Raw genomic sequence first — 137,041 nt, 5'->3', positions numbered from 1 at the left:
CGTGATCCACCGTCTCCTCTACCCCACAGTAGTCACACAACCCAGTCAGATGCTTCCCTATCATGTGTAGCGTGCCATGCAATCCACAGTGGCCCACCCCTAATCTAGTCAAAAACCTTTCCTCCTTCCTTCTCCTAACTGCCCTCCTTCCATCCCCAATCTCACCCTGTATCCGGAACAAGTGCCGTCCTTCCGTGTCCACATTCCACTGGTCCTGCCACACCTTCCTCACCTCATTCCACACCACCACCTTAACCTCTGCCCTGCTCAAGGACACCACCACGTCCACCACCCTCCTCACCAGGGCCTGTTTCGCTATTTTATCGACTGCTTCATTTCCCGCCACCCCAGCATGCGCCGGAACCCACATGAATGAGTCCTGCATCCCATCTCTTCTAACTCTATCCTGTGCTTCCAACACCCTGTTTAAAAGGTCCTGTCTCCTAGTGGACTTGAAAGACTGCAAACTAACCAACACCCCACATGAATCAGAGCAAATAACCACCCTAGCCAGCTTAGTGTCCTCCACCCACCTCAATGCAAACTGCACCGCCAAAAGTTCAGCCGTGTAAACCGCCAAGTGATCCGTAACCCTTTTAGTGACACTCACACCCACTCCCCTAACTACAAAAGCTGCCCCAGTCCGATCCGTCCCTCGGTCCTTTGAACCATCCGTGAACACCACTACACTCCCCGGGTAACCACCCTCCAGGCGCCTCTTAACCACCTCGCCAAAGCAGAAGCCCAACCAATCCTCTCGTACCATCTCCAAAATTCCCAGATCCACCACTGGAGGCAAAAGCACCCAAGGAGGTCTCAATGTCAAATCCACTGTCAGACTAAATGTCCTCCCTCTGAAACCTACCTCTCTGGCCAGGGCATCCTCCACCCCACCAAAGCTCATGATCTCCCTTCCACCATGTTCCCAGCACCCCAACAAAACCTCTTTTGTAGGGTGCAAACCCCCATGTCCCTGCAAATTAACCCAGTAATTTATCAACAATTGTCTTCTCCTCAAGTGTAATTTCATCTGCCCCACCTCCACCTGCAGCACTGATCTAGTCAGTTATTGCGTGTAGTGAAACCTGGCTCAATGAATTCTCAAATGCAGATTTACTTAATCTGGATGGATACAATCTACATATTAAGAACAGACCAAATAGAATAGGTGGAGGGGTTTGCCTTTATGTTAAGAGTACTCTCAAGGTAAAAAAAAATGATTTTTTCTTAGAGGATGATTATTGTGAGTCTTTATTCATTGAGATTAACAATCATGATAAAACATTTATCGTCGGTGTACTTTATCGTTCACCTGACTCTGCTCTTAACACATTTTTCTCTAAACTGGAAGATCTACTACATAAACTGATTAATCCAAAAAAAGATTGTATACTTCTTGGGGATTATAACACTGATATTTCTAATGAAGATGGGGCTAAACATGACTTCATGAACACATTGCATTCCTCCTCTTTTTTCCCCCTCTATAAATCGATTTACTAGAGTAACATCTACATCGAAGACTATTATTTTTTTTGGTTTTGGTAAATTAGTCTCTCCTCCACTTATTAAAATTAAAACTAAAATCATTAATGAGAGATCCTTACAGCATTTAACTGCTAACCTACAGGTCAAGTCGTGGGCCTCTGTCTATGACAGCAGGACTCCTGATGCTGCATATGACAGTCTGATAAAGATCATTCAAGATTCCATTAAGGATACAATCCCTGAGAATACTTTCAAATGTAGCACTACTCTCCAAAACCCTTGGATTACAAACGGAATTTTGAAATCTATTAAATGTAAAAGTAGGCTTTATAAATTGTACATGAAAAATCCTTCTAGTTTAAATAAAGATAAATATATTTCCTGTAAAAATAAATGAACACAGATCATAAGAAAGACTAAAAGAAATTATTACACAGAACTCTTAAAAGCTTCACAAGGGGACAGTAGGAGGTCATGGAATGTGTTAAATGAAGTTCTCATTAGGAGATATAAAAATACTATTTTACCTGACCTGGTTGATGCTAAAGATGATCTGGCACTGAGTTTTAATAATCATTTTGCCTCAATGGGTGTAAATTTGTCTAAAAATATAAGTCAACCGAAGAGTGTCAACTTTAAGTATTTCCTCTCTGGAAATTACATTCAGTCATTTTTCATGAGACCAACAGACAGTACTGAACTCCTTAAGAGCATTTTTGACCTAAGGAGCTCAAACACTACTGGCGTAGATGGAATATCTAGTAAGATTATGAAGGCCATTGCGAACATCATTGTAGAGCCACTGGCTTATTGTATTAACCTCTCTTTATCTACTGGTAATGTACCTAAAATGACAAAAATCGCTAAGATAATTCCAATCTATAAATCGGGCATCCAAAACGATATGAACAATTACCGGCCAATATCAATTCTACCCACTTTCTCTAAAGTACTTGAGAAGGTAGTATACAGTAGACTAAGTGGCTATCTTGACAAATTTGATATTCTTGTTCCATCTCAATACGGCTTCAGAAAAAAGAACACAACCTGTATGGCGATACTTGACCTAATCGAACAAATTAATGACTGTATTGAAGAGGGGAAATGTGGTGTTGGCATTTTCTTGGACCTATCAAAAGCATTTGATACCATTGATTTTGATATCTTATTGCACAAATTGCATCATTATGGTATCAGAGGTTTAGCACTAGAATGGTTCAGAAGTTATCTATATGAGAGAAAACAGTAAGTCTATGTCAATTATTGTAACTCTTCTTGTAAGCTTATAACCGTTGGGGTCCCCCAGGGCTCTATCTTGGGGCCACTCTTATTTATCTTATATATAAATGATTTTGTAAATTCATCTAAAATATTTCATAAAATCATCTTTGCGGACGATACTAATTTGTTTACATCACATAGTAACCCAATTATTCTTCAAAATATAGTTAACTTAGAATTAATCAAAGTTGACACTTGGTTTAAATGCAATAAACTGTCATTAAATACTAGCAAAACAAACTACATATTATTTAAATCGACCAAGAAAAAATAAATGATCAATTGATAAAAAGAGTGTTTTCTACTAAGTTCCTGGGGGTCCTCATTGATGATTCTCTTACTTTTAAATGTCATATTGATCATCTTGTTAACAAACTCTCAAAGTATGTCGGCTTGTTTTATAAGATCAGACATTTTCTCCCTCTGTCTGCTCTTATGTGTTGTACAAAACTCTTTTTGAACCACATCTTAACTATTGTAATGTGGTATGGTGTAACACCTTTATAAGTTATCTTAAAAAACTTATATCATTACAAAAGAAAGCCATACGGGCTCTTTCCTGGTCAGTGATAAATTCCTCTTCATACCCTATATTTTTTTGATTTGAGTTATTAAGAGTAGTTGAGCTAAATAAATATCATAATGCTTGCCTTGTCTTCCAAATTGTAAATAATCTGAACTCTAGATTAAAAAGTCTCATTCCTATCTATAGCCCCCAGCACACATACCAAACGAGAACTAAATCACTAATATTTGGTAAATATCGCCGATATTTGCGCACTAGTATGAGTGTTGTATGTAGGGGGCCTCAGATTTGGAACGGGATTGATGATGACCTTAAGGTGCTGCCCTCTAGCTCCAATTTTAAAAAACAACTAAAAAAATATTATTTATCAACTTATATTTAATATATAACTGCTTTCTCATGGACTACTGGGATGTAATGAGCATGAATGTATGTGTATGTCCTGTGTGTTTTTGTGCGTTTTTTCTTGTGAGCTTTGTTATCATCGCCTGGTAACTGATGGTGACCATGTATCTTTATTGTACCACCTTTCTTTTGTAAAATTACGGGCCCCCACCCATAAGCTTCTGTAGCTTCTTTGGGTGACCCATTCATTATACCGATGTGATTTTGTTGCAACGACTGTATTATTATATTGCTTTTGGTATTTGTGAATAAACTTTGATTGATTGATTGATACCGGTGATGTCTGAAATGCCCCACTACAGACTCGAAGCCCCTGTGCCTGCACTCTATCCAACCTTTCCAGTGTGCTCACTGCTGCTGACCCAGAAGCTATACACCCATAGTCCACCACCGATCTAATTATTTGACACATACATGGTCCTCAACGTAGCTCTACCAGCCCCCCAACTTTTCCCCCTTAGGCAGCGCATCACATTCAAAACCTTCTTGCACCTCACCACCACCCTCTCAATGTGCTCTCCCCACGTCATTCTGGCATCAAAGACGACACCCAGAAACCTGAAAACCTCAACCTTTTCCAAAGTCCTCCCATACAACTGAACTTTAACCTCATCACCCACCTTCCTCCTTGTGAAAGTTATCACCACAGAAAACCTAAAACCCCACCGCCTTGCCCATCTTTCCTCCCCATCTACTGCTTCCTGAACCTTCCTGACAACATACGTCACATTTCTACCCCTCTTCCATAATGCCCCATCATCAGCATACAGTGACCTACCTACACTCTGCTGAACCCGACAGAACACATCATTAATCATCATAGAAAACAGCACCGGACTGATCACGTTCCCCTGAGGGGTTCCATTCTCCAGAGCAAATTTCCTGGACATCGTCGTCCCCACCCTCACTTGAATTGACCTACCAAACAGGACGTCTCTAATCCAATTGTACGTCCTGCCTCCCACCCCCATGATTCCTAGCTTAATCAGCAGCCCCTCCTTCCACAACATGTCATACGCTTTCTCCACATCAAAAAAGACAGCCACCACTGCCTCCCCATTTACCTGTGCCTTCCTGACCTCCGCCTCTAAACATAGAACAGGGTCCATAGTACCCCTTCCTTTCCTAAATCCACTCTGATACGAAGCCACCAACCCCCTGCTCTCCATGAAAAACACCAATCTCCCCACAATCATCCATTCCATAACTTTACAGAGATGTGATATCAGCACTATCTGTCTATAGTTAGACGGTCTTGTCGGATCCTTCCCAGGCTTCCTAATAGGCACCACCACCGACTCCTTCCATGCCACCGGTAGCGTCCCCTCTACCCACACCCTGTTGAACAGACCCAACACCTTGCCCAACACCCCATCACTGAGATGGGCCAACTTTACATATCACACCTGATCCTTCCCAGGCGACGTCTTCCCCACCTTATACAAAGCCCTCCTCACCTCAGCCCCAGTGAACAGCGGATTCATATCCCCTCTACGTCCACCCTCCTGTCCATCGCCCCCGGATACTCCCACACCGTTCCTTTCCCCTCCCGTTGTTCATCCCCAGTTAAGTTAGATGAGCTATGTACCCATACAAACACTTTAGCCAACATTTCTGCCTTTTCTACATCCGACACCGCAACCTCATCCCCATCACCCAGCACTGGATAATCCCACTCCCACCCCACTCATCCTCTTGATCATACCCCATAGCTCCCCCACCGGCATTTCCCGTCCATCCCCACACTTCCCATAATCATGCTCTCCCCCACACCTGGAGCACCTCTTCCCCTCCCTACAACCAGCAGCCACATGCCCCAATCTCTGGCAGTTGTAACACCTCAAAGGCTTGGCCACATACGGCCTCACAAAATAACTCATATATCCAATGTTAACCTTACTTGGCAGCACACTATCCTCAGAACACAACAATATAGATGTACTGTCCACCCTAACACCATCCCTTGCTGTTTGCATTCTTTGTACTTTCATAAGCCGGCCTCCCCTCAAATTACCCTCAATTTCTCTACAATAAACACTAAAAGCCACCCCCGTTATCACCCCTTTGACCCATTGCTTACCTGTCTGAGTCTCCACCCGGCTCGACCCTATCTTACGACCTCCTACCTGCTTCACCCCAAAGGCCCTATTTATGTGCTCCTTATCCTTACACTCTATGAACAAATCCCCACCCTTCACCACTTTAGCCCCCACCACGTCCCCCACCTCTTTGTGGATTGCAGCCGTCAGTTTCATTGGACTCATCCCCCCAACACCCCCACCCTCCACAAACGTCAGCACTACCTTGTTCCCCATATCTATCTCATCTACTCCCGGCTCTTCCTCCCCACTACTCTCTCCTCCCCTATCGCCATTACCATTACCCATACTGTCAAATTTCCGTCTCTTGTTCCCCTCTCCCTCCATTGCCCTGTCCAGCCTTATCCCACCCCCTTTCGTACCTCCCCGGTCCCGGTCCTTATGCTTACTTGCCTTGCCCTTACCTGTACCTCTATGCTCCATAGCAGCTCCCCTCTCCCCTTCACTATCGCCCATCGCTGACCCAGTCACAACACAGCCGTGCCCAACCACCGTCACTTAGACAAGCTAACTCGTTGTCTGCGCGCGCGTTGTTTTGAAAATCTACCACCACTTCCGGCCTCAATGTGGACTTCCAAAACAATTGTCGTCACACGTCCATCCGGTTCCATCTACCAAAATCCGCCCATGGCAATTTATGTTGTGTTCTAAGAAATGCGTAAAAAAATAACCCTTGGATGCATATGCTGGGTCAAAGTCAATCAATCAATCAAATTTATTTATAAAGCCTTTCTTACAACAGCAGTTATCACAAAGTGCTTTACAGAGACACCCGGCCTTAAACCCCAAGGAGCAAACAACAGTAGTGTTGAATTTCAGTGGGTAGGAAAAACTCCCTAAGAAGGCCGCATTTTAGGAAGAAAACTAGAGAGGACCCAGGCTCAGAGGGGTGACCAGTCCTCTTCTGGCTGTGCCGGGTGAGATATTAAGAGTCCAATTGGAATAATTTATACATTTCTCTGGGCTAAATACAGAGTCTATTTGATTTTAGACTAGGTCAAAAGTATGACCAGGAAGACAAGGACAGGGACAGCAACGGGCCCCCCAAACCAGGTACTCCGCAGGTGTGGACCAGGACCTCATCTCCTCCTCAAATTTAAAACTGGAGGAGACTGAGAAAAGTTAGAAAGTGCATTCCTCATATCCCCCAGCTCAATAATATAGCAGCGTAACACCTTGGAACTGAGACGGGGGGGGTTCGGCGACACTTTGGCCCTACCTGGGGGAGGCCCCGGACAGGGCCCAACAGGCAGGAAATCAATCCACCCACATTGCCAGGCATCAACCAAAGGGACACCCACCAACCGCAACCCCCCTGAATGAGGGCAGAGTATTGCCAGCAGCGGGCAGCCCAATTGCACAAGTGCGCAACAGAGAGTCAACAACAAGCCAGTGACTCTTCCCCCGAAAGGCATTGGAGGGAGGGCAACCCAGTGGTGACGAGAGCCCACCTGGCAAGACGGCAAGGGTGGACAGTATCAAGCCTACTGGTCACCTTCACGCCCCTGGGCCATGCTACACCTAATTATAAACCGTGCTGTAGAGATGAGTTTTAATAGACACTTGAAAGTTTGCACTGAGTTTGCATTTCTAACCTTAATTGGCAGATCATTCCACAGTAGTGGAGCTCTATGAGAAAAAGCCCTGCCGCCAGCTGTTTGTTTAGAAATTCTAGTTTCAATTAAAAGGCCTGCATCTTGCGATCGTAGGTTACGTGTAGGTATGTATGGCTGGATCCTTTCAGCAAGGTAAGTAGGAGCAAGTCCATGTATTGATTTATAGGTTAACAGTAAAACCTTAAAATCAGCCCTAACCCTAACAGGCAGCCAGTGTAAGGACGCTAGGACAGGAGTAATGTGGTCAAATTTTTTTGTTCTAGTTTGGATTCTAGCAGCCGTGGAAAGCATGGATTAATATTTCTGCATCAGTTTTTGATAGAAAGTTTCTAATTTTTGCAATGTTTCGAAGATGAAAATAAGCAACTCGAGACATATTTTTGATGTTCTTCAAAGGAGAGGTCAGGGTCAAGGGTAATGCCAATGTTTTTTACAGTTTTTTGGGATACGACCATGCAGTCGAGGTTCACAGTGAGATCTGCTAACAACACTCTTTGTTTCTTGGGAAATTAGCATTTCTGTTTTCCTTGAGTTAAGAGCAAGAAATTCTCTGTCATCCACTTCCTAATATCTGAAACGCATGCTTCCAAAGTAGCTAATTTTGGGGCTTCTCCATGCTTCATTGAAATATATAACTGTGTGTCATCAGCGTAACAGTGAAAGTTTACATTGTGATTTCGGATTACGTCACCCAGAGGGAGCATATATAGTGAGAACAATAATGGGCCCAGAACCGAGCCTTGAGGAACACCAAAGCATACCTTTGACTTGTCAGAGGATATGCCATCCACACTAACAAATTGATATCTTTCAGATAAATAAGATTTAAACCAGGGTAGAACATGTCCACGCAGCCCAATATGGGTTTCCAGTCTCTCTAAGAGAAGGGAGTGATCAACAGTGTCAAAAGCAGCACTAAGATCAAGAAGCAACAGGACAGATTTATATTCAAAGTGACGCACCCTAATGTTTCTTTCAAAAAATATAATTAATAAAACAATATTAAACAATTTTATATTCATTTAACTCATTGGGTGAAAGTAGTTTTTGGCAGACCACATAAGCGGAACCGCCCTAGAAGAGCGAATGTCTCTTACTGACTGACTACTCCTTGTTAAATAGGGTAGTGCAAGAACTGGAGTAAATCTATAATGTCACACTCAATTTCTATCGAGACAGTATATCAAGACAATATAATTTCAACTAATTATTTGTATTCCCTGTATTGGCGTAGCTTTCTTTTTTACAACAACAAGTCAGTACCTTCAATTTTCTTTTGTGTTTCACCTTTAGTGCTGCAGTGGTGGAATCTTCATCTATCAAGTGCACTTTCCTAGCTCTGCAAATTTTCCCAAAGTGATTTTTCACCAGTGTTGAAGTCTAACACTTCCCCAAGTTGGTTTGTTGGAAAGGAGAATAAAACACCAGGAGTCAGGTCAATTACCGTAACATATGTCCATTTATTACAGAAGCTTCTGGAGACACGTGTCACCGCACAATGTCTAAGGATCAACATTCAACAGATCATTTTATACTTCTACTACGCCCAAAAGATAGAGTCGTTAAATTCACAAAACAAGTGTGCTATTGGTCCAGTTCCAGTTCTAATCCTTATAAGGATAAACGCAAACATCTTCTTGTCCCCTCCTGGTTTCTGTCTGGCCTGTCAGACTATGTGTGTGTGTCTCTAACCTGTGTCCTGTTTCTCAAAAGACAGACATACTAAATCTTTCTCTCCCCGGCAACTGCTTAAACAGGGTTTCCTGTTCTCCTACTTGCTCCTTCAGTTTCAGCTCATATTACAAACATTTAATATTTTGTTTCACTGGTTACAACAGCTTATAACAGTTCACTAACTTACACAATCAATACATCTACATTGGTTACAACAGCTTACAACAGTTCACTAACTCATACAATCACTACATCTACACCAGTTCTTGCATTTCCACATCCTCCATTTGTTTCTGCTCTTATGTGTGCAACCATTTGTGTTTAACGGCATTGACCTGTTTGCAGCTGGGGCTGTTCGCATGTCCAACTTTTTTTTCATTTAGCATCTTTTGTATTTGTGCTTTTGTCGTTTCTGATGCCATGCATATTTGTATTGCTTGTATGAGAGTAATGTCTGTGTCATGTAGTAATCTTTCTCTCATTGCATCTGATATAATCCTGCAAACAACTCTGTTTCTGAGGAGGGATTCCTCCAACTGCCCAAACACACAAGATTTTGCTCTCAGCCTTAGCTCTGTGATGTACTGGTTAATACTAGTTTCCCCTTGCACGTAAAGAACTTACAGTTGTTCTCATAAGTTTGCATATACTTGTAGAAATTTGGCATTGATTTAGAAAATATGACTGACCTTGCAAAATAACTGTCTTGTATTTCAGAGGTGGCACCACAAGTCCAATCGTGGTGGGGCAAAATTTGTGACATGTCGGGGCATTTCTCGGGGGCCAGTTCCTCAACTTGTGAGGTCAACTTGTGTGTACTTACATGCTTAGTTGACAAAAGATAATTGTAAACGTTCACATAAATCTGAGTAACTCAGTAGACACTTATAGATGAGTATAAAATGTTGTATATACATCCATCCATCTTCTCGCGGGGGCAGCAGTCTAAGCAGAGATGCCCAGACTTCCCTCTCCCTAGACACTTCCTCTAGCTCTTCCGGGGGTACACCGAGGCGTTCCCAGGCCAGCCGGGAGACATAGTCCCTCCAGCGTGTCCTAGGTCTTCCCCGGGGTCTCCTCCCGGTGGGACGGGACCGGAACACCTTCCCGGGAAGGCGTTCAGGAGGCATCCGGAACAGATGCCCAAGCCACCTCAGCTGACCCCTCTAGATGTGGAGGAGCAGCGGCTCTACTCAGAGCTCCTCCCGGGTGACCAAGCTTTTCACCCTATCTCTAAGGGATCGCCCAGCCACCCTGCGGAGAAAGCTCATTTCAGCCGCCTGTATCCAGGATCTTGTCCTTTCAGTCATGACCCAAAGCTCATGACCATAGGTGAGAGTAGGAACGTAGATTGACCGGTAAATCGAGAGCTTCGCCTTGCGACTCAGCTCTTTCTTCACCACGACAGATACATCGATCACATTACTGCAGAAGCTGCACTGATCCGTCTGTCAATCTCCCGTTCCATCCTTCCTTCACTCGTGAACTAGACCCCTAGATACTTAAACTCCTCCACTTGAGGCAGGCACTCTCCACCAACCTGAAGTGGGCAAGCCACCCTTTTCCTACTGAGGACCATGGCCTCGGATTTTGAGGTACTGATTTTCATCCCCACTGCTTCACACTCGGCTGCAAACCGTCCTAGTGCATGCTGAAGGTCCTGGCTTGAAGGGGCCAACACGACAACATAATCCGCAAAGAGCAGAGACGAAATCGTGTGGTCCGCAAACCTGACACCCTACGGCCCCTGGCTGCGCCTAGAAATTCTGTCCATAAAAATAACGAACAGAACCGGCGACAAAGGACAGCCCTGCCGGAGTCCAACATGCACTGGGAACAAGTCTGACTTACTGCCGGCAATGCGGACCAAGCTCCGGCTTCAGTCATATAGGGACCTGACAGCCCTTAGCAAAGGACCCAGGACCCCATATTCCTGAAGCACCCTCCACAGGACGCCGCGAGGGACACAGTCGAATGCCTTCTCCAAATCCACAAAACACATGTGGACTGGTTGGGCAAACTCCCATGAACCCGCCAGCACCCCGTAGAGGGTATAGAGCTGGTCCAGTGTTCCACGGCCCGGACGAAAACCACACTGTTCCCTCCGAATCCGAGGTTCTACTATTGGCCGTATTCTCCTCTCCGGTACCCTGGCATAGACTTTCCCGGGGAGGCTGAGAAGTGTGATCCCCCTGAAGTTGGAACACACCCTCAAGTCCCCCTTCTTAAAAAGAGGGACCACCACCCCGGTCTGCCATCCCAGAGGCACCCCCCCTCGACCGCCACGCGATGTTGCACAGGTGTGTCAACCAAGACAGCCCCACAACATCCAGAGACTTGATGTACTCAGGGCGGATCTCATCCACCTCCCGGTGCTTTGCCACCGAGGAGTTTCTTGACTACCTCTGTGACTACCTCCCGGGTGATGGACGAGTCCACCTCTGAGCCCTCATCCTCTGCTTCCTCAATGGAAGACGTGACGGCGGGATTGAGGAGATCCTTGAAGTACTCCTTCCACCGCCCGACAAAATCCCCAGTTGAGGTCAACAGCTGCCCACTGTAAACAGCGTTGGTAGGGCACTGTTTCCCTCTCCTGAGGCGCCGGACGGTTTGCCAGAATCTCTTCGAGGCCAGCCGATAGTCCTTCTCCATGGCCTCACCAAACTCCTCCCAGGCCCGAGTTTTTGCCTCCACAACCACCCGGGCTGCAGTCAGCTTGGCCTGCCGGTACCCGTCAGCTGCCTCAGGAGTCCCACAAGCCAACCAGGCCTGACAGGACTCCTTCTTCAGCTTGACGGCATCCCTTACTTCCGGTGTCCACCACCGGGTTCCGGGGTTGCCGCCTCGACAGGCACCGGAGACCTTACGGCCACAGCTCCGAGCGGCTGCTTCGACAATGGTGGTGGAGAACATGGTCCACTCGGACTCAATATCTCCAGCCTCCCTCGGGATCCAGTCGAAGCTCTGCCGGAGGTGGGAATTAAAGATCTCTCTGACAGGAGACTCGGCCAGACGTTCCCAGCAAACCCTTACAGTATGCTTGGGTCCCCAGTCGGATCACTTTCCAGCACCCCTCCCAGAGACTCCAAGAAGGTCGGGTACTCTGCACTGCCGTTCGGCCCGTAGGCACAAACAACAGTGAGAGACCTATCCCCGACCCGTAGGCGCAGGGAAACGACCCTCTCGTTCACTGGGGTAAACTCCAACACATGGCGGCAGAGCTGGGGCGCTATAAGCAAACCCATACCAGCCTGCCGCCTCTCACCATGGCCAACTCCAGAGTGGTGAAGAGTCCATCCTCTCTCAAGGAGTGTTGTTCCAGAGCCCAAGCCGTGCATGGAGGTGATCCCGACTATCTCTAGTCGGAACCTCTCAACCGCACGCACAATCTCAGGCTCCTTCCCCGCCAGCGAGGTGACGTTCCACGTCCCTAGAACTAGTTTCCGTGTCCAGGGATCGGGTTGTTGAGGCCCCCGCCTTCGACTGCCGCCTGATCCCCGTGGGGAAAGGCCCGGCCACCAGGCGCTCGCATACGAGCCCCAACCCCGGGCCTGGATCTAGGGTGGGGCACCGGCTGCGCCATACCGGGTGACATCACGGTCCTCAAAATGTTTTGTATATGTGTTGTATATCCAATTATTAAAGTGATCAACAGCTGACTTCAAAAAGGTGTATACAAAATTATATTCCCATTACATACATCAGATTCTATTGAATCATGTCACTATATATTGCACTCATCTTACTAAATATTTCCAACTAGTTTCTATCTCTAAATGTCACCATGGCGGCTTTTCATGAAAGCCGGTAGACATCATTAGCTACTTCTCCTAGTGTATTAGTCGTCATCCATCGGTTATGGTTGGACAATTTTTATTTTATTTTTCGTGTAGAAGACTGGAATTTTTAGCTAGCTAGGTTTTGAAAGGTTTTACAAATGTCAGCATAACAACCCCACATCACCAGTCTCAATTAAACAAACGGACTTAGTGTCCCTTGCCTTGGGTAGCAGCAACAGATCGTTTTGTCTTTTTCCAGTGGCAAACATCTAATAAATGAGTTTAAAATAACACAACTTTATTAATAGCTAGCACATTATAAATAGCTAGCTCATTAATAATGGAATGTAAGGCTACTAAATGTTATATGTAACAATATCAGTTTTGTCTGTTAAGGATAGGATCATTCTATTGTGATGGGGAAGTTAAGGGAGTTTGACGTACCTTGTTTCCACAGACTTGGCATTTTCACCTGACAAGGAGGTAGGCGACAGGGGAGCTAGTAAGCATCTGCAATGATTCTAACGATTACCTGCGTTACTAAGCAATGATCTGTTGAGAGGCGTGGTCGACGCTCTGCCTCCGGGGCCGAGTTGGCTGTAGCTAGGAGATCACTCTGACTGACAGGTGCATTCACCTATTGCCGTCAGCGTTTGAGGTAGTGTTATATTCAACAGAGTAAACAGAAGTGTTTTATCAACTTGTTCAATTGCAAGAAATTCACGTTTATTTTTTTCGTAGCAAAATGTTGTTTTTACATTTATATTACTGGAAAAATGGAATGCCCTCGATACTCTGCTTCGTTGAAAGTGGTGGTGTGGCACCACACCACTTTGAAAAGTACTGTGGCAAATGCCAGCTCGCCACACATTTGCCGGCGGATCTGTTTACATACCCTTGAATGTTTGGCCTTGTTAGAGACACAGTTGAAAATGGCAATTAAAGGTGAATTTCCCACACCTGTGGCTTTTTAAATTGCAATTAGTGTCTGTGTTGAAATAGTCAATCTGTTTGTTAGCTCTCACGTGGATACGCTGAGCAGGCTAGATACTGAGGCATGGGGAGCAGAAAAGAACTGTCAAAAGACCTGCGTGCGTAACAAGGTAATAGAACCTTATAAAGATGGAAAAGGATCTAAAAAGATATCAAAGGCCTTGCAAATGCCAGTTAGTACTGTTCAATCACTTATTAAGAAGTGGAACATTTGAAGATCTCTTGGTACCAAGCCAAGGTCAAGTAGACCAAGAAAGATTTCAGCCAAAACTGCCAGAAGAATTGTTCTGGATATAAAGAAAAACCCACAGGTAACCTCAGGAGAAATACAGACTGCTCTGGGAAAAGACGGTATGGTTGTTTCAAGGAGCATAATACGATCATACTTGAAAAAAAAATTGCTGCATGGTTGAACTGCCAGAAAGAAGCCTTCAGTGCGCCAATGTCACAAAAAGCCTGGTTACAATGTGCATGACAACACCTCTTTGACTTTCCAGCACAACAGTGACCCTAAGCACAAGGCCAAGTTGTTCCTCCAGTGGTTACAGCAGAAAAAGGTGGAAATTCTGGAGTGGCCTTCACAGTCTTCTGACCTTAATATCATCAAACCACTCTGAGGAGATCTCAAACGTGTGGTTCATGCAAGACGACCATAGACTTTGCATGACCTGGAGGCATTTTGCCAAGACTGATGGGCAGCTACAGGTGCTGGTCATAAAATTTGAATATCATCAAAAAGTTTATTTATTTCAGTAATTCCATTCAAAAAGTGAAACTTGTATAATGTATATATTCATTCCACACAGACTAATATATTTCAAGTGTTTATTTCATTTAATTTTGATGATTACAACTGACAACTAATGAAAACCCCAAATTCAGTATCTCAGAAAATTAGAATATTGTGAAAAGGTTCAATACTGAAGACACCTGGTGCCACACTCAAATCAGCAAATTAACCCAAAACACCTCCAAAGGCCTTTAAATGGTCTCTCAATCTAGTTATGTAGGCTACACAATCATGGGGAAGACTGCTAACTTGACAGCTGTCCAAAAGACAACCATTGACACCTTGCACAAGGAGGGCAAGACACAAAAGGTCATAGCTAAAGAGGCTGGCTGTTCACAGAGCTCTGTGTCCAAGCACATTAATAGAGAGGCGAAGGGAAGGAAAAGATGTGGTAGAAAAAAGTATACAAGCAATAGGGATAACCGCACCCTGGAGAGGATTATGAAACAAAACTCATTCAAAAATGGGGGGGAGATTCACAAAGAGTGGACTGCAGCTGGAGTCAGTGCTTCAAGAACCACCACACACAGACGTATGCAAGACATGGGTTTCAGCTGTCGCATTCCTTGTGTCAAGCCACTCTTGAACAAGACAGAGCGTCAGAAGCGTCTCGCCTGGGCTAAAGACAAAAAGGACTGGACTGCTACTGAGTTATGTTCTCTGATGAAAGTACATTTTCATTTCCTTTGGAAATCAAGGTCACAGAGTCTAGAGGGTCAGACCCAACAATGCAGAAGAGCTGAAGGCCACTATCAGAGCAACCTGGGCTCTCATAACACCTGAGCAGTGCCACAGACTGATCGACTCCATGCCACACCACATTGCTGCAGTAATTCAGGCAAAAGGAGCCCCAACTAAGTACTGAGTGCTGTACATGGTCATACTTTTCATGTTCATACTTATCAGTTGGCCAACATTTAAAAAAATCCTTTTTTGTATTGGTCTTAAGTAATATTAAAATTTTCTGAGATACTGAATTTGGGATTTTCATTCTTTGTCAGTTATAATCATCACAATTAAAAGAAATAAACATTTGAAATACACTCACCTAAATGATTATTAGGAACACCTGTTCAATTTCTCATGAATGCAATTATCTAATCAACCAATCACATGGCAGTTGCTTCAATGCATTTAGGGGTGTGGTCCTGGTCAAGACAATCTCCTGAACTCCAAACTGAATGTCAGAATGGGAAAGAAAGGTGATTTAAGCAATTTTGAGCATGGCATGGTTGTTGGTGCCAGACGGGCCGGTCTGAGTATTTCACAATCTGCTCAGTTACTGGGATTTTCACGCACAACGATTTCTAGGGTTTACAAAGAATGGTGTAAAAAGGGAAAAACATCCAGTATGTGGCAGTCCTGTGGGCGAAAATGCCTTGTTGATGCTAGAGGTCAGAGGAGAATGGGCCGACTGATTCAAGCTGATAGAAGAGCAACTTTGACTGAAATAACCACTCGTTACAACCGAGGTATGCAGCAAAGCATTTGTGAAGCCACAACACGCACAACCTTGAGGCAGATGGGCTACAACAGCAGAAGACCCCACCAGGTACCACTCATCTCCACTACAAATAGGAAAAAGAGGCTACAATTTGCACACGCTCACCAAAATTGGACAGTTGAAGACTGGAAGAATGTTGCGTGGTCTGATGTGTCTCGATTTCTATTGAGACATTCAGATGGTAGAGTCAGAATTTGGCGTAAACAGAATGAGAACATGGATCCATCATGCCTTGTTACCACTGTGCAGGCTGGTGGTTGTGGTGTAATGGTGTGGGGGATGTTTTCTTGGCACACTTTAGGCCCCTTAGTGCCAATTGGGCATCATTTAAATGCCACGGCCTACCTGAGCATTGTTTCTGACCATGTCCATCCCTTTATGACCACCATGTACCCATCCTCTGATGGCTACTTCCAGCAGGATAATGCACCATGTCACAAAGCTCGAATAATTTCAAATTGGTTTCTTGAACATGACAATGAGTTCACTGTACTGAAATGGCCCCCACAGTCACCAGATCTCAACCCAATAGAGCATCTTTGGGATGTGGTGGAATGGGAGCTTCGTGCCCTGGATGTGCATCCCACAAATCTCCATCAACTGCAAGATGCTACCCTATCAATATGGGCCAACATTTCTAAAGAATGCTTTCAGCACCTTGTTGAATCAATGCCACGTAGAATTAAGGCAGTTCTGAAGGCGAAAGGGGGTCAAACACAGTATTAGTATGGTGTTCCTAATAATCCTTTAGGTGAGTGTATATTTACATATGTGCCCTGAATATATTCCTGAAATACAGCTCTGGAAAGAATTATGAGACCACTGCACCTTAATCTTTCCTTTCCAAAAAGTTGAAAAGGAAGGTTATGAGTGAGGAACAGAAGGGTTAAAATTACGAGACCACTGCAAACTGAACACTTCTTTTCCTCACTCAAAACCATCCTTTTCGACTTTTTTGGAAAGGAAAGAAAAAGGTGCAGTGGTGTCTTAATTTTTTTCAGAGCTGTATATAACTTCTTACAAAATCATGTCATATTTTAACTTTTAATATTATGTGTTAAAATAATGAAATATATGAACATGCAGTACTTTAAACATCCTCAACACATCATTGACTTAACCTTCAAGACATTATTTTCCAGAGAATCTCCTTGTTGTTGTGAGTATAACTAATTATCGTTTGCAAAATATGGAGCAAAACAACATAACCACCGGTCTAGGCCTTATTGTATTACATTAATTACTGTGAAAAGACAAATATTATTTTTATAAATGAGCCAATTTGTCAATTGTACAGTATGCATTTACCATAATTTCTATTGAATACAAATGCAAGTAAAGAAACAACTAGTTAGAGTCAATCTTAATTCAATAAGGACCATTATTTACAGTATCATACAACTGCTATTGTGTCACAATATATCAATACATGTTTAGGAAATTCACCAAAGTTTTGACTTTTGCAGCATATGGTCCTTTTTCAGTTTCAGTATAATGAACCACTTTGTACTCCAAGTTTACATTTCAAAGAAGACTCATTATGAAAACTATATGCATACATTTTAACACAGTATCATGAATGCCATTCCTCTCTGTAAAAATACTTAAAAGAAACAACTAGATAACATAATAAACACATGACAAGAAACAATAAAAATACAGAATATATATAGTATTGTGTGTGTATACAGTCGTATGAAAAAGTTTGGGCACCCCTGACAATTTCCATGATTTTCATTTATAAATAATTGGGTGTTTGGATCAGCAATTTCATTTTGATCTATCAATTAACAGATGGACACAGTAATATTTCAGTAGTGAAATTAGGTTTATTGGATGAACAGAAAATGTGCAATATGCATAAAAGTGAAATTAGACAGGTGCATACATTTGGGCATCCCAACTGAAAAATCACATCAATATTTAGTAGAACCTCCTTTTGCAAAAATAACATTCTCTAGACGCTTCCTATAGCCTCTAATGAGTGTCTGGATTCTGGATTATATACATACATATATATCAGTTAGATGTAAATGCTAAATGCATATTAACAACTATAATTTTAAATATATGTATGAAATATGGCCATACATTATTAATACATATAATACATATATTAGTATGTGTTTAAAAAATGATAGGCATGAAATATATGTCAATATATAACACCCTGTGGGTCACCCTCACAGCCCCATAGTTGCCAGAAATGGGAGCCAAACCAGCTCCTTGCTCAAAGGCCCAAGAAAGAAGCCCCCATAGCGGCCAGACCTGCACGTCTAAGTCACAGGGACACCAAGTCTCACCGAATCAGTAGAATCCAATGAGAACCGTTGTGCAGATGGACACTCTCTGGAATCACAGCTTGTGGGCCGCCGGGAACCACTAAGAGCAACAGACTTTCCAGGTGGACTCAGCCCAACATGGCTGGATGAGCTCCAAAGGTGAGAATACATAAAGGAGTGTCCTATGATGGTAATTCACAAGTCACAACATACAGTTACCAAAATGGTAGGTAAGACGGAGGAAAACTCTATTGCACAATTAACAGTGTTATCACTTGCAAAGAGAGACAAAACACAATCACACCAGTTCAGAAATGTCACAAGTCTGCAGCCAATGGTGTGTGATCACGCCCCCCTCACAGTAGTGCTGGCATCTCCCATAAAGAAACAAAGGTATTGCACATTCCCCCGCGAGACAAAAGATACTGATGCAGACCCTGTCGAACCTCCCTCAAATCTGCACATCAACCAAGAGAAGGCTCCATCCCAAGAGGAAGCCCCCAACTCAAGAGGACATCAGCACAAAGGTTAAGACACCTGTGGAGATAAACAAACACAGCCCACATGGACAGCAGGGGTTGATTCATTCTTGCTGTATTCAACAAAACGTTTAGAGTGAAGAAGGCATGTTGTTGAAGCTATCCAGAATTGTGTGTAATACAATGTCCGGGGACGGCCCTACTGAATACAAAAGTGTCATCAGCATATAGGTGGAGGGAGGAGCTACCAACAGAGAAATGTCACATGTAAACTGAAGAGACTGGGACCTAGGTTGAACCTTGAGGTAGCCTTTTAAGGCCTGAGAAAGCAGATGTTCACATTTAACAGTGACATTTTATCCTACCGGACAAACAGTTGAAAACCATGTCAATGTCATTTAAGACCTTGAGAGAAGCAGAGACACATCCAAAACCAGAAGGGAAGCCAGATTGCATTGTGGATTGCACAATGTATCCATCTAGTGTGTCAGTCAATTGTTGGTTTACCAGTTTTTCTAAAACTTTTGAAATACAGAGTCAAATGGAGATTGGACACATCTTCAACAGAGGGGATCATGCTGATCCTAAACCAGATGTTTCTGCTCATGTTCATCATGAGCAACTGCATTATCCCATAGGTCCCAAATGTCAATATTTATTAAGTACCAGAAGCATAGTTGATTTAGTGTAATTTGAATAAAGGCACACATCTATTACATTTTGGGACATTGTATGTTCTTCTTTTGGATCTCTACTATAGAAGTTGGTTTTATAAAATAAAATTACAAATGTTTGTACATTTTTTTTTAATTCTAAGCTTTTATTTATGGTGTACATACTTGTTTCATCATTTAGAAAGAATATTGACAACACTGGTCTTGACTATTACCAATAGCAGACTCCAAAGGTGAATACCCCCAAATAAAAGCTAAGAATCTATATTTTAACCTCCTTAATCGTTTGATTTCAAATTCAACTTTTGGAATATATAAAAATTCACTGTATTTAGATCTGAAACCATTCAGTGTACAAAAATATGCAATAATAAAGGAAATCAGGAAGAGGTCAAATAAAAAAAGGAGTGAATACTTATGCAACTAATTATTTTGACATTATGGTCATTTTATTTTTATCAGTGGCAAAACTCCTAATTGAATTTCAAAGTCAAAGGGGAGTGAATACTTTTGAGAGCCATTGCATGTCATCTCAGTACAAAAAATGTATTGTACATGGCACTTTTTTCTGTCAGTGCTTGAGAACTGCTTTTAGCTATAATGAACCAGATTCATGGAATGCCTTGCGAAGTAGCCTTAAAGTTCTGGTGCCCAGTGTCAATGTTCTGGAGCCCAGTGTCAATGTTCTGGAGCCCAGTGTCAATGTTCTGGAGCCCAGTGTCAATGTTCTGGAGCCCAGTGTCAATGTTCTGGTGCCCAGTGTCAATGTTCTGGTGCCCAGTGTCAATGTTTGAAAAAAACAAAACATGTTTGGTTAATTCTGATTGCTATTCTTAATGTGTATCTGTATTTTACATTTAATATTAACACATTTATCTTATATTTTATTGTTTTATTGATGCCCCTGTATCTGCAATCCTTTCAAAGACCCTGGCTTATCTATGTGTGTGCTTTTTTAAAGTCAAAGCAACAATCCAAACACAATGCATACACTTCATATGGAATTCTATGGTTTATCTTCCAAGTAAGAAACATGTGAAATAATACTTGTAGCTGGGTAGTTTCAATATTGGTTATACTATATATCATTTGAAAGGTAATTGAATGACTTTATTAGACCTTGTGGAGCCACAAAGTTTGAAATGCATCAAGGATTCCTTTTAAAAGCTATTTCAATGGGAATGTCTGAAATATACACTGGAGGTCAACATTCAGTTGATATGATAGATAGAAAAAAAGACAAGCAGCCGAGCATGATGATTGTCTGACTACTAGAGAACATTTAAAGAGTTTGCACACTGCATCTTACATATGACAAATAGTTCAGTAGAGCAACACAAAGTTAATGCATGAACACACACACACCAGCACTGCATCTTAGAATAGACAAAAAGTTCAGTAAAGCAACACAGAGTTAATGCATTAGTTTCATTACATTTTTCTCCATTGATTTTATCTTTGTATTTTTCTGCTGGGTCCATTTCTTTGGCTGTTAACATCTTTCTCTATCCTCATCTTGGAAAAGGAAGAAACATTTACATTTGTACTGATGATTTCCTTTTGTGTTCTGAGAGATGGATAGAGTGACAGACACTTTCTTGGGTCTAACTGAATCATTCCCTAGTAAGTCAAAGTCAAGTTTTAACATTAGATTTATTTTTTTACCTGCATCAGATTATGTACCTATATTGAATTTTGTCATTGTACACTATGAAGGAGAAAATAAATTAATAGAAATAGCCCTTTAACCACAGAACACCCAACAAAAACACACTCACCTGCTAGGGCCTCCTAGCGTCTCGCTCTGGTCCACTGGTGGACCAAACAGAGGAGAACAATGACATTAACTGTCAAGGAGACAGCCAAACATGTCCAGACTGAGACCTCTCCTAGAAGACACCACAAAGGCATATGTTTACTACAGACAGATACTATGATGGGTATCTTATAGTTTTCAATTCTATCTATTTATCACTGGCCCAGCCTACCTGGCTGCCTATCTATTCTATACACTGTACACTGTAAAATAAATCCTGAAAAATGAGTGAATATTCTGTCAGCAAAGGTGCCAAATTACAGAAAGCTATTGTATGCAAACTAGGGTTGTGCATGACAAATATTATTACTATCAATAATTCCTCAGCTTTTGTCGTCTCATGCCAAAAGGATAGTTATTACATGAAAAATACTTGAATGTTAACTGTAATATGTAATGTTCTGCAATAAATTCAAGGTTTTATTAAAAAACTTAGTCTTCTATAACGTTTTAGTATAAACAATTGGGCAACATTTGCTTTTACTCAGGAGATATTCAGATTCAGAGATGCTGTAACAGTTGCAAATAACAATGTTGGCATGTCAAGTCATTTTTATTTTATTACAAGTGATTTTTGCTGGACCGTGTAAGCAACTGATGAAACATGTAGTACCGTGGTGTAGTGGATAAACACAGTGCTGCACATGTGGAAGTTCTAAGTTCGGAACTATTGAGAGCAACAACATTTATTAATTGTATTTGTGGGCTGCAATAAAACTGTTTACGGTTATATAGTATTGTGACTATTTCTGTTAGATTCCACGATTCTCTCATCTTGTCACTTGATGAGAAAGTTACATATTGTCACCTTTATTGATAGTTATTGTATCAATGTCAATCACGAATGATAAAAACGTTTTTAAAAAATGTATGCCATGAAATGAAATAGCTTTGGCAGTGTAAAGTTCAGACTCGCTAGCAACTGCTCAATTCTAATGACTGTTCCAGTAACTTAATAGATTGGTAAAGACTATTACTGGCTAATGTGCTGTTAAAACGGCCAGTGGCAAAAGCAATACAGTTCATAGACGCTATTTGTGGTGGAGGTAAACTTAGATAAGAAGTCAGTTCAACTGTATCAATATAATTCACGACTGTTAAAACAGCCAGAGGCAAAAGAGGATTTGTTCTGGATAGACACAAAAGGCTACACGGACATCCAGCAAATGTATAGCTCTGTGTTGTAGTGGTTAACGACACAGCATTTCACGTGGGCGTCCGGGTTCGAATCTCGAGAGGGCAACACTATTTCGGGCTGGCTGAACTAGGCTTGCCTGGTTTCTTATTTTGTAATTGATGTAATCTGTTACTCCCTAACTCTGCCAATTAGTTTGTTAGTACTAGTAAGCCTGTTACTGGCTAATAAGCTGTTAAAACGGCCAGTGGCAAAAGCCATACATTTCACAGATGCTATTTGTGTTCTAGGTAAACTTAAGAAACATTAATCAGTTTAACACAATACTGGTCTAGCAAAATATTAAAACTTGGCATGATAATTTTATTTACGCATTGTCTAATGTCAAGATGCTATACTGAAACTGGGCAAAGGTATAGCACCTTGGTGTAGTGGTTTAAAACACAGGCACTCACGTGGGAGGCCGAGATTCGAATCAAGTGAAGGCAATAACATTTATCACTTCCAAATGCTTCTGGTTTATATACAGTTTTGTATCATTAAAATGTTACTTTCAGACAGTCCATAGTTATGTTACAATCATTCAACGGATGCGTTTGAGTTCCAGTGAGTAAGAAATGATCCTAGGCAGGTAGTTTAATATGAATAAATAAACTATACTAAATGAATGCACAAACCAAACAAAATCCGGCTAGTGTGCCCATTGTCACGGCACGGTGAGCAGCAGCGCCACGGTTCTGTGTGTAGTGTCTTGCCTTGTTTTAATAAAGGAAAACTCACATACACAGGAAGAGTTGTTCTCCAACTTTTGGTTTACTGTTTTCTTACTTGAACCACAATCACCTCTTTATGACGTACCCAATAACGTGCTTGCATCACAGTCATGTTAAACAGAAAACATGGAACAGGAGTTACATGTGAACACTACATCCCTCCCTTATTCAAAAAGAAGATGTACCTAGAGCATACGATTTTAAAGTATGCTATATGTATTATCAAACGAAAACAAAAACATACTTAGATTAAAGTCCTCAAGGTTACCTCATGTTGCTACTGTTGAAAACATGTCAAAACCTGAAAACAGGAACATGTATCAAAATAAATGATTACTTGTGGACCATTGGTTGAAACGTTGAAAATTTTACATTTCCTCAATCAAACATCTTGTTGCCCTGCGATTTGGTCTCAGGTCATATCGAGGGTTATGTGAGAAATCATAGTGTTTTGGACCAGCGGTAGTGTTCCGTGTGCTTTGTGGTATATTGTCCTGAAACACGTCTGAATGTGGAGCCTGTCCTCTGACGTCATCTTCGTCATCAGTGAGTTTGTTCTGCTCAACTGAGAGATGAGATGGGAGTCTTTTGAAAAATGAGGAATTTCGTGTAATGCATCTTCCTGAACGACTTGCTGTCACCATTGACCCTTTGACCTTGATTACCTTGTAGGGCTTTATCTCATATGGAGTACTCAACATTCCTGTCGAAAGTTGTCGGCAGAGTACAACATCACCTGTCTTGATACTTGATTCTTTCGCTCTGTTCCGAAGATCTGCATACCTTTTCATCCGTTGTTTAGCAACATGATCCGTGTTGCTGAGGTCAGTTTTTTGTGTGTCCTGTGGATTTGAAGGTAATGTGGTGTTGATCTTTCTTCCGAACAGTAGTTCTGCTGGTGATTTTTGGGTGGTCCCATGTGGTGTTGCTCTGTAATTTCTCAGGAAACTATACAGGCACTGCTTCCATGGTTTACTCTCTGCATTGCTGGTCATGACAGTCTTTTTAAGTGTTCTCATGAAACGTTCTACTTCTCCATTTGCTTTAGGCCAGTACGGGGTTATCTTTCTGTGTTTGAAACCAAGATGTGAACTGAAATCTGCAAAACAGTGACTATTGAATGGTGGGCCATTATCAGTTTTTACTATTTTGGGTATGCCAAAGGTTGAGAATATCTTGTCCAGTTTGTGAATCACAGCAGTGGCTGCTGTAGACTTGACTATCTGCACTTCTGGATACCTGGAGTGATCATCAACGACTACCAGCAAATAGTCACCAGAAGGAAACGGACCAGTAAAATCCACAGAAACTTCCGACCATGGTTCTATTGGCAGATCAGACATGTTGAGAGGTTCTGAGTGATGCTGGAGTGTGGCTGCTTGACATGGAATGCAACCTTGCACAGCTTTTTCCACTTCTGCATCGATACCAGGGAACCATACCTTTTCTCTGATCAGTTGTTTTGTCTTCACAATGCCCATATGTCCTACATGTGCAAGTTGGATGGCTTTTTGATACAAAGAGGTAGGTAAAATAAGTCTATTCCCTCTGAGGACAATGTCTTGTGACGCGTTAACTGTGAGCTCATGTCTCAGCTTGTGAAATGCCTTCAGTTTTGCGTGGCATGCGTCTGGCATGGTCTGCTTCAAATGTGTCCAGGCTTTACCTTTCAACTCTTTTATCACTGTTTGTAGGACAGGGTCTTTCATCGTTTCATGTCGTACTTCATCTAAAGTCATCGCTTTTGGGACTGTGTTGTCAATTATGAAGTTGATGTGTTGTTCTGCATTTCCTGAACAGTTGTCTGTGTGTTGTCCATCAACAGGATGCCTTGACATGTAGTCGGCAGGATTGTCTTTCCCAGGTTTGTATTGGACTGTGAACGTGTATTGTTGTAGTCTCAGTCTCCAGCGTTCAAGTCTGGCTGGTGAGGATGCTCGAGGGTTGTTGAAAATGAGCTCTAGTGGTTTGTGATCCGTAATTACTATGAAGTGTGAACCATAGAGATATAAATGGAAATGTTCACATGCCCAGATTATTGCTAGCGCTTTACTCTCAGTTTGCGAGTAGCGTTGTTCTACGGCTTTGAGGGCTCTACTGGCATACGCAATTACTTTGTTACTGGAACTGTCTGCATCTGGCTGACTTAGTATGGCACCAAGACCAACTGGACTTGCATCAACAAGTAGTGTGGACTTCTTCTTTTGATCGTAATATGCCATTGTAGCATGCTGGACGAGTTTGACGTTCTCTTTGAATGGCGCAATTGGGCATTCTCATATCCACGCATATACGCACACTGTCAGGATTTTTGGGTTTTGGTGCAACAACTATAGGTGATACCCACGGTGTCGGGCCGCTGACTTTTTCAATGATACCTTGTTCTTCGAGTTTTTCGAGTTCTTGCTCCACTTTTTTTCTGATGTGAAATGGAATTCGTCGGTGTGGTTGCACTTGTCGGCTTTACAGACTGGTCAATGTGTAACTTCACTTGAAAATCTTTCAGCTTTCCGATTCCTTTAAAAAGGTCTTTATACTCTTCGAGTAATTGACTTACAGTGGGAGCTTCAGCTTCATCTGGTTTGTTTGACACTGCACTGACTATTTGAAGGATTCCAAGTTCTGTTGCAGTGTTGTAGCTCAGCAGACAACCTGAGTGACCATCAATCACATAGAACGTGGTTGCTGTGTCCGTGTTGTTAAAACAGACTTTTGCTTGAAATTTTCCTTTCAGTGGAAGTGGAGTGGAAGAGCCATATGCGAAAATCTTTGCATCTGATGGTTTTAATGCAACCTGTTGTTTTATTTTGTAATATGCAGTGTCATCAACAATATTCACGCTTGCACCAGAATCAATAACAACCTTCCCTGGCACCCCTGCAATCTCCACTTGTGATTGGGGTTGTTGTTGCGAATGTTGAACTGTGTGTATGACATAAATATTCTTCATCTGAACTCGTTGACGTTTCAGGGTGTGTTTTTGATGCTGTATTATCTGTATGCACGGTATTCACTTTTTGGTTAAACTTTTGAAACTTGGGCTTTGCTGGATGTGAGAAATTATTTGAATAGTGTGTTGACCTGCAGCATTTTTGAAAATGATTCAGCTTTCTGCAGCCTTTACAGGTCTTTCCTTTTGCAGGACAGTTTTTCTGACCTCCACTGTGTGGAAAAGTTCCTCCACAATTGTTGCATGTCAAGCTTTCAGTATTCTTTGTTTTAAAATGTTTCTGTTTGTCTCTGTTTAGACTTGTCTTATTTATTGCATGTGCTTTGAATGAGTTGGATGATTTTGCATGTGTCTCTTCTATGCCATCTGCTTGTTTATCTGCTGTTTCTTGAGCTCTTCCCGCGTCTAATAATTGTTGAAGTGTCATTGTTGCGTCGCGGAGTGCCATCTTGCGGAGACGCGACGAACTGCAGCTTAAGATTATTTGTGATTTGATTTCTTTGTCCACGTTTGTGAACTCGCATTTTGCTGCTATCTGCCTCAATCTAGTGTGATAAGCATCCAATGTTTCGTCTTCGCGCTGTCTTGTTTGTCTGAATAAGTATGTTTCATATTCAGGATTGGCTTTTGGACAAAAATATGCGTCTAGCTTTCTCTCCCGTTTCTGGCAGCGTATCAAAAATGTCGAACACATCAGGTCCCGCGTGATGTAATAAGAGGGCTCGTTTCTGCTTGTCCTCCTTAACATCGAATGCTTGTAGATAGTTATCGAATCGACTCTGCCATTTTTTCCATCTCGAGCCGAATGAGCTGGGTTCGGAGTGAAAATCGAACATAGGAAAATGAGGGAGAGTCGTCATCTTGCAATCCGTGCGATTCAAACAGCTGTTTTGTATTTTATTTTTTTGTATTTATTTTTTTTGTGTTAAACTCACATCATCCCATCTTCGTCGCCAGAATGTAGTGTCTTGCCTTGTTTTAATAAAGGAAAACTCACATACACAGGAAGAGTTGTTCTCGAACTTTTGGTTTACTGTTTTCTTACTTGAACCACAATCACCTCTTTATGACGTACCCAATAACGTGCTTGCATCACAGTCATGTTAAACAGAAAACATGGAACAGGAGTTACATGTGAACACTACACTGTGCACCCTCAGTTCCCGTCAAATACAAACGCATCCCGGACTTGTTTCGTGTCATGTACTTCATCATTCACACCAGGTCCCATTTATCTCGTCAGTATGTGTTTCAATGTTTCCCCTCAGCTCCCCACATTGAGGATCATTGTTGTCGTCAGTGGATGTCTTCGTGTTTGTTGCTGTTGAACGTAAGTTTCTTTAGGGCTTTGTGTACCGTCGTTTTGATGCTTTAGTCAGCCCTTTTCTTTCATTGTGCTTTTGTGCTCGGTGTTTGTTTAAAATAAAAGAACTACACCTACTACCTCTGCATGCAACCTGGTTCCTTGCTCCCGCAACACCGCATTCATTACACCCATAGACGCAACATCTCAACAAAAATGTAAAGATTATTAGACAGTGCCCATGTTGTTATGATACTTATTTTTCTAAACAAGAATAAATTATGGCAGAAATTACAGGGGGAAAATGCCATTCAAAACAATATGAACAAAATACATTAAACTTTCAACAGATTTAACAGATTTATACACCAAAGTGTATACATATACCAGAAGCGTTCAATTTGGAGTGGTCTCTTAATTTGAACCCTTCTGTTCCTCACTCAAAACCTTCGACTTCTTTGATGATTATGGCTTTACTACTTATAGAAATCTAAAATACAAAATATTAGAATAAAAATTTTTATAATACAGAAATATTGACCTGAGAGGAGCTCTAATCAGCTAATTAAATCAAAACACGTGCAAAGGTTTCCTAAGTATGTTAATTCATGCACTCAATACTTGGTCAGGGCTCCTTTTGCACAAATTACTGCATTAATGCAGTGTGGCATGGTGACAATCAGCAAAAAGCATGATTTCACTTTTTAATAATATAAACTCAAGTTTACTCTAAATATAAATCAATTTTACAAACAAATAAAGCGAAAACACTTACTTGGCTGCCATCGTGTGCCTGTATAAACATGAAAGAGATGTCATCATGTCATGTTGAGTCGCAAAATGTAAAATAAATTCAAATTGTTCTGATATTCTTCACACATAGTGTTAGATTTTATCCCCCTGAAATATACCAAAAATTTCACAGTTGGAAGGCAGGACCCAAGGCACAGCACTAACTGCAATGCATATAGCACAAACAATGATCCACCACTCAGATTACAAAAGAAAACTTAAATAAGATCCCCAATTAGAGACAACCCAGGGCAGCTGCCTCTAGTTGGGGGCCAACAAATCTAAACATAGAGATGTCTGGAGGGCATGAATTCAGACCCTGACAGTACACCCCCCAAGGCACAGGCTCATGACCCCAAAGCGAGAAGCACCCGAGAGGGGTGGAGCACAAGCGCAGGCTCCGCCCCCAGGGAAATATGCAGCGCTGGGTCAGCACCTCGCCTGTACCTCCACCACCTCGCCTGTACCTCCAGGGACAGGTTGTCAAACCCCTCTGGAGTCCACCGATCTTGCAACGTTGGGGGCCAAAGCTTCTCCATCCTCCTCCTTACCCTGGTCCTGACTCTGCAGGGGCTCATCAAAGTGCCCCCACGAGTTGGTACACAGGAGCACCTCGTCGTCCTCCTACAACGCCTCTATGTACTCCTGCTCCCATGGCTGTAGGGGTTCTTCAATATGTGTAGTGGCAGGGGTTCTCCTTCCTACCCCACCGACATTCCCCATAGCCCCCTCCAAAAAACGATATGGGGGGTCCTCTGGCCTTTTCGCTGGGCCTACCTTCTGGGTGCTGACGAAACAAGTATCCAAATGCTCCGAAACCTTTGTGACACTGCGGTGCCAAAACATAGTGTTGAAGCTTGTTTCAAAGTGGCCAAGTCACATGATCTAAGAAAGCTATGTGTCGTTTACATCATACCTATGCCAGTCCCTGAAATAAATGCCAAAGAAATGGCCAGATTTCAAGAGTTGTTTGATGTAGGAGAGAGACAGACACTATTGTAAGAAAGATTCAGTTGATTTGGAGAAATGGAGAGCTAAAAAATAATACCAAAACCACTTTGTTTATTTAGTATCCACCTTATTAAGTATAAAAAACATGTATTTAGTCTTTTGGATACAAAATAAGCAATACATAAAATACATACAAAAGGTGTGGCACTCTACCTGTGTTGCTGCGGTCTGATGTTGCTGACAATGTAAATGATGATGTTATTGGGGCTGCAGTTGCTGCTACTGATGAAGGTGATGGTTTCTGTGAGACTGGTCTACAATTCAATCCTCCACCAAAGAAAATCAAATAAGTTAGTTACTGATAAGGATATCTGGCTCTGTACAGTTATTTTTTATATCATTCACTGAGTGAAAGATGTTGTGGCTAGGGAAAAAGGGCCAATTTGGAGGAAATGATTTTAACAGCAATTTAAGTATGCAATCAAATGATTTCTACTAGATAACTATACAGATAACTATATTTACTTTGAAGAGTTTTCAACTTTCCGCATGCAATGCAGCTTATGTTACATCAGGTGACATGGTTGAAATTAAGGAATTTGGACAAAGCTAATAATTTCATTATGGGATAGTTTATCATGAAATATTAAACCATAAGCCTTCGGACATTCCCAGACTCTGTAACTCACCCTGGTTTTTGTCCATATCCAGAGCATATTCTTTTGCTAACTGCTACAATAATTTTTATATTCCAGATCCGCACAATTCAGATCTATAACTACACTGCGTGCACAATTATTAGGCAAGTGAGTATTCTGATCGTATTATTATTTCTATACACATTTTCCAACTACAAACCATATAAACCTGAATGCTCCTTGGATTGAATCATTTTCAGGTGATATGTATTTGTGTAATGAGGGAGGGTGTGGCCACAGTGAATAACACCTTATATTAAGGTGGGCATAATTATTAGGCAGCTTCATGACCTCAGGTAAAATGGGCCAAAAAAGAGGTCTGACACTGAAAAGTCATAAATAGTAAAATGCTTTTCAGACGGATACAACACTTTTGAAATAGCTAACCTATTGAGGTGTGACCAACGGAAAATCAAAGTTTTATTGCGAAAAGTCAACAGGGGTGCAAAAAATGCATAGAGAAGAAAATATTAACTGCAAAAGACTTGAGAATAATTAAACGTGAAGCTACCAGGAACCCATTCTCCTCCAGTGCCACCATATTCCAGAACTGCAACCTGCCTGGAGTGTCCAGAAGTACAAGGTGTCAAATGCTCAGAGACATGGCCAAGGTCAAGAAGGCTGAAAGAAGACCACCTCTGAATAAGATTCACATGCTGAAGCTTAAAGATTGGGCAAAGAAATACCTGAAGACAGATTATTCAAAGGTTTTATGGACAGATGAAATGAGAGTGACTCTTGATGGACCAGATGAATGGGCCCGTGGCTGGATCACTAATAGACAAACGGCACCACTTCGAGTCAGGCGCCAGCAAGGTGGAGGAGGGGTACTGGTATGGGCTGCTATCATTAAGGATGAGGTAGTTGGACCTTTTCCGGGTTGAAGATGGACTGATACTCAAATCCCATTCCTACTGCCAGTTTCTGGAAGATACTTTCTTCAAGCAGTGGTACAGGAAGAAGTCCTCAGCATTCAAGAAGGCCATGATCTTTATACAGGACAATGCTCCATCACATGCATCCAAGTACTCCACTGTATTACCACCAGGACATCAACACCAGAAATGCTGCCTGGAGCAGGATTGCTACTACAGTTGAGTTATCTGTGCAGTTATCTACTACAATTAGCTGTGGAAAATAGGTGCAGGTGATTCAGCCAAGCTAGAGCAGAATGGTTTGCATTGTACAGAAGTTTAATACAAAGCAAGCTGACTGTTGTTGTTAGCTATCTACCTAATTCGTTTTTGTGTTGGTTTGGTACAGGATGGCTTTCCTTCATGCCCTCTGTCCATACATCATTCAAATAGTCAATCTGTCTCTCTCCCAAGGCACTGTCTGTTCAAATGACAAAATTGCTGTAGTTACACCCATCTTAAAGAAACCTGGTCTGGACCCCAACAATTTTCACAACTTCAACCCCAAGTTCTCTAACCTCCCCTTCCTTGCAAAAACCCTGGAAAGGACTGTCCCCTCCCAACTGCAATGTCACCTCCTCAATAACAGTTTATTTGAGCACTCCACAGTTCCCGAAACTGCCCTCCTCAAGGTTGTCAATGACCTCCTCATCTCTGCTGATGCTGGTGCCCTCAACATTCTTATCCTCCTCAACCTGAGTGCTGTGTTTGACACAGTTAGTCATCAGATCCTCCTCACAGGGCTGGAGGCTCTGGGTGTTGAGGGAACCACCCTCTCCTGGCTACACTCATACCTCACCAACCAGACCCACTTCATCTCCCTCAATGACACTCATACCTCACCAACCAGACCCACTTCATCTCCCTCAATGACACTCATACCTCACCAACCAGACCCACTTCATCTCCCTCAATGACACTCATACCTCACCAACCAGACCCACAACATCTCCCTCAATGACACTCATACCTCACCAACCAGACCCACTTCATCTCCCTCAATGACACTCATACCTCATCAACCAGACCCACAACATCTCCCTCAATGACACTCATACCTCACCAACCAGAACCACTTCATCTCCCTCAATGACACTCATACCTCACCAACCAGACCCACTTCATCTCCCTCAATGACACTCATACCTCACCAACCAGACCCACAACATCTCCCTCAATGACACTCATACCTCACCAACCAGAACCACTTCATCTCCCTCAATGACACTCATACCTCACCAACCAGACCCACTTCATCTCCCTCAATGACACTCATACCTCACCAACCAGAACCACTTCATCTCCCTCAATGACACTCATACCTCACCAACCAGACCCACTTCATCTCCCTCAATGACACTCATACCTCACCAACCAGACCCACTTCATCTCCCTCAATGACACTCATACCTCACCAACCAGACCCACTTCATCTCCCTCAATGACACTCATACCTCACCAACCAGACCCACTTCATCTCCCTCAATGACACTCATACCTCACCAACCAGACCCACTTCATCTCCCTCAATGGACATAATTCTGACTCCACTGCAGCCACACAGGATGTCCCCCAGGGCTCTGTTCTTGGACCCTGGCTCTTCATCTTACAGTGGGGAGAACAAGTATTTGATACACTGCCGATTTTGCAGATTTTCCTTCTTACAAAGCATGTAGAAGTCTGTAATCTTTATCATAGGTACACTTCAACTGTGAGAGACGGAATCTAAAACAAAAATCCAGAAAATCACATAGTATGATTTTTAAATAATTAATTAGCATTTTATTGCATGACATAAGTATTTGATCACCAACCAACCAGTAAGAATTCCGGCTCTCATAGACCTGTTAGTTTTTCTTTAAGAAGCCCTCCTGTTCTCCACTCATTACCTGTATTAACTGCACCTGTTTGAACTCGTTACCTGTATAAAAGACACCTGTCCACACACTCAATCAAACAGACTCCAACCTCTCCACAATGGCCAAGACCAGAGAGCTGTGTAAGGACACACAGCCAGGCCAACTAAGGAGTGGCTCCGTAAGAAGCATCTCAAGGTCCTGGAGTGGCCTAGCCAGTCTCCAGACCTGAACCCAATAGAAAATCTTTGGAGGGAGCTGAAAGTCCGTATTGCCCAGCGACAGCCCCGAAACCTGAAGGATCTGGAGAAGGTCTGTATGGAGGAGTGGGCCAAAATCCCTGCTGCAGTGTGTGCAAACCTGGTCAAGAACTACTGGAAACATATGATATCTGTAATTGCAAACAAAGGTTTCTGTACCAAATATTAAGTTCATACAATGTGATTTTCTGGATTTTTGTTTTAGATTCCGTCACAGTTGAAGAGTACCTATGATAAAAATGTGACTTCTAAATGCTTTGTAAGTGGGAAAACCTGCAAAATCGGCAGTGTATCAAATACTTGTTCTCCCCACTGTACACCCCCCCCCCCCCTTGGTCAGATCTTCCGTCACTTCAAACTTGACCTCCACTGCTGTGCCAATGACATTCAAATTTACATTAGCACCACATCTCTGATCAACCCACCTTTGGTTCACATTGAATCCTGCCTGTCAGCAATAAAAACATGGATGCAGCAAAACTTCCTCAAGCTCACCAGTGATAAAATTGAACTAATACTCACAGGCATTAAATCCACGCTCTGCGACACCATTGTCTCTCTTTCTCCCCATGCACGCAACCTAGTGTCATCCTGGACTCCTCCTTCAGCTTTGAACAACACATAAACATAAGACAGTCAAATCCTTATTCTTTCACCTCCACAGTATGGCCAAGCTAAAGGCCTCCCTCTCCTGTACCGCCGCTGAAACCTTAATACATGCCTTCATCTCCTCCTGTCTAGACTATTGCAACTCTCTTCCTTCTGGCATCGATTCTTCTTTTCTCCATAAGATGGAGTGGAACTGGAAGACACCCTAGCAGCTGAAGTCGTTGTTGCGAAACGGACGCGTCTTAATTAGAAACAAATATGTGGTCAATAATAATCAATAGCATATTGTTGACTTGAGAATACCATTACACTATAGTAGCCGAGGACTCCGTTTTATTCTAAATGTTTTTTGTGATAATAATGATGGTAATAATTAGGCCTACTTTTAAAAAAATAAATGTTGGTTACTCCCTATAAAAAAGTATCTATATTTTCATGCTGTAAGTAGTACAAATACGATGGGTTGAAATATGTAGAAGTCTTTTGTTGACTATTATATTTATACAAACACATACTCATACACAAACATACCTTTGAAGCTGGAACCTTGTTTATTTTGTTCATTGTATATCTCCCTATTTCTTATTCTGCTCTGCTGATATGTCATTCTCTATTCTTGTATTAAAGACAACACCATTCCACTACATCCCCCTTTCTTTTACTTCTTGAATCTATTGTTTTCTTTGTACATTAAACATGTTCACCCTTTCTCAGGTCAGCTTCTAATACGTTGTTTTGCAATATTTTCTTTCCATTACAATGTTTTCATTTCTATAACTAAAGGCCAGGGTGCTAAAGGGATGATTCTGCCCAATTTCTTGAAAGCAGCTCATTCAGCCTACCCTTAACATTCACAATTCCAGAATATTTGGAGATCTAGAAATCCTACAAAACACAGTTACAGTCTCTCTGGTGTTTTTCTCGGTTTCACCAGTGTTTATCTGGGTTGGTACTGAACTCCCTACAGTTACTGTAACTCTGCTTTATTTCTTCTCAAAGTCCCAAGGTCTGTCTCTACATTGTAGGATCTGGGTGATGTTAATGATCTTCCTTGAATAGTTACTTTAGTTTTTAGCTGTTCTCATCCATACTCTTTGTCCTGGTTCCAAGTGTGCCAGATCTTTTGCTCTGTCTTGCATCAAATGTTTTCTTTTGTTCTCCTATGTGATGGCCAGCACTTCTCTGTGTAGGCTCTCAACTGCTTGCATACTCTGTTGGGGTTCTGTGTCTCTTGAATTTGCTCCAGTCTTGGTTGCTGGAAAGTGCTGTAGAGGATGTCGACATAAAAACTGCATTCACCTTCTAGGGTTTGATCTTCTACAGATGTTTCAGGTCCTAATGGAGCTCTTGAAAGAGCGCCAGCTGTAACAAGCTGTTTGCCTGGGACATGTATGATTTTGTATTTGAACCTTAGAAATCTCATTTTGAATCTCAGGATTCTTTGGGTCAAGTCATCAAGAGATGTTGTGCCTAACAGTGAGATCAACGGTTTGTGATCTGTTCTCACTGTGAATTCTAATCCAAGCCCAAGTCACAGCAAGTTCTTCTTTTTCAAATCTGTGCATATCTTGTCTCTGTTTGTGTCAGACTTCTTGAAATGTTATTGTCATATTCTTCTGTAGTATTTCACACAGTCTTTTGTCATATTCTTCTGTAGTACTTCACACAGCATTTTGTCATATTCTTCTGTAGTATTTCACACAGTCTTTTGTCATATTCTTCTATAGGATTTCACACAGTCTTTTGTCATATTCTTCTGTAGTACTTCACACAGTATTTTGTCATATTCTTCTGTAGTATTTCACACAGTCTTTTGTCATATTCTTCTGTAGTATTTCACACAGTCTTTTGTCATATTCTTCTGTAGTATTTCACACATTCTTTTGTCATATTCTTTGTCCCTTCCGTAGACCAGCATGTCATATGCATGGCAAACTGTTCCTTCACAGCCCACAGTGATTTGTAAGATCCTCAGCAGAAAATTTTCTGGAGCTGATGAGATTTCAAAAGACAATCCTGTTTTACAGTACCTACTAAAAGGAGTAATGAATGTTGTTATTGGCTGTGACTCTTCATGCAGAGGTATCTGCCAGAAACCAGAAGTTGAATCAAACTTGGAGAAGGCCACTATGTGTGTCATGTAATCAAAATTCACAAAACAACCTCCATTATTGTCAATATTTATGGATACAACTCAAAAATGGAAAAGGATGCTCTGTTGGATAGTCTAGAAAACTGGATCCTTCACTGGAAGTTTACATTTCCTGCTTTTGAGTGGCCTAGATTTAAATATTACATTGGATGACTATATTGACCAATGGCCTGTAAAACAACATACATCTTAGGCTACAAACCTCAAAGTTGTTTATGCAAAGGTATGATTTAATTGAAGTTTGGACAAGAGTTTCCGAGTGAGAAATGATTTACATGGAGTAACAACTCAAGATCCAAGCAATCCAGGACTGACTATTGGCTATTTTTAGTCTTTGACATAATGCAGTTGTAGAAATTATGGGCATCCCTTTAACTGATCATAAGGCAATTCTTATCACTTTATTATCCTCAAGCTCTGATACCCTTTGCTCTTCATATTGAAAGGATGAAATAATTCGGTTTTGAAAAATGAAAGAAGCTAATTCAGATCTACTGGAACAGGGCACATGGTTGAAAATAAGTATGGCAGTACATGGGAACTTTTGAAAGTTGATATTGTCAGGTACTTAAAGGGATAGTTTGTCCAGAAATCATATTTCGGTGACAGTCCCCTTCCTCTCAGTTGGTCCTTTAGGCACATAGTCATTTTTTTAAACAATCCATTATTTAGCTCTGTCTCAGTCAGTAATTAGCATTCTTAGCATCGTACAAATTCATGAATGGAAACCGTGCGTACCATTATCATAAAGCTGCATTGCAAGCCGCAAACTACTAACTACACTTCTAACTACATTCGGTAATCTGTCACGGAAGCATTGATTTTTTTAAACTGTACACTGACAAAACAGCGGAACTGGCTAAATTCAAACTGGCACTATCGACCCATTTCCTACCATACACAGAATCTGTCGTTAAGTGAAATTTCAGAAAAAAATTTGGATAAACTATCCCTTTAAGAAAATATAGCAGTGATTTAGCTAAGGCCAGAAGGAGAGAAGAAAATATAATTCACACTATTACCTCACTCACCTCAAGGCCTCCTGTTAGCTTGACTAACAGAAAAATACACTTCTTGATTACCAAAGTAAGTTAGATAAAATGTATAGAACTAAAGCAGAAGGCACTTTTATTAGGCCGAGGAGAAAATGGATTGAAGGGGAGCAAAATTCTGCCTATATTTTTAGGTTACATGTGACCTCATGGTGACCACAACAACAGTTTGATAAAGTTGTGACGGATGATCATAGTCCGAATTGCCTCTTTCTGTGCTAACCTTTATAAAATTCTCTACAATTCTTAAGTATTGTGATGATAGTGCCACTTCTTTTTTAGGCTCTATTAAATCTCTTAGTCCAATTGAAGCAGCGGATAGAGGGTTCTATGATGACCCCTTAAACATATAGGAAATGTTAGACTCGATCAAAGTCCTTTAAAATAACAAATCCCCTGGGGTTGATGCATTAACTTCAGAATTCTAAAAATTGTTTGCCAAGAAATTAGCCCATTTTCTATTTTTTTTTTTTCTGAAGGTATTGCTAATGAGTGTCTCCTACTCGAACACAAAGCTTAACCATGCGTAGCCCTAAACTAAAGAAAGACTTGCTACTTATCAGACGATTTTAGCAGTCAGACGCTGGACTACACTTAATCATAGACCATGAGTCTTTAGTAGACATTTCTAACCTTGATTGGCAAATCATTCCACAGTAGTGGAGCTCTGTGAGAGAAGGCCCTGCCTCCGGCTGTTTGTTTAGAAATTCTAGTTACAATTAAAAGGCCTGCATCTTGCGATTGTAGGTTACGTGTAGATATGTATGGCTGGATCATTTCAGCAAGGTAAGTAGGAGCAAGTCCATGTATTGTTTTATAGGTTAAGAGTAAAACCTTAAAATCAGCCCTAACCCTAAAAGGCAGCCAGTGTAATGAGGCTAGGACAGGAGTAATGTGTTCAAATTTTTTTGTTCTAGTTAGGATTCTAGTAGCCGTGTCTAGCACTAATTGAAGTTTATTCATTGATTTATCAGGGTAACTGGAAAGAAGAGCTTTGCAGTTATCTAGTCTAAAAGTAATGAAAGCATGGATTTGTTTTTCTGCATTATTGATAGAAAGGTTCAGATTTTTGCAATGTTTCGAATATGACAATAAGCAACTCGAGACATATTTTATATGTTCATAGAAGAGGTCAGGGTCAAGGGTAACGCCAAGGTTTCTTACAGTTTTTTGGGATATGACCATGCAGCCGTTGAGGTTCACAGTGAGATCTGCAAACAAAGCTTTTATTTTCTTGGATCCTAAAAACTAGCATTTCTGTTTTTCTTGAGTTTAAAAGCAAAAAGTTCTGTCATCCATTTCCTAATATCTGAAATGCATTGTAACGATGTAGTTGTGGTGTAGTGTTGGTTAAGGAACCAGGCGCATGCATTACTCGTTCGTTCGTGGAGTTTAATCAAAAACAAACAAAACCGAACACGAACGGACAACGATAACTAATATACTGATGAAAAGAAAGGTGCGCGACAACGCGTCTTAACTAGCAAACTTCAACAGTACAAACAAGCAACACTCACAGAGACACGAACAAACATAACAGCAACAATGAGCCACAGACGTGACAGTCCGGGATGTGTTCGTGTGATATGGGGACTTGAGAATATATGGCACGGTGGCGCTGCTGCTCACCGCACCATGACATGCATGCTTCCAAAGTAACTCATTTTGGGGCTGTTGATTGGTCAGAATAAAGTGAAGTGGCTGGTTTGGAATGGTTAGTGTTTACGTGAATCACCCAGATGATTCTGTACTGACATGTTCACTTAGCAACCAAAATGTCAGAGCAGGGTAGGAAATTTGAGAGCGCCGCTCAAAAACGAAAGGCTCAAACAAAAAGAGGTCCGTGACCAGGAATTATTGAAAATAAAATTCTAAACTACCTGGGTTCTTTAAATCTGTGCCGCCAACTAATCCTAAACATGAAATCATTACCAGAGAAATGGCATCGCCCGACTTGTCGCTAGAAAGCTCTAATATTGTTAGCCAGAATGGAGAGCAACTGTGATTCTTGAAGGAAACTACAGCCAGTCTTTCCAAATATGGACATAGCTCAACGCATATATTTGACGATGCCTGTGACCAGTGGCGTTTTTACACATAAGAAATTGGTGGGACTCAAACCATTTCAAAATATAGGATACATACCAGTAAAGCTACAAAACTCCCTCTTGCCACTGATGTGTTTATTTAACACATCAACCAACAGCGTTGCTCCACAAAACACTTTTAACGACAGAGCCTCTTGCTTCTACCAGGTGTTGTAGTACACATACTAGAGAGAGAGAGAGACCTTATTGTGTAATTGCTCTCCTTCTCTCTCACACACATGTAAAATTACCACTGTCACATTTACAAACCTAAATTAGAAATACAAGCAAGCTCAGAACCAATGTGCCTACAGGGCCATACGCAAAAATCTATGAGCTCAACACCACTGAAGGCCACAATGAAGCCAAAAGGCTACTTTTAAGTGATACAGATCCATTCTTTATTCTAACAACCTTAATAGGTAAGCATGGACACACTGACACTTGTCACCATCTATATCGATCGATCCAGCACACAAATATGACCAACGCACGGACCAGCAGGAGAATGTTCAGAATATGCAGAAGCAAACTGATGAATGGGCTGCCACCGTTCACGATGGAACAGACGAGCCAGGCCGATGAGTAACCAACACAGCGCCGGTGACGAAGGAGGCATGCAACACAGTCATCTCCCAGGTGGAGCAGGTTGACAGCTCGCTCTTCCCACAGTTAAATCTGCAAAAAACACTTACAGGATGCTCATCCTTGCTGAACAAAGTTGCTGCAAGGTCAGATTCAGCTGTCGAGCATAGCAGTGAACAAACTGGGCATGTGGGTATGTCTCTTTCATTAGCGTCCACTCATTACAGCCGCACCATCATAAGTCTGAGCGATCAGCTTTTCTCCCCACTTCAGTGGTTCCAGCACACCCTTCATGCTATTAGAGAGGCCGAGTCCAGTTTTATCTTTGACTTCCACAAATTCCAAAAACCTCTCTGTATTTTCAGCCAACATGTGTCGCAACACAACCACCATTTGTGATCAGTTGTCTCATCTGCCTGTATGGCAACAAATGGTGTCTCGTCCACTTGCTTGGCAATCTCCTCCATGTACACTTCATACATACAGTCTAACAGTTTGTTTTGTACAGTGCTAAATGTCCCATTGAAGATGGGCTGCGTCATAGTGCCTCTGAAGTCTCTAATCGCCCTCAGTGCATCTGAATATTCCAGGATTCAGTAAGTCCACTGACTCATCATGCCCCTGCAGTGCAGTTTCACATTTTCCACACAGTTTAATACATGTTATGATCTGACTGAGAACATACCTGTTTTCCTCCACCTGTTTGTTATGCTGCTCAATGGAGCGCCTATATGCACTCTCAACTTGGGCTGCGACATTTACCCTTCCAAGTAAGCCCAATTTCACATCATTGTCCAGATGACTCCCGCTGCTCTCATGTTTTGCAATCCTCTCAGAAAGATGTTTCAAATATCTGTAACCTGTCCTCAACCAAGTACCATCTCCACCAAATAGCAGACATGGAAAACAGAAGAAGAGTGCCATTAGCCACTTTTTCTTCAAAAACCACTCCATGTTAAACCCGCCTGTTACTTTTACCAGCAGTTTGAGTGATGATAATATCCCGTCGCTGATGGGCGCCAAGTCGCTTTACTTCAAGTTTCTCCTCCAAATTAAGGGTTTCAAACTGGTGCTCGAGTATGAAATCCACTTTATTCATTTTATCAAGTTATCTGCCGTTTGTGATGTTAACAAGCTAGCTAAGACAATCTTCCCTCCTCGCTCTTCTTGCCGACTAATGTTGGCCCCAGACAGACAGCCAATCAGGTCTGAATTTACGAAATTACGCTGTAGTGGGGCTACAGGCTGTCAGCCCCACTTGGCATAAAATTAATGTGATCTACATTGAGCATGCGTATTAATATTTTCACACGCACAATGTACATTGCATTGTGAGAGAGGGGCTAGCCCCACATTCACGCTTAGCCTATGGCCTACTACTGCAAACTCAAATCGGCAGAACACAGTCTGAAGCAGCAAGGCAGGGACCAATGGACATGAAATGAAATCCTAACACAAATGATATGCAATTTAGGAAGATGCTATATTAATAGATAATAAATTATAGGAAGTAATCTTTGAGAAATAAAAATAATTTTTGTTGCAGTTATTTCTGTTGACAACAGGCGGGCTTTTTCAAATCAATCCAGCTGACTGAACTGCCAGCATCATAAATAGGTAAGCAGAACATACTTTACAAAATGTGTTCATATCAGTCTGTTTTGAGAGTTGAATTGTTTGCACCGGAGCCGGGAGTGACCAAGTCAGATTTATTACATGTGAAATAACAGTTGATTATTGATGGTACATGTTTTTTCATTGCCATAATGTTGTGCATAATGTTGTGATTGTACTAAGTGTAAAAATGAGAAAAAAATCCTTAGTTGATTAGATGATGTGTAGAAGATCCTTCAAAGAGAATTGGATGGACTATATATAAGAGATCATTCAATGAGAGGAAACAAAAAGTATAAACATAACAAAAAAAAAAAAAAATATATATATATATATATAATTAAGAGAACTCCTAAAAGTATAGTTTAGCCAATTCTAACTAATTCGACAATTCCAATAGCTTATAAGAGAGGGAGTTAGCTGACTGGTTATCACTGAGGCCGTAGCCAGTGATAAGATAGGTGTGTGACGCAAACCATTTTGGGTCACACATTCCCCTTGATCTGGTTGCGCTAGGACCGTGGTGGTTAACGAACCCTTAAGTGCCAAGACAAGGCCGGTCCGAAAAGGAGTGTAAATTAAACAATTAGAATTCGATTACATTACTGAATGTGAGGGGCTACAAAGTTAGCTGTCATTATCCAAAGATACGCTAGGTGGAAGATACCCAATAACTTTAGGTGAGGGGCCATATCCAAAGATTCACTAGGTTGAGGATACCCAATAACGTTCTGTATTATCCAAAGATACGCTATGTTGAGGATACCCAATAATTTCAGGTGAAGGGCCATATCCAAAGATATGCTAGGTTGAGGATACCCAATAAGCGCTAGGTGAGGGGCAATATCCAAAGATACGCTAGGTTGAGGATACCCAATAAACGCTAGGTGAGGGGCCATATCCAAAGATATGCTAGGTTGAGGATACCCAATAACGTTCTGTATTATCCAAAGATACGCTATATTGAGGATACCCAATAACTTTAGGTGAGGGGCCATATCCAAAGATACCCTAGGTTGAGGATACCCAATAAGCGCTAGGTGAGGGGCCATATCCAAAGATACACTAGGTTGAGGATACCCAATAACGTTAGGTTTGGGAACAAAAAATCTCTACACTGTTGACAGAAGTACGAATGGTCGACCTTGAATAAGTGTTTGAATGTGAGTCAGTGAGCAAAGAATTGTGTGTGAGCGTGGTTGGGGACTGGATGTGTGTGAATGAGAATGTTAACTCAATAAAACAAATGATTGGGTTGGGTTCCTTATTATCGCACCACTACACAGTGTTCTCCATCTTTGGTAAGTAATGATCTGTGTTCTGATGTAAATTATAGCAAGAGGTGTATGCTACAAATTATTATGAGGATAAGCCATTTAGGGCTTGTAATGGTATAGCCTGACGTCACAAAAATGACGTCACAGCTCTCTATTCTTCTTTGCCGTTTTTGAAGGAGGTTCAGCATAAACGACAAACACATTGAGCAAACAGTGGGGAGAACAAGTATTTTGATATTCCAGATTATTCTGACATAATTACTAAACATAGCTTTATTCTCTTTTTAGACTTCTGTAAGGCTTTTGATACATTTCATTTTCAAAACACTAAATGTGAAATCAAAAATGGTACTTCCCTGAGATTCCCACTACAACCCCCCCCCCCCCCTAAAACAGGCCTAGCAACTTGCCTGATCTACGTATTCTTAGCCTGGCAGATGAAGCAAACTGTTTTAAGAGGGAGGATTGTAGTGGGAGCAGTGAGTTGTCAGGTGTGACTGTATATCAATGGCTCATGGGTCAGGTAAGAGGGCCCCTAATCAGAATTTTGCTTAGGGCCCCAGGGATGTCAGGAACGGCTCTGATTACCCTCTGTGTATTCAACCTGTGCTCTCTGTATGTTCTCTGCCAGTTCATCTTCTGTTTCCATGCCAAGTGTTCCCGCATCTCTTTACCTGTGTTTACTAGTTCGCTCTGTTTGCCCGCTTGTGTACCAATCTCCTGCAGGCCCCGACTACAATCCAGCCTACCGTCTGCATGCCTGGTTTGTTCTTCACCAAGATTCTGCTTTTCATCTGTCTGTGCCTTATTAAATCGTTGTCTGCCCCAATCTGCTCCTGTATATCCTCAATTAAACATTGCTGCACCAAATCTATACTGGGTCCATGTCTGTAATTGGGTTTGGCCCCGGAACTTCTACAATAACATGGTTAAATGTATTGCTGTAGTTTTTCTATCTAAAAACAAAGGCTCAAAGGTATAAACCAGGGCTCAACAATAACGATGGTCCCGGGCCAGTAAAAAGTGAGGCTGGTCTAACAAAACTAGCAAGTCACAGTCCTGATCAGGCCACTGCAAAAAAAATTGAGATTTAAAAAAATAATAATCGCTTTATAAACTTGACATCCTCTAGGTCTTTCGTAATCTGGCACCTACACAAATAACTACATTGCAACTTCAGTAAAACATTTAAAACTCATGCGAGTCACTTAATTGAAGAAGGCAATCCAAGGATAACTACAAGCTCAAACGAAAGCAAACATTTTTACCTCAGTGCAAAAAATTATTTTCCTATTTAAACTTCGATGGATCTCAGATGCAGTGTGTCATCAGCCCTAAGTTCCCGGCTAGAGTGGACAAATGTGGGTCTTTTTACAAAGGCACTGACAACTTTCAGAAACAGTCCCTGACCAGCCATGGCAATAATAAACAGCACCTGGTCTACATGACAGCCAAGTGGGTGGAAGACAATCTGTCCTCAGAGCCCTTGGTTGTACTGATCAGGAATGCAGATGCCCACTGTGTGATTGCACAAGTTAGAACAACCACATACCTAGTAACTAAGACAGCTGGTCGCCTTGTTCCCCAGGGATGAATGAGTTAGTGTTTTGTTTAAAAGTGAAATGTTTTGTTGACTATTATCTTTTTATTCATTCATATATATACATACACAGTGGGGAGAACAAGTATTTGATATACTGCTGATTTTGCAGGTTTTACCACTTACAAATCATGTAGAAGTCTGTAATTTTTATCATAGGTACTCTTCAACTGAGTGACGGAATCTAAAACAAAAATCCAGAAAATCACATTGTATGATTTTTAAGTCATTAATTAGCTTTTTATTGCATGACATAAGTATTTGATGCATCAGAAAAGCAGAACTTAATATTTGGTACAGAAACCTTTGTTTGCAATTACAGAGATCATACGTTTCCTGTAGTTCTTGACCAGGTTTGCACACACTGCAGCAGGGATTTTGGCCCACTCCTCCATACAGACCTTCTCCACATCCTTCAGGTTTCGGGGCTGTCGCTGGGCAATACGGACTTTCAGCTCCCACCGAAGATTTTCATTTGGGTTCAGTTCTGGAGACTGGCTAGGCCACTCCAGGACCTTGAGATGCTTCTTACGGAGCCACTCCTTAGTTGCCCTGGCTGTGTGTTTCGGGTCGTTGTCATGCTGGAAGACCCAGCCACGACCCATCTTCAATGCTCTTACTGAGGGAAGTAGGTTGTTGGCCAAGATCTCGCGATACATGGCCCCATCCATCCTCCCCCCAATGCGGTGCAGTCGTCCTGTCCCCTTTGCAGAAATGTTTCCACCTCCATGCTTCACAGTTGGGATGGTGTTCTTGAGGTTGTACTCATCCTTCTTCTCCTAAACACGGCGAGTGGAGTTTAGACCAAAAAGTTATATTTTTGTCTCATCAGACCACATGATCTTCTCCCATTCCTCCTCTAGATCATCCAGATGGTCATTGGCAAACTTCAGATGGGCCTGGACATGCGCTGGATTGAGCAGGGGGACCTTGCGTGCGCTGCAGGATTTTAATCCATGATGGCATAGTGTGTTACTAATGGTTTTCTTTGAGACTGTAGTCCCAGCTCTCTTCAGGTCATTGACCAGGTCCTGCCGTGTAGTTCTGGGCTGATCCCTCACCTTCCTCATGATCATTGATGCCCCATGAGGTGAGATCTTGCATGGAGCCCCAGACCGAGGGAGATTGACCATCATCTTGAACTTCTTCCATTTTCTAAAAAATGCGCCAACAGTTGTTGCCTTCTCACCAAGCTGCTTGCCTATTGTCCTGTAGTCCATCACAGCCTTGTGCAGGTCTACAATTTTATCCCTGATGTCTTTACACAGCTCTCTGGTCTTGGCCATTATGGAGAGGTTGGAGTCTGATTGAGTGTGTGGACAGGTGTCTTTTATACAGGTAACGAGTTCAAACAGGTGCAGTTAATGCAGGTAATGAATGGAGAACAGGAGGGCTTCTTAAAGAAAAACTAACAGGTCTGTGAGAGCCGCAATTCTAACTGGTTGGTAGGTGATCAAATACTTATGTCATGCAATAAAATGCAAATTAATTATTTAAAAATCATACAATGTGATTTTCTGGATTTTCTCACAGTTGAAGTGTACCTATGATAAAAATGACAGACCTTTACATGCTTTGTAAGTAGGAAAACCTGCAAAATCGGCAGTGTATCAAATACTTGTTCTCCCCACTGTATATATATATAGAAAAGTGATAAAATAAATATACAAATATTTTATGTTTTAGATAACCAGAATGCATTTCATAAAGGATTAAACGTGTCAAGTAACAAAAGTATTTGGTTATATATTGTAACACTGATAAAATACAACTTTTGGAAGGAGGGACAGTACAAAAGTTTCAAACCCACTGGCCCGCTGTATAAAATATTGACTTCCAAACATGCACTCACTTGATGGAGTTGACCCAGTTTAAAGTCTACTTATCCAGGTTTCATTTATACATAGTGGTTACACATAGTGGTGAAGTGTCTTGGCACAAAAAGTGGTTAAGAATTCCCACGACAGCTACAATCATGAAGAAAACTCAACCAGGGAGACAGGAGAGCAGGAAAAGAGGGTGAGAGTGTGGACAAGACTGAGAGGGTGAAAAAGACTTACCAGGTGTTTGTGGGGATGCCTCTGTATAATCAAGAGAGAGAAACATTGAGATAAATAACAATGGCTTAAAACCTTTACTACTATTTACTTTCAACCCACCTACATTTTCTTCTTTTTTTTTAACCACCTTTTTTTTTACAACATTTTCTCTTATTGGCATTATTTTTGCTGGAATGCGTAAGCCGAATCAAGGGGTTCTCTTGTCTTTTCACTTGATGAAATAGTCAGTAATCTTCATCTATATTGATAGTTACTGTATCAATGTTATACACGAATGAAAGAAAAACAAACGTTGTTGTGCCATGAAATGAAATAGCTTTGGCAGTGTAAAGTTCATCTTCAGTCCCGCTACCAATTGCTCAATTCTTACTACTATTCCAAGTAGTAAGTAGATACCAGTAGGCCCATTACTGGCTAATAAAAGCCATACAATGCCTAGATGCTATTTCTGGTGGAAGTAAACTTAATAAGAAATGTTAGTCTGTTTAACATAATAATTAATGGTGTCTAGCTAAATATGACGAGGTAGTATGTCGGTCCCCAATTTGGTCTTGGGGGAACATTTCTGACCTTCAAGGGGTTCAAATCCCCTCTCAGATGTTCAAATATTTGTCTCTCAGAAATACTCATCCACTCTGTACTTTTAGCAGTCGCACAACAATATACACTCACCTAAAGGATTTTTAGGAACACCATACTAATACTGTGTTTGACCCCCTTTCGCCTTCAGAACTGCCTTAATTCTACGTGGCATTGATTCAACAAGGTGCTGAAAGCATTCTTTAGAAATGTTGGCCCATATTGATAGGATAGCATCTTGCAGTTGATGGAGATTTGTGGGATGCACATCCAGGGCACGAAGCTCCCATTCCACCACATCCCAAAGATGCTCTATTGGGTTGAGATCTGGTGACTGTGGGGGCCATTTCAGTACAGTGAACTCATTGTCATGTTCAAGAAACCAATTTGAAATGATTCGAGCTTTGTGACATGGTGCATTATCCTGCTGGAAGTAGCCATAAGAGGATGGGTACATGGTGGTCATAAAGGGACGGACATGGTCAGAAACAATGCTCAGGTAGGCCGTGGCATTTAAACAATGCCCAATTGGCACTAAGGGGCCTAAAGTGTGCCAAGAAAACATCCCCCACACCATTACACCACCACCACCAGCCTGCACAGTGGTAACAAGGCATGATGGATCCATGTTCTCATTCGGTTTAAGCCAAATTCTGACTCTACCATCTGAATGTCTCAACAGAAATCGAGACTCATCAGACCAGGTAACATTCTTCCAGTCTTCAACTGTCCAATTTTGGTGAGCTCGTGCAAATTGTAGCCTCTTTTTCCTATTTGTAGTGGAGATGAGTGGTACCCGGTGGGGTCTTCTGCTGTTGTAGTCCATCCGCGTGTAGTCCGCGTGTAGTCCGTGCGTGTTGTGGCTTCACAAATGCTTTGCTGCATACCTCGGTTGTAACGAGTGGTTATTTCAGTCAAAGTTGCTCTTCTATCAGCTTGAATCAGTCAGCCCATTCTCTTCTGACCTCTAGCATCAACAAGGTATTTTCGCCCACAGGACTGCCGCATGCTGGATGTTTTTCCCTTTTCACACCATCCTTTGTAAACCCTAGAAATGGTTGTGCGTGAAAATCCCAGTAACTGAGCAGATTGTGAAATACTCAGACCGGCCCGTCTGGCACCAACAACCATGCCACGCTCAAAATTGCTTAAATCACCTTTCTTTCCCATTCTGACATTCAGTTTGGAGTTCAGGAGATTGTCTTGACCAGGACCACACCCCTAAATGCATTGAAGCAACTGCCATGTGATTGGTTGATTTAGATAATTGCATTAATGAGAAATTGAACAGGTGTTCCTAATAATCCTTTAGGTGAGTGTATATTGACTCTGTAATACCATGAATCTCATATTTAAAAGAGTAATTGTATTACTGGACCCTTTTACACTGTTATTGTTTTCGAAAAAAAAGAACCAGCCATGGAATGATTGGAGTCATTGGTTTCATTATAGGTACTGTAATATATAGCTATACAATTTAGTTCCATCAAGAGTACACTTTAGTTCCATTATAAAATTCTGCTGTCATGTTATTTCAGCAAAAATGTTATGGCTAAGGTAAAAGTGTCATTCCTGCTGTTTAAATTGTGTAATGGTTAAAGGCACAATCTGCTACATAGAAAACCACAGATCAAAACCAGCCAGAGACAACAATATTCATCCCTGGCTGAACTAGGCTTGACTGGTTCCTTTTTCTGTATTTTTTTTTAGGTTTTAAGCTTAAGTGCACATAACAGATGTTACGTAAACCTATTTTTCTCACAAATTAACATTCAGACAAATAGGACTAAATCTCCACAACATTAATAATATACAGCTCCGGAAAAAATGAAGAGACCACTGCACCTTTTTCTTTCCTTCCAAAAAAGTCGAAAAGAAAGGTTTTGAGTGATGAACAGTAGGGTTAAAATTAAGAGACCACTGCAAATTGAACGCTTCTGTTCCTCACTCAAAACCTTCCCTTTCAACTTTTTTGAAATGGAAATAAAAAGGTGCAGTGGTTTCTTTATTTTTTCCGGAGCTGAATGTATGTCTACACTGGTAATATTATGAGTGTAATCAGATTGAAATGATCATGTTAATTGACGAGAGCTTTAATTAGGTTTGCAAATAGTACACATAGATTAACCTTATCCTTAATGTAAAAAACCTAACTTGTATGCCTAAAGTTAATGCCAGACCGTAACTGGTAATTCCTTAAACTGAAATTAAGCCTGGTTCTTAAATAATGCTCATGTTTATCCTTAAATCTAACCCCAAAGCCAAACACTGATTGTTCCCTACTGGGGACCCACAACCAAATCTTTTGAAGAGCTATTTTTCCAGATTTAACTATATTTGCAGGGATATCAGTCCCCCACATTACAGACAGACGGGGAGCTCATGCACCCAATTACCTTGCGTAGGGTATAAGCATGTTTTTAAAGAAACTAGAGAAATGAAAACAGAGAACAAAATGTTAAAAATGTAATTACATTATTTCAAGTTTTTTTAATTTAAGCAAAAGATTTTGAGAAACACACACACACACACACAGGTACACATACATACACAACCACCAAAGCTGGAAAGCAGACACAACAATTCTTACCAAAACTATGGTAGGTACAATCTGTAGAAGAAATATATATAAGAATGGGTTGATGGAGTTAACATTTATTTAAATTATTTTTTTTGTGTGTAATAGTTCAGGGAAGCAAATTAATTTTAAACCTACTTTCTGAATCATTAATCGACTTTTTAACCAAACACGTGAAGTCTTCCACAGGGTAGATGTCCGCGTCCATGTCAAATGTGGTGCATGTGTCATTACAGTACAGATCAGATTTCTGTTATAGTGGATGAAAAATTGTTGAAAGAAGCACTGAAATACTTCAAACCTTATTGGTTTTAATAATTATGGAAGCAGACATGGATGTGAGCAACAGAAGTCACATACATCCATACCATTGTTATTTAAAATACACTGCTCAAAAAATTTGAGGGATGAAATCCTCAGACCCATCGTCAGACCTTACACTGGTGCAGTGGGCCCTGGGTTCCTTCTGGTACAGAACAAAGCCCGGCCTCATGTAGCCTGAGTGTGTAGGCAGTTCTTAGATGATGAAAGCATTGATGCCATTGACTGGCCCTCACGTTCCCCAGACCTGAATCCAACTGAGAACCTCTGGGACATTATTTATCAGTGCATCCGACACCGCCAAGTAGCACCACAGACTATGGGAGGACATTCCTCACATTATGAGTTGGAACAGCCTGTGATTACAAATTCTTTACTTTGATTTTCTTTCCGGGTTTGAATCCCGAATCGGTTGGTGATTTTAGTTTCCATTGACCGTTGTTACATCTTTAATATATTTCTTTCATCAAGACCTGATGTATGATTTCAGGGTTCCCTTAATTTTTTTGAGCTGTGTATAGGTAATACATTATATTTGAGATGAGTATGCTATTAGAAAGTGTAGGCCTGTATATTTTGTTTATTTATTTTATTTATGTGTTTATAATACTTGCTTATTTTAATGTTTTGTTAATGACACATTTATAATACAGGTCTGGCACACACACAGAGACACAAAATGACAATAACCTACCGTTACATTAAAGCACTGTGACAGTAGATAAAAGACTGAATCGTTGAATAAGGATTGGTTTTGGCAGTAGAGCAAGTGAAGGGCATCTTGGACACTTCTGGAACATGATTTATCCTGAAATAAACATGGAATTGATTGAAATGTAATTTAAATAACAAAAGGCCTGCATAACATTAACTATTAAACAACATTTTGTGAATATGAAATTCCATTTACATGAATACAATTTTCTAGTTTACATTGATATGGAATGGAATAGATCCCTCACCTCTATCTTCACAAAGAACAAATAGTTTTTCGGCAGTTTAACTACCTTCAAGGTAAAAAGAAAAGCAGCATGTTAGTCAATGATTTTATGTATGAAAATGCACTAAAACAAAGTATAGTCATTTACCATATTTTCCAAATAGGTTTGATAGGGGCAATTACATTGACAGGCTCTCCACAGACACACCTGCATAGAAGGGAAGAGGAAAGACAGCAGGTCAGTGAAGTTCCTTATTTACTTGTTTTTTAACTAGAAAGTTCAGTGGGCAGAGTAAAATAATCATAACAATCACTAATAGCTATACTCTGATGAGCCCGTCAAAACTTTATGACCACTCACAGGTGAAGCAAATTATGGTGATCATCTCCTGACAAGGCCACATGTCAAAGTCTGGGTAGATAATGTTAATCGAACAATACGTTCTTATAGTGAACATGTTGGATGCAGGAGAAATGGGCAGGAGTGAAGACTGGAGCGACTTTTTGACAAGGGCCACATTTTTATGGTTAGACGTCTGGGTCAGAGCGTCTCGGAAACACAAAGGCTTGTGGGTGGCTCCCAGTCAACATTGGTGAGTACTTACCGACAGTGGTCCAAAGAGGGACAATACAAACTGGCGACAGGGTGAACTGACCCCTGTTCAAAAGTCTGAATACCCTTAGTTCTTTATACTGTGCATTGCCCTCTTTAGCATCAATGATAGCATGCAGTCTTTTTAATAGTTGTTCATTAGGCCCTGAATGCTTGCAGGTGATATAGCTGCCCAGTCGTCTTGGCAAAATGTCTCCAGGTCATGCCAGGTTTTCGGTCATCTTGCACGAACCGCATGTTTGAGAACTCCTCAGAGTGGCTCGATGATATTAAGGTCAGGAGACTGTGATGGCCACTCCAGAACCTTCACCTTTTTCTGCTGTAACCACTGGCCGGAAAGTACAAGAGTGTCCTATGTGCAGCTTTCGTGCAGAATTTTTTTTTCTGATAATATGCAGCATTCATCTTGCCATACACTTTCAAAAGATTCCCCGTGCCTTCAGAGCTTACACACCCCCAACACATCAGTGAGCCCACACCATGCTTCACAGTGGGGATGGTATTCTGTTCACTATAGGCCTTGTTGACCCCTCTCCATACATAGTGCTTATGGTTGTGACCAAAATTACACTCCAAATTAGAGTGTGCCAGAAGCTGTGAGGTGTGTAAAGGATTCTCAGGCATATTATAACCGGGCTTTTTGTGGCATTGGTGCAGTAAAGGCTTCTCTCTGGCAACCATGCAGCTCATTTTGTTCAAGTATAATCATATTGTGCTCCTTGAAATATCCACGCTGTCTTTTTCCAGAGCAGCCTGCATTTCTCCTTAGGTTACCTGTGGGTTTTTCTTTGTATCCCAAACAATTCTTCTGGCAGCTTTGGCTAAAATCTTTCTTTGTCTAACTGACCTTGTCTTGGGATCAAGAGATCCCCGAATTTTCCACTTCTTAATAAATGATTGAACAGTACTGACTGGCATTTGCAAGGCTTTGGATATCTTTTTATATCCTTCTCCATTATATCATATAAGGTTCTATTACCTTGTTACGCAGGTCTTTTGACAGTTCTTTTCTGCTCCCCATGGCTCAGTATCTAGCCTGCTCAGTGCATGCATGTGAGAGCTAACAAACTCAATGACTATTTATACACAGATACTCAATGCAATTTAAAATCCCACATGTGTGGGGAATTCTCCTTTAATTGCCATTTTCACCTGTGTGTGTCACCCTGTGTGTCTGTAAAAAGGCCAACCATTCAAGGGTATGTAAACTTTTGATGATCAGTCATATTTTTAAAATGCCAAATGCCAAAATTTCAGTTTCTGCGAGGGTATGCAAACTTATGAGCCCAGCTGTATATTGGTTAGTCATCATCAGATGTGTTCCTCTGGGAAGCAATAGCAGTCTTTACTCATCTGAGTGTCACAGAGAGAGGAAACATATAGAACTCACCGACAGACAGGCTCCAAAGATCCATATTAACCCACTGTTCATGTTGACCTGGTAACCATCAGAATGTCCCCTGGGCAGAGTGACAGGGAGAGAATGTAAACATATTTATGACATCTATTTTTTAGATCTATTCAACATCCGAGAGCTTCATAGGCTACTGTATATGGATATTAACTGCATGTGTTGTAGTCATTAATAGGTTGTCACAAAATACAAATAAAATATTGCACTTTTATGACAGTCCCTAAACTACTGGACCGACATTCGACAGCATATTGCAACATTGTGGACTCTGCTAAAAGCATAGTTTGAGGTTGCGTGACAGTTGGAGATTATGGGATAAAACACTGCAAAAAAGCAATCCATGATTAGGATTGTAGTCAACTATATTCTGCCCATTTCAATGTTTATTCTGGCTCTATAAAAACAGATGCAGACGTAAAAAAGGCCAGGTTTCAAACACACAAGTTTTGGGTGGTTGTCAACGTTTTCACAGATGCCCCAGTGGCTTTTCTTATTTTTAATTTTTAATCGCAGTATAATGAAGCCTGCCACGTCACGATCACCCCCACGCTGGAAACTGATGAGCGACATCTGTACATATGAAACACAAACTGCAGGGATATCAATCTGTCCAGTTAGGAAGCGATTGTGAATCAATGTTACCTGTTTTGTTGCAAATGAAAGTGACAACAGGTGCACTTGAGAGGCAATAGCAAGACAACCCCAAAAAAGGGAATGGTTTTGCAAGTGGTGGCCACAGATAATTTCTCTCTCCTTCCTGATTAATTCTTCTCTAGTTTTGCATTTTGCTAGTGTCCTTCTCAGTACTGGTAGCATGAGGCGGTACCTGCATTTCATTCAGGTTGCACAGGTAGTCCTGCTCCTCTAGGATGGCACATCCACACATATCGTTGCAAAAAAGGTTTGCTGTGTCTCCCAGTACAGTCTCAAAAACATGAAGGAAATTCCAGGAGACGGGCAGTTACACAAGAAGAGTTGGATAGGGCCGTAGAAGGGCATCAAACCAGCAGCAGGACCGGTATCTGCTCCTTTGTGCGAGGAGGAACAGGAGGAGCACTGCCAGAGCCCTACAAAATTACCTCCAGCGGGCTTGTTTCTGGCCAAACTGTCAGAAACAGACTCCATGAGGGTGGCATGAGGGCCTGATGTCCTCTACTGGGACCTGTGCTCACAGCCCAGCACCATGCAGCTCGATTGGCATTCGCCAGAGAACACCAGAATTGGCAGGTCCGCCATTGGCACCCCGTTCTTTTTACATGATGAGAGCAGGTTCACACTGAGCACATGTGACAGATGTGAAAGAGTCTGGAGACGCTGTGGTAAACATTATGCCTGCAACATCAGCCAGCATGACCGGGTTGGTGTTGGGTCAGGGATGGTCTGGTAACACACTACGCCTTGAAGGACTGAAATCCTGCATCACCCGCAAGGTCCTCCTGTTCAAGAAAGCACATGTACAGGCCCATCTGAAGCTTGCCAATGAACATCTGAATGATTCAGAGGCGAAATGGGTGAAAGTGTTGTGGTCAGGTGAGACCAAAATCAAACTCTTTGGCATCAACTCAAGTCGCCGTGTTTGGAGGAGGAGGAATGTTGCTTATGACCCCAAGAACACCATCCCCACCGTCAAATGTGGAGGTGGAAACATTATGCTTTGGGGGTGTTTTTCTATTAAGGGGACCGAACAACTTCACCACATCAAAGGGACGATGGACCAGGCCATGTACCGTCAAATCTTGGCCAACAACCTCCTTCCCTCAGCCAGGGCATTGAAAATGGGTCCTGGATGGGTAATCCAGCATGACAATGACCCAAAACACACGGCCAAGGCAACAAAGGAGTGTCTCAAGAAGAAGCACATTAAGGTTCTGGAGTGGCCTAGCCAGTGTCCCGACCTTAATCCCGTAGAAAATCTGTGGAGGCAGCTGAAAGGTTCGAGTTGCCAAACGTCAGCCTCGAAACCTTAATGACTAGGAGAAGATCTCCAAAGAGGAGTGGGACAAAATCCCTCATGAGATGTGTGCAAACCTGGTGGCCAACTACAAGAAACGTCTGACATCTGTGATTGCCAACAAGGGTTTTGCCACCAAGTACTGAGTCTTGTTTTGCAGAGGGGTCGAATATTTATTATCACTCATTAAAATGCAAAACAATTTATAACATTTTTGACGGGTTTTTCTGGATTTTTTTGTTGTTATTCTGTCTGTCACTGTTCAAATAATCCTACCATTAAAATGATAGACTGATAATTTCTTTGTCAGTGGGCAAACGTACAAAATCAGCAGGGGATATTTTTTTTTTTAAATTTACAATCCTTTTTTAATAGCTCACTATCCATATGAGCTAGAGATTTACAAACAAGTGTGGTGTATTCTGTTACCTCTCCTATGAAAGATATATTTTCAAAAAAAAATGTTCTGTATTATTTTAAGACATTACATGTATTATTACAACTCTATTACCTAATTAACATTAAAATTAACGTTTTAATAGCTTCCTATCCAGATGACAAGTACCTCTAAAACCAGTTTTTGTTCACTGACCTCCCTTGTCTAGGTACTCCCCTTAGATTTGCCATTTTCAAATGATTTTATCCTTCTGTACAATCCTTTTTTTTATAGCTCCCTGACCTTTTTTTAAAAGCTCCCTATCCAGATGACATGTACCTTTTGTATTAACTATTAAAATGACCAGTGGCATAAGAGGGTCTGTTCAGGATAGACACAAGAGGCTATACTGACACCTGGCAAATGTACAGCTCCATGGTGTAGTGGTTAATGACACAGCCTTCCACGTGGGCTACACTTTCTATTGCTGGTTTCTTGTTCAGTTAGTGATGGTGCTATTTTTTTTCCATCAGTAATGTCTTTGTTCTGTTGAACGGCCCTTTGGTGAATAAAAATATAAATTTCCTTCCAGAACAGCAAAATATGTAAATGATTCCAAACGTTTGTCCGCCAGTGTCCTTTTGAGAACTTTCTATTCTTGTATTTCTGTGTGGGAAGCTGCAAGCAAGCATTTTCACTTTAAACGTAACTATTTGCACTATCTTTAATTATACTGCCGTTTTTAGTAATGTGTCCCAATTTGTAAGGGGACAAGCATTTTCATAAATGCATTTTCTTGTCAAACTTGTTTACGCTACTTCAGCAATTGTACATCTGTTCAATTGTACACATTCATTGTAAAATACTGTATTTATTGTATTTAAAAAATATAAAGAATTACTGGTATACGCTGTGGCTGAATAAACATGAGGGGAAGGAAAAATAAGGAGGGGTTAATGGGCGGGGGGGTTGAAAAACAGGTGTAATGGGAGGGGTTACAGGGTAAAAGTTACAAAATATCCTAATGTCTTTCACTTGTTAAAAGTGAGAGGCTGGAATCATTGCCAGTCACAATCTGTACTCCAGTGACATGTTAGCACAGCAGGTTAGGTGTTGTTACAATTCTGAGGTTTGTGAGTCGCGATATGTCCCAATGTCTAGTGGTGGTGTTTCCTTAAAAGTAGGGGAGAGTAGAAGAATGTCCCATGCTGGAGCCAGTCAGGATTCTATATACAGTATCTCACAGAAGTGAGTACACCCCTCACATTTTTGTTAATATTTGATTATATCTTTTCATGTGACAACACTGAAGAAATGACACTTTGCTACAATGTAAAGTAGCAAGTGTACAGCTTCTATAACAGCGTACATTTGCTGTCCCCTCAAAATAACACAACACACAGCCATTAATGTCTAAACCGCTGGCAACAAAAGTGAGTACACCCCTAAGTGAAAATGAATATGGCCTAGGCTATAAGGATGGAAGCATCCATTGTATCCCTCTGCCAGTAAAGCCAGAATTTAATCATTATTTCCCTCACTCAACGCTTTTCTTTTCAACTCTTTTGTCATGCTGAATAGTATTTTTTTAATTTAAATTACCTTTGAGGTACTACTTGCACATTTGTTGCCATCCAGCTGGTCCTATTGCAATAGGATAGTGATGGCCACAACAGTGGTTTTTATCCTTTTCCTCGTTGAATTAGATTTGGTTCAGGTAATCACCTAATCAGTTCCTCATTAAGTAAAATGAGGTGTGCCTGTGTTGGAATTTAACAGACACAGGAATGGAATGGCTGACATACATGTAGAGATGCTGATTTAAGAAAAATTAGGAGTGGTCTCTTAATTTTTTCCAGAGCTGTATATACACACACCGATCAGCCATAACATTATGACCACCTGCCTAATATTGTGTAGGTTCTCCTTTTGCCGCTAAAACAGTCATGACCCGTCGAGGCATGGACCCCACTAGACCTCTGAAGATGAGCTGTGGTCTCTGGCACCAAGACGTTAGCAGCAGATCCTTTAAGTCCTGTAATTTGCGAGGTGGGGCCTCCATGGATCGGACCTGTTTGTCTGGCACATCCAACAGATGCTAGATTGGATTGAGATCTGGGGAATTTGGAGGCCAAGTCAATACCTTATACTCCTCAACAACGAGTTGAGGAACACAGCTCGTTGTTGTGTTCCTCAAACCATTCCTTAACCATTTTTGCTTTGTGGCAGGGCGCATTATCCTGCTAAAAGAGGCCAATGCCATCAGGGAATACCGTTGCCATGAAAGGGTGCACATGGTCTGCAACAATGCTCAGGTAGGTGGTATGTGTCAAAGTAACATCCACATGAATGGCAGGACCCAAGGTTTCCCAGAAGAACATTGCCCAAAGCATCACACTGCCTCTGCCGGCTTGCCTTCTTCCCATAGTTGGTCCCATGTGTTTTCCAGGTAAGCGATGCACACGCACCCAACCATTCCCCTGATGTAAAAGAAAATGTGATTCATCGGACCAGGCCACCTTCTTCCATTGCTCTGTGGTCCAGTTCTGATGCTCATTGTAGGTGCTTTTGACAGTGGTTAATGTGGTCATAATGTTATGGCTGATTGGTGTATTAAGTTAGGTGAAGTAATGTTAGAGTAATAATCAAATTTCTTTTGTTGCAATTGGCAGGCAGTGTTTTGAACCCACATCCACACTCAGGTGCATTATCCACTGTTCCAAATAGAAACTTTCTGTTAAGGCCGGTGAGTTGTGGTGCTACAACAAGGTCACTGTAATAAAGTGATTTTCTTTCTAACCATAACCCTAACATTAACCCTAACCTTAACCCCAGTGCTGTGATACCTAACCCTAACCAAACCTTAACCTTTTTCATTTTCTAACCTTAGCCCAAACCTTAACTCTAACCTTAACCCCAGTGCTTTGATACCTAATCGTAATCCAAACATTAGCCCCAGTGCTGTGATACCTAAAGTAAAATGCATTTACATATAGTAAAAACCTTGGTTAGGCCATTACTCAACCCTCCAAATCTGTTATCCCTGTATGGGGCAGTGGGTAGGACCCACCCGGCAGAGCTCAATTTCGCCGGTTGGAAACTTATGATACATTTGTCTCACATTCGTTACATATGATACATTTTAAGAGCATTCGTAACGTGTTACGTTTTAGCCAATATGTAATGTATTAGGCCTGATGGGTCAAACTTGTTGCGTTGTGCTGGAAGTCATTCGTTTTCAGTAGAGCAATCTGAAAAGGTATGTTTCCAATGTGATGCTGCATTGTGGTGCGTTTAGTGTAACACATGCGTTCAATATCTTCAACTTGTGCATGGTTTTACTTTTGTGGTTGTACGACGGAAGTTCAAGTTCCCAATGAAAGGAGAATGTGGCACCGAGTGGCACATAGCATTACCATAGCGAACTAGTCAAACAATGGCAGGTTCATGTTATATTATTTACAATGTCAAATCTACATTGGGCAGGCAAACATTGATAATCTGCTAAATAAAATAATTAAAGTGGCTACAGTAGCCTAACTAACTCAAAAACAGGTAAAGTAGATAGCTAACAACAACAGTTAGCTAGCTATGTATCACACTACTATACAAAGCAAACCATTCTGCTCTAGCTTAGCTGAATCACCAGCGACTACTTAACCCCAGCAAATTTTAGTATCACACTCAACTGTGCAGATAACCCAACCGTGGTAGCAATCTTGCTCCAGGCAGCATTTCTGGCATTGATGTCCATAGCAATATGCACTTTGGTCGTAGAGAGCAGGTTCTCTAGAGACTGCAAAGATAATCTTCTCCTCCCAGCTTCCAACCGTACTGCCTTGCAAAAGAAAATGTGGATGAAGTACGAAAAAAATACATACAGGACATCAGACAAAAATTACGTATTCTAAATTCTTACGTATTTGGTGGACATCAGGTATTATACATTTTGGTAGTGCATTATAATGTAACCTAAAATAACGTAACATATCATATGAAAACGGGTGCCATACATTTACATAAAATAGTCTAAATATTCCAATGAGACAAGGCTGGATTGTCTTGTGCCATAATTTCACACCTGTTTCCCATTAGTCATTAATACATGAATTTCATTTTGACAACAGAAACCCTGTTTCCAAAAACATTTGGACGGTGCATTAAATGCTAATAAAAACAGAACGCAATGAAGTACAATTCATTTAAACCCTATATTAAATCAGCATAAATTATCAATAAAAACAGAATGCAATAATGTGCAAATCATTCAACCCCTATATTCAATAGAAAATACAGTAATTCCCCCTTTATAAACCGCGGTTTATACATGTACACAGATTTAGATATTTTTTTCAACCACAGCGGTTAATACATGGGTGCGGCTAATACACAAGTTTAAATTTTTTAAACCGTTTCCACCAGCAAACAATTTCACAGATGATTGCTTGACAACATAGAGGTCTCAGAAACTCAATTATTGCAAATAGCATCAAATTGGCATTACAGGATTTTCAAAAACATTTTATTCTTCAAAAAATTTATTTTGGTAGAGCCATGTGACAGATGTTTAATATTAATGTACAATGTATGTACGTGTCATAATTCTCCAGGCAAATGTTTGTATTTGGCTGCGGTTTATACTTGGATTTGTATACACAAAAAGCTAGAACATTTATGGTGCAGGTTATAAACGGGGTATGGTAGTACAAAGACAACACATCACATGTTGAAACTGAGACATTTAATTGTTTCTTGAAAAATATATGCCTTCTTTGAATTTGACACCAGCAACACGTTTCAAAACATTTGGGACAGAGGCACAGAAAGACAGGAAAAGTTATATAATGCTAAAAAACAAAACCTTGTGGAATAGCACGCAACTAATTAGGTCAATTGGCAACAGGTCAGTAAGATAATTGGGTATTAAAAGATAATACCAGAGAGGATAGGTCTATCAGAAGTGAGGATTGGGAAAGGTTCACCACTATGTGAAAGACTGTGTGGGCACATTGTGCGACAGTTTAAGAATAACGTTTCTCAATGTAATATTGCAAAGAGGATCTCATCATCAACGTTACACTTCGGAACACTTCCAAAAATCATTGTCTGTGAACACTATGCCGCTGCATCCACAAATGCAAGTTAAAACTCTACCATGCAAAGAAGAAACCAGGTATAAACAAGATCCACTTTTGATCCATGAACAGAATTAATGCAACCGGTAATCAGTTTAGTTTCTCATGCCCATATTCTATCGATCCAGGACAAACGCCACCTTCTCTGGGCTCGAGCTAATTTTTAGAAAACTGTCCTGCAGTCTGATCAATAAAAATGTGAAAACGTTTTTGGGAATCATGAATGACTAAAAAGGAAAGGGACCATCCGGCTTGTTTACAGCGCTCAGTGCAAAAGCCAGCATCCGTGATGGTTTGGGGGTGCGTTAGTGCACATGGGTGACTTGTACTTCAGTGAAGGTACCATAAATGTTGAACAATACAAGCAGCTTTTGGAGCAACATATGCTGCCATCCAGACAATGTCTTTTTCAGGGAAGGCCTAGCTTATTTCAGCAGGACAATGCCAAACCACATTCTGCACGTATTACAACAGCATGGCTCCATAGTAAAACAGCATGGCTCCGTATATTTTTTTTGCATTTTACACAGCGTCCCAACTTTTTGGAACAGGGTTGTACTGCTATGAAATATCATACCACTACTTTTAAAAGTGGCATTATAAAATACACTGCTCAAAAAAAGAAGGGCACGTGTAATCATCACAGTAACATGAAAACAAAGATGAAATAAGTTTGAGTAGGAAATTCAGTCATTGTCAAGGTTAGAAATAATCATTTTCTATTGAAATATGTGTCCTTCAAACTTTGCATTCGTCAAAGAACCCTCCTGAGAGATATTGAGCATGAAAAGTAATTCAATTGAGCTTGACACAATGTATGAGAGTACTAACTATCTCTGTATGGAGGACACTAGGTAGGAAATGTGATGTCCCATTACTGATGGGTCCCAAACACCCTGTCCATACCACCTGCTAGGAACTGTGTATGTGACTGTCATAGGACTCTCTGAATAGACCCTTGGGTCATAGGTTGGAATACGCCATACAAGGGTAATTAGTAAGATAAATTATTTCTTATAATAGTCTGTGTAATGGTTGGCTATGAACACTGACCACGTCCTGTGTGTCCTGGTATAAATGACTGCGTTTACGTTGTAATTATTTGGAAAAAATGAAAATGAAAAAACTATGGAAGGTTGTCATCGTAAACCTCTTGCTGAATAAAGGCTCTCCCCTGACTCCCGGTTGCATTCATTTTGTTCATGGATCAAAAATTGACAGAATCTAACACTCCATTCAGCTTTGCAGACCTTTAGAGTTGTCAATGTGTTGAGGTAATCTGAACAGATTTCACCCCATGCTTTCTGAAGCACTACCCAAAAGTTGGATTGGCTTGATGGGCACTTCTTATATACCATACGGTCAAGCTGCTCCCACAACAGCTCAGTAGGGTTAAGATCTGGTGACTGTGCTGGCCATACCATTATAGACAGAATACCAGCTGACTGCTTCTAGTTTGGATCACTGCTTTGGGTCATTCCCCTGTTGTAGGAGTAAATTGGCTCCAACACCTGAAATCGCCTCTTCTCTGTTGACGTTCAGGCTGGTGTTTTGCGGGAACTATTTAATGAAGCTGCCAGTTGAGGACCTGTGAGGCATCTGTTTCTCAAACTAGACACTCTAATGTATTTGTCCTCTTGCTCAGTTGTACACCGGGGCCTCCCACTCCTATTTTTGGTTAGAGACAGTTGGCACTGTTCTGTGAAGGGAGTGCTATTTTTGCATGGAATATCTTTCATTTCTTTGAACAAGAATAGAGAAATGAGTTTCAGAAGTTTGATTACAGGCTCAAGATACTCAACTAACCCTAATCCAGTGTTATTGCCTCTTTAATCAGCACAACAGTTTGTAGCTGTGCCAGTATAATTGCAAAAGTTTTTTTTTAATGATCAATAAGCCTTTTAAAATGATTAACTAGGCTTGGCAAACAACATGCCATTGGATAACTGGAGTCATGGTTGCTGACAATGGGCCTCTGTACGCCTATATAGGTATTCCATAAAGAATCTGCCACTTCCAGCTACAATAGTCATTACAACATTAACAATTTCTGAACTGTATTGCTGATCAATTCGATGTTATATTAATGTATAAATATAACTTTCAAAAACAAGGACATTTCTAAGTGTCCCCAAAACTTTTGAACGGTGTATATATTTATTCATTTAATTTTCACTCCTTTAGCCCTCAACAGAATTACACACTGAGTTACAGACATTAACTATCCGCCTGTTACTCATTCTGACTTAATATATGTTGCTAAATCAGCATTAAATAACAGTTTATTTTACATTAACTTGTTTGCTGTTCATTTAAAAAATGCTGTTTGTTTGATAGCTAAGTTGCTAACGCTAATGACGCTAGCTACCTTCATAACTTGCACCCTAGAAAGAGGTCTTATTTGTGAAATAATCTGTTTGAGCATTGACATTTCCATTGGGGGCTTCCATTTAAATGTAGTCAACTGGGTGTGACTTGCAACTTATCTGTCTCATCCCTTATAAGCATCCTATTAGAGTCATGTTCAACAGGGTCATCAGAAGAGGCCACCCTATTGGGAAGAAAATTGTCCACTTCAAGATCGAGATTGCCTAAACGGTGATGCCCATGTGCAGAGCACCGTTGAGGACATAACTGGACAGATACAAGGTTTCAACTTTTTTCCTACCACCCCTTACAGACGGAGATACTACAGACACATCATATCTCAAAATCAATTCCTGGATTAGTATGGAGATCTTTTGCCAAGTATTTATAAAATGTACAATAATAAGTGTTGGCCCTTTATTGCCACTTTTCCACATTTTGCCGGGCTACATAAGCGGAGTCGGCCTAGAAGAGTGAATGTCTCTTATTGAGTGAGTGAGTGAGTCCGTCCCTGATTGAGTACCCCTTGTTAAATAGCGTAGTCGTTAGAGACGCGGACTGTGGAACAACAGATCAGATTTTCATTATCACAATAAAAGCCATAATTGAAACGTATTAGGCCATTTAGTTAACAATCTAGTTTGTAAAAAATAAAAATAAACTACAGACAAGAACATTGAAACGTACATTAAACATAAAATGACAATCTAGATTGACAGACTGTATTGTTATATTGCCTTATATAGTTCAATGATGGCATTTGTTTTGAAAAAAAAAATCTGAGTTAGAGCTGCCAGCATAATATCCTGCTGCTAGAAGAACGGCCATCACTAGTTTACTGTTATATTGCGACTATTTCTGGTAGATTTATGTTTTAGGATTTCTTCAGGATAGTCAAACATTTCGCTGGCTACACGATTCTCTTGTCTTTTCACTTGTTAAAACAGCCAGTGGCAAAAGCCATACAGTTAATAGATTGCTATTTGTGGTGGTAGTAAAATTAATAAGAAACGTTACAAAGCTTAAAACAATACGTAATGGTGTTATCAATATATTACTGGCTAATAAGCTTTTAAAACGGCCAGTGGCAAAAGCTAACAGTTCATAGATACTATTCGTGGTGGAGGTAAAGGTAATAAGAAACATTACTCAGTTTAACACAATAGTTAATGGTGTCTAACAAAATATTCAAACTTTACATGATGTTAATGCATTAGAATATTCATGAAATATTATAGTCATGAAATTGATTCAAAGTCAGTTTAACAAAATGCACAATAGAACTAACTTAAACCTACATTTTTTAATTATTAATTCACATAACAAGAGAGAGAATAAAACACCAAATAAACGTTTCTTAGTTTGCATAATCATTTCCATAGCTTTTAAATTTACACCAGATGAACTTCTTAGTTTGCATAATCATTTCCATAGCCTTTAAATTGACACCAGATGAACTTATCTTAGTTTGCATAATCACTTCCATAGCCTTTAAATTCACTCCAACATGTTGGAGACGCACTACACAGTGGAAAATGGAGCAATATACATGTGCACTGTTCAAAAATCTGATACAGACTTCTGAGGGGGCTTGATCAAAAATGTGGTGCATGCTAGCTCAGAAGATAGCTTATCGAGGCACCAATAACTGCAAGTTCACACAACAGAATACTTTGGAGTCTCAAATCTTCAAATGTTAAACTGTCTTGGAAACAAGCCCTAAGTTAGGAAGTCAAAGAAAAAGTTGACCCTAACCCTGTTTAAGGGCACAGAGGACATCACTCAGGGTTGTGTGAAGAGTTTTACACACACACACAGTTGCTCTGTTGGGGTCTAAGGGGATCTGGTTGGCAAATAACCATTGGTTTGACCTCCTCCTGTATTCTGACATAAAAGACTTAACTATTTTCTCAATTAAGAACACTAACATCTACAGAAAGTAACACCTTCAATATTCTTCTACATCTAATTTATTGCCTGCATTTACATTGGGGCCCCTTTATAAGGCACACCTATTTAATATCGGATAGTACCGTTTTTTGCTTCCAGAACAGCCTGATTTTTTACAGCATGGATTCATTTAAATGTATGGAATGAAAATAGACACACTTCCACCAACTATTTCTGTTGACTTTTTGTGTTTTGTTTATGATTTGTATAGTCTCCTTTCCTGCACTGATCTTTGCCAACAACTAATTAACTGACTCTACCATCTGTATGTCACTGCAGAAATCACAGTTACTGTAACGAGGATGCGCGTGGAGGACGCGCGCCACCCCTCTCGACGTGGTGTTCGGCGCACGTCATCGCCGGCCTTCTAGTCACGCCGCTCCTCCTCCCACGGCACTGTCCTGTCTTGTTATTGCACACACCTGGTGTCCATTCCCTCATTAGATCGCATATATAAGTTCCTGTGTTTCCGGCTGTCTTTGTGTGGTATTGTTCTATGTTTGGTGTTATTAATTGTGAAGCTGTTTGCACGCTTGTTTTGCACCTGTGCACTCTGGGTTTTTTACGCGTGTCCTTTTTGAGATAAGAAAATAGAGATATTGAAACTACCTCCCTGCGTTTGGCTCCTTATTCATGCAATTCGACAACACCGATTACAGAATACCACACCGACCGAATGGAGTCAGCGGGGAGCGACCTGATTCTCCAGCATGGGAACATGATCGCGTCCCTGGGGGAGGCCGTGACAGAGATGGTCCAAGCTATGCGGCGGTTGGAGGCGAGGCTGCCATCTGAGCAGCAACCCCCGACACAAGACCCGGCTGGAGTGCCCCTGCCATCGTCTCCACCGTCGCCGAGGAGGACCATTCAACTGAGCCTTCCTCAGGGATTCAGCGGAGACGCTGCCCAGTGCTCTGGGTTTTTGCTCCAGTTGGAGCTCTACTTCGCCTCCCTCAGCCCTCACCTGGGAGATAGGGAGAAGGTCTCGGCCCTTGTCTCCTGCCTGAGGGGCAAGGCGTTAGACTGGGCCAACTCCGTTTGGTCCGCTAACGGGCCGGAGTTGGCCCATTACGGGGCGTTCGTCGGCCTCTTCCGGGCCGTGTTCGATCATCCGCCCGACGGCAGGGAGGTCAGCGAGCGTCTCGTGGACCTCAGGCAGGGGACAAGGAGCGTACAGGCCTTCGCCCTGGAGTACAGGACCCTGGCGGCGGGGTCGGGCTGGAACGAGAGGGCACTTATTGATCATTTCCGGTGCCACTAACAGCCTGACGTCCGTAGGGAGCTGGCATGCCGGGACTCCATGTTGACATTCGTCCAGCTCGTCGACATGGCGATCCGGCTAGACAATCTGCTAGCCACCCGAGGACGCACCGGGAATGATCAGCCCCCTCCGGTACACCCCGTCGCCAGACCTGAACCCATGGAAGTGGGAGGCGCTGCACGAAGGGAGACGGTGCGGTCTAGGGAGTGTTCCTTTTGTGGGAGGAAGGGACACTCTGCCTCCCACTGTTTCCAGCGAGAAAGGGCCGAGCAGAGGAAGCCTGACACCCCTACACCGAGTCAGGTGAGTAGACCACACACACTTTCAGGTCTCTCTGCGAAGCACAAGACACTTTTGGTGGCCTTCCCTGATTTTCTTGCTAATCTCAGTGTAAGGCGCTCGTAGACTCAGGCGCAGCTGGGAATTTTATGGACAGCGGTTACGCACGGAAACTGCGCATTCCGCTGGTGCCATTGTCTCAACCTAGGTCCATTACGGGCTTAGACAGCAAACCACTAGGCACTGGTCTCGTTGAGCACGTCACGGTCCCCATCACGATGACCGTACAGCACGCCCATACTGAACTAATTGAATTCCATGTAATCCACTCACCTGCTTTCCCTGTGGTGCTGGGTCTTCCCTGGTTGTCGGGAAACAACCCGACTATTTCCTGGTCGCAGAGAGTATTGACAGGGTGGTCTCAGGGGTGTCAGGAGAGGTGTCTAGGTGTTTCCGTAGGTGTGACCTTGGTGGAAAGTCCAGACAGTGTCTCCGCAGTGCGCATACCCCCGGAATATGCCGGATTTAGCGCTGGTTTTTTCTAAGGCCATGGCAAGTCGTTTGCCACCACATCCACCCGGGGATTGTGCTATAAATCTAAAGGGGGACGCTGTGCCGCCTTATTGTCATGTGTATCCCCTGTCGCAGGCTGAAACGGCAGCGATGGAGACCTACATGGCCGAATCCCTGCGGCAGGGGCAGATCCGCCGTTCCACCTCGCCCGCCTCCTCGAGTTTCTTTTTCGTGAAGAAGAAGGATGGGGGTTTGCGTCCATGCATTGACTACAGGGCGCTGAATAAACTGACAGTCCGTTATTCATATCCCATCCCCCTTATTTCCCAGTACATCGAGTCAATGCATGGTGCGCGTTTCTTCACGAAACTGGAACTCAGAAGCGCGTCCAACTTGGTGAGAATCCGAGAGGGAGACGAGTGGTTGACGGCCTTCAGCACCACCACGGGGCACTACAAATACCTGGTGATGCCGTATGGGTTGATGAATGCCCCGGCAGTGTTTCAGTCCTTTGTGAACGATGTGTTTAGGGACATGCTGGGGCGCGGAGTTGTGGTTTACATCGACGACATCCTCGTGTATTCCGCTACGCGTGCTGAACATGTGTCTCTCGTTCGCAGGGTGCTGAAGCGACTGTTGGAGCATGGCCTGTACGTTAAAGCAGAGAAGTGCGCATTCTTCCAGCGAGCCGTCTCCTTCCTCTGGTTTCGAATTTCCGCCGGTGGGGTGGAAATGGAAGTTGATCGTGTGTCAGCCGTGCGTAATTGGCCCGTTCCTACCACGGTTAAGGCGGTACAGCGGTTCATTGGGTTTGCCAATTTCTACCGTAGGTTTATACGGGGCTTCGGCAAGGTGGCAGCTCCTATCACTTCCTTATTGAAGGGTGGGCCGAGCCAGATCACCTGGACGGCCAAGGCAGACGAGGCATTTCGCACCCTTAAGAGAATGTTCACCTCTGCCCCGGTTTTGGCTCACCCCGACCCGTCACTGCCGTTCATAGTGGAGGTGGATGCCTCAGAGGTAGGGATAGGTGCTGTGTTGTCCCAACTATCAGGTACCCCTCCTAAGCGTCGCCTCTGCGCTTTTAACTCGCGGAAGCTCAGTGAGGCAGAGCGCAACTATGGCGTCGGTGATAGGGAGCTGTTGACTGTGTTTAACGCCTTGACTGTTTGGAGACATTGGCTCGAAGGAGCGATTATTTTCCAATCATCGATCCAATCATCAATCCAGTTGTTGCAATCATTGCATCACTGTAGTTATCTTCCTGTTCAGAGCTATTCTAGTCCTGGAGTACACTGTTGACTATTCTTTCTATTTCCATTCACAGTGTCCAACAATAAACAAAAAGATCATAGGATTATCCTAAAAGCAATGACCAGCAAATGCATGTATTTAGATTTTCTTAGCAATTCACTTGTTATTATAACAGTTTAATATGAAAGAAAACTCCTCATTACAGAGGTTTTTCCTGTAATTTGTCATCTATCTAAAAACAAAAACTAAATGTATCTCATTAAGGTGTTGGGCCACCACGAGACACCAGAATGGCTTCAATGCACCTTGGCATGGATTCTGCAAGTCTCTGAAACTATTGGAGGGATGGAATACCATTCATTCAAAATATATGCTACAGAGCATGATAGGTTGTTAATTGCTTAATTGTATAATTCAGTACACCTGTATGGTAGGGTTGTATCATTCAGTACACCTGTATGGTAGGGTTTTTTAATTCAGTACACCTGTATTGTAGGATTGTATCATTCAGTACACCTGTATGGTAGGATTGTATCATTCAGTACACCTGTATTGTAGGAGTGTATAATTAAGTACACCTGTATTGTAGGATTGTATAATTAAGTACACTTGTATAGTGGGGTTGCAGTACATGAACCCTTGATTTCTTTAGGTTTTCCATTTAATTTATCAGTTTGTTGTCTGTAGGTACTAGATAGGCTGTGTGTCTCTACATTCAATACCTCCTATGTGGCCTTAATGAATAATATCAATGTGACAACTGCTACAGTACTAGTTGCTCTACTTAAACATACACAAGGCATTATGATAAAAGCCTTTGGAGCCCAATTCATGGTCTTACAGATTTCCTCTTCCATCCAAAACTTTTGAATTTTGTAATCTAATTGTAATTTTCTGAAAAGGCCCAATAAGTAAAAGCCTTTCAGGATTACATGAATTTCCTGTGTATATGAGTTAGTTTATATGATTCAAGGCATGTTGATACAGAACATTAGTGGTTTGCCCTGTAACTGCATTCATACAATGCAAGTAACTATCCATCAAATACAAATTCATGACTAGTAGCTTAGAAATACAAGGCCTTGTGTATTTCAGAGAGAAAAACATCAACCCACGTTGGATAGCCTTAGTTAGATGGCCAGATCATAATATGCTGTTAACGCTTCCAATGCAACCTACAAAACTGACCTGTACACAATGTTCAGTTATCTGAATGACTGCATTAACCACACCATGTAGACTTTAATGAAATAAACACAATGTGCACTATAGACCTGAGCCTAGCGCACGCCAAGCTCCAAGAGGCATTATGAGATGAGACTCACGGGTATAGTTGATAAAACATTACCACGCTTGATGTAAATAAAAGTAACACAACCTGTTCCACAGCCCCCCCCCCCCCCCCCCCCCCTTTCCGCGCCTAAATTTACTATCCTCATTTCCCGATTTCTCAGTAGAAAACCAAAAAGGGCACATGCGGAAATCTGTCAATGTTTCCCTAACCGAACACGGATTACAAGCAGATTAAGTCCAAAAATTATGATTTGTTTGCCAAAAATTAGGACACTATTCCATCTTAACCAGGATTTTCGATTTTGGTGAATTTACAGGAATGTATCTTTCAAAACCACTCTTTTTTTAATAGCTCAATATCCCTATGAGATCTAAAAACAAGTCTGGTGTGTTCCATTACCTCTATTCTGAAAGGTACACCTCTTCTTTTTTCCAAATTTATTATCTTGATTTTATTTTAAAATTACATGCATTGTTACAACCATAGACATAATAAAGAGTAGACGCCGCATTGGCTGCTGGGGCGCGAGAAATACGGCCGCCATCTTTGACCGGTCATACTCCTAGTTGCGTAGCAGCAGAAGCAACGATGCCAGAGCACTGTGGAGCATACTGCTCATATCGGCGGACCATCGAAAGCAGGGCTCGGGGGATTACTTTTCACAAGTAAGATTTAACATTACCGTATTATTGGTTGTATTTTGTGACTAGAATATTACCAGAGAGTTGAGAAGGAGCAAGGATCTTTGATATTACTGTACTGAAATCGTATCCAGCTAGCTAGGCTATGTTTACTGCACCAGCCGGTGTTCACCCAGCGAACTGAGACTTGATAAGTCATATTCTATAACACTGACTTGGATTACAACTGACTCAAGAATGCTATTGTAGAAATAAAGCAAATATTACTGGTATAACATTGGCCAGCTAATTATATATTTATATAAATAAAAGACGGTATTATCATTGTTGGGCAGTACTAGCTTAGCTAGTAACTTAGTATTTTGGTGGTAGCTTCACTATTTCCAGAATAAGGTAACTTTTCAGTAGTAGAAACTCCTTTATTTACCAAGTAGCTTGGCCACACAAGCTACTTTTCTTGTCATGTGAAATTAGCACAACTTAAAGTAGCTTCCTATGTAATGAACTAGCCTACTGCTGTGTTTCTGTTACTTAGCTTGCTACATTTGACTGGGTGGTAGCTTTTGTGTAGTGAAGCTTTATTCATGACAGAGTAACTAATAGCTTAGCTCACTGCAATTTCCAAGTAACTTGCCCAACACTGTGTATTATTCATGTGTAATTCACCCTAAAAAAAGTAAGTTACCTCTCATGTCTCATACCCCATACCCACCCCACTTAAAATAAAGGCAACAGAACATCTGATAGTAGAATGGTTTGTAATGTATGTATTGTGTGCCTGTTTTCCATATAAAGAGGCTGGAATAACAATCCATCGGCACTTCCAGGCCATCTTCCGCCGCCTGATGGTTCGTTGTGGTGTCTCACCTGTGTAAAGCACTATATAAATATAATGTATTTTTTTAAATTATTATTTTAATAAGGTGCTGAGTGCTGCAGAGAGGGTGATCCGCCAAGCTTCACCAATGCCAGGTGTCGACAGTCACAGACATCGTCCGGGAGGAGATTGGTACGGAGGATGTTTTTCTGCTTAGGGAACACATTGAGGAGACTCAGTTTGGCATTGACAACCATCATTCTGACTTGTCATTGGTTGTGTCTGTGTTTCTCAAAATAAGGCTGCACCACATTACCAAACTCATCTCTCTTGAACTGCAGAAAGGGAGCATGAGGAAGAACTGTCCTCTTTCAGGGGTTTTAGAGCGTGTGCATGTGTGTGGTTCCACGACAATTCAAGACTTTAATCCTAAATTCCAGCATCCCAAAACTAATTCTAAGCTTTATATCTGTACTTTAACCTTACTCATCACACATAGTATCTTTATGTCCTATCTGTCATCATTCTGACAAGATTAACACTGAAACTGAAAGCAATGGCTTAAAACTGCCTGAAAACAGTGGTCTGTCACATTTTATGTGAATACTGCTGTAAGTGTTGGTGGGTCTGTAAATACCTCTGTTTGTGTTTCATGAACTCTAGCCTCATGGTGTGTCTCCAGGAATCCAAATGTTGGTCTCCTTTGCCTTACACTGGGTTTGTGAGCTTGTGTATAATGAAGTTTATCTTTACATTATGTCCTTGTGTTTGTGATTGTCTTAGCCCTGATCTCTTTCCCTCTGGGTTCTGAAAAGCACTTGTAACTGTGTTTTGAAAATTGCTACATTAATTAAGTTTGCAGACTTTTCAAGGGAGTTTCAACAAAGTAAATGTGTAGTTTAAATAAAAACTGTCACTTTTCATTTCATCCTGCTATTTTAGACTGGGACCCATGTGTGTATGTTGGGATGGGTGCTGTGAAATGAGAGAGAAATATATATTTCTGACTTTACTTCCACTATTTACACATTAGGTGTATCAATCAGAATGATAGTCAAACTGGAAATGTTCCTGTTTTTCTCCCTTGTTGGGGATTATGTTCACAGTTTTGATGAATATAAAACTATGAATATTAAAATACGCCGAACCATGTGTCCTGTATCATAGCTACATGTATGACCTTTGCAGCAAAAAAACCCGCGTGAAAATCAGTAAGGTATTCACTGAGGTATGATTAATTAAATGCGCTGACAGCTCGTTTCACCTGCCAAAACAGATTATATTGAGTGGAGTGGCGGACCGGTCCAAGATGGCGGTTCCACGGCTTGTCAGCGCCAGTAGGCAGTAGCGGTCGATGCGGCGTCTACTCTTTATTATGTCTATGGTTACAACTCTATTATGCTTGGCTTTAATCCACTTCCGTACTATTACCTAATTCACTGAAATCGAAAATAAAAAGTAAGAGGCGTGCTCTTGACAAGGAAGGTCCGTGAACAAAATGCAAGTGGTTTTATAGGTCCATTTCATTTGGATTGAAAGCTATTAAGAATGTGAATTAGGTAATAGAGTTGTAATAATGCATGTAATTTCAAAATGAACTACAGATAATGAACAAACCAATGATAATAGAGGACATGCAGCTACAAGAGATGCATGCAAAACAAAACATAAACTACACATTGTAGAAAATATTAATAACATATACATTATTATACATATATCTTTATAATTATAATTTTGTTTATATTGTATGCTAATTGTTAACGCTTTCCTACTGAAAATTATAATTTAAGTACAGAACAACAAAATGAAGTTAGCATCTAACGAGAAGTGTGAATAGAAAAGGGCAGAAAATGTACTTACTTATGTATTTTACAGATGTAGTACAAATGGCAATTCTAAATGCCACTAAACATCCTCTGCAATGTATTGTCAATGAAGCTGGCAACCATATACAGTGGGGAGAACAAGTATTTGATACACTGATGATTTAGCAGGTTGTCCCACTTAAAAAGCATGTAGAAGTCATTTTTATCATAGTTACTCTTCAACTGGGAGTGACGGAATCTAAAACAGAAATCCAGAAAATCACATTGTATGATTTTTAAGTAACTCATTTGTATTTTATTGCATGACATAAGTATTTGATACATCAGAAAAGCAGAACTTAATTTTGGTACAGAAACCTTTGTTTGCAATTACAGAGATCATGCGTTTCCTGTAGTTCTTGACCAGGTTTGCACACACTGCAGCAGGGATTTTGGCCCACTCCTCCATACAGACCTTCTCCAGATCCTTCAGGTTTCGGGGCTGTCACTGGGCAATACGGACTTTCAGCTCCCTCCAAAGATTTTCTATTGGGTTCAGTTCTGGAGACTGGCTAGGCCACTCCAGGACCTTGAGATGCTTCTTACGGAGCCACTCCTTAGTTGCCCTGGCTGTGTGTTTCGGGTCGTTGTTATGCTGGAAGACCCAGCCACGACCCATCTTCAATGCTCTTACTGAGGGAAGGAGGTTGTTGGCCAAGATCTCACAATACATGGCCCCATCTATCCTCCCCTCAATACGGTGCAGTCGTCCTGTCCCCTTTGCAGAAATCATCCCCAAAGAATGATGTTTCCACCTCCATGCTTCACGGTTGGGATGGTGTTCTTGAGGTTGTACTCATCCTTCTTCTTCTTCCAAACACGGCGAGTGGAGTACAGACCAAAAAGTTATATTACTGTCTCATCAGACCATATGACCTTCTCTCATTCCTCCTCTGGATCTTCCAGATGGTCATTGGCAAACTTCAGACAGGCCTGGACATGCGCTGGCTTGAGCAGGGGGACCTTACGTGCACTGCAGGATTTTAATCCATGACGGCGTAGTGTGTTACTAATGGTTATCTTTGAGACTGTGGTCCCAGCTCTCTTCAGGTCACTGACCAGGTCCTGCCGTGTAGTTCTTGGCTGATCCCTCACCTTCCTCATGATTATTGATGCCCCACGAGGTGAGATCTTGCATGGAGTCCCAGACCGAGGGAGATTGACTGTCATCTTGAACTTCTTCCATTTTCTAATAATTGCAACATCAGTTGTTGCCTTCTCACCAAGCTGCTTGCCTATTGTCCTGTAGTCCATCCCAGCCTTGTGCAGGTCTACAATTGTATCCTTGATGTCCTTGCACAGCTCTCTGGTCTTGGCCATTGTGGAGAGGTTGGAGTCTGTTTGATTGAGGGTGTGGACAGGTGTCTTTTATACAGGTAACAATTTCAGACGGGTGCAGTTAATACAGGTAATGAGTGGAGAACAGGAGGGCTTCTTAAAGAAAAACGAACAGGTCTGTGAGAGCCGGAATTCTTACTGGTTGGTAGGTGATAAAATATTCATGTCATGCAATAAAATGCAAATTAATTATTTAAAAATCATCAAATACTTGTTCTCCCCACTGTACATTTAGAGATTACATGTTATTAAAATATTAGTTCATTATTAAAAACCTTTTTTGATATTATTGTAACACCCCTGGCCGGGATGCTAAATCAGGAGTCGGAGTCAGAGGTAAAGAGCACCCGGTAGAATTTATTAACCCTAACAAGACAGCTGTGTGGCCACTGTCTACACCAACAATACCTGTAAACACACAGGCTCTTGACAAACTCTCCTAAATCTGTAGCTAGCTAAGACAAGTATCACACGTCACGGTTCTCTATCACACACAGGAGTGGAGCCACAAGAGAGAGAGATGCTTGCCAAAACCCCACCTTACATAAGCTATGGCCTGGGACCCCTGGACCCACCGCTGCTGTCCCCGAGCCCCCAGAGATGCCCTCCTCACTGCAGGACGTCCCACCAGGTAAACCAGCCCCACCTAACTGTCAGGCCCCGCCCCCTAAAGAAACATAACTGAGCAACTTAGAACTTTAAATGAACACAGGGTCGCTACATCATTTTATTGTAATGGCTTTGTAAATGCACACAACAATATTTATGTAATGGAAAAATATCTGATCAGCCGTTTTGAGCTAGAAACCAGAGTTATTATTGGAATTATTATTAATTGGGATAAAATCGTAAATCTGGATACTTTTGGCCAGGATAATCGTGGCTTCAAATTCTCATGTCGTCCCACCCCTAGTTGACAGTACGCGCTGTAAGCAATGTTATCTCATTTCTGGGCATGTGAATATTTAGTTATGCAATAACATAATTAGTCAATATAGTATACATATTTGTATTGGATTTTCTACATTGCATTTTAGGAAACACTACGCAAAGTATTTCATACTATCTCCCCTTTCAGGTGTAGGACACATTCCGTTGTACTGTACTTGTACTGTTCAATGACAATAAAGTTGAATCTAATCTAAAGAAACAAAATCAGCCATGGAGTGATTGGAGTCATTGTTGGGTTGTGCAATTGGTTTGAACTCTGCTGGCAATACTCAGCCCTCATTTCAGGGTGGTTGCAGTTGGTGGGTGTCCCTTTTGTTGATGCTTGGCAATGTGGGTGGTTTGATTTCTGTTGGGGTCAGGCCGGGTTCTCCCTCTCCACTTGTAGATCTAAGGAATGCACTTTCTAAATGATCCCAGTCTCCTGCCCTAGGAGGACATGAGGTCTTAGCCCACACCTCACCTGCCCCCCCGGCACAGCCCGAAGAGGACTGGCTGAACTAGGCTTGTTTGGCTCCTTGTCTGGTTTCTGGAGATCAGTCATTAATGTCAATGGTGTATATTTTCATTATTTGCATAATTTCTCAACATTCTACTGTTAACCCCCCTTTTTTTCCTCATGTATTTACATTTATTTTTATTTAAACCTTATTTTAACAGGGAAAACAGACTGACTCTCTTTTAAGGCTATGTCCAGTGAAGACATGTTTATATGTACAGTTAGGCATCCTCCCACGCTCAATAACACAAGCTCATAAACAGACAACAACAACACCATCCAATAAGTGCGCCGTCCCATGATTCATATCCGGCAGATAAAAAAACAGCATACGGCTGCTGCACCAGTCATGAGCGAGTGAGACTACAACAATGTGTGCTGTTGGGAATCCAGTGCATTTATCTGACTATCACTCCAACAATACACCCAATGTTCTTGGTCTACTCATTGTGCTATTTACTCAGCAGAGATCCTGTTTCTGGGTATGTAAGCACATACATCAGGCATGTATATTCAGGCCAGATGTTGGAATGTGACTGTCTTAGGTTGTCCCGATATCACAGTTGCGATCTTACCTGTCATTGGCTAACCAGCCTCCTTCACTGGCCACTCTTTAGGTCACGTATAGGGGAGGATTGGAAGATATAATTGGTCACAAGATTGTTTCTCAAGGACCAACCACATGCCACAGCAACCAAAGAGCACAAGTCAAAGCAGCCACTGGACTATAAAAAAGTTAGCCAGCAACAAAAACACATTGATCTTTCAGACACACTTACACAATAAAAATAAAGTATCTTCCTGAGTAGTGTTGCGCAGTAAACCGATACTGTACCATAACGAGGTACAGATTTATTTGCAGCAGGACTATACTGGCATTTAGGGGAAATAAATATATATAATTTGTCACAAGATTGTTTCTCAAGGACCAACCACATGCCACAGCAACCAAAGAGCACAAGTCAAAGCAGCCACTGGACTATAAAAAAGTTAGCCAGCAACAAAAACACATTGATCTTTCAGACACACTTACACAATAAAAAATCTTCCTGAGTTGTGTTGCGCAGTAAACCGATACTGTACTATAACAAGGTACAGATTTATTTGCAGCAGGACTATACTGGCATTTAGGGGAAAGAAATACACTTTTATGCGATTGAAACAGGCTGTAGAACAGCAGCGATAAAAGCTGGTCTGTGTCTTTAAGACAAGTGGGCCTGTGTGTGACATCATGCCCATGCTCTGCTACTTGCTGCCGGCGTGAGAGCCGGTGTCTGAGCCAAGGAGCAAAAGAAGATCAGAGGCATTGATTAGCAACAGCCACAGTAAGAGAACTCACTGTTTGAAGTCTACCAGAATGTTGGCAAAGGTGCTGAAATGTGAAATGTGGCAGTTCTTTGCTTACCAAGCCAATGAAAAAGCCAACCCCCAAAACTTGACAGCACCGATATGCAAGCGGTGCTTTAAAGAGTGTTTAGCAGAGGGAGGCAACACAATTACAGTTACATAATAACAGTTAGGTCCGGAAATAACTGGACACTGACACAAGGCTGTTTACCAAAATATATTCAAGTTACAGTTAAATAATGAATAAGGGCTTAAAGTGCAGTCCCTCAGCTTTAATTTGAGGGTATTCACATCCAAAGGAATGGTTTAGGAATTACATTAATATGTAGCCCCCTCTTTTTCAAAGGACCAAAAGTCATTGGACAATTGACTCAAATGGTGTTTCATGGACAGGTGTGGGCTAAAACACAACCACTAATACAATTACACCCCCCCAATAAAATACTTCCCACAATAGTGCAAATCACAACCACTAATACAATTATACACCCTGAATAAAAATACTTCCCCCAATACCACCAAACACAACCACTAATACAATTACAAATCCCCAATTTAAAAAAATCCCCTTAATAGTGCAAAACACAACCATTAATACAATTAACACACTAATACGCTGACACACTTCCAATACCAAACACCTTCCCCAAATATGAACGCATTGCCACAAAATATGAAACAACATTAAATCAAAACCTGAGGCAGCTAACGGGTACCGACAGGCCAAGCGGGCTGCAGCCCGGGTGGTTGTAGCAGCAAAAACTCGGGCCTGGGAGGAGTTCGGTGAGTCCATGGAGAAGGACTATCGGCTGGCCTCGAAGAGATTCTGGCAAACCATCCGGCGCCTCAGGAGAGGGAAACAGTGCCCTACCAAAGCTGTTTACAGTAGAGGTGGGCAGCTGTTGACCTCAACTGAGGATGTCGTCGGGCGGTGGAAGGAGTACTTCGAGGATCTCCTCAATCCCGCTGTCACGTCTTCCATTGAGGAAGCAGAGAATGAGGGCTCAGAGGTGGACTCGTCCATCACCCGGGCTGAAGTCACAGAGGTGGTCAAGAAACTCCTCGGTGGCAAGGCACCGGGGGTGGATGAGATCCGCCCTGAGTACCTCAAGTCTCTGGATGTTGTGGGGCTGTCTTGGTTGACACGCCTGTGCAACATCGTGTGGCGGTCGGGGACAGTGCCTCTGGGATGGCAGACCGGGGTGGTGGTCCCTCTTTTTAAGAAGGGGGACTGGAGGGTGTGTTCCAACTATAGGGGGATCACACTGCTCTGCCTCCCTGGGAAAGTCTATGCCAGGGTTCTGGAGAGGAGAATACGGCCGATAGTAGAACCTCGGATTCAGGAGGAACAGTGTGGTTTTCGTCCGGGCCGTGGAACACTGGACCAGCTCTATACCCTCTACGGGGTGTTGGAGGGTTCATGGGAGTTTGCCCAACCAATCCACATGTGTTTTGTGGATTTGGAGAAAGCATTCGACTGTGTCCCTCGCGGCATCTTGTGGAGGGTGCTTGGGGAATATGGGGTCCTGGGTCCTTTGCTAAGGGCTGTCAGGTCCCTGTACAACCGAAGCAGGAGCTTGGTCCGCATTGCCGGCAGTAAGTCAGACTTGTTCCCAGTGCATGTTGGACTCCGGCAGGGCTGCCCTTTGTCGCCGGTTCTGTTCGTAATTTTTATGGACAGAATTTCTAGGCGCAGCCAGGGGCCGGAGGGTGTCAGGTTTGGGAACCACACAATTTCATCTCTGCTCTTTGCAGATGATGTTGTTGTGTTGGCCCCTTCTAACCAGGACCTTCAGCATGCACTGGGACGGTTTGCAGCCGAGTGTGAAGCGGTGGGGATGAGAATCAGCACCTCCAAATCCGAGGCCATGGTCCTCAGTCGGAAAAGGGTGGCTTGCCCACTTTAGGTTGGTGGAGAGTGCCTGCCTCAAGTGGAGGAGTTTAAGTATCTAGGGGTCTTGTTCACGAGTGAGGGAAGGATGGAACGGGAGATTGACAGACGGATCGGTGCAGCTTCTGCAGTAATGCAGTCGATGTATCGGTCTGTCGTGGTGAAGAAAGAGCTGAGCCGCAAGGCGAAGCTCTCGATTTACCAGTCAATCTACGTTCCTACTCTCACCTATGGTCATGAGCTTTGGGTCATGACCGAAAGGACACGCTGGAGGGACTATGTCTCCCGGCTGGCCTGGGAACGCCTCGGTGTCCCCCCGGAAGAGCTAGAGGAAGTGTCTGGGGAGAGGGAAGTCTGGGCATCCCTGCTTAGACTGCTGCCCCCGCGACCCGGCCCCGGATAAGCGGAAGAAGATGGATGGATGGATTAAATCAAAACGTAAAGAGTAGGTACAAGACTCTTATTGCTGATTGGGTGCACAGTCTGTTATTCAGGGTGAACAGCAATAACATTTATTTATTGCGGTTATAAGAAGGAAGAGTAATTAAGAGTATTGTTAAAATATATTTATTTCAATCTTCATGGATAACATTAGCATAATATTTTCTGTTAGAGAGTGGAGAGGAAGGAGGAAGACAAGATCAGAAGATTGAAGGAGATTGAGAAGGAAAGGTAAAGATACGATTACAGAGCCTGACAATTTATTATTACAATGTTTTTGAGATAAAATACAAAAATGAGGCAAGCAATGGTAATCTGTTAACCGAAGCATTTTATCTAAAAGTGTAACTATTTATTATTAAGATTGGATAGAAAGGAGGAGAGTGAGAAGAAAAAATGAAGGGAGTAAAAAGAGTGAAGTGAGGAGAGTGTAGAAGATGAGGTGGAAAGATAAAGAGAAGGAAGAGAAGAAAGATGAGTGAACAAAAGAGGAGAAAGATTGTAGTAGAAGAACAAGAAACCAGGCAAGCCTAGTTCAGCCATCCCACAATAAAAACACTCACAGCACTTTTGTTGGCCCCCAGGAATTTGAACCTGGGTCTCCCATATCAGAGGCCATGTCTTTAACCACTACACCACGGAGCTATACAGCTGAGTTAATATAGCATATGTAGTCAGTTTGAATGTGTCGCAAGGTATCATTAAGCATTCTATTAAACCGAGTAACATTTCTTATTAAGTTTACCTCCACCACAAATAGCTTTTATGAACTGTATGGCTTTTGCCAGTGTGTGTGTGTCACATACTAATTTTTTTTTAACTTAACCAGGGTTTGGAACCGTTTCACCTTGAATGCATCACACGCTGGTGCCCTACCATATGCAGTTGGTGCCCTTTACATTTCTAGTGGTATTTTTATTGGGTGTGTATAATTGTATTAGTGGTTGGTTTTGTGCTATCGGGGGGAGTATTTTTACTGGGGATGTGTAATTGTATTTGCAGTTGTGTTTTGCACTTCCAGGCCACAGTAGTATAGGGATATATTGTCTTCTCAGATTCAGACAAATTCAGCCAAGTTCAGCAAAGTTGATTGGACGATGCTTCACCTTACAGATGGACAATGTTCCAAAACGTACGTTTTTTAAGGCAGAGAAGTGGAATATTCTGCAATGGCCGAGTCAATCACCTCATCTCAACCCGACCAAGCATGGATTTCTCTTGCTGAAAACGGAAACAAAAAACAACATCTGAAGATTGCATGGATTTCACTTGCTCCACGAAAGTAAAGGCCTGGCAAAGCATCACAAAAGAGGAAACCCAACGTTTGATGATGTCCATGTGTTCCAGACTTCAAGCAGTCATTGCCTGCAAAGGATTCTCAAAAAGTATTAAAAATGAAAATTTCATTTATGGTTGTGTTAATTTGTCCAATTACATTTGAGCCCCTGAAATAAGGGGACTGTGTATGAAAATGGTTGCAATTCCTAAGCGTTTCAAACAATATTTTTGTTCAACCCCTTGAATTAAAGCTGAAAGTCTGCACTTCAATTGCATCTCAGTTGTTTGATTTCAACCCCCATAGGGGTTGCGTACAGAGCCAAATGATGAACATTTTGTCAGTGTCCATATATTTACAGCCCTAACTGTAAGTCAGGTGAAGGTGGTTTCATCCACAAACATCAGGAGCTTGACAGAGTGGTGACTGGAGGTACAGCTGTTGATGTACAGGGAGAAGAGTTGGAGGGACACAGCCTTGAGGGGAGCCGGTGCTGATGGTCAGGGGGTCAGACAGGTGCTTCCCCAGCTTCACATGCTGCCTCCTGTTAGACAGGAAGGCTGTGATCTACTTGCATGTGGACTCAGGCACACAAACAGGATTCTGGCGTAGGTTCCAGGGGAGTCCAGAAGCGGGAGGATGAAGTGAAGAGCCATGTTGACCTTGTCGTCCACAGACCTGTTGGCTCTGTAGACAAACTGCAGTGGGTCTAGTAGAGGGTAGGTGATGGTCTGGAGTTGGGAAAGCACAAAGCGCTCAAATGACTTCATAACCACAGAGGTCAGGATGATGGGTCTGTAGTCGTTAAGTCCTGTGATCCTTGGCTTCTTGGATGATGATGGAGGATTTTAAACAGTCCGGGACGCAGCATGTCTCCACTAAGGTGTTGAAGATGTCAATACACCTAGCTGACAACTGATCTGCACAGTTCCTTAGGGTGGATGGGGAGACACTGTCAGGCCCTGCTACTTTAAGTGGATTTTGGCTCTTGAATAATCTGTTAAAATTCCATTGCAGTGGCAGAGGTGGGGATGATTTGGATTGGTGATTGTGAATGGGCCCCGATGGTGGGGGGTTGGTGTTCATTGCTGGATACATAGGGAGAAGGAATGTAGTCAGGATTGTCCTTTTTGTCTTTCACATCTGCAGTAGAACTCACTCAGGTCATTGGCAAGTTGCAGGTCATTAATGGAGTGGGGGGGATTTAGGTTTGCAGTTGGTAATCTGTTGGAGGCCTGTTGTGGAAATTCTTGAACTGATGTATACTTGGTCCTATACATGTATGAATGGGTTACTAGTTAAAGGTACTGAGTCCCCATGTTTGGATAAGAAAAGGAATGTAGGAGAGGGGGATGTGGTGTTTAGGGTCATTATTGACTGGTATCAGCAGATTATAGGGTTACTCGTATTGTTTGTCCAGATGCTGTGAGTCTTCTCCTAGAGTTGAAGAGGTTACCCATGTGGGGGAGGATAGCTTGCCCCTTGTGTGAAGCCTAGGTATTAATAGACCAAAGGGAATGAGTTTTATTGATAGGACTTACCACACCCCTTTAAACTGTAATAAATACAGACTGTTCGTGTATCTACTTTAGAGACTCCTCGAAGTGATTATTTTTGGGTTTGACGTGTCTCTCTATTTGAAAATAAATGGTTAATTGTGCAAGAGAATTTTGTCTCTGTCCTTACTCCTTTAAAAGTTCTGATCGATGAAATTGCCATCACAGGCCTCTCCAAACAGAAGCAGAGTCGTTGATCGAGAACTGCTTTAATTTCTCTCCATACAGGCGCTTGGCTTCCTTCACTGCCTTACTAAAGCTGTATTTAGTCTCGCTGTGAACGCCTCCTATTTTTCTAAACCCAGTCATCGGAGTTTGAGAGCAGTTTTTGTCATTGTTGTCACTCACCTTGTTCCATGTTGGTATGCAGCTGACCTCACAGAAGCTAATGCATGATGTCACAGTACCAGCAACAAATAAGTGTTGTAAATGGTGGTCATGTACATTGAATGTACATAGAAAGTGATCAGAGCATATGAAATGTTCATGTGATCAATGTTGCTGGTTGAGAAGCCTTTTGGCCTGAGGGCCTGTTTTTGAGTCTGGAAGTGTGTGTCCTGATGCTCCGGTAACCTGATGGCAGCAGTGTGAACAGATCTTAGCCAGGGTGGCTGTAGTCTTTAATGATCTTCCATGCTTTCCTCAGGCATTGTGTATGGTAGATGCCTTGCACAGAAGGGAGATGGAAGCTGATGATGCACTCCACTGACTTCACCATCCTTTGGAGGGACTTCCGGTCCATAGCGAAGCAGCTGCCGTACCAGGCGGTAATGCAGCCAGAGAGCATGCTTTCAGTGGTGCACCTGTAAAGGTTGGTGAGTTTTTGCAGAAATGCCAAACTTCTTGAGACTCCTCAGGAAGTATAAGCACTTTTTACCACTGAGTCTGCTTGCCTGGACCAGGTGAGGTCATCTTTGATGAACACACAGAGGAACTTGAAGTCGGTGGGGTTGCCCATTCACACCACCTGGGATCTACTCGTCCGGAAGTCCAGGATCCAGTGGCAAAGGGAGGTGTTAAGACCCAGGGGCCTGAGCTTAGGAACAAGCTAAGTGGTCACAATAGTGCTGAATGCAGAGCTGTAGTCCACAAACAGCATCCTCACGTATGTGTTACCCTTTTCCAGGTGGGGGAGGGTGGTGTGTGTCGTCAGGGCGATGGCATCAACTGTAGATCTATTGGGGCAGTATGCAAATTGAAGGGGGTCCAAGGTGTCAGGAAGTTCTGGGTTCTGACCAGCCGCTCGAAGCACTTCATGATGGTGGAGGTCCGTGCTACTGGGCGATTGTCATTCAGGCAAGTAATGGAAGGTTTCCTTTGTACGGGGATAATGATGGTCTGCCTGAAGCATGTGGGGACTGCAGACCGATTCAGGAAGAGGTTGAATATAGAGGTGAAAACCTCTGCTAGCTTTTTTTTTTAAAGCTCTCCTCACATCAGCCGTGGTTAGGGACAGACTACATTCATCCTGGTCCTCAGCAAACCTCATAGAAGGAATGGTGTTGGTCACCTCAAACCATTTAAAGCAGGTGTTGAGCTCATCCGGGAGGGTAGCGGCGGGACGGGCAGCACTGCTATTCCTCCCTTTGTAGTCTGTGACATGTCACGGTCCACACCACGAGTCGGGCATCAGAGCTGTCTTAGTCAGAATCCAACTTATCCCTGTAGTCTCTTTTTCTATCTCTAATAGCCTTCCATAGGTCATATCTGGACCTCCCCAAAGCCTCCAGGTTCCCAGAGCTATAGGCACAGGACTGTGCTCTGAGATTAGCATGGACATTACCATTAACCCCAGGGCTTTTGGTTGGGGAAAGTCCTGACATTGATCCTCAGAAAGATAATTGATGCTCTTGGAGGTATATATACTGAGTCAGAGTCGGTATATTCATCAATGTCCCCATCAGTTGCAACACAGAACATCTGTCAATCTGTTCTTTCAAAGCAGTCCTGGTGAGTGGTAATGGATTCCTCACTCCAGCTCTGAACTGCCCAAAAAGAAATGTGATTCTTCCTGTTGTTGTAGTTGTCTGTAGGTTGGGAGAAGAATGGAGGTGTGATCCGCCATTCCAAAGGCCGGTGGGGAGGGGTCAACAGTCTGATCACCACGAGGAGGGAAATTCATAACCTGGAGGTGTTTCTATTGAAGGGGCAAATATGAGAACATTTGTGCTTCATCAGCCTGCGGGAGTACGTAGACTGCTGTGATTATAGCAGAGCTGAATTCCCACAGAAGGTGATGGGCAGTTTGAACCCCAGCGAGAGTTCTGTCCTGCCGGTAGATATAAAAACCAGCTGTAATGGCCAAGTCAGGCACCATAGGGTTTAACAAAGTATCAGAAAACCCCAGAACGCAGCAGTTTGCAATGTCCTGCTGGAAGTTAATCCATACGTGTAGTTTGTCCATTTTATTGTCCAGGGTTAGAACATTTGCAAGTAAAATGATCGTCAACGGTGGATTGCAAGATCCAAGATCTACATAGAACACCGGCATGTTTGCCTCTCTTCTTTCACTCCCGTCGGCGTGTTATATAACAAATAGGAAGACACAGGAACTGCTCCGGTGAGTTGAGAAATGTCTGTATCCAGTAATGAATGAACTGTCAAAAGTGCTTGACAATTATACTATATGAGCGATCGTGCAGCATGTACAAAAAATAAAAACAGTACGAACAGTAATAAGCATGTTGTGAATGCTGAGCCATTGTCAGTGCAACCTCTATGATGCACATCTGTCAATCCTCTCTATATTTGGTCGATCCGGCTACTGAGGCTAGGTCGCCTTTAGAAGATGTAAGCATAGCAATAGGAAATGCGCTATGGATTCCAGCCTGGATTATTTCACTATAGCATTGCTCTAAACAATCTTCTAAACAATAACAGAGTATCGAATGGATGAATAGTGAAAACAATTTAAATACTTAAAATGATAAGTTGTTCAACTACAACCTGAGCATCGAGGACTGAGTGGCCTATCTCATTGACCAATGAGTCTGGTGGCATTTTCATTTACATCGGTAGCCAAGATGCTACCGTACACTTCTGAATTCATTTGTCTGCTTCGATCATTTGTGATTTCTCGTTCCAGAAGCATGCAGCTATTCATGCCAATGCCATAACACTACCTCTACCATGATTCACAGATGAGGGGGTATGTCTAGAATCATCAGCGATTCCATTATTTCTCCACACGTTTGCTGTCTCATCACTTTGACAGAGATTCACCATCTCATCTGTCCATAAAACCCATTCCAGAACTGTACTGGCTGATCTCTGTTGTAACAATCCCGCCCAAACTGTTTTTCTTTTCTTTTTTTTTCGTGCATAACTCTGCCCACTTCTTCACATTCAGTACATGCCCTTCAGAGGTCTGTGTGTGTGTGTGTGGCAATAACTTGGGTAAGGTATTGTGTGTGTTCAAAAGGAAGCTGGCATAAAAAAACTAAAACATTGAAATGAGCAAGCAGGACCTCAGAACACCTAGACCCTGGGCATCTCTATGTGCCTGACAGCCATGAAAGAATATACGTGTTTGTTTTTCTGTCTTGTGAAGATCAGAAAAATCAATGTTCCCTAACCAATGGCAACTTTTATGCTCAAACTTAACCAAGCCCTAACAACTACCCCTGACCCGTATAAGTTATCACATTTAATAATGAAAAGACTGCTTTTCTTCTTAATGGTCTTTTTTTTAACTATAACAAGTATGCAGTTTCTGCCTTAACACTGCTTGCATGACTCCCTCTGCACTGCAAGGTTCACTAGTACCTAGTTATTCTTAACCAATCAGATACCTGCGCATTCACTTCACATGGTACAGGCCTGCAATATACAAACACAGTTACCATCATTTGTTTTTCTTTCAAACTTTATAACAATGGGAAGTTCTGGACTTGTCTTTCATAACGTGTTGAATGCTGGGTGCTACAACGGTGACTTGATGTTTTACACCATTTAGCATTAGAAAGAGGTTGAATTCTCGTCAAGTGAATTGTGGTCCATTATAATTGTGATCCATTATAATTGTGGTCCACTACTTCTTGTGGAAGACCATAAGATGCAAACAAATGCCTAAGCACTTCAAAATCAGACCTCACACTATTTGGGTGAATTTCTGGCCATCTAGCATACAAATCCACAACAACCAAAAACACCTGCTTATTGTTCTCCGCAAAATCTAAATGAATTCTCTCCCATGTTAGCACTAACAACACCATAAGGAAGCGTGTTCACTGAGTAGAACCCCTTATGCGCATTGATGGTGAGAAAAGTCTAAGATTCTTCATCTAATTTTACCTGCTGGTAAGCTTGAGACAGATTCAGCGTTGTAAACTTCTCACCTTCCAGCAAGTTTGCAAACAAATCTTTCATTTTTGGTATGGGGTACTGATCTACGTCCAGCCATGGACTGTCAGTTAACTTAATCCCCACAAACTGGCACAGTGGTGTGTTTTTGGTACACACACAATAGGAGCAGTGTTGTGGACATTTTGAACTAAGGTACATTTGAGAAATGTCTGTCTTTCCATTGGCTGGTATGTAAATCTTTACTTTGATTGTGATACACGTGTCTGTATAATATCAGAGGATTATTAGGTACTTTGACCATGTTCTCCTGCCTAGACAAAGAAGGGTGTCAGTCCTTAGAAATGTGGCCTTTGGGGGGGAAGTAGGAGCAGTTTGCCCCTTTATGTAAACACAACAGTAAACATAAATAGAGAGTCGCGTCAAACGCTTACAAACATAATCATCCGAGGAGTCTCTAAGTTAATACATGAACAGTTCATATTTATAGAGGAAAAAGGGGTGTGGTAAGATGCTGGCCATCTGTCTTGTGTCACATAGGTTTTACCTAGAGGGCGGGCTGAGAAATACCAGATCCCCTGCTCCCACATTCCTTTTCTAATTTGAACAAGGGGACAAGTCCTTTAATCAGTAAGAATACATTTGTTAGAGACATTTCCATCTCTCTCTCTCTCTCTCTCTCTCTACAAGTGTTTTGTGGAACCATGCTGTTTGTTTATTTAACACATCAACAAACAGCGTTCATTCATTCATGAAGATGAATGAATGCTGTTTGTTGATGTGTTAAATAAACACATCAGTAGCAAGAGGGAGTTTTGTAGCTTTACTTGTATTCATCCTATAATTTTGAAATAGTTTGTTCCCCACCAACTTTTTACATATAAAAATGCCACTGCTAAGGGTGAAAGTCAAAATAATGATTCAGAGAGTAAAGGAGCACAAGCTGTTTGACACAGTTGTGGAATCTGAGCATTAACAATTACAATATGAATGTACGTTTCATTGGAAGTGAATGTGCCTAGATAATGAGAACAACAGAAACATCTCTGTTTAGATTATCTCTCTGCTCTAATGGTTGACTTCTAAAAACATGGTCTTAGTTAGAAACGCCCTTAATGTATAGGCTAGCTGGTAACCAACATTACAGTGAGAAGATAATGGAACGTTCACCGAATGACATCTGTGCTGCAATTCTCCAATAAACTTGAGCGAACTTCTCCCTCGATTTGATACGGGTTCTACATTATTTGACCACTATAGGAAACCGCTGATTTCTAACACAGTCATCCCTCTGGTCGTCAGGCAGCATCAACCAACTATTTGCATTGTCGTGCTTGTGGGTCAATCAAAATTAACGTTTGGTCAGAGACGAGCTGGTATAAATGTTTTTTTTTCCCCTTTGGGTCACTCTGATTTGGACCAGTTGTTAGCTTTGGTTATGCATGCATTCTTTTATTTTTTTAAGACAACCAGCTGCCTTAAGTAATAGCTTTTTGGATATTACCTGATTTTGTGCCTACCACAAATGTCAAAGCATGAAATGTATAATTTGTAGATGAAATATATCAATAACATGTAACACTGCAATGCATATCAGTTGTTTGTGTAGATCTTTAATTGGCCTTAGTTTTAGTAAACATCAAACAGAAAAAATTTAAGATTCAACAGCATGTCAATGAAATGCAGAACATATACATTTTTTTATAACTATGAACTGTTATTTGTTGAACTGTTGAAATGATACACATTAAAATACATTCTTCATCCAATCCATATTAGTTTTTTCTTTTATGGGAACAATAATACTTGTTCTGAAAACTGAGTTTCTACAGTTGCTAAAATGTAACAACTTCAAACAAATACTAATTCTTAATATTAATTTGTAACAACTGAACTAGCACCCAAGCATTCAGTTGCGAGACACTTTTCTGCATGTAAAGATTTGTGGTCAGCCTTCTCTCTAATAGTGTTTGAAACCTGAAGATCTTCATACATCCTCAACTAGAATGTTTTCCTGAGCACAGATGACAAAGTCACACCAGGTACAACCTGTAAGAAAGATTTGACCTTGTACCTGCCAGTAGTAGGCATGTGATCTCTTCAACTTCAGCTCTACATTCTGTATTTTCAGGAAAGGCCAGTCCACTTAACTTTGTACACTTGGCCACTTAGCCTCCAAGACACCAAAGTGGGACCTCACACTTGGGTCAAATATGATGCCACCTGGAGGCGATTCTAACAATGGGGCATCTAGTGGAATACAAAGAGGTTAACATTTTTCAATGTGCAGCCCCCTTTTCAATCTCCATGGTCTGCATACCAGATCCCTTGAACATCCGTTCCGCTTGGTGGTCAGTGGATGTCTCCCCTGGTACGTGGTGAACCTCTGGGAAACACAAGGTTGTTATTCCTCTTTTCCTAAGCTGATGCCATTCGGTGCTGCTGCTCTGTTCCCTTGTACCAGCCTGGATTCTGTGTGACATCTTGGAGGTTTTCCCTAATGCTTTGTCATGGAGCTGCTTGTGATGAATAAGGATGTAGACACACTGAAAAGACTGAAGCCTGCAGCTATCTAATGGAAGTGGTGGTGTAGAAGGGGCATCAGATATCTTCACAATTTCATGGGTTTTTGGCTGTGGAGGTTGATAAGACAGTACACTGCCAGCTTGCACTGGCCCAAAGGCAGACTCAATCAGGGGAAAGTTGGCTGGCATATCGACGATTTTCACATGAGGGGCAGTAAGTGGAGAAAAGTTAGCATATGTTTCTGTGACGTGGAGAAGGTCCATGTCAGGCATTTGTCAATTTTTTTTATAAATTGACAAATCCGGACATAACGCTAGCAATATTATCTCTACTGGTTTGTAATACAGTACAAATAAGATTAGCTTGTGGTGGAAATACACATTAAAACCCATTTCGCCTATTTCGAATCACTCCTGATAAAAATAATAAAAATGTGGTATTTATCATTTGTTTTCAGTTAATGCTCCATAACATACCTTCATGCCATTATCCTGTTGTGGCTTATTCTTTCCCATACCTTGTAAACTTCACCCTTAATTACCATGTAAGTTCCTAGTAAGTCCATCATCTTAAACTAGTTCTTATACGGCACCAACAACACTTTGTGTAGTTACAAGGAAAGAGGGCTGTAATTTGAAGTGGTGTCTGTTCCCATGTAGTTACAGTGTATTTACAAGGAAAGAGGGCTGTAATTTGAAGCTGTGTCTGTTCCCACGTAGTTACAATGTAGTTACAAGGAAAGAGAGCTGTAATTTAAAGCAGTATCTGTTCCCACATTGATACACAGTAGTTACACCTACCAAGCAAGTACGTTTGGTGTAGTCAAATGAAGCAGTCTGACTCACAGTAGTTAAAACACATACCTCAAACCAATTAATTAATGACCATTTAAAATGAAAGGGTATGTTCAAAATAAAAACGCTGTCAAGGAATTAATCAAAACCAAATCTAGATATCTGCAGCAATTTGGACACCTACTGTGCATAATGTACATAATCTATAGCATGTATTTCATCTCCAGTCCTGCAGTATCCCTGGCAATACATATCAGTTGTGTAGCCCAGGAAAAATACAACTTACTCAACTATTAAATGGCCTAGTTAGCAGTCCACAATAATTAATTGTTCTTTAATGGTAAGGTCAACAAAAATATTCCAAGTCTGAATCTCAATCAGTATTCAAACAAATGGTGTGCTTTTGTAAAATTCTAATTAGCTTCACGTTAATTGCCTTGAATGGGTATTTAGAGGAATTTTTCACATATCCAAGTGTTGAACTTTACAAAAATGTATTCTATTTTTGTTGTATGAGTTTAGCCAGAACTTTTATTCACTCATTTTCTTTTGGATGAAATGTTGGGCGAACAAGCAAACCATTTAATAAAATTGCATTTGAAAAACTTCCGAAATATACTAAACAACACTATTACAACCCCAAGTGATCTAGCAATGACACGCTTCAGCTAGTATGGACTCCATGAAGGTGGCACCTGTATGTATGGACTCCACGATCGATTGGCATTCCTCAGAGAACACCACAAAAAGTCCATCATTGATGCCCTGTTCTCTTCACAGATGACAGCTTTTTCACACTGAGCACATGACAGACGTGAAAAAGAGTGTGGAGACGCCGTGATGCCCGCAGCATCATTCAGCATGACCGGTTTGGTGGGTCATTGATGGTCTCTGAAGGCATATAGGTCGCACAGACCTCCACGTGCTAACTAACGGTTCCCTGACTGCTGTTCGGTAGGGGGATGAAATCCTCAGATCCATCGTCAAACCTCACGCTGGTGCAGTGGGCCTTGGGTTCTTCCTGGTGCAGGACAATGCCCGGCCTCATGTGGCCAGAGTGTGTAGGCAGTTCTTGGATGGATGAAGAAGGCATTGATGCCTTGAGCTCACGGATGCCCTGATCTAGGTCTGGAAGGAGATCCCCCAAGACACCTTCCGCTGTCTCATCAGGAACATGCCCAGACGTTGTCAGGAGTGCATATAGGCACGTGGGGGCATAAAACCTACTGAGTCACATTATGTGTTGCTGTGATAAAATTCACACAAGTTGATACAGGCTGTGATTTCAAATGTTTACTTTTATTTCGGTGCGACTTTGAATCCAGCCCTCAATCGTTAGGTGATTTTGGTTTCCATTGACCGTTATGTCATTTTGTTTTTCAACGAATTACACAATGTTCGGTAAAGATCTTTTGATCTTTAATATCTTTCCTTCATTGAGACCTGATGTGTTAACTGTCAGGTCTCAAGGAAGTGTATTATTCAAACATTAATTTATTATTAATGCATGCTGCCTTCAGTTAGTTAATACTAATAACAGTGTTATCATTGGGGATATTTTAACTAGAAGAATATTTAAAAAACATCTGGGTTATAATCAACTATCTGTAAGACCAGCACAACATGAGACAATTACAGATGTTTATGTTATGTATTCAAAAAGATGTAAACAAAAAAAAAGATTTTTTTTTTTCTTTAAAACATTGTTTGTACACACTGGTGTCATCATAATGGGTTGTATAAAATATGATTTCAGTCAAATTTAACAGACTGGTAAAAAATGTAATGCTCCCAGTTGGTTTTGCTATTGAACATGTTATTGTTAGTCCAGTGACAAGTCCAGTAATTGTATACTTGTTTTTTAAACGTCAATTTCTGTCCAAATTGTGCGGATATCTAGGTTTCGTTTTGATTAATTTCCATCTTAGGTTTAATTTTATTTTGAACATATCCTTTCATTTTAAATGGTCATTAATTAATAATTAGTTTGAGATGTTACGTGTTTTAACTACTGTGAATCAGATTTTAGGAGATAACTTTAGTGCCAGGCACCTTTGGATATCCACATTTTAAATCATGCTGTGTAATGTTAACATTTAATTGTCCTCAAAAAACTGCAAAATCTGACAAACTCAGATTATTTCTTAAGCCTTTGAGTTTAATTCGTCAGCTTCTCGCTTTCAGCGCTACGAAATAACAGCGGTGAAGTTAGCTTTAAATTCAAGATTCAGACTTTTATCGTAAATACCTCATCAACGAAACCTACCAGAAAGACAGCAATGACATTCTGAATCTGCTGGCGATAGCGAACAAGCAACTCTCCCTGTTTTCTCTGTTGCGTTCAATTCTAAAAAGACAACATTACAGCCATGTCTAAGGCTGATTCTGTGTATTCTCCGTTAAGGGAGCGTGTTAAAAGTGCATATTGAATACATTCAGTTTTATAATTAAGGAAATTATTAATATTATTTGAAATATTTTAATTCAGAGAAATCTAAATATTTCTGACCCAAAAGAATGACTGTTGAAAGAAATCAACTCATATTGCTTCTGGGACAGCTGTCAATTTTGGAAATTCTAAATAGTTTTTAAAGCATCTTTCCATCAAAATTCCTCAGTAGCTCAGACCCAGTGAAACTTACATGGAAATAACCAACTGAAAAAGCTTCAGAGAGAGCTGCTCTACCATCAACATCCTTTAGTTGAGCCGTCTTTTACATTATTCTTAGTTTATAAAACATTTTTCAATCAAAAACGCTCAATAGCTCGGACCCTATAAAACTTATATGGAAATAATAAACTGATATAGCTTCAGGGACAGTTGCTCTACCATCAACATCCTTTAGTTTGGCTATTTTTCTAATTTGGACAATTATTACTAGTTTATAAAGCATTTTTCAATCAGAAAACTCTTCAGTGGCAGCTGCTCAACATCCTTTAAAAAAAATATATCTATAATTTTTAATGCAATTCCCCATAAAACAAATGCTTAGTTGCTCAGGCACAATAAATGTTTTATTACACAAAAGCAACTGATACAGCTTCAGAGACAGTTGCTCCACTGTCAACATCCTTTATTGTTTACAATATTTCTTATTTGTATAATTGTTAGTGATATTAATACATTTTCTAATTGCCTAAACCCTCGCATCGTAGTAAAACAGTTTCTCACATTCTTTTCGAAACCGATATGGAAAAACAACCTATCCATTAACCTATCAAAGTAGCCTATTAGTGGTGCTGTCTGACTGGGCATTTCATCTACTCAATTAATTAATCTAAAACCGATTGCATGAAAAAATATTTTGGCATGGCATAGCAAAAGGAAATCGGAATATCAGCAATATTGCTTACCTTCTTTATAGCGTGTGCTCTGGGCTGCATGCTTGCGGGTACCTAGACATTACTTTCACTTCGTAGCTTTGTAATGTAAGCTACGCAGCCATCGAAACTCCTCCTTTTCTTCTACACCACTTGCTCTTGGTCATTAGGGTATTTTATCCTAAAGTGATTATGAAGAGAAATGTCACATACCACTTATAGCTGGGCTGCCCAACTCTGTTCCTGGATATTGTTAAGAATTGATGTGTATCACAATCTCTGAAGAAGGACGAGCCAGGTGTCTGAGGGAGTCTGGCTGAGTGTAAGACAAAAGACAGTCTTTAAGGTGTGAGAATTTCAACAGTATGTTGGAGTTTTAAACCTTGGAAGTTATACCTGGCTGCAACATACAATTTAATAAAACAAAAACATAAAAATACATGGTTATTAAATCAGCATTATTTAAACTTCATTTATCTCAACAAGATCTACTCTCCTGTAGGTTTTCTCTCCAACTCTAATTTAACACACCTAATTTAAATCTTTAGCAATATGAAAAGCTAAAACAGTTTAGTCACTAATTGGGTTGGAGAGAAAACCTACAGGACAGTAGCTTTCCAGGAAGAGGGATGGGCAGCCCTGACTTAGAGCGTGTCCCTGCAGCGTACGCTATAGGATGTGTCCCTGCAGCGTACGCTATAGGATGTGTCCCTGCAGCGTACGCTATAGGATGTGTCCCTGCAGCGTACGCTATAGGATGTGTCCCTGCAGCGTACACTATAGGATGTGTACGAGATGTATACGGTGTGCGAAGGTGTGCGAGGCGGGGATGCAGTTGTTTCAGCAAAACATGTAATGGCTGAGGTAAAAGTTGCATTCCCATTTAAATAGTATAATGGTTAAAGACACAGTCTGCCACATAGGAGACCAGCCAGAGACAACAACATTCATCCTCTCTAATTGTGAGCTGGCTGAACTAGGCTTGCCTGTTTCTTTTTCTAGCTTATCTTTGCAGTTCATGGAAGTGTACAGACACTGTCCTTCTGTCCTCTTTTTGCTTGATTTTTGCATGTTTTATGGCTTCCATTACATTTTTTGTACCAAATACAGTAGACCAAAACAAGGTGATGTAATGGAAAATTAAAAGCAAACAGAACCTGATACATTTTAATATGGTGCTTCTTTTTCTAAAACTTTAGGAAGATGTTGTTGAAGTCAACACTTCCCCGAGTTGGTTTGTTGGAAAGGAGAATAAAACACCAGGAGTCAGGTCAATTATCTTATCGTATATCCATTTATTACAGAAGCTTCCGGAGACAATGTCTAAGGATCAACAGTCAAAACATCATTTTATACTTCCACTACGCCCAAAAGATAGAGGCGTTAAGTTACAAAGCAAGTGTGTCCTTGGCCCAATCCCAGTTCTATTCCTTATAGGATAACTGCAAGTACCCCCTTGCCCCCCTTGTGGTGTCTGTGTTGTCTGTCCGACTATGTATGTGTGTGTCTCTGACCTGTGTCCTGTTTCTCACAAGACAGACATACTAAATCTTTCTCTCCCCGGCAACCGCTTGAACAGGGTTTCCTATTCTCCTACTTGCACCTTCAGTTTCAGCTCATAATACAAACAATTAATATTTTGCTTCATTGGTTACAACAGCTTACAACAGTTCACTAACTTATACAATCAATACAACTACAATTCCCCCTTTTGATCTCTCCCCAGAGAGATCACCCCTATTCGCCAAACTCCAGTTCTCCCGGGTCATGCTGCTCCAGTAGAGGCATCAGCATCCCTGGTGGCAGTCCTGGAGCCTTCTCATTGGCTGTAGAGATCACTCTCATGGCAAGCCCTCTTATGCATGGGATACAACAACACCCACAAGTAACCATTATAGCACCAAATGTAGCAAGCGATAAAAGAACAGACATTATCAAACGTTTCCACTGGCCGAACATCGAGGTCATCCATTCCTCCAGCGGATTATCTATCCCAGAATGCTCGTGCATAGTTCGCGAGAGAGTCCTAAGGCCCTGCAGCGCCTTAGCAACCGACCCGTCCGGAGCTGTATCCTTTTTGCCTGGAGTGCTTTAACTCGATCACCTATCAGCACTAAGTGTGCTGCTAACTGTACCATCGCACATACCCCCTGGGTGCCTTTTGGGATTCTTACCAAGAGTCGGGTGCCCCCACAATATTAATACAGGCCAGACCGGGCCCAGGGTCTGATAAATAGATCTGCTCTGGATCGTAACATTACACCACTGCGAGGGGATTTCTCCAACGTTCACCACGGGTTTCTGACTGGTGAAGTGGAAACAGGTATATCCCCCTCCCCCTTTATGGGGAGTGAACGGCCCCGTCCTGGTGTCGTTATCGGAAGAAACACCCTTGCCAGGGTGATGCAATTCACAGGGGAAGCGCTATGTGTAAGAGCTAACATGCACTGATATCCCCAAGGGTCCTCTGAATACAAAGGAGCCGGCTCAGTGTATAGTTGAGGTCGGGCGGCGGCACATGCCACACAGTGCCCTAAATCTTGTTCTTTGGCATTTTGCAACATCCAATCAAGCCAGATATTACTCTTGTGATACCCCGTGGCTTTCTCGATCACCTCTAACGGTTTCAATTTGGTATAGTCGACCTCTACCACTTCCCCAGATTGCACCTTACCTGCTGAGGTGTCCACAGTCCCCGTGACTGCCACAGCTGGAGAGCTAGTGGTCGGATCCCTAATGTTAATCTTAATAAACGCTTTGGTGTCAGTTCCTGCATGCTCCACTCCGAGAACCAAATATGTTTTGTCCGCACCTCTGTATGGAGAGGTGTCCCAACCTCCGACAGACAAGGTAAGTGGATTCTGGGAGGAGCTGAAATCTCGTTGGAACTTAAACGAGCTCCACATAGTGGCATTCGGTCCCCACGGGAGTCCGGGCTGCCACTGTCCCGTATACGCTCGGACCTCGTCCCATCCCGGGCACCACCTCTCACCCGGCAGACGTCCCATCAGGCCACACATCCTATCTACATCTGGAGTGTGACACACATACAGGCTGTAATCCCTCCACGAGCCATTATATCTCCCGCAAGCTATGACCGAGCATAGGTCAAACGTGAAAGCAGTATGTGACCCTTTGATATAATCCAATTCAATACCCCCTCCCTGCTTCAGGCAGGCGTCCTCTTTTTGTGTCACCTGCCTTCTCGCTGTGGAAATGGAGACTCGATGCCAGCCAGGGAAACCTGTAGCAACATACAACACACATATCATTATTCCACCAATTCCCATATACCATTTCATTCTACTATCATCTCCCCAGACCTTTCTCTGTGAACTGTCATCTTGGTACGAGTGGTAGCCACTCGGTGTCCTATACCCCCTTTTGTTACAGTATTCTTCAGTTCTTTCCCCTAAGAGTCTATTCCCCTGGTGCCGTCCTTTGTCTCCTTCACTCGCTCGTAGTCCCGCAGTGTCCTGGGGTCCGCTCCTGGCACCAGTCTGGCTGGTGCTGGTCCTCCTTCCGTCCACACTGGGGCAAGCTCCTCCTTACCGGTTTGATGAGGTCCGTCAGCGACCTCCCTGGCTCCTGCGCTGGTGTACACTGGCTCCAATGGTACCACGTCTCTCCTTTGTCCCTCAGGCGGACCGCATGGCTCGTTCTCTCCACCACCTGATGAGGACCCGTCCACCTTGGTTCCGACCACTTTCACTTGATGACCTTCAGCAACACCCACTCCGCCTGGGGCAGGTTCTGGTCCAGCAGGCGCAGGTCCCTCCGTTCTCCGACTCTGTTGGTGAATTCTGAAACGAGAGCTCGCAATTCATCAAAATACACTCTGTGATCTTTGGGCCACTTTTCCCCTTCCGGGACCGCAGGCCCCGCGGCTGGTCCTGGAAACTGTCTCCCCGTCAACAGCTCGTATGGGGTAAACCCAGTGGTCTGATTTAACGAGCATCGAATCGTCATGAGTGCCAGTGGCAGTGCATCTACCCAGTTCAATTTAGTCTGTGCACATATCTTAGCCAACTTGTTTTTTAAGTTTTGGTTCATCCTTTCTACCTTTCTCTGGGACTGTGGATGGTATACAGTGCCAAAAGCATGTTTTAGGCCCAATAAGCTCTCTACCTTCTGTAAATCACTGTTCTTAAAGTGAGTCCCATTGTCTGACCTGATTTTCTCTGGGAAGCCGTGTCTGGGAATGTTCACTAAACACTTGATCACTGTCTGACTGTCCTCCCTTCTTGCCGGCCAGGCTTCTGGCCACCCTGTGAACATGTCCACACACACTAACATGTAGCGGCACCCCCGTACAGTTTCCCCCATGTCCGTGTAGTCTATCACTATCTCTTGTCCAGGTCTCGTCGTCATGGGGAACGCCCCCATCTCAGGTTTGATCGTTGGTTTTGGGTTGTGGTGTGTGCAGATGGTGCATGTCCTAGTGTAGTTGCGTACCATGTCTACCATAAACGGGTGCCACCAATGGCACAAGTTCCTCAACATCTGTGCTGGCCCTACATGGCCCAACCCATGGGCTTCTGCAAATGTATCTCCCCGCATGGCTGGTGGAAGTATTACTCTACCGTCTGGCCCTCTCCAGAGCCCTCTCGTCTCTGTTGCTCCTCTCTGTTGCCAAATTGTTTTCTCTTGTGGGGAAGCCCCCTTTTGATGTCTCACTAGCTCGTCTCTCTCAGGGCCTTCTCCCCACCCCACTTCCTCTTCTGCTCTTACCACCATCACTCGCGGAGTGTACCCTGCTGCCTGTTTTGCTGCTGTGTCTGCCGCTTGGTTTCCCTGAGCTACTACGTTATTTGAATTATCGTGTCCTTTGCATTTTATGATGGCTACCTTTTCGGGCAGATCTAGGGCCTCGGCTAGTTCTCTCATCTCTGCCTCGTGTTTAATCGGTTTGTCTCCTGCTGTTCTAAACCCAGCTTTTAACCACTGTCCTAGCTCCACGTGCGCTGCGCCTACTGCGTATGCCGAATCTGTGTAAATGTTTACTCTCCTTCCCTTGGCCTGCCTGAGGGCCTCTATCACTGCTCTCACTTCTGCTCTCTGGGCTGATTGCATCCCCTGGAGCCTCTCTGCTTTCAGCGTGACTAAACCCTCTGGTGTTAGTTTCACTACCGCAAAGGCTGCCCTCAGGCCGTCTTCTTCGTGTCTGAAACAGCACCCATCAGTGAAGAGGTCCTCTGCCCACCTTCGGGGCCGCCAGCAGCAGGTCATCTACGTACTGGACCAAAGTTACCCCTGTCGGCAGGCAGCATCCCTGCAGCGCTTCTCTCAGTACCTGGTTGAATATACCAGGGGAAAGCGCGAAACCCTGTGGTAGTCTTGTGTACCGCCATTGTCGACCCCTATGTGTGAAAGAAAAAATATCACAACCTCTGCTAGTGAGAGACAGAAAAAAGCATTAGCCAGGTCAATGCAGGTGAACCATTTTTGATCAGGGGTCAAATTAGTGAGTGCTACATACGGGTTAGGTACCGGTACAGTTGGTGTGAGTAAAATGTTGTTAATAGCTCTGAGATCATGGGCCATACGGTATTTCCCTGTCCCTTTCTTTTCTACCGGGAGGATAGGCATGTTCCACGCGGAACCTGACTCCTCTAACACCCCTGTGGGCCACAAACCATTCAATGTCACATCCAACCCTTCCTCTGCCTCTGGTTTGTGTGGGTATTGGGGCAGCCATATGGGCTCTCCCGGTCCGATTTTAAAGGTGACCGGTGGGCAATCGGTGAGCCCCACGTCCGTGGGGCCCTTGGACCACAGTGAGTCAGGTAACTCATTAAGTCTGGCTGTGGCTACAGGGTGATCCATCTTTTCCCTCCCATGATCCCGAGTTATCTCCCTTCGCTCTAAATATACCCAATCCGTCCCTGGTGCCTCTAACCGATACGTCTTACAGCTGTGTGAGTACCATACGTTTGGCGCCTGAGTGAGTGTCCAATCAGTGCATTCGACCGCCCTTTTAACCATGGGCCCCAGGTCTTTTGCTTGGTGTTTTGGATGCAGGGCCAGTGACACATGCGGGACGGACTCCTCCGCCATCATGTACCACTGATCCTGCTCCTCTGTCAACTGTACATCTGCCGCTACCCCTTCAGGGCCTACATATATGAATTTAGACCCGACCTGCCACGTGTCCCCACACACTGCATCCCCAAACCCCACTCTATACACCTCGTCGCCCTGCCGATCATAAAATAGGGTTACATCTGGGGGGTCTGGCGGAGGAAAGTACGGCTTGAGGAGGGAGATCCACGGCCTCCACTTCAAGTACTGGGACAAAATACCCTGTTTGTCCGGCTTTTCCGGTATCAATAGTCCCCAGTATATCTCCGCTATTTCACCCTTCACCGGTTGTACCAGGTACTGCCCTTTGCGTGTGGTTTCAGTTCCGCACACCGCCGATGTCCCGTCTGGTAACGTGACAGTTAGTCCATCTGGAGAACATAAGATAATAGCCCCCAGTTTTATCAACAAGTCTCTCCCCAATAAGTTCACTGGTGTGTTTGCCGACACCACATACGGATGGCTGAGGGCCTGTTTACCCAGTATTGTTTTAAGAGGAAATGTCACTGGCAAAGTCTGTCCCACTCCTTCAAACCCCACAACTTCCACTGTCTTGGAGGATAGTAGTCCTGTGACGGGAGGGGCGGTGAAGGAGGAAAAAGTGGCCCCTGTGTCAACCAGAAAGGGGAAGTCCTTCCCGTCGACATTCAGGGACAGCATAGGGTCTGCCCTTCCCCCGCTGTCCCCTCCCCCCCCTGTAAACCGTCATGCCTGGTCCCACCCTCCCTCATAAGAGAGTGGGTATTGTCCAGGTGCACTAGGTGGTGGGACGGCGTGTGGGTTGGGAACTGGAGCTACCCCTTGGTTTGGGTATCCTCTGCCCCTTGCAGTGTTATGTGGGCACTCTCTGGACCAGTGGTTCGGGTCACCACACGTAAAGCAGGCTCCGTATGGGACTTGGGCTCCTGGAGCCCCTCTGCCTCTACCCCGCCCCCTACCATAACCTCCCCTCGGAGTCCCTGGTCGATAGGGCGCGGTGAATGCCCCCCGGCCACTGTGAGGTTGGGGTGCCCATGTGGGAACAGGGTATAAATCGGGTGTGTCAGGTTCTCCTGAGCCTAGAGCTGCCATCTGTCTGTGTTTCTTTTTCCCTTCATTGAACCTCACTTTGGCTTCACCCAGCTGTAAGCGAACTCTTTCAGTTCCTGTATCTGTTTGTCTTTCTCTGTCTCCTCATCTTTAGCCCTCTGTAAATGATGCACTATGTGTCTTTCCCATACGTGTGATTCACTACCCGGCAAGTCAGGATTTGCCATCATTGCCTCTTTTATTTTCTCTGGAAGTCCCTCTAAGACCGCCCTTCTAAACCACTCCTGCTGCAGACCTCCCTTCTCCGGGTGGTGCCCTGTGTGTTTGGCCCATGTTTCTTTACATGCTTCTAGATACTGTCTAGGGTGTTGCTCTTTTTCCCAAGGTAACTTGGGCATCGGGGCCCCAGCGGGCAACGGAAATCGTTCCCTCAAGGCCGTGGCTATGCGCCCGACCACCGGACTGAAAGGGGTGTTGTCAGGGCTCCGCCTAGTGGCAGCCCCTTTTTCTATCTCAGTCATTCAGGTCCCTGTACAACCGAAGCAGGAGCTTGGTCCGCATTGCCGGCAGTAAGTCAGACTTGTTCCCAGTGCATGTTGGACTCCGGCAGGGCTGCCCTTTGTCACCGGTTCTGTTCGTAATTTTTATGGACAGAATTTCTAGGCGCAGCCAGGGGCCGGAGGGTGTCAGGTTTGGGGACCACACAATTTCGTCTCTGCTCTTTGCAGATGATGTTGTCGTGTTGGCCCCTTCAAGCCAGGACCTTCAGCATGCACTGGGACGGTTTACAGCCGAGTGTGAAGCGGTGGGGATGAAGATCAGTACCTCCAAATCCGAGGTCATGGTCCTCAGTCGGAAAAGGGTGGCTTGCCCACTTCAGGTTGGTGGAGAGTGCCTGCCTCAAGTGGAGGAGTTTAAGTATCTAGGGGTCTTGTTCACGAGTGAGGGAAGGATGGAACGGGAGATTGACAGACGGATCGGTGCAGCTTCTGCAGTAATGCGGTCGATGTATCGGTCTGTCGTGGTGAAGAAAGAGCTGAACCGCAAGGCGAAGCTCTCGATTTACCGCTCAATCTACGTTCCTACTCTCACCTATGGTCATGAGCTTTGGGTCATGACCGAAAGGACAAGATCCCGGATACAGGTGGCCGAAATGAGCTTTCTCCGCAGGGTGGCTGGGCGATCCCTTAGAGATAGGGTGAGAAACTCGGTCACCTGGGAGGAGCTCAGAGTAGAGCCGCTGCTCCTCCACATCGAGAGGGGTCAGCTGAGGTGGCTTGGGCATCTGTTTCAGATGCCTCCGGAACGCCTTCCTGGGAAGGTGTTCCGGTCCCGTCCCACCGGGAGGAGACCCCGGGGAAGACCTAGGACAGGCTGGAGGGACTATGTCTCCCGGCTGGCCTGGGAATGCCTCGGTGTCCCCCCGGAAGAGCTAGAGGAAGTGTCTGGGGAGAGGGAAGTCTGGGCATCCCTGCTTAGACTGCTGCCCCCGCGACCCGGCCCCGGATAAGCGGAAGATGATGGATGGATGGATTTAACATTACCGTATTATTGGTTGTATTTTGTGACTAGAATATTACCAGAGAGTTGAGAAGGAGCAAGGATCTTTGATATTACTGTACTGAAATCGTATCCAGCTAGCTAGGCTATGTTTACTGCACCAGCCGGTGTTCACCCAGCGAACTGAGACTTGATAAGTCATATTCCATAACACTGACTTAGATTACAACTCACACAAGAATTCTATTGTAGAAATAAAACAAATATTACTGGTATAACATTGGCCAGCTAATTTTACGTGGCATAGACTGTATATATATATATATATATATATATATATATATAAATAAAAGACGGTATTATCATTGTTGGGCAGTACTAGCTTAGCTAGTAATTTTGTATTTTGGTGGTAGCTTTACTATTTCCAGAATCAAGTAACCTTTCAATAGTAGTAACTCCTTTATTTACCAAGTAGCTTGGCCACACAAGCTACACTTTTCTTGTCATGTGAAATTAGCACAACTTAAAGTAGCTTCCTATGTAATGAACTAGCCTACTGCTGTGTTTGTGTTAATTAGCTTACTACATTTGAATGGGTGGTAGCTTTTGTGACCTGCGTGAAGTTGGCCCCCCCCCCCCAATGCAAAACGTCGTCAAACTATGCTCAATCGTTTGTGCTGTAAAAAGTTTCGTTTGTGCTGCTTCGGTTTTTTAGATATTAAAATAATATTTCTAGGTCAATCTGAGGTCACTCGGCCCCCCCCCCACATGCTCCAAATTCACCCAAAATAGTCTCGTTCTTTGTGCTGGTTTGTGCCGGTAAAAGTTTTGTTTGTGCTGCGTTGGGACGACATTGAATTATAGACGATGACGTCACCAGCCCCCGCACATGCTCCAAATTCACCCAAAATAGTCTCGTTCGTTTGTGCTACGTTTGCGCTGGTTTGTGCTGTAACAAGTTTTGTTTGTGCTGCTTCAGTTTTTTAGATATTAAAATAATATTTGTAGGTCAATCTGAGGTCACTCAGCCCCCCCCCCCCCCCACACACACACACTATTTTGGGTGAATTTGGAGCATGTGGGGGGCCTGGTGTCGTATCGTCTATAATTCAATGTTGAATATTTTAAAACCCAACGCAGCACAAACGAAACTTTTACCGGCACAAACCAGCACAAATGAAGCACAAATGAACTCGACTATTTTGGGTGAATTTGGAGCATGTGGGGGGGCCTCAGATTGACCTAGAAATATAATTTAAAAAACCGAAGCAGCACAAACAAAACTTTTTACAGCACAAACCAGCACAAACGGAGCACAAACGAATGAGCATAGTTTGACGATGTTTTGCGTTGGGGGGGGGGGGGCAACTTCACGCAGGTTGTAAATCCTGGAGTTTTATCCAGTTTCTAGGTCAACCACTTGTTCCGATGGTATCCAGTTGTTGAATTTCTCCGGCCAACCAAGCCATTTCACAAGACACATTTTCTTCCCTTTCTGTATTTTATCATTCAAAACTGCTTCCACTTTAAAAGTGTTATCCTTAGCCACAATTATTTTCAGCAATTCCTGTTCATAAAAGGTCCCAACTATCACATCACCATCATAATCTTTTATTCTATATACAGGAGGTACCCGAGGAATACATTCTGTTATTGTAAAATATTCATCTGTGTACCCTTTTTCATAGCCTTTTGTAAACGCACCTCTCAGCTTTGAGAGTCTCACAGTATCCCCAACCTGGAACTTGTAGTTTTGATTACCATCTCTCGTTAATGTTGTACCATACAGGTTCTTGAGAACTAATCTAACATTTTCTTCACAAATGTCAGCAGGCTTCATCTTAATAGACCGATGGTAGCTATGGGTTGTAACCATGAACTAAATCTTGAATAACATCAACATAGCGATGAGTGTTGGCAGCTGTGAGATACCTCCACATTCGTGATTTAATTGTTTTATTAAATCTCTCAACGATACTCGCTTTGACATAATTTCCTGTAGCAAAATGTTTTATGTTGTACTTCTTCATCAACATTTCAAAATGTGAATTAAAAAACTATTTTTGCGGTGTTCTTCCTTCTTTTAATATGTCTTCAAATGCTTGCTTTACCTCGATAGCACTTTTATTTCTCAGCATGCGAATCCATGCATATTTGCTTACAGGTGGTTGCATTCAGTGGATGACAAGCCTGGCCTGAACAAGATGATGGTGGATATGCTGGAGAGAAGATGCCAGGGAGACCAGGCTAAATATGGATGTGTTTCACTCATGTTGGATGCCATGTCCATCAGGAAACATGTGCAATATAATCCCCATACCCAGTCAATGTCTGGTTTTGTAGACATGGGTGATGGAATCAGTGAGACTGATGTTGCTACTGGGGCACTTGTGTTCATGGTGGTTGGCCTACAGGGACATTGGAAGGCTCCCATTGCTTACTTCCTGAACAAGTCTCCCTCTCCAGAAACACAAAGGGTCCTTCTCAGTCATGCTTTGGAGGAGTTGCATGCACGGGGCATCTGGGTGGTATGTGTAACAATGGATTGGCATGCCTCCAATGTCAGCATGTGCAACCAACTTGGGTGTGAGCTGAAGGGAGACCAACAAGAGCCGCTTCAAACCAGTTTCTCGCATCCGGTGACTGGCGAGAATGTATTTGTAATGATGGACGCTTGTCACTGTCACGTCCTGGCTGTGCCCCTAGCCATCCACCCCGGAGGAGACGTCGACGGAGGCGACGTAAGCAAACCTCCGTGTGTCCGCCCCAAGAATTTCTTGGCGGGGTGCTGTGGGGGCAGGCGGAGTGGAAGGACGCGGCCGTGCCACCCGTGCTCACGTGTGGGGTAGTCCAGGTGCCCCAGCCCTGCCCGGTGCCAGCTCCTAGGCGTCGGGCAACAACGCCGGTGGGGCCTATGAGGGCTTTCCCTGATGTAGGGAGTTGTGAGGACTGGTGGGGCTATCGGGCCCCCCGCTGCCCGGAAGCCGCAGCCAGCGCCCCCCGCTGCCCGGAAGCCGCAGCCAGCGCCCCCCGCTGCCCGGGAGCCGCAGCCAGCGCCGTCAGCGCCCCCTGCTGCCCGGGAGCTGCAGCCAGCGCTCCCCGCTGCCTGGGAGCCGCAGCCAGCGCCGCCAGCGCCCCCCTGCTGCCCGGGAGCCGCAGCCAGCGCCCCCCGCTGCCTGGGAGCCGCAGCCAGCGCCGCCAGCGCCCCCTGCTGCCCGGGAGCCGCAGCCAGCGCTCCCCGCTGCCTGGGAGCCGCAGCCAGCGCCCCCTGCTGCCCAGTGGCCGCAGCCGCCAGCTCCTCCCGCTGCCCAGTGGCCTCAGCCGCCAGCTCCACCCGCTGCCCAGTGGCCTCAGCCGCCAGATCCTCCCGCTGCCCAGTGGCCTCAGCCGCCAGATCCTCCCGCTGCCCAGTGGCCTCAGCTGCCAGCTCCACCCGCTGCCCAGTGGCCTCAGCCGCCAGCTCCTCCCGCTGCCCTGTTTTCGCCGCCGCCAGGACCCGCCGTGGACTGGCAGCCGCCCGGGCCCGCGGATGACTGGCCGCCGCCGCCCGGGTCCGCGGATGACTGGCCGCCGCCGCCCGAGCCAGCGGATGGCTGGTCGCCGCCGCCCGAGGCCTCGGATGACTGACCCTCCGCCGGCTCCCCCGTCTCCTATTCCTCCGCCGGCTCCCCCGGCTCCTGCTCCTCCACCGGCTCCTATTCCCCCGCCGGCTCCCCCGTCTCCTGCTCCTCCGCCGGCTCCTGTCCCTCCGCCGGCTCTCCCGTCTCCTGACCCTCTGCCTCCCCGGCCTGTCCCTGCGGCTCCGCCTCCCCGGCCTGTGCCGGCGGCTCCGGGCGCTGAGCCTCCGCCGGTCCGGGTGTGGTCGTCCCGGTCTTGCGGTCGGGAGCCCGCGCCTTTGGGGGGGGGTACTGTCACGTCCTGGCTGTGCCCCTAACCATCTCTGCGCTGGGCTCGGGGCATAGCCAGGACAGGACAGGAGGTGGCCTTTAGCCACCTCTACTCCTTTTTTTGGTTTCCCCAATTGGAGGCAGGTGTTAGTTATTGCCTCCAATTGGGGACCCTATTTAAGTTTAGTTTGTAGGCCCCAAGGCGTGGTTCATTTTGGTTTTGTGTATCCTGTGTAAGGAAGACCCACGTCACTGGTTGCTGCCTTTTTGTTTGTTGGAGTCCTTCTTTCTTTATTTTGATTAAACATGGATTACCTTCCCTACCTCTACTCTGCGCCTGTGTCCTTCTCACCCCACGACCGTGACAGTCACATGCTCAAGTTGGCACATAATATGTAAAATGATGATTGTTGTAGACCTATTTCTACAAATTATGCCTTTGCTGCTAAAAGTTATATTTAAATATTGTTGTCTGGCCATTTGCGCAGTTATGGCTGGACGTGATGATCAACATTTTGCTCTTTGTATTTGCTGAGTAGTGACTGATACTTACTCTGCAGGCATACAGTCCAAATGCAACGACGACTGGACATATCAATTGGAGGTACATCAATCATCTCAATGATGTGCAAACAATAGATGGACTGCATGCTGCCAATAAAATTACAGACAAACATGTCTACTTTGAGAACCACAAGATGACGGTGTCCCTGGCTGCACAGACACTGAGTCGCTCTGTGTCAGTGGCTCTCCGCACAATGAGGAATCTTGGGTACTCTCAGTTTAAGGACTGTGAGGCAACAGCAGAATTCATTGATGTAATACAATTAGTGATTATAGAACCAAGTACATGTTTTATTTTATTTTTATAATTAATCGGAGTGGTAAAGCTCTGGGAAATTTGCTGTAGTACAAAGCATACCTATGGAAAGAAGGAAGTCAAGCAAATATTAATACTTGCATGTTTACTTGTTGAGCATACAGTTTAAAAATATGCACTGTGTTCTTTGTATATTTTGAATAGATGAGTATTGATTTCTCTCTGATACCTAATGAAACCCTGTAATGATAGTGATTTTAGATGCCGATATTTCTTTATAGGTTATTCAGGCTGTTTGATACAATGAATGGACGCAATCCTTGTGCCAAAGGATTCAAAGCTCCCTTGGGTGCATAATGTTCCTAAGATGCTCCATTGTTCTGTTATGCATTCAGTTCCTAAGATGCTCCATTGTTCTGTTAGGCATTGTGTTCCTAAGATGCTCTGTTGTTCTGATATGCATCATGTTCCTAAGATGCTCCGTTGTTCTGTTATGCATCGAGTTCCTAAGATGCTCCATTGTTCTGTTATGCATAATGTTCCTAAGATGCTCCGTTGTTCTGTTATGCATTGTGTTCCTAAGATGCTCCGTTGTTCTGTTATGCATCATGTTCCTAAGATGCTCCATTGTTCTGTTATGCATCGTGTTCCTAAGATGCTCCGTTGTTCTGTTATGCATCGAGTTCCTAAGATGCTTCATTGTTCTGTTATGCATCGTGTTCCTAAGATGCTCCGTTGTTCTGTTATGCAACATGTTCCTAAGATGCTCCATTGTTCTGTTATGCATCGTGTTCCTAAGATGCTCCGTTGTTCTGTTATGCATCGTATTCCTAAGATGCTCCATTGTTCTGTTATGCATCGTGTTCCTAAGATGCTCCGTTGTTCTGTTATGCATCGTGTTCCTAAGATGCTCCATTGTTCTGTTATGCATAATGTTCCTAAGATGCTCCGTTGTTCGTTTATGCATCATGTTCCTAAGATGCTCCATTGTTCTGTTATGCATCGTGTTCCTAAGATGCTCCGTTGTTCTGTTATGCATCGAGTTCCTAAGATGCTCCATTGTTCTGTTATGCATCGTGTTCCTAAGATGCTCCATTGTTCTGTTATGCAACGTGTTCCTAAGATGCTCCATTGTTCTGTTATGCATCGTGTTCCTAAGATGCTCCGTTGTTCTGTTATGCATCGTGTTCCTAAGATGCTCCATTGTTCTGTTATGCATCGTGTTCCTAAGATGCTCCATTGTTCTGTTATGCATCGTGTTCCTAAGATGCTCCGTTGTTCTGTTATGCATCGTGTTCCTAAGATGCTCCTAACTGCTCCTAACTGTTTTTCTGAATTGTTTTGTATTCAGTGTTTTTCAGGTCCTAAATGCTTCTAAATGGTATGTATTACACAACATCAACTTTATGCAGGTGTCAAAATGGTAAGTATTGCAATGAGTTGTTTTCAAGTTATCCCAGTTATGCAATTACATTGTTCCAAGTTCATGTTCCTTTGTCTACAATTATACTGTATAAGTTAAACAAGAAACTGATCTCATTCGTTAAAACATGGATGCAAACTAATTATCTATCTGCCCTGGTAGCTGTTTACCATTTTCATTCTCTGTGAGTTTGCACCCCTGTGATAGGCACTCAAGACTGGGTGATATCTGTTATGGAAATTTTGAACTAAGGTACATTTGAGAAATGTCTGTCTTTCTATTGGCTGGTATGTAAATCTTTACTTTGATTGTGACACACATGTCTGTATAATATCAGAGGATTATTAGGTATTTGGGCCATGTCCTCCTGCCTAGACAAGGAAGGTGTCAGTCCTTTCTGTTCTTTAGGAACGTAGGAGAGAGGGATCTGGTATGTGTCTTAGGGGTCATTCTTGATTGGTCACAATGGGTTGTGGGGTTAATCATCTGCCGACCTGGAGGTTGTCTTGATGCTTTAAGTTTTCCTTAAGGGTTGAGAAAGTTAACCACATGAGGGAAGACACCATGTCCCTTGTGTCAAGCCCAGGACATGTGATAGAACAAAGGGCATGTGTTTGATTGACTTGAGACCGATGGGCAACAACTTACCACACCCCTTTTTCTATCTAATAAATATGGATTGTTCATGTATGGAGTTACAGACACCTCAGACGATTATGTGTGTGTAAGCGGTTGACGTGTCTCTCATAATAGTCTCTGTGCATAATAGTTAATAAAACGGTTATAATGTACAAAGATAATTTTGTCTCTGTGTCGATACATTGGAATTTCCATCACATATCACATTACTGATGGATGTGATGGAAAATTCACTTTACTGCTTTGAATTAACAAAATCACATGGGGCTTTCTTGGGGTGTCTTTTATTGCCATGATCAGAGTGATACAACTTTTTTCTTTTGCTGGTACTTGTCGGTCATTGGATTTGTCATCAATATTGACACGTTGATGCTGATGATTCCTGAACTGCTTCTTCAGCGGTATGTGCTCACCTACAGGTTCAGCCAAGATCACTTGGAGCTCCTATTTAATTCAATCAGAGCGTCTGGTAGGGTTGGTGTTAATTTAATTACAATTAATTTTGAAAATATACCTAATGAATATCTTTATGTCTTGTGAGTAATGTATGTATTGTGTGCCCATTTTCCGTACAAGGTGGCTGGAATAACAATCCATGGGCACGCCAGTTCCAGGCCATCTTCCGTCGCTGATGGTTCGGTGTGGTGTCTCACCTGGCAATGTGGCAGCCCAGGATAACACTGTGTCTCTGTCTGCATGGAGATGTCCTCTCCTGAAACTGCTGAAGAGCACCCTTCTCAATTCGTCAACATTTCGGCCCTTGTGTGTGACCACAGTTATCTCCCCACTCGGTTTGGTGGTCTGGTGGAAAATGATCTGGTCTACATAGCAGGGTTTGTAGTCCGGCAGATTCTATAAAACTGTCCTGTGATGTGTGCCGTGCGAGCTTGGTCAGAGATGCTGTACCATCTTCATTTGACAAGAGCTACCACCTTCTAACCCTGAAAAACAATTCCAGGTGATTCCATCACAAGGCACAGTGAAGGTTTGATTTTATCTTGTTTTTTATTATTATTTTAATCTTTGTATATTAAGGTTGCTTTGTTCTTATTTACTCTGTTTTGTAAAGTGTCTTTGAGCACTGTGTCAAGCGCTATATAATGTATTTTTTTAAATTATGATTTTAATAAGGTGCTGAGAGCTGCAGAGAGGGTGATCAGCCAAGCTTCACCAATGCCAGCTCCTAAGGTGTCGACAGTGTCATGGTGAGGTGAGCAGCAGCGCCACCGTGCCATGTTTTCACAAGTTCCCATATCTCACGAACACATCCCGGACTGTCACATGTTTCCAATCTTCCACACCAGGTCCCATCTAGCTCGTTTGTATGTGTATATATGTTTCCCCTCTGCTCCCCACATTGTGGATCATTGTTGCTGTCGCTGTCGCTTAGTTAATCGGTGAGTGTTGTTTAATGTACTGTTTGAATGTTTATTGCTAAGACGCATGTTGCGCACTTTTATTTCATTCAGTCATTAGTATTGTTTTCCGTTCGTGTTTGGTTTGTTTGTTGAGTATTAAACCCACAAACGAGATTACTGCCTGCGCCTGGTTCCTAACCAACACTACACCACGACAAGTGTTACAGAATGATCCACCGCAACTGGAGCCAGCAGGCAGCCCCTCCAGAGAGGGTGTATACCTGGAGGGGCGATTGGGGGTCTGACTCCCTCTCATCGGACGATGATGAAGCGGTCTATGAGAGAGTGGAGGAGGATCCCCTTGGGGAGCAGTGCTGGGGGTTGCCCCAAGATGGGTTCGGGGTGCCGCTGTGGGGCATGGACCAGTATGGAGTGGTCAAGCCCCTCACCAAAGAACAAGGGGAGCTGGTGAAGGGTCTCCTGCAGGACATGCAGGAGGCAGGAAGGACAGGACGCAGGCGAGGCCGGAGGAAGAAGAGGGCGACGTGCCCAACGCCCGGTCCGAGGTCCCCCCAGGAAAATTTTAGGGGGGGGCTGAGAGGGTGCCCGAGGGAAGTCCCGACGGCGCCCCCTCTATGTCCGGTGCCTCCTCGACCCCGTGCAGGCTGGCCAGGCTGTAGGCTGGCAATTAGGCGCACACCGCTTCCTGCTCCGCGGCCTTCCGCCGCCCCTGTCCCTGCGCCACGGCGCCGATTGCCCCCTGCTGCATCGGAGCAGCAGCCAGCGCCTCCTACCTGCCAGCAGCGGCAGTCAGCGCCCCCTGCTGCATTGGAGCAGCAGCCAGCGCCTCCTACCTGCCAGCAGCGGCAGTCAGCGCCCCCTGCTGCATTGGAGCAGCAGCCAGCGCCTCCTACCTGCCAGCAGCGGCAGTCAGCGCCCCCTGCTGCATTGGAGCAGCAGCCAGCGCCTCCTTCCTGCCAGTGGCAGCAGCCTGCACCGCCTGAGGCCGAGGAGGAGTGGCCTGCACCGCCTGAGGCCGAGGAGGAGTGGCCTGCACCGCCTGAGGCCGAGGAGGAGTGGCCTGCACCGCCTGAGGCCGAGGAGGAGTGGCCTGCACCGCCTGAGGCCGAGGAGGAGTGGCCTGCACCGCCTGAGGCCGAGGAGGAGTGGCCTGCACCGCCTGAGCTTGCCGGGGTTTGGCTGCCACCGCCCCTTCCTGTCCCGGCCGCCCCGGCGCCCCTTCCTGTCCCGGCCGCCCCGGCGCCCCTTCCTGTCCCGGCCGCCCCGGCGCCCCTTCCTGTCCCGGCCGCCCCGGCGCCCTCTCCTGTCCCGGCAGCCCCGGCGCCCTCTCCTGTCCCGGCAGCCCCGGTCCCACCGTCGGCTCTTCCGGCTACCGACCCACCGTCGGCTCTTCCGGCTACCGACCCACCGTCGGCTCTTCCGGCTACCGACCCACCGTCGGCTCTTCCGGCTACCGACCCACCGTCGGCTCTTCCGGCTACCGACCCACCGTCGGCTCTTCCGGCTACCGACCCACCGTCGGCTCTTCCGGCTACCGACCCACCGTCGGCTCTTCCGGCTACCGACCCACCGTCGGCTCTTCCGGCTACCGACCCACCGTCGGCTCTTCCGGCTACCGACCCACCGTCGGCTCTCCCGGCCTCTGACCCACCGTCGGCTCTCCCGGCCTCTGACCCTCCGCCGGCTACCGACCCTCCGTCGGCTCTCCCGGCTACCGACCCTCCTTCGGCTCTCCCGGCTACCGACCCTCCTTCGGCTCTTCCGGCTACCGACCCTCCTTCGGCTCTTCCGGCTACCGACCCTCCTTCGGCTCTTCCGGCTACCGACCCTCCTTCGGCTCTTCCGGCTACCGACCCTCCTTCGGCTCTCCCGGCTACCGACCCTCCTTCGGCTCTCCCGGCTACCGACCCTCCGTCGGCTCTCCCGGCTACCGACCCTCCGTCGGCTCTCCCGGCTACCGACCCTCCGTCGGCTCTCCCGGCTACCGACCCTCCGTCGGCTCTCCCGGCTACCGACCCTCCGTCGGCTCTCCCGGCTACCGACCCTCCGCCGGCTACCGACCCTCCGTCGGCTCTCCCGGCTCCTGACCCTCCGCCGGCTCCTGATCTTCAGCCGGTTCTGCCTCCCCGGCCTGTCCCGACGGCTCCGCCACCCTGGTTAGTCGCGGCTGTTCCGCCCCCTCGGCGGGTTTGTGCCGATGGGGGTACTGCGCTGCCCCGCCCCCCCTCCCTTGGGCTGGGGTTCGTCTTGGCCCGTCCGGTGGCCGGGCCTTTGGGGGGGGGTACTGTCATGGTGAGGTGAGCAGCAGCGCCACCGTGCCATGTTTTCACAAGTTCCCATATCTCACGAACACATCCCGGACTGTCACATGTTTCCAATCTTCCACACCAGGTCCCATCTAGCTCGTTTGTATGTGTATATATGTTTCCCCTCTGCTCCCCACATTGTGGATCATTGTTGCTGTCGCTGTCATTGTTGCTGTTTGTTAGTTAATCGGTGAGTGTTGTTTAATGTACTGTTTGAATGTTTATTGCTAAGACGCATGTTGCGCACTTTTATTTCATTCAGTCATTAGTATTGTTTTCCGTTCGTGTTTGGTTTGTTTGTTGAGTATTAAACCCACAAACGAGATTACTGCCTGCGCCTGGTTCCTAACCAACACTACACCACGACAAGTGTTACAGACAGTCACAGACATCGTCTGGGAGGAGATTGGAACAGAGGATGTTTTTCTGCTTGGGGAACACATTGAGGAGACACAGTTTGGCATCGACAAACTGTTCTGTAAAGCACTTTGTAACTGTGTTTTGAAAATTGCTACATGAATTAAGTTTGCAGACTATTCAAGGGAGTTTCAACAAAGTAAATCTGCAGTTTAAATAAAAACTGTCACTTTTCATTTCATCCTGCTATTTTAGACAGAGTACTGGACCTGTGTGTGTATGTTGGGAGGGGGGCTGCGAAATGAAAGAGCGAATATATATGACTTTACTGCCACTATTTACACATTAGGTGTTTCAATCAGAATGATAGTCAAACTGGAAATGTCCCTGTTTTTCTCCTTTTTTGTGGATTATGTTCCCAGTTTTGATCTCGAACATCTGGTCACTTTATATCATATTTCAGAATATTCTATTACTGTTAAGCCCACTATGAATATTAAAATACGCCGAACCATGTGTCCTCTATCATAGCTACATGTATGGCCTTTGCAGCAAAAAAAACTTGTGAAAATCAGTAAGGTAATGAGCACTGACAGCTCATTTCACCTGCCAAAACAGATTACCCTGAGAGGAGCGACTGACCGGTCCAAGATGGCGGCCCCACGGCTCGTCAGCGCCAGTAGTGGTCGATGCGGCATCTGCTCTTTATTATGTCTATGGCGAAGGGGGCCTGTTTCTCCGCTTGTCCCCGCCGTGCAAATGGAACCGGCTCTTTTCTTTGTTCTCTCAGATGTATGTTACCCAGGAGGGGACCAAATGTCCGTCGTCTTCTCTGCCCTCGCCGCTTGTGAACTGCCATGCCTTTATGTGAGGAGGAGAACATTAGTGCCTTCAGGTGCCCTTGATTGGCCCTGATTCCCTGTACTCACATGCCCAGGAGGAGGAGCTGCTACTAGGACGTAAGGCCTGCACCAGCTCGGTGGTACTTCCACAGTGCTTTGTGGTCAAAAAGCCAGACATGACCTGCTACTTCCAACCATTTGTGGAGGAATGTGCCAGTGGCAGCATCCTAGTTATCAATCATGGAGACAGGTAAAGGTGCACCCATTGTGCTGTGTGCATGATGCAGTAACTAAGCCATTAATACAGCATTTTAAGCAGTTTAATGGGGAATGTGGCTGTGGAGTCTGCCTTCACCCTGGGGTGCAAATGAGGAAAGTATCTACACATGTGCAACTGAAAAACCAAGTGACAGAAATCATCAATCCACTGTAGAGACGGGACAAATTGCTGAAAGACAAGGGATGACTACGCTGGGCATTAAGGGCCCATCTGCCATTGTAGATTTGGCAAAGTTGGATCTAATCAGGGGGATCGTCCCTGACTATGTGCACTGTGTGTTGCTTGACGTGTGCACACAAATGGCAACTTTATGGATCGATTCTAAAAGCTATTTCGAGCCATGGTACATTGGCACACAAACAGCAATCATGGACAGACACCTCTTGTCTATAAAACCTCAAGGTATTGTTGCTTGAGTTCCAAGATCTCTCACTGAACACAAATTCTGGAAAGCCCACGAGTGGCAACACTGGCTTCTGTACTATAGCTTGCCAGTTCTGAAAGACATACTTCCACAGAAGCATCACTCTCATTGGGCATTGCTGATAGAGCCCCTAAGCATTTTGTTGGGGTCTGAATTAAATACAGAACAGATGAATCATGTCCATGAGCCACTATTGTACTTTGCTGGAGGTGTGCAGTTGCTGTATGGGGAAGAACACATGACATTCAATGTTCATTCACTTCTGCATTTAAGCAAAAGTGTTGTGCATTTGTGTCCTTTGTGGTCCCACTCAGCCTTTGTGTTGGAAGATTTCAGTGGATACCTCCTGAAACAAGTAAAATGTACCACAACAAATATACAAACGAGTGCTTTTATCTCGTTCTTTTCCCCCGTTTAGCAAAGCAATTCCTAACAAATGCACCTGCAGAAGTTACAGATTTCTGTAATGAAATGAGAACCGAAAAGCATCAAAAGCTAGTGAAGTTCACTGAGGTGACTGCCCTTGGTGGACCAAATGTAAGATTCATATCTCTTTGTGATCAAGCTGCCCTCCACACAGTGAGAGAGGTTCCCACAAACTCTGGTGTATTACTACAAGAGAATTGCTGTAAATGGAAAAGTTGTCCATGGTCATACCTGCAGCAAAACTAAACAAAGAAATAACTCGATTGTGCTTTTGAACAATGGCAGTATTTTTAGAGTCTCCCAATTTGTCGATGTCGATGATCAGTGTTTATACGCCATGGGAAACTATGGTAATTGCACAGTGCAGAAATTAGCCAGAGGTTCTCTTATCAGAACTCAACTGAGCTACATGTCAACTGTCCACTTTCCAATAGGGGTTTAACAAAGCAATAAACACTGCTCAGGTAGTTAGACATGTATGTATATTCAATGTCCACAGTCCAGCTCGATAGTATGTTGGCTACTGAAGACATACTACTGTAAATAACTGAATGTGAACTAAATGTGAAGATGGTCACTTATTCATTTAGGGTTGCAAAGCTGGAAAGTAACTAATTGCTTTTACTGTTACTGTAATTTAATGTAATTTAAGGTGAGAAACACCTGTGAAATCAATGTAGAAATGGCACATATCAGGGGAAGTTTACAACAAAATGTACATTTATTCATCTTTAATACATTTTGTAATGCATGGCATAAACATTTATGTATTTAATTGTTACAACCAAATGAACACAAGTGCAAAGTATAGGGGAAAAACAATTCTTAAAGTCGCATCTTAATGAACTTGGGTCAGCTGGGTCATGTAAAAAGAAAACAATGTATTGCAACTATGCAAGTTGTATAATATCATATGGCAATAATGTGAAAAATCTTTTACGGAAATAAATGGTGTGATGGGTCTTCTTTATCTCATTTCATCTCCTTTTTAATATTGACCACATCACATGGAGATTTTGAATATGTGCTGCATACTTAAAGGGGTACCACAGGGCTCAATAATTGGTCCACTATTATTTTAGCTTTAGATAAATAATATTTGTGTTCATTTTAGAAATTATAACTTCCATTTTTATGCTGATGACACTGTGTTGTATTCTATTGCTCCCTCAGGTGATGAAGCATTTGAGAAGTTGGAATCTGATTTTAAGATTTTACAGACATCTTAAACCTGTTTTAAATGCTAAGAAAACTAATGTTATGTTTTTTTCTAGGTCCAAATCTTTTGTTAGAAACACGTGTACTTACTAGCATGGATGGTAGTAAAATCGAACTTAAGATTGGCTTCCTTTATAGAAACATAAATCTGTCTTCTGCCAATAGAAGAAAAGTTGTTCAGGTTACTTTTATGTCAGTCTTTGGTGATATCCTCTATATGCTTGCTTCAGCTACAACATTAAAACCATTGGATGATATTTACCATTGTGCTCTCAGGTTTATCACCAGGAGAATTTGTGATATTGTTGTCACATGCACACAATGACCACTCTTTGTCATGAATTCCTGCAACTGCTTCAGAGTTGCTGTAGGCCTCTTGGTAGCCTCTCTGACCAGTTTCCTCCTGGCTCTTTCATCCAGTTTGGAGCGACGTCCTGACCCAGGGTGGGTCTGTGTTGTACCAAATACCTTCCACTTCTTAATAATAGACACTGTGCTTCTAGGCACTGATAAAGCCTTTGAATTTTTTGTGTCCATCTCCTGACTTGTGCCTGTCCACAGATTTACCCAGGAGATCAATGCCTTGCCACCCATAGTTGATTGTTTTCTTCAGTTGCACTACCAAGGACTGAAATGTTTCAGGAAAAGCTTGTTTCATGCTGAGCTAATCAAAATGACCACAGCTGATCACAGTTGAAAGTCAATTGGATTTGTGTGCGATTGAGAAGGTGATTAACTACACCTGGTTGGGTTTACAAGCAATTTTTAGGAGGGGGGTGATTCTTTTTCCAACTCAGTCAATCTGTTTTTTAATTTATAATTTATTTATAATGTTGGTATTATATCTTTCACTTGGATGTTATAAGTTGTAAATACAGCTGAATAAAACAAAACATTTTTTGTCCGTTTTCATTTCAGGCTGCAAAGCAACAAAATGTGATTATTGTAAAGGGGGGTGATTCTTTTCTATACCCACTGTACCATCATGTGGGATGGCCTCTCTCTCTGTGACTGCTCTTTTGTTTAATGTGGATGTGGATTACTTTATGGAACAATCTGCAGGCTAAACCTAAGTTATTTTCCATATGGGATTGCCACTTCTCTGACCATCATTGTACTTCTTGGACTCACTTCTCTTCTCCCATATTTCACTTCTCTTTCCCTGTGTTCCACCTCTCATATCCTTCATTTAACTTCTCTTTCCCTGTGTTCCACCTCTCATATCCTTCATTTCACTTCTCTTTCCCTGTGTTCCACCTCTCATATCCTTCATTTAACTTCTCTTTCCCTGTGTTCCACCTCTCATATCCTTCATTTCACTTCTCTTTCCCTGTCTTCCACCTCTCATATCCTTCATTTCACTTCTCTTTCCCTGTGTTCCACCTCTCATATCCTTCATTTCACTTCTCTTTCCCTGTGTTCCACCTCTCATATCCTTCATTTCACTTCTCTTTCCCTGTCTTCCACCTCTCATATCCTTCATTTCACTTCTCTTTCCCTGTCTTCCACCTCTCATATCCTTCATTTCACTTCTCTTTCCCTGTGTTCCACCTCTCATATCCTTCATTTCACTTCTCTTTCCCTGTGTTCCACCTCTCATATCCTTCATTTCACTTCTCTTTCCCTGTGTTCCACCTCTCATATCCTTCATTTCACTTGCCTTGTCCATCTTCTCACTTGCTTTGTCCCTCCTTTCACTGTCTGGGCCGTGGTACTGCTTTTATCCTGCTTCTAACTATTAGCAAAAAAAAATCTCAATAGTATTGTGGAATTTTGACAGAGTGCTTTAACAGATGTCTAGTGACTAGAATTTGGAGAGGGAGGTGATCATAAAATAGCTCCTATTTTTCTCTTGGGAAGGGGAATCTTGAAACATTTCCATAGGTTGAGACTCATAAGCAATTAAGATTCTAGCCCTGCCTCAGGGGTTGGTTCCCTGTTTCTGTCTTGGTGACCTGTTTTTAAGACATTGGCGTACTTGAAGGGACTTAAAATATGTCACATAGACCAAAATATGTTTTCTGCCCAGTTTTAACAGGGTTCAGAGATATGCCTATACATGAAATCATTGAAAAGCTAAAGGGATATTTAGAGCAGGAGTTGAAAATTAGTGATAACACCAGTGGTGTTTTTATATGTAAAAAATTGGTGGGGCACAAACCATTTCAAAATATAGGATACATACCAGTAAAGCTACAAAACTCCCTCTTGCTACTGATGTGTTTATTTAACACATCAACCAACAGCGTTGCTCCACAAAGCACTTTTAACGACAGAGCCTCTTGCTTCTACCAGGTGTTGTAGTACACATACTAGAGAGAGAGAGAGAGACCTTATTGTGTAATTGCTCTCCTTCTCTCTCACACAAATGTAAAATTAACACTCACATTTCCAAACTTAAATTAGTAATGCAACCAAGCTCAGAACCAATGTGCCTACAGGGCCATACGCAAACAGCACTGAGCTCAACACCACTGAAGGCCACAACGAAGCGGAAATACTACTTTTTAGGGATAACGATCCATTCTATGACAACAACCTTAATAGATAACCATGGACACACTGACAATCGTCACCATCTTTATCAATCGATCCAGCACAAAAATATGACCAATGCACGGGTGTCCTCCATACACAGGAGCAGCTCCGCAGTTTTTCCCAAACTGCATTGACAGTTCTACTTTTAAAGTTCAATCGTACAGCGGGTGGCCTTGGAATGCGTCTCTATGTTGCCTCAGCAAGTGCCGCAACACGTTTTGGAGCGTCAGAGAAAAGGTGGCAAAAGCAATTAAATCTGCAATAAAACACCTTCAGGATGCTCATCCTTGCTGAACAAAGTTGCTGCAAGGTCAGGTTCAGCTGGTGAGCATAGCAGTGAACAAACTGGGCATGTGGGTATGTCTCTTTCATTAGGATCTGTACCCCTCGGACGTTTCCACTCATTACAGCCGCACCATCATAAGTCTGAGCGATCAGCTTTTCTCCCAGCTTCAGTGGTTCAACTGTCAGGCAACATGTATCGCAACAAAACCACCATTTGTGATTTACAGGAGACATCAGTTGTCTCATCTGCCTGCATGGCAACAAATGATGTCTTTACCATATCAGGGGAAGTTTACAACAAAATGTACATTTATTCATCTTTAATACATTTTGTAATGCATGGCATAAACATTTCTGTATTTAATTGTTACAACCAAATGAACACAAGTGCAAAGTATAGGGGAAAAACAATTCTTAAAGTCGCATCTTAATGAACTTGGGTCAGCTGGGTCATGTAAAAAGAAAACAATTTATTGCAACTATGCAAGTTGTATAATATCATATGGCAATAATGTGAAAAATCTTTTACGGAAATAAATGGTTTGATGGGTCTTCTTTATCTCATTTCATCTCCTTTTTAATATTGACCACATCACATGGAGATTTTGAATATGTGCTGCATACTTAAAGGGGTACCACAGGGCTCAATAATTGGTCCACTATTATTTTAGCTTTAGATAAATAATATTTGTGTTCATTTTAGAAATTATAACTTCCATTTTTATGCTGATGACACTGTGTTGTATTCTATTGCTCCCTCAGGTGATGAAGCATTTGAGAAGTTGGAATCTGATTTTAAGATTTTACAGACATCTTAAACCTGTTTTAAATGCTAAGAAAATGTGATGGTCCCTTCCTTAAGGGGCCATTACGCTTCGTGTCTTCTGTGTTTCCTTGTCTTGTCCTTGTATGTGTAATGGTCCCTTCCTGAAGGGGCCATTCCGCTTCGTGTTTTCTGTGTTTCCTTGTCTTGTCCTTGTATGGTCTTTCGTTATTCAGTTTACGTTATTCATTCGTTTGTTTAATAAAAAGGGGAAACCCTATGGACTTCTGCATTTGCCTCCGTCTCCTTCTCAACTAGCGTGACAGAATGACCCACCGACCAAAAAGGAGGCAGCAGAAGTGGACGGTAGGGGAACTCCTCGGATGGCCGGATTCCGACTCCGAGGAGGAGGACCCCTACCGTCACCCCCTGGACCGCTGGATTCCCCGGTGGCCATCCCCCAGCGCAGGCCTGCGTCAGCCACGGCAAAGCCGACCCAGAGAACCGACCACCAAAGACCCATTCCGGTCGGCACCCTGTCTCCTTTCCCAGGTTCCCCGAGCGGCCTGGCGTGGTAGCAGGCTGGCCATTAGGCGTACCCCGCTACCCACTCCTGTCCCGCGGTCAGCCCAGGTCCCCACTCCTGTCCCGCGGCCTGCCCCGGTCCCTACTCCTGTCCCGCGGCCTGCCCCAGGCCCTACTCCTGTCCCGCGGTCTACTCCGGTCCCTATTCCTGTCCCGCGGCCTGCCCCGGTCCCTACTCCTGTCCCGCGGCCTGCCCCGGTCCCTACTCCTCTCCCGCGGCCTGCCCCGGCCCCTACTCCTGTCCCGCGGCCTGCTCCGGCCCCTACTCCGGTCCCTACTCCGGTCTCGCGGCCTGCCCCGGTCCCTACTCCGGTCCCGCGGCCTGCCCCGGTCCCTGTTCCAGCTCCGCTACCGGTCCCAGCCCCTGCTGCCCTGGAGAGGCAGCCAGCGCCCCCTGCTGCCCTGGAGAGGCAGCCAGCTCCCCCTGCAGCCCAGTGTCCGCCAGCTTCCCCTGCAGCACAGTGTCCGCCAGCTTCCCCTGCAGCCCAGTGTCCGCCAGCTTCCCCTGCTGCCCCGTGTCCGCCAGCTTCCCCTGCTGCCCCGTGTCCGCCAGCTCCCCCTGCTGCCCAGTGTCCGCCAGCTCCCCCTGCTGCCCAGTGTCCGCCAGCTCCCCCTGCTGCCCAGGGTCCGCCAGCTCCCCCTGCTGCCCAGGGTCCGCCAGCTCCCCCTGCTGCCCAGGGTCCGCCAGCTCCCCCTGCTGCCCAGGGTCCCCCCGAGCCGCCCCTGGAGGATTGGTGGCCCGAGCCGCCCCTGGAGGATTGGTGGCCCGAGCCGCCCCTGGAGGATTTGTCGCCCGAGCCCGCCGGTGACTGGCGGCCTTGCCCCGCGGCGCCCTCTCTTGCCCTGGAGCCGCTACCTCCTCCCACGGCGCCCTCTCCTGCCCGGACACCGCCGCCTCGTCCCGCGGCGTCCTCTCCTGCCCAGGCGTCGCCGCCTGTCCCGGCGCCCTCGCCTGTCCCGGCCTCAGCGGCGCCCTCGCCTGTCCAGGCCTCAGCTGCTCCCCCGCCTGTCCCTGCTCCTCAGCCGGCTCCCCCGCCTGTCCCTGCTCCTCAGCCGGCTCCCCCGCCTGTCCCTGCTCCTCAGCCGGCTCCCCCGCCTGTCCCTGCTCCTCAGCCGGCTCCCCCGCCGGCCCCGGCTCCTCAGCCGGCTCCCCCGCCGGCCCCGGCACCTCAGCCGGCTCCCCCGCCGGCCCCTGCTCCTCAGCCGGCTCCCCCGCCGGCCCCTGCTCCTCAGCCGGCTCCCCCGCCGGCCCCTGCTCCTCAGCCGGCTCTTCCGCCGGCTCCTGCTCCTCCGTCTGGTCCTCCGCCGGCTCCTGCCCCGGCTCCTGCCCCGGCTCCCTGGTCCCGGCGCTCCCTGCTCCCGCCGCCCGGCTGTCCCGGCTGGGTCTCCTGGGTCCTTGGGGCCGCCGGATCGGGGCTCAGCTGGGGTCTCCCTTGTGTTCCGGTCCCTGGTCCCCGTCCAGGGGCCGTGTCTCCGCCTTGGTGCCCTGCCCGTCCCCCCCTTTGGGCGTTTGGGCGCGTCCGGGGGTCCGCGCCTTTGGGGGGGGGTACTGTGATGGTCCCTTCCATAAGGGGCCATTACGCTTCGTGTCTTCTGTGTTTCCTTGTCTTGTCCTTGTATGTGTAATGGTCCCTTCCTGAAGGGGCTATTCCGCTTCGTGTTTTCTGTGTTTCCTTGTCTTGTCCTTGTATGGTCTTTCCTGTTCTTGTTTCTGTTCAACGTTATATTCAGTTCACCTGTGTTTTAGCCCCCACCTGTTTCTGTTTTCCTCGTTTTCTCAGTGTATTTAGTTCAGCCCTTTTCTCCTTGTCCTTGTGGGTCATTGTGTGTGTATATGTCATGTACACCTGTTGTGCCTGTTGTGCCTGTTGTGCCTGTTGTGCCTGTTGTGCCTGTTGTGCCTGTTGTGCCTGTTGTGCCTGTTGTGCCTGTTGTGCCTGTTGTGCCTGTGCTCCTGTGCTCCTGCGCCATTGGACTTTTTGTAGTGCCCGGCACTCAGTTTACGTTATTCATTCGTTTGTTTATTAAAAAGGGGAAACCCTATGGACTTCTGCATTTGCCTCCGTCTCCTTCTCAACTAGCGTGACAGAAAACTAATGTTATGTTTTTTTCTAGGTCCAAATCTTTTGTTAGAAACACGTGTACTTACTAGCATGGATGGTAGTAAAATCGAACTTAAGATTGGCTTCCTTTATAGAAACATAAATCTGTCTTCTGCCAATAGAAGAAAAGTTGTTCAGGTTACTTTTATGTCAGTCTTTGGTGATATCCTCTATATGCTTGCTTCAGCTACAACATTAAAACCATTGGATGATATTTACCATTGTGCTCTCAGGTTTATCACCAGGAGAATTTGTGATATTGTTGTCACATGCACACAATGACCACTCTTTGTCATGAATTCCTGCAACTGCTTCAGAGTTGCTGTAGGCCTCTTGGTAGCCTCTCTGACCAGTTTCCTCCTGGCTCTTTCATCCAGTTTGGAGCGACGTCCTGACCCAGGGTGGGTCTGTGTTGTACCAAATACCTTCCACTTCTTAATAATAGACACTGTGCTTCTAGGCACTGATAAAGCCTTTGAATTTTTTGTGTCCATCTCCTGACTTGTGCCTGTCCACAGATTTACCCAGGAGATCAATGCCTTGCCACCCATAGTTGATTGTTTTCTTCAGTTGCACTACCAAGGACTGAAATGTTTCAGGAAAAGCTTGTTTCATGCTGAGCTAATCAAAATGACCACAGCTGATCACAGTTGAAAGTCAATTGGATTTGTGTGCGATTGAGAAGGTGATTAACTACACCTGGTTGGGTTTACAAGCAATTTTTAGGAGGGGGGTGATTCTTTTTCCAACTCAGTCAATCTGTTTTTTAATTTATAATTTATTTATAATGTTGGTATTATATCTTTCACTTGGATGTTATAAGTTGTAAATACAGCTGAATAAAACAAAACATTTTTTGTCCGTTTTCATTTCAGGCTGCAAAGCAACAAAATGTGATTATTGTAAAGGGGGGTGATTCTTTTCTATACCCACTGTACCATCATGTGGGATGGCCTCTCTCTCTGTGACTGCTCTTTTGTTTAATGTGGATGTGGATTACTTTATGGAACAATCTGCAGGCTAAACCTAAGTTATTTTCCATATGGGATTGCCACTTCTCTGACCATCATTGTACTTCTTGGACTCACTTCTCTTCTCCCATATTTCACTTCTCTTTCCCTGTGTTCCACCTCTCATATCCTTCATTTAACTTCTCTTTCCCTGTGTTCCACCTCTCATATCCTTCATTTCACTTCTCTTTCCCTGTGTTCCACCTCTCATATCCTTCATTTAACTTCTCTTTCCCTGTGTTCCACCTCTCATATCCTTCATTTCACTTCTCTTTCCCTGTCTTCCACCTCTCATATCCTTCATTTCACTTCTCTTTCCCTGTGTTCCACCTCTCATATCCTTCATTTCACTTCTCTTTCCCTGTGTTCCACCTCTCATATCCTTCATTTCACTTCTCTTTCCCTGTCTTCCACCTCTCATATCCTTCCTTTCACTTCTCTTTCCCCGTGTTCCACCTCTCATATCCTTCATTTCACTTCTCTTTCCCTGTGTTCCACCTCTCATATCCTTCATTTCACTTCTCTTTCCCTGTGTTCCACCTCTCATATCCTTCATTTCACTTCTCTTTCCCTGTGTTCCACCTCTCATATCCTTCATTTCACTTGCCTTGTCCTTCTTCTCACTTGCTTTGTCCCTCCTTTCACTGTCTGGGCCGTGGTACTGCTTTTATCCTGCTTCTAACTATTAGCAAAAAAAAATCTCAATAGTATTGTGGAATTTTGACAGAGTGCTTTAACAGATGTCTAGTGACTAGAATTTGGAGAGGGAGGTGATCATAAAATAGCTCCTATTTTTCTCTTGGGAAGGGGAATCTTGAAACATTTCCATAGGTTGAGACTCATAAGCAATTAAGATTCTAGCCCTGCCTCAGGGGTTGGTTCCCTGTTTCTGTCTTGGTGACCTGTTTTTAAGACATTGGCGTACTTGAAGGGACTTAAAATATGTCACATAGACCAAAATATCTGCCCAGTTTTAACAGGGTTCAGAGATATGCCTATACATGAAATCATTGAAAAGCTAAAGGGATATTTAGAGCAGGAGTTGAAAATTAGTGATAACACCAGTGGTGTTTTTATATGTAAAAAATTGGTGGGGCACAAACCATTTCAAAATATAGGATACATACCAGTAAAGCTACAAAACTCCCTCTTGCTACTGATGTGTTTATTTAACACATCAACCAACAGCGTTGCTCCACAAAGCACTTTTAACAACAGAGCCTCTTGCTTCTACCAGGTGTTGTAGTACACATACTAGAGAGAGAGAGAGAGAGACCTTATTGTGTAATTGCTCTCCTTCTCTCTCACACAAATGTAAAATTAACACTCACATTTAAAAACTTAAATTAGTAATGCAACCAAGCTCAGAACCAATGTGCCTACAGGGCCATTCGCAAACAGCACTGAGCTCAACACCACTGAAGGCCACAACGAAGCGGAAATACTACTTTTTAGGGATAACGATCCATTCTATGACAACAACCTTAATAGATAACCATGGACACACTGACAATCGTCACCATCTTTATCAATCGATCCAGCACAAAAATATGACCAATGCACAGGACCAGCACCACAAAGGCAGGATGATAAAATATGCTTTCACTCATCAAGGCTGAGGGCTCACTTGAAGAGAAAGGTGGCACGGCGGTTCTTCCTCTGGGCAAACTTTTCGATGACTTTTGGAATGAAGTCATGTAGCTGCTGAATCAGCTGGCTTTTGATGGACAACATGGCCAATGCTTTGAGTCGCGGTTGTCCCATGGTATTGCGTGTGAAGGTTTTAAACCTCTTTAAGGTCGAAAAGTTCCTCTCTGACTCGGATGTCTTCATAGGTGTTGTTATGATAATTTTCAGCAGCCTCCTCTAGGTTGTTCTCATGGATGGATCTTAACAGAGACAGGGCCGTCTTACCAGTGTGAAGCTCAGTGTGGCGGTACAGAGTGGTCAGCTCAGACAGCTCAGAATGACAGGACAAATTGTGGGAAGAGCGAGCTGTCAACCAGCTTGGCAGCGATCAGATGGTCACTTTGTGAAAACCTCTGCTCCACCTGTGAGATGACTGTGTCGCATGCCTCCTTCATCACCGGCGCTGTGTTGGTTACTTGTCGGCCTGGCTTGTATGTTCCATCATGAACGATGGCAGCCCATTCATTAGTTTACTTCCACATATTCTGAACATTCTCCTAGAAACGGGTGAGCGCACTGCTAATCCCAGATGCATTGATGCTCCGTTTTTGCAGAGTATTGTATAAAACATCAACTTCTGGCATAAGGAAGAAAAGAAAATCCAGCAGCTGCAGAAAGGCTCGGTCCCTGAGTTTTTTTGACAGGCCGTATGCCTCACTTATGGTGGCCTCATCCCATCCTGGTTGTGTGCCTATGTCCTCCATACACAGGAGCAGCTCCGCAGTTTTTCCCAAACTGCATTGACAGTTCTACTTTTAAAGTTCAATCGTACAGCGGGTGGCCTTGGAATGCGTCTCTGTGTTGCCTCAGCAAGTGCCGCAACACGTTTTGGAGCGCCAGAGAAAAGGTGGCAAAAGCAATTAAATCTGCAATAAAACACCTTCAGGATGCTCATCCTTGCTGAACAAAGTTGCTGCAAGGTCAGGTTCAGCTGGTGAGCATAGCAGTGAACAAACTGGGCATGTGGGTATGTCTCTTTCATTAGGATCTGTACCCCTCAGACGTTTCCACTCATTACAGCCGCACCATCATAAGTCTGAGCGATCAGCTTTTCTCCCAGCTTCAGTGGTTCCACTGTCAGGCAACATGTATCGCAACAAAACCACCATTTGTGATTTACAGGAGACATCAGTTGTCTCATCTGCCTGCATGGCAACAAATGATGTCTCATCTACTTGCTTGGCAATCTCCTCCCTGTACACTACATACATACAGTCTAACAGTTTGTTTTGTACAGTGCTAGATGTCCCTTTGAAGATGGGCTGAGCGTCATAGGGCCTCTGAAGTCTCGAATCCCCCACACATAGTCTGGAAAATGCATCTGAATATTCCAGGATTCAGGGAGTCCACCGACTCGTCGTGCCCCTGCAGTGTGGTTTCACATTGTCCACACAGTTTAATACATGTTATGATCCGACTGAGAACGTACCTGTTTTCCTCCACCTGTTTGTTATGCTGCTCAATTCGCCTTATTCACCTACGGCACTTCCTTTAAACCATGACGAGGCTGTGGGGTACGGAAGTAACGTTGGCCCGCCCATCTGTAGACTTCTGTCATAACGTTACCTACAATGCCGCCGCATTGTTGTGTTCCCAATTGTACGTCTTCAAAGAGAAAGAAATCCTATACAGGTCAAACCTTACATCGTTTCCCCAAAGATCCTGTACTTTGCCGTGAATGGATTCATAAAAAATCGAAGAGATCCCGGTCGCCATTTCAAGGTAAGATATTAACATTAGTTTACGATGCTAACGTTAGCCATATTTACGTTAACTGTCATGGAGATAGCTAGCTAAACCTTCCGGCTAAATAGACATGACTGGATTAGCCACGCACCCGTCCTTTTTTTAAGTTATAACATGCAAAGGGCTGATTCGGGGGTAACGTTAAGCAAGTTGTTGCTCTTTTTACTAGCCTGGTCAGCTAACGTCCTGCCGTGGGTAGCGTGTCTTACAGCAAAATATAAACAAGACGTGATCTGTGCCTGTTTATGATAATAACCATTGCTAATCTAGACCATGTTAAGCACACAACTACGTATAAACAGTAACATCCATTTTACTGGGTTTGTGCATCCCAGTTGACGACATTACTGATTCGTTTTTAGCATCTGTGTTACCTGTGAGACCTGAATAGTACCTTCCCCAACCCTACGTAACATCGCTATGTGAACTGAGCAACCCATGCCTGTAAACAAATTTACTTAAACTTAATATTTAATCATTTTAATAACCAACAGTAGCACCCTGCATTGCTTTGTAGTGATACATTGGAAACAAGCTATTTTGACTGATGTTTCCAAGACACTTTTAGCTAAACATCACATCAACTGCACATAACATGTTATTTTTAGTCTAGCAGGGAAAGATGAACTGTTGATATGAACGATCAAGATGAACTGTTGATATGAACGATCAAGATGAACATTTGAACGTCTAGCAAGCGTATTTGTTCTAGCAGTGGCACCACTCCTCAAACTGAGCAGTTTATCCACAGTCATGATACCTGAATGTTGTAAGGTGCCTCGTTTTTTCGCATTGAGCGAAAAGACTTAGCTCTCACACTGACTGTCTCGCTCCTCTTGACTGTCGGTAAAATAATTTATTGTTAACACTCAAAATAACAGTCAGTCTGGTGTGGATAATATATCTTAACAATGCTTAGCATTAGCTTGTAATGTTGTCACGTCCTGTTGTTTAATCTAGCTAACAGGCTAACTTTAAAAGTAACGTTAACTAATGTTGATTTCAGAAAAAAAGACGCCCGCTGCTGCGCTCTGTCAATGAACTTCCGGTTTAGAGTGTACCCCCTAGCCTCGTTTTGGATTTCAAGATGGAGGCGCGGTGAATAAGGCCAATGGAGCGCCTGTATGCACTGTCAACTTGGGCTGTGACATTAACCCTTCCAAGTAAGCCCAAATTTCACGCCAAGCGATGTGTTGTCCCATTATGTGGTTTATTATGTATATTTTGAATAGTTGGCATATTTACATTGCTTTATAAGGGCCTAATTTCTTTAATTTTGTGTAAATTCATTTTGTAAACTGTATTCCATATTTCTACCACAAGGGGGCCTCGCCTCCAAGTGAGACGGCATATTGTGGCTGTAGCCGACTCTCGTCTTTAGTCTGGCAGAAGCGAGAGAATTGTCCTACTTTGAGACTCCAATGTAATTATATTTCGTAAAGCCCTGTCATGTTAAATGCTGTTTAAGCAAGTGTGTGTTTGAAATACTATTAACATGTACAGATTTAACTTTTGCTTGTGTAATGTCTCACGCCAGCTGTACTGTTTTGTTAATAGACTTTACAGCATTCTGTTAATATGTTAGCATTCAGCCTGTGCGTCTGGAATCTTATATGTAATGAGTAACGTTGCAGTTATTAGTTATTAGCAAAGTTATCAAAGCTGTAAGCAGTAGACCAAAGAAGTTTGTAAAAAAAAATGCATTTTACTTTCATTTGGATATGAAGACAAACAGAACACATGGATTCTGAAAATTTGGTTTATTTGGGCAACGGAATTCAAGTTATGTGGAGATTATGGTATCTGGAGAAGGTCAAATTAATGCAAATTAATTAATAAAAAAATTTGATTTTCTGGATTTTTGTTTTAGTCACTCACAGTTGAAGTGTACCTATGATAAAAATTACAGACTTCTACATGCTTTTTAAGTGAGAAAACCTGCAAAATCGGCAGTGTATCAAATACTTGTGCTCCCGACTGTAAATGGGTCCTGGCCATTACAGTCATGGATGTAAGAGCCTTTTTGTTCAGTGTGCCTCTTTCAATTACTCCAACTGTAGTGTCTGTAGTGTAGCTGGAGCCATCAAGTGTCCAATAATATTATTCTAAAGGTCTGGGCATGGTTTGGACCTGGAATGATCTGGGCCATCTGTGTGAGGTACCCCTTCGTTGTCCAAGGTGTACCAGTGTTGCAGGATTCAGGACTCCTACTTTTTGAGAAAAAAGATGGAATCTCACACAACACGAAGTTAAAACTTAACTAGAGAGTTTAGCATTAACTTACTACATTTAAAGTTTTGTGATCCGCCCAGAAATTAGCATAAGGGGATGGCCAGAAAGGTTATGCTGGATATCACTGTATAAATGTGTGTCCTGAGTTGGCAAGACAGTTGTTCCTGCAGGTCAACTCAGCTTTTATGATTGCTCATTAAACATCTGATTTGAATCCACAAACTCCTGGGTTATTGCAGCTTTTTGGGTTGTTGCAACGTTTTTAGATCAATTTTTCCAGGACATAATCAACTATTAGAGATGGTGAGATAATAACTTAAATGTCAGACAAATAAACAACTGTTGCAGATGTATAAAATCGTCACAAATAAATCACAATTTAAAACAATGATCAATTTAGATTGAAAATAACAAAATGAATTATCAGTGCCTAATTAAAAACCTTCCTCAGTGTCCAAGCTACGTCTCCACCCATGTGAATGTTCATTGGCCAAAAGGTTCTAAATCACAAAATGGGTCTTTCGGTGCTGTAGGGGTATGTTTCAAAATGGATTAAAAACAAAAGACAAACATTTGTTGGACGTTCAATAGCAATGACCAAATAACCAATTCAATCAGGCTTTGCCAGAAAAGTGCTAAGACCCGAACATAATATTGATCTAAAGAGTGTATTAATCATCGTGATTCCCCCATGTCCAACTAAATGCTTCCTGGCCATTACAGTCATGGATGTAAGAGCCTCTTTGTTCTGTGTGCCTCTTTCCATTACTCCAACCCCTCCTTGGCTGTAGTGTAACTGGAGCCATTCGTGTCCAATAATAATATTCTGAACCCAAGGTCTGGGCATGGTTTTGACCTGGAATGATCTTCGTTGTACATGGTGTACCAGTGTTGCAGGATTCAGGACTCCTACTTTTTGAGAAAAAAGATGGAATCTCACACAACACAAAGTTAAAACTTAACTAGAGAGTTTAGCATTAACTCACTACACTTAAAGTGTTGTGTCACTAACGGTTTCAAACCCCACTCTTATATCTATATTTTCTTAAAGAGAATGTAGTGACTGTAATGATGCTCCCACTTTTATACTTCTGTGAGACTGTATTCCTGTATAATCACAGTCTATCCTTCTTCTCAAAGAGGGTTGTTTGCCAAATGTTTCCCATTTACACTTGTTGTTCACACTCCTGTGCCTCTGTTCCTTGTTATTCTAAATATCTTCTGTTTTTATCTTTTTCACATAAGGATCATTAAACCAGAACATCTCACAAGGCTGCTCTAACTGTCTTGCCCATATGCGCATTTAATTCTGGATGACTTGACCAAACCCTTATCTGACCAACCACAATCCAAATGTCCACGCAGTTAGATATCTTACTAATTATTTTCCATCCTTCACGTTTTGTACTATATTTTCCCTTTCCCTCAGTATGGTTATTTCAAACGTTATGATAGTGATGTTACCTATATGAATCGTGTATCTCCTTGGGGCCAAACGCCCATCTATCCTCAATGTGTCTTTCTTATCGTGCCTTCTCCTTTTTACACACTTCCTAACAGCCAAACCACTCATTCATCACACACTCACTATTCATATATTTCAGGGTGCCTTTCAGCCCTCAACTCACACATTACCCACATCCTTGGGCAATCTTCAAACAACAACTGTCCACACTCACTCTGCATTCATCAGCAGACCAACTCCTCAATCCTTTATTTCATGCTCTCTCACACTCGTATTACAGTCTGTTGACCCTGTCTCTTCCTGGTCTGCAGGTAGTCGTCTGCAGGTCTCTTCATTTTTCCCAGAGCTGAATATACAGACAGGTGACAAATAAGAGAAAAGATCACTGGACTAACATAGCAGATGCACATGCTTGAATATAGGTGTACTGCATTTCAGAATTAAGTAGTGAACTTCAAGTCATGACCGGTGGCATGTAGCAACATTCTGAGCCTAGTTGACCTAACTTTGTATATAGATGGCAAGAGGAAAATATTCTTTATTGGGGCATGGGTGGCAGGTGGTTAAATGGCTAGCGTTTCAATAGGAACAGTGACTAAAGTAACATCTGCATTTAGATCTGTTAAAGATATTGATAATTAGCGATGGAGATTCGGGTCGAAAGCCCCCTACCACCATCAAAACACCAAATTAGCAAATATCTTCTGGAAGAATGGTGTACCAGCTCTTCAGTAGAGGTCCAGAGTCTCACAGAACCTATTGTCTTGTTTACCCCTTGTTATGTCCCTATTTAAGTTCCTCCTGTCTTAGTGTGTTTTGTCAGACATCGTTGCATGTTACGGTTGTCATGTTGCGTCAAGCCTTTTTTGGAAATAAATACCTGTTTGTTCTGCCACCTCTGCACCTGTGTCCGGCAACTGCCTTGTATCGTGACAGCAGCAATACCATTGCACTAGAAGTAGCTTGGACCACCCCAAACTAGCGATGGCCAAACAAGGCCTTGTTGAATCGATGAGGCTTTCCAGCACATTGCTCCGCTAAAAGACAATCTTTTATTAAAATTAGTTGTATATTTTTTAAGGTACAGTCTTTAAAGACCTTTCAGTCAACCCAATATCCCCAGCTGTCCCCCCAAACCACGTTGCCTTTTAGTTTTAGATAGATAGATAAAAAAACGTTGCTGGCTACAATCTTGAGTAGCTACGTTATTGTAAGCCTAAAATAAAGCTGTTTACATTTATATTGCAACTATTTCTTGTGCATTTTCAATGTATGCGTCTGCGCATATAATCTTGATCACACCCTTGTGCAGTAAAAGAATAGGGGTTTCCACCATTCTCTCGTCTTTTTGTTTGATGAAAAAGTCAGTTATCTTGACCTATATTGATATTTATTTGATCACAAATGTAAGAAGAACGAACCGTGTTGTGCCATGAAATGAAATAGCTTTGGCATTGTAAAGTCCACATTCAGACTCGCTAGAAACTGCTCATTTCGTATGACTATTCCAATTATTAATTTAGTAGGTACTAGTGAGCCTATTACTGGCTAATAAGATCTTAAAACGGCCAGTGGCAAAAGCCATACAGTTCATAGATGCTATTTGTGGTGGAGGTAATCTCACTACGAAAAGTTAGACAGTTTTACTCAATGGTGTCTAGCAAAATAATCAAACTTGGCCTAGTGGTAATGCATGAGGTAATGCATGTTCTAATGTATACTATATGGACACTCCACTACTTACAGCTCTTTGGTCTACTAGTTAAAGACACAACCACTTGTGATAGACCCTGGTTCAAATATGGTGAGGGCTGTGATATTTCTCACTTTTAATGTTTAGCCAGGCATCGTGTTTTGAAACCTGGACATTCTAGATAGCCTATCTTAACCTGCTTTAAATTCATTCAAATTCAGGTAATACATGTCAATTTCTGCCTAAGGGATGTACCCAAATTGAAATGCTTGTAGCTCATGATCTAAATATAGTAGAAACACATTTTTGGTTCCATTTGAAAGAAGACACTCTGTAGTTTGTAGGGTTTATAAATGAATGCAGGGAAATAAAACACAATAGATTTGGAAAAAAATAAAACAAAAACATGCGTTTTTTGTAATTTCTGTAATGTTTGAAATGCAGTGGGAAGGCCAAACTTTTAGTAGGAAGCTGGAGACACTTCAAATATCCTCCACTAGATGGTAGCAGAGTCTGGGTAGAATTACAGCTGCAAAATCCAGGGAGCTAGATACTATGTTGTAACACTTGGCCCAAGAGTCCTTCACAATTTGGACACTTTGGAAACATTACTAATTTTCAAGTTAATACCTACACAGAACATTGAACAATGCAAAGGTGATAAAAAACATAAGAGTTACACACTCCCAGGAATGTCATACATAATGGAAAATTAGCTTCCCATACATACATACATACAGATTTCGCTAATTTAATTCCAGAGTTTTATTACCACGGTAAGATCAGGTAGATTGCGTCAACATACAGTACATTGTGTCAAACTGTGATTGCACTATTCCAAACACATGGGGGAGCTAGAACGCTGAACATGCTATTAGTTCTCGAAAATCTTTTTCTAAATGACAGTACACACAATGTTCAGAATGCATCCCTAACATAACATGTTATAACGATTTTAAAAGTGAAATGTTTCTAGTTGCAACTTCATTTCATCACTGATATGTTATAATAAAGAAATACACCAATAGCCTACAGAGAAATAAATGCTATTTGTTTAAATATTTGAATTATCTTAAGAAATAATAAAATACAAAGCAGAATTATTTGTTATGATCATAGTTTTGGAAAACGGCATGGTAGAAAAACATCTTATGATAGTTGACGAATAGGTTGTCAGAGTTTACTCTAATACTGTATTTAACTGCCAGAAAACACCTCCTGGGACATGCTGCTCCCCACGAATGAACCTGGTCAGTAGTCAAAACTCAGTCATATTGTTACATCCTCTCTCACTCACTCTGTCTGCCTCCTGTGTTTCTTCTTTTATTTGCAGATTGGAGACAGGTGGAGCTGATTGGGTCGTTAAGGTGACAGGTTGCACTTGGGTTTGGGACCAACTAGAAGATAATGTTTCTGGTGCCCAGTCCTGGCTCTCTCTCCCCCCACAAGGACCATGTTGCTTTGTGATTTGGTTGATTGTGTTTTGATTAGGTTCACCCCTCAACACATTTTACACTCATCCAGGCGTCTCCACTCATATGCCTACTTTCACACTTCACTGGTCAGTTTTCATATGTAGTTTTGTACTTAGTTCGTTTTTTAATAAACATTTGTTACTCCTTTAATGCCAACGTGTGGACTCCCTTACTTGTCACCTTCTAAGAGCCGGGTCGTGACAATATAACCATGCATCCAATCCATTGATCACTGATTAGGAGTGGATTTAGAGTTTGTGTAGATAATATACAGTAGCTCAACATGTAGATGTACTGCTTATCTAAGTACCAGTTCATTTGACTGTTTGTTATTCAGGCAGCATATTTCTGTAATTGGCAACAGTTATATTTGACCCCACTTAGATGCAGGTAATCCCCTGAGAAGTACCATCGGAGTCCCAAAGCATTGACAGTCTCACTGCTGGTTTATCTATTTATGCTTGTTTAGAGGATGAATTCAACCATTGAATCAAACCAACAGCGTTAAGTCACTCTATGATTTCCATATCAACCATTTCCCAGGATTCACATGCCCATGTCATGGTGCGGTGAGCAGCAGCGCCACCGTGCCATATATTCTCATTTCCCAACACATTTGAACACGGTAAGTGTGAGCTGTTTATTAGATGTGATTCAGAAATGTAATGACATTATACACATTTGTGATTATATTATGTCTTAGTCCCAGTGCTCATCATACCTCTATCAAAATCATGTACAACATCAGCTTTAACTCATGACGTGACCATAGTCTACACACCCACAGCAACGGTTCTGTCGTGTTACATGAGTATAATATAGGTACAATGCTGTGATATATTATTTTCTAGGCTTTATTAATCAATGTTTTTGTCAATTCATATTTGTCTTCAACAACCTTTAATAAAGGGAATATGAATGAACAATTATTGTGTTTGAAAAACATTTTGCAACACAAAATACATGCTCACTTACAGGGATGTAAACAAATTTGTGCAAACAATTTTATGCAGATGTGCTTTGTCTGTATAGGACATTTCTGGACACTGTGATGGCAATTTCTAAAGTCCAAATAGTTCTATGAAATTGGTAGGTAAGACAGGAGAAATCAATTGCACAACAAACGGTTTAATATACTTGCAAGGAGAGCGTACGCAGGTTACAAAGTAACAGTGGATAGTCTCTAACTCAATATAGCTCATTCAACTGTATATATCACATAGGAAAAAGGGGTGTGGTAAGATGCTGCCATCTGTCTCATGTCAATCAAACACATTCCCTTTGTTCTATCACACAAGTCAAATGCTAACTTCCCCCACCATATCCTTCCTGCCATAAGTAACTTCTTCAATTCTAAGAGTTCCAACCGAACCCGAACTGACAATAGATGTCCTGATGAGTTATACAGATGAGGAGATAAAGAGTAACCATTTCTTCAGCTGATACCAGTCAATGATACCCCCTTGGCAAATACCCGATCCCCCACTTTCTCCGATCTAAATAATGGGACTCAAGTCCTTTAATCAGTAAGAATGCATCAGGCTTCAGAAACTTCCCCAACAACACTTTGATTTCAAGTTATAAACATGAAACCGACTCTTGACATTTTGCATTTGAGTTTGAGCAAGAGTCTGATTTGAATAAATATAGAAAGGTTCAACTATTCAACCTTTCCTTTTCTTTAGGGAACCTGGTCTGAGAGACCTGTCAGCTGATTATTAAGCCCTTGATTATGGATTTGGGATGCCATGGATACCAGGGCCTTCAGTCACAAAGACACAACTGGTTAATGTTTCAATAGGACAAAAGTTAATCTACATTTAGATCCATGGGACAGACATCACTAAATAGTGTTGGAAATGTATGCTGAAAGGACTGTGATGCTCATGCATTGTGATATGCAAGGAAAAACAACAGCAACTCCCAGTTTACTGAGAATGTCAATGCAGGATGTGATCAGACATTCAGGAAGAGCCTATTGAGAACAACACAGAGAGGGATATTATAGTAGAACAACACAGAGAGGGATATTATAGTAGAACAACACAGAGAGGGATATTATAGTAGAACAACACAGAGAGGGATATTATAGTAGAACAACACAGAGGGATATTATAGTAGAACAACACACAGAGGGATATTATAGTAGGGTTGTTCTACTATAATATCCCTCTCTGTGTAGTTCTATAATATCCCTCTGTGTTGTTCTACTATAATATCCCTCTCTGTGTTTGGGTGTATATGTGGTAACTCAAAGTAATGGGTTCTACTCTGCTGGCCTGTCTAGACCTGCAGCTGTCCTCTGTCAGCCTCCCACTGAACAATACACACACACACACACACACACACACACACACACACACACACACACACACACACACACACACACACACACACACACACAAACAAAAACAGTTTAGAGCCTTCAGACTAGGCAGATAAGGAAACAAATCATTTGTTTGTAATGAACCATGTACACTAGTGTACAATCCTGTTCTAAAAAATGGGAACACTGTGTAAAATGTAAAGAAAAACAGAATGCAATGACGTGCAAATCATTTAAACCCTATAGTCAATAGAAAATAGTACAAAGACAACATATCAAATGTAGAAAGTGAGAAATGTTACTGTTTCTTGAAAAATATTCTCCTTTTGAATTTGATGCCAACAACACATTTCAAAAAAAGCTGGGACAGGGGCAGGAAAGGACAGGAAAAGTTGTGTAATGCAAATCAAAACTAGGAAACGATTCTGTAGTGCATGGGTTCAGTAACACTTCCAAAAACCACTCTCTGTGAACACAGTACGTTGCTGCATCCACACACACAAGTTAAAATAGAAACAAGATCCAGAAACGCTGCCACATTCTCTGGACCCGAGCTGATTTAAGATGGACTAAGGCCAAGTGGAATGTACATTACACATACTAGAGAGAGAGAGACCTTCTTGTGTAATTGCTCTCTTTCTCTCTCACACACATGTAAAATTAACACTGTCACATTTAAAAACCTAAATAAGGAATGCAACCAAGCTCAGAACCAATGTGCCTACAGGACCATACACGAACAGCAATGAGCTCAACACCACTGAAGGCCACAATGGAGTGGAAAGACAACTTTTTAGATCCATTCTATATTCTAACAACCTAAATAGATAAGCATGGACACACTGACACTTGTCACCATCTATATCAATCAATCCAGCACAAAAATATGACCAATACACGGACCAGCACCACAAAGGCAGGATGATAAAATATGCGTTCACTCACCAAGGCTGAGGGATCACTTGAAGAAAAAGGTGGCATGGCGGTTCTTCCTCTGGGCAAACTTTCCGATGACTTTGGAAATTAAGTCATGTAGCTGCTGAATCAGTTGGCTTTTGATGGACAACAGTACTAAATGTGTCAGTTGGACTGGGCGGTAGTGATCTTATACCACCTGAGCAGATACTTTTTGGTTAGTCTATTAACCGAAATGTTTAGTCTTGTACTAAAATGTTATTAACAATTACAACTATATTCATGTGTTGTAATTGTTAAAAGGTGCTCCTCGCATTTTACTTATCACTATTTACCGACCTCCTAAATACTCTCCAGCCTTTACTGAGGACTTTACAGAACTGTTATCATTAGTTTCCTCAGAGTTTGACTGTTTTGCTATTGCTGGAGATTTTAACATTCACATAGATAATGCAGAAAACAATATGGCAAAAGAAATCAAAACAGTTTTAATAACTTTTGATCTGACTCAGCATGTACATGGACCCACACACTATCGTGGACACACTCTAGATTTACTTATCAGCAAGGGTATAAATATTTCATCAATTATTATTAAGGATGTAGCACTGTCTGATCATTTCTGTATTTTCTTTGATATATTGATCTCTCCTGCCATTGAAGTTAGATCTGTGTCTGTCAAGAAGAGATGCTTAAATGAGAACACTAGTATACTATTTATGAAGGCCATATCTTTAACACCAAGCATATCTGCTGACTCTGTTGATTTTCTCCTTGATTCTTTTAACTCAAAGGTTAAAAGTGTAATTGATGATATTGCTCCTGTGAAAGTCAGGAAGAATGGTAGACAAAAAGCACCTTGGAGAAACTCGACAGCAGTGCAAAATATGAAAAGACAATGCAGAAAAGCAGAGCGCATGTGGCGAAAGACAAAACTTGTAGTCCATTACAACATCTACAAAGACACCATCCATGCTTTCAACATGGAATTAGGCAAAGCTAGACAGATTTTTTTCTCAAATATTATAAACAGAAATCTAAATAATACTCGCATTCTTTTCGCTACTGTCGATAGACTAACAAATCCCCCAAGCCAGATTCCCAGTGAAATGCTCTCAGACAGCAAGTGCAGTGAGTTTGCA

At 43.1% G+C, this 137,041-nt stretch overlaps 1 protein-coding gene across 15 annotated transcripts; it reads right to left on the bottom strand.

Moving 5' to 3' along the window:
- Positions 1-18,244: 18,244 nt before the first annotated feature.
- Positions 18,245-92,638, bottom strand: LOC105008064. 15 transcript variants are annotated; one of them, XR_004576448.1, is made up of 15 exons: positions 92,498-92,635; positions 58,536-58,684; positions 52,496-52,565; positions 50,641-50,700; positions 50,515-50,559; positions 50,247-50,360; positions 49,370-49,481; positions 49,244-49,264; positions 49,050-49,082; positions 46,075-46,095; positions 29,524-29,637; positions 28,343-28,360; positions 21,369-21,479; positions 21,026-21,210; positions 18,930-18,974 (listed from the first exon to the last, which is right to left on the bottom strand). XR_004576448.1 is itself a non-coding variant. In XM_034295319.1 (14 exons), exons 1-13 carry the CDS (start codon positions 92,525-92,527, stop codon positions 21,382-21,384), a joined length of 885 nt encoding a protein of 294 aa, XP_034151210.1. In that variant the 5' UTR covers positions 92,528-92,635; the 3' UTR covers positions 18,245-18,974; positions 21,369-21,381. The 15 variants fall into 15 exon arrangements, 11 of the variants coding, with proteins under 11 accessions (XP_034151210.1, XP_034151217.1, XP_034151209.1 ...); XM_034295319.1 differs by lacking the exon at positions 21,026-21,210 and having other exon boundaries at positions 18,245-18,974; XM_034295318.1 differs by lacking the exon at positions 18,930-18,974 and having other exon boundaries at positions 20,848-21,105; positions 92,498-92,636.
- Positions 92,639-137,041: the final 44,403 nt, after the last annotated feature.

The sequence above is a fragment of the Esox lucius genome, chromosome 11 (assembly GCF_011004845.1).
Source record: "Esox lucius isolate fEsoLuc1 chromosome 11, fEsoLuc1.pri, whole genome shotgun sequence".
In the NCBI taxonomy this organism is placed as follows: domain Eukaryota; kingdom Metazoa; phylum Chordata; class Actinopteri; order Esociformes; family Esocidae; genus Esox; species Esox lucius.
The sequence above is the reverse complement of the archived record's forward strand: the minus strand, read 5'-3'. Positions and strand labels throughout refer to the sequence as shown.

Bases quoted from the DNA above. Each gene is read 5' to 3' on its own strand.
- LOC105008064 (XM_034295318.1), bottom strand. From the start codon at position 92,527: ATGCAGCCCAGAGCACACGCTATAAAGAAG. The intron at 58,685-92,497 runs GTAAGCAATATT...TTCTTTTGCAAG, and splicing joins GAGCACACGCTATAAAGAAG to GCAGTACGGTTGGAAGCTGG. The intron at 50,361-50,514 runs GTGAGGGATCTA...TGTTTATTTCAG, and splicing joins TGTTCTTTGTGAAGATAGAG to GATAAATCATGTTCCAGAAG.